We start from the raw sequence: 137,718 nt of genomic DNA on the forward strand, positions 1-137,718 counted from the left end.
TTTTTTATAGCAACATTCACACGTAATCGATAAATACCTAGCATTGTTACCAGCTTAAAAAGATAACTAATTAGTCTCTTAAATTATTAAATGGCTACTTGATAGTAACATTGGGATAACTGTGTTTTAAAACTCTCATTTTAACTGCGTATGTAGTGAAAAGATAAAAAATAGGTTTTATTTTAATAAAACCTAATTATTTTGTACTAGGTGAATTAAAATTTAGGTATGTATTTTAAAGTCCGTAGGGTCCCCCATTATTACATAGGACTCATGTCTAGCTAAATTGTTGCATGTGTTACATTATAAATCTAATATCTGCTTTAGTGTTTACCCTTTCATGGATTTAAAAAGCGTGAGGTTAATAATGCGTGCAAGTTATGTGTATTTGTATTACATTTTATTAACTGTTATAAATAGTTTGAAAATTCTTATTACAATGTCTTAATATCGTAATTAAATTAGATACGTTTTAAAATATAATTTAATTGTATTTTTATTAACAATAGCAACATTATTAGAGTTACTACTTAGTTAGTTCTTTAGGAAATTAAATCTTATTATTCGCAAATGGCTTTATTTTTAATTATGATTTATCTTCTTTTTCTGTCTACGCAAGTGGCTAATTATATCTATGACTTAATATAATTATGAAAATAATTTTGTTTGTTTGTTTACCAGGAATCTTTACACTATCCATTCAAACAAACTTCTTGAAATATTTACGTAGATAGGAGGAGGCTAAATTTTTTTCTTTGACCACGCGATCGAATCTGTTTTGCGAAAGTAAATATGTACCTATCTACGAGTATTACATAAATCTGTACGTATACATATCTAACACAGTCGTAGCACTGCTCACATGCCATGTGCGAGTGATTTAGACTTGTTATTCAGTTCACTTTGTTCACTATTAGTTAATTGGAGATCTGAGCGTTTGCATCACCATCAATTTAAACAAATTGAAGTTACGCCCAAATTCTATGATATTGCACTCAAGAGTGAAGAAGCGTTATTTTTTATGTTGACTAAATACTTAAGAAAAACCGGTCAATCAAATGTTCGAAGATAAAACCTGTACGGAATTAAATGACGTCATCGAAACTAAGGAACCTGCATACTACGGCATAGTTACCAACATGTGCCTACATACCGAAGTATAAAAATAGATTCATTGACGGCACATTATGTCATAGATATTGTACCGATTTTACGACATGATTTGAATTTATTGAATTCATAGCCCCAATCATTATGATCAACTAAATATTCTTGCACTTCTACAAAACTCGATAAAAAAATACATAAGCTTATTAGCGTCAAAGTGTAAATGAATAAATCTGACATTGGTTCTACCGGTTCTAGACTACGGAATTTCCAAAAGAGGATCTTTGTATAAAAGTATAATTTATTCTAAAAAGTAGTGAAAAATGATAACAAAATGTGGTCATACTAACTCTATTAAAAACCAGTCTGACTTGTATTATTACCATACACGCATACACTAACTACATACTAGACTTATGAAATGGTTAGTATGATATATCAACCTGTGTAAGTATTAAATAAGAATTTACGTATAATTTACACAACTACTAAAATTACGTGAAGATAATATAATATTGCATTTCCTATTACTGTGGTTACTTCCCAGTTCTTAGATTCTTAGTAAGGAAGTGATGGACTTCCGTGTATCTATGTATATATATGTTCTATGTAGTAAGTAAACTTATATCGTGAATCGTGTATGATCATAATAAACAAAAAAATGCACTTCCTTGGTTATTTAACCGACTTCAAATAAATAGCAGAAGGATCTTAGGTCGTCGAAATCTTGTTTTATGTATGTTCACCGTTTATTCGAAGACGCCTGAAGCGATTTGGATAATTCTTTTTGTTTGAAAGAGTATACCTCACAGGTGGTAGGACCATGGTTAGCAGGTTCACCAGGTCAGGATCTGATGATGAGATCCCAGGAAAATCAAGGGGAACTTTTAAACATTGTAGGAGCCACTAGTGCGTTTGTTATGAATGTCAAATGATACCACAAAAGTGAGATTGGATTACATTTACATAATCATTGTTTAATTAAATATAGTACCTTATCTTTACTTCTTGTAAAAAGGTCGTACTTAACTTATTGTAGGCTGTACTCTGTACTTAGAATTACCTCATTACTCATATTAATTTTCGTAAGTACATTGACTTCATGGAAATTAGAGATATTTAATTAGTTCGTTACTCTATTTAATTTCTTAACATACTTATCACATAAGATAAGCGTTTAATATCAATGTAAATTGTATTTTCTGATAATAAATAGTACCTACAGTACGTAAGTTTTCCTGTTCAACCTGTTTTAGAATCATAGATAATTACTATAATAAAAGAATCGTCATCGAATGTTCTAAATGACGTATTCTAAGGAAACCAGATACTACGACATAGTTACCGACATATTATGCTTACATAGTATGTAGTGTAGGCACACGTTCTATACATCTATACTTCGATTTATACATTTATAACTACTTCGGTATGTATACTGAAGTATAAAAATAGACTCATTGACGGCACATATGTTTTTAATATTTCTGTCAAGAGTATTTCTTTAAACTACCTATTAGGTTTACGATGGAAAACCTCTGTGGACGCCCTCTGCCCCATCTAGGGGCACAGAACCTCAATTCAAGTAAGTCAATAGGTACCTACTTATAACGTTTATTCAAAATGGTTTCATATTTTTACGAATTTAATTTCATTTAACTAAGTAATACCTATAAAGTTAAATTATAAATATGACTAAGTTATTATAAGTAGTCAACTATTATTATTTTAGTTAGGTACGTAAATCCAAACTAAAACTGATAATACATTATTAAAAAAAATAACTCAATGTCATTAAGTAGATAATAATTAGATAGACTTCCTGATTTATCTATTTTTCTTTACAAAAAACAGAAAATAATTTAGTAATAGCTACTTACCTACGTAAATAATTTCAATTAATGAACGTTGATTTATAATCCATTGTTTTGTTTAAAGTGTTGAAATGCGTTTTACTTCTTTTTATTTTTATGAGAAACATCATTTTTCTTACCACAAAGCTATTATTTATTAATTAGCAGAACACTGGGCCAATACAGAAATAATAAAGCGAACTTAAATAGTAAGAGGCACATTTGTAAAGTCAACCCAAAAAAATTAATATAGAAAAGCGTAAAAAGACAGCGCCTTAATCTTTTATCTTGTAAAGCTTAATAATATTATGTGTAAGTAATAACCAGTAGGTACGGCGCGCGAATTAAAAAAATAAATAAATATACCAGTTTAAACCAGTCCTGGATATTTAACTTGTTTTAATACGTACCTTTATACTGTGCCTTATTATTAGCGATATCCTACATATTATTTAAAATTAAAATAGCTGCAATAACCCGCGTTTGCATACTTGCATACCGTACTACCTACAAATGTATTTACCGAGTACCCGACTCGTGCACTACGCAATCGTACTAAAACAATAATTTATTGTCATGTATAATTAGGTTCAATCGAAAGAGGGTCATACATTTTATCATCAACAGCGAAATATCAGCCAGTATATCAGTTTGTTTTAAATATTTACTTGACGATATATATTTTTTTAAATCATTAACTGCCAATTCCAATAGCCGATCTTAACCCAGAATCTTTGGATCTATCTTCATTTTTGACAGAAACTCCATAGAACTAATGTCAAAAATCGATCTTATTAATATTTTGGATTTAGATCGATTGTTGAAATCCGCAGTAAGAAATCAAACTTTTATTGATTTAATTTAATTACTATCTAAATACTTTTCTCTACGCGATTCGTTTTGTTATCTTATAAATATATGAAATTCATAACACCTAATAAAATTAATGAATTGTCTAATAAGCAAGCACTATTCAGCCTAGTTACGTCAGTCAGAATCAGTAGACACAAATTAAGTACTTGCACAAATAACCAACTACAATCATACAAAATTAACTAACAATTAAGTATTACCTAATTAAATATTAATTTTGTCGTAGTAGTAGTCAGTAGGTACTTAGGTAGCTGTCAACAACCTTTTAATTTAGAGGTAGGTATGTTGGTAGCTAGTTAGATCCCATTCGAATTCCTAAAGTGAGCTATGTAATGAACTGATTACAAAATCGCGTTTTTTATTAATGAATATCACGATGTATTATCGTATTTATAGCAATCAATCATAAATATAAGTAGTGATAAAATGAATTAATGTCACGTTTGCTACATAAACCATAGTCATCAATAACAAAAAAAAAAATATTTCAAAATAACGTTGGACTAAAGCTGGCAACACTGGCTTATTGTTAGCGCGCCGTCCACTGACATAATTACTGACCCTGACCTTAAGTCGCCAAATGTAACTAGAATAACAATCGTGTAGCGTAGTTAATGTTTCAGTTTGATGCAGACCTCACGTCACGACGAATGATAAATAAATTATTATTGCTGTGTTGAAAGGTGAAAACTGCCTACAGTTACCTCAGCAGGCATGACGAAAGTAGTGGAGGTCAATGACTACTGTCGCCATAATTTTTATTAGCGATTGTTTCAGAAGGTTATTCTTGCTTACCCAATGGGTACCATGCCCATAAACGACTAAAACCAACCCCCAATATAGAGAAAATAGGTTTTAGTTGTCAATGAGAGCATTTTCCTACACATACTACTACTAACCACTCACAAACTGAAAACTCTGAAATTAACAACTTATCGCAGTGAGATACTCTACAATAACACGTACTTATTCATTCGATATATTCATTATCATTGTCATGTGCTTATTTTCGTAATCAAATATTTTAGAATCACTACTTGCGTACATATTCATCACCAAAATGTTATTTCCGCCTAATCAATAATTACCACTATCAACAAGGCTGATTTCAGATTCCAAGGCAAGGCAATGTTTTAACTTATTGTGTTCTGCAATTTCGACAAATTAGTTAAATTATTCTTAAAAAATATCACGTATTTTAGGTAAGTTAATTTACAAACAGGTTTCATTTAATTTTGTTATAGCCAGTTGCATTTAATGTAGGTATCTTGATGTCTTTTATATTTATTTTTTACCCGACTGCGCCAGAAGGAGGGTTATGTTTTTCAAGTGTATGTATGTATGTATGTATAATTGTTTGGCCCGCTCTGCAGCATTCTAGAAAGCCAGCCGTATGTGCCCTCACAAAGTCTTTATATTAAGAACTAGCTTCCGCCCGCGACTCCGTCCGCGCGGATGTCGGTCTTCGCGTGGAAGTTTTATTTCTTCATTTTGAGTAACTCTGACAATGACATCTTATCAATACCTATTGGACCCAAATACGGCAAGGCCCATAATAATGAAGGAGATCCCTCTTTTGAGCTACTGCTGTTGAGCTCGCGTTCTGTAGAATAAAACTGAAGAATAAAGATTTTTTTTCTTCGCATTTTTCCAGGATAAAAGGTATCCTATTTTATGCCCAGGATAATAAGGTATAATTATACCAAGTTTCATCGATATCGAACCGTTAGTTTTCACGTGATGCCTGAACATACAGACAGACAGACAGACAAAAACATTTTTAATCACATATTTGGGTTTGGTATCGATCCAGTAACACCCTCTGCTATTTATTCTTTCAATATTTTCAATGTACAGAATTGACCCTTTTACCAGATATCTATACATATAATAAAATCGTAGAAAAGTGCTGTCTGTACATTGAAAATAAAAATAAAAAAATAGCAGGGGTTATTGTTATGTCGATGTCGAACCCAAAAATGTAATTAACTTTTTTTTTGTCTGTTTGTCTGTTTATCTGTTTGTCTGTTTGTCTGTTTGTCTGTGTGTCTATGCGCGCTAATCTCAGAAACGGCTGATCCGAGTTGGATGCGGTTTTCACGAATATATTGTGGTATGCTTCAATTTACATTTAGTGTTTGTTTCATGTCAATCGGTTCATAAATAAAAAAGTTATGTCAAATTAAAGAATCACTTCGAACACTATTCTATGCTTATACCATTAATCTCCGCAACTATTTGACGGATTTGGTTGAAATTTGGTACAGATATAGTTTAGAACCTTAGAAAGGACATAGATATATTTTTATTTCAAAAATCAAAAAATAAAAATAAGAAATAAATTATCTATACATATAATAAAATCGTAGAAAAGTGCTGTCTGTACATTGAAAATAAAAATAAAAAAAATAGCAGGGGTTATTGTTATGTCGATGTCGAACCCAAAAATGTAATTAACTTTTTTTTTGTCTGTTTGTCTGTTTATCTGTTTGTCTGTTTGTCTGTTTGTCTGTTTGTCTGTGTGTTTATGCGCGCTAATCTCAGAAACGGCTGATCCGAGTTGGATGCGGTTTTCACGAATATATTGTGGTATGCTTCAATTTACATTTAGTGTTTGTTTCATGTCAATCGGTTCATAAATAAAAAAGTTATGTCAAATTAAAGAATCACTTCGAACACTATTCTATGCTTATACCATTAATCTCCGCAACTATTTGACGGATTTGGTTGAAATTTGGTACAGATATAGTTTAGAACCTTAGAAAGGACATAGATATATTTTTATTTCAAAAATCAAAAAATAAAAATAAGAAATAAATTATCTATACATATAATAAAATCGTAGAAAAGTGCTGTCTGTACATTGAAAATAAAAATAAAAAAAATAGCAGGGGTTATTGTTATGTCGATGTCGAACCCAAAAATGTAATTAACTTTTTTTTGTCTGTTTGTCTGTTTATCTGTTTGTCTGTTTGTCTGTTTGTCTGTGTGTTTATGCGCGCTAATCTCAGAAACGGCTGATCCGAGTTGGATGCGGTTTTCACGAATATATTGTGGTATGCTTCAATTTACATTTAGTGTTTGTTTCATGTCAATCGGTTCATAAATAAAAAAGTTATGTCAAATTAAAGAATCACTTCGAACACTATTCTATGCTTATACCATTAATCTCCGCAACTATTTGACGGATTTGGTTGAAATTTGGTACAGATATAGTTTAGAACCTTAGAAAGGACATAGATATATTTTTATTTCAAAAATCAAAAAATAAAAATAAGAAATAAATTATCTATACATATAATAAAATCGTAGAAAAGTGCTGTCTGTACATTGAAAATAAAAATAAAAAAAATAGCAGGGGTTATTGTTATGTCGATGTCGAACCCAAAAATGTAATTAACTTTTTTTTTGTCTGTTTGTCTGTTTATCTGTTTGTCTGTTTGTCTGTTTGTCTGTGTGTTTATGCGCGCTAATCTCAGAAACGGCTGATCCGAGTTGGATGCGGTTTTCACGAATATATTGTGGTATGCTTCAATTTACATTTAGTGTTTGTTTCATGTCAATCGGTTCATAAATAAAAAAGTTATGTCAAATTAAAGAATCACTTCGAACACTATTCTATGCTTATACCATTAATCTCCGCAACTATTTGACGGATTTGGTTGAAATTTGGTACAGATATAGTTTAGAACCTTAGAAAGGACATAGGATAGTTTTTATTTCAAAAATTAAAAAAATAAATATCTATATCTATACTTATAATAAATCTGTGAGGTCAATTCTATACATTAAATATATTTCCAAAATAACTATCAGCGGGTGATTAGTGGTCGATACTGACGCCAAAAATGCAATCAGAAAAAATTTTGTCTGTCTGTCTGTCTGTCTGTATGTATGTTCTTTATAGAAACGAAAACCACTTGACAGATTTCAACGAAACTTGGTACAATTGTTCTTTATACTCCTGGGCAGGTTATAGTATACTTTTCATCACGCTACGATCAATGGGAGCAGAGCAGTGAAGGGAAATGTTGGGAAAACAGGAGAACTTACTCCACTTTTAAGCTTCCGTCGCGTGTGCGTAATGGTTAAAGCTACACAGAAATCGTGTACGACGGAAATGTTCTCCTTAAAATTGTTTAAAAATTTTCCACGACAGCAAATATCTATCTCTTATGGTTGACTCACAATAACACGTATAACTCCCGATAGCTTAGCAGTTCGGAGCTTTCTGTTTATATTTGTCTACTCTTACGTTTATAACACATTCATTGATTCATTGATTCATTCATTCATATTATAATATATCTGTAAAAGGGTCAATTCTGTACATTGAAAATATTGAAAGAATAAATAGCAGAGGGTGTTACTGGATCGATACCAAACCCAAATATGTGATTAAAAATGTTTTTGTCTGTCTGTCTGTCTGTATGTTCAGGCATCACGTGAAAACTAACGGTTCGATATCGATGAAACTTGGTATAATTATACCTTATTATCCTGGGCATAAAATAGGATACTTTTATTCTGAAAAAATGCGAAGAAAAAAATCTTTATTCTTCAGTTTTATTCTACAGAACGCGAGCTCAACAGCAGTAGCTCAAAAGAGGGATCTCCTTCATTATTATGGGCCTTGCCGTATTTGGGTCCAATAGGTATTTATAAGAGGTCATTGTCAGAGTTACTCAAAATGAAGAAATAAAACTTCCACGCGAAGACCGACATCCGCGCGGACGGAGTCGCGGGCGGAAGCTAGTATTATAATATGAATGAATGAATGAATGAATGAATCAATGAATGAATGAATGTGTTATAAACGTAAGAGTAAACAAATATAATCAGGAAGTTCCGAACTGCTAGGCTATCGGGAGTTATACGTGTTATTCTGAGTCAACCATAAGAGATAGACATTTGCTGTCGTGGAATATTTTTAAACAATTTTAAGGAGAACATTTCCGTGATACATGATTTCTGTGTAGCTTTAACCATTACGCACACGCGACGGAAGCTTAAAAAGTGGAGTAAGTTCTCCTGTTTTCCCAACATTTCCCTTCACTGCTCTGCTCCCATTGATCGTAGCGTGATGAAAAGTATACTATAACCTGCCCAGGAGTATAAAGAACAATTGTACCAAGTTTCGTTGAAATCTGTCAAGTGGTTTTCGTTTCTATCAAGAACATACATACAGACAGACAGACAGACAGACATAAATTTTTCTGATTGCATTTTTGGCGTCAGTATCGACCACTAATCACCCGCTGATAGTTATTTTGGAAATATATTTAATGTACAGAATTGACCTCACAGATTTATTATAAGTATAGATATAGATATTTATTTTTTTAATTTTTGAAATAAAAACTATTCTATGTCCTTTCTAAGGTTCTAAACTATATCTGTACCAAATTTCAACCAAATCCGTCAAATAGTTGCGGAGATTAATGGTATAAGCATAGAATAGTGTTCGAAGTGATTCTTTAATTTGACATAACTTTTTTATTTATGAACCGATTGACATGAAACAAACACTAAATGTAAATTGAAGCATACCACAATATATTCGTGAAAACCGCATCCAACTCGGATCAGCCGTTTCTGAGATTAGCGCGCATAAACACACAGACAAACAGACAAACAGACAAACAGATAAACAGACAAACAGACAAAAAAAAAGTTAATTACATTTTTGGGTTCGACATCGACATAACAATAACCCCTGCTATTTTTTTTATTTTTATTTTCAATGTACAGACAGCACTTTTCTACGATTTTATTATATGTATAGATAATTTATTTCTTATTTTTATTTTTTGATTTTTGAAATAAAAATATATCTATGTCCTTTCTAAGGTTCTAAACTATATCTGTACCAAATTTCAACCAAATCCGTCAAATAGTTGCGGAGATTAATGGTATAAGCATAGAATGTTCGACGTGATTCTTTAATTTGACATAACTTTTTTATTTATGAACCGATTGACATGAAACAAACACTAAATGTAAATTTAAGCATCCCACAATATATTCGTGAAAACCGCATCCAACTCGGATCAGCCGTTTCTGAGATTAGCGCGCACAGACGAACAGACAAACAGACAAACAGACAAACAGACAAACAGACAAACAGACAAAAAAAAAGTTAATTACATTTTTGGGTTCGACATCGACATAACAATAACCCCTGCTATTTTTTTTATTTTTATTTTCAATGTACAGACAGCACTTTTCTACGATTTTATTATATGTATAGATAGATCAAGCGGAGCCCGTCGTTAAGAGCTTGGGATACAATTTTATATTCTATGAACCTACGAAGTAAATATAATTATAAAACTTTTGAAATCAATGCGTATGAATTTTAACTAGAGCACAATAAAACGTAAAGTCACGCTTTGTACATACCTACGTAATTTTACTTTACAAATGTCATGTTTATTGAAGACAATCATGATGGTAATAACAGTAGGCAAGTGTAAAGCGTAATTGCAAACAGGAACAACTACTTAATTGGCCGTCATTGTCAAGTCGTAATATTATGTTCACCGAACAGATTTATATTTTCGAAATTAAGTTTATGAAGACGAAGAAGTGAGCAAGTAGGTAACTAAAAAAAGTAAAATTATTTTTTTGCAGGTACATAGATAAATAATACTTACTGGATGGAATATTTGCTCAGCAGAATTTCATCTTTTTTGTTTTCCTTTTTGGAGTTGTATAGCCACCAGATAGTGCCTCCCAATAAGATAACGAGCACAATTATATCAAAGGTGCTAAAAAGCGATCCATCAGCGGCATCGGCAGCAGCAGCAGCGGCGCCGGCTACCGCATCCTGTAGAACGTCCTGTGCGCTGTCTGACATTTTGTAGGTTATGTTTCTTTTCGTAATATTACGGAGTAATATCTTGTCACTTAGTTAAATAAGAATCAAGGTCACTTGTCAGACTTTATTTTTCGAGAGGACTTTACAACCGGCACATCCGGCGACAGCTCGCCCCACGACACTTTGTACACTACACTGACACTGAAGTGACGTGATGGTTGGTTTCTAGTTGGTAATGTGATGGAACTATACGTTGTGAGTGAACGAGAACGATAGCCGACACGATCGGTGTACGCGATAGCTCAAGCGAACGTAACCGAAAAGAGCCGAATAGCGTGTGTACGTGGGCTCCTTAGCGCTGCAAACGAGACTGTCTTGTACCGGCGTCAATCCACGTGCCGGCTGGAAGCATTTACTTCACTTCACCAACGGTATCAAGGCTTACGAATGAAACGTAATGATACAAAATGTAGAAATGAGCACGATACGCTGGCCGTGCAGAATGCACCACGGTCGTCTGCGGTGACGTGGGCACAAATGTGAAGCGGCACGAGTCGGCGACCGAGCAAGTTTGCTGTTGCATCAGTGGCACATTTGTTTAGCAATTCAAAATAATGTTTAGGTGCAGACTTATCTGGAAATGCATTTATTGTACACCGTTTATCAGTTATTCAATTGTATTGCTACACTTTTAAGTTTTTTCAAGTCTATTTCTATATGAATACAAAGTTTTTTATTTAATCATTGAAATATATTGCAATAATAGAATCTCTATTGCAATGTTTCTCAATATTTTTGAAAGAAAACAAAAGAGAAAAGTAAAGTTTACTAATATGACGTGATAAATGTCACCTATTAGTACGAAGTTAATTCCTTCAAACTGTTTATGCAATAAATTAATTATTTATGCATGTATAAAGGACAAAAGCGAACAGTATGTAAAACTTTACAGTTTCCTTCACGTTAATGTATAAAAAAACTTCCGTAAAATATAAAAAATCGAACCTTCAAACAAAAGGTCTCTATTTTGAGACAATCTTGGCTCAATTAAAAACTTCTTGGGTATCTAATATCTACTGTTGGTGGCATAATTTTATGTATAATACTAAAGTCACAGATTACGTAAATATAAAATATCGTTTTCAATTTGCTACCTAATTATTATAATAGATTAGATTCATTTCTGCTAAAAACACTTGACCTGGCTAGGTCGTCGCTAGACAACCGTCTTACATAGTTTTATGCATTATTATAGATTAATTGTCTTGACACACGGGTTTTGCCAGTTACTGACCATCTAAATATTCTGAATCGACTTCAACTTCCACACAACGGACGGTCAGAGGGTCAACAGAACTTGAATAACCACAGAAAATATCCTTAAGTCCGACACGCAGGAAAAAGATTGCGTCTAGCAGAGATGTTGTTGGATTTGTGACGTGACAAAACTGGACAGAGCAAGAATTGACAATATGTATAATTAGCCCATTATAGCTAAATGAATTTTGCTCAAAGTTATACTGATATAAAAAAATCATTTGCTATACAAATAGAAGGCCTAATGGGAACCAATGTGAACGTGTATCTTCCTGCAGTTGAATTAAAAGAAAAGATAATGTTGCATTTAAAATATCGACGGATGAAGATGAAGAGGACGACCATGGAAAACATAATATAATTTTGTGACATACAGCTATTGTTGATATAGATCAGCAGGTGTCATTAAATTACTAGTCAAAGGTAAGAACTGGAATAAATTCTCGATGTTTCACATACTTTTTGGAATGATGGGGCAAACGAGCGAGCAGTTGGGTCTCCTGGTGGTAAGCAAAGCAATAATTATTGCAATCCGCAACCTGCAACGCTTCAGGCGGTGCTGGCGTGTTGCAGGTTGCAGGCCTTTGCTTCGCTTACTTTTTACTCAGTAAGTGAAACTCCTAGGAACGTCCTTTCCCCAACTTTTAGACCTGCCCTAAACTTTCAAATAATTCAAGACCAATATTTGCCAAATGGGTCCAGCCGTTCTCAAGTTTTAGCGAGACTAAAGAACAGCAAGTATTTTTTATATATAGAGATTTCACTACTAACACTCGTTTAGTTTCACTACTTACATTCACTTTCATAGTATAGTATTCACATACCTACACATAGGAAAAGGAAAGAGGAATCAAGATTTTTAACTACGGAACGTGTACCTATATTAGTGATACGGTCAATGAAAAAGTTTTTGGCATCGTGTTTTAGAATAGTCAAACTAGTTTTAAATCCCATTACACTCCACAACTCATAAACCTACTGCCATTACGGATCTAGAAAGAAAATATTTATTTTTCTCATGAGTATTTTCTATTAAGGAAGTGTGAATATGCACCTATTTTCAAGAAACTCTGAAACTGTACTAATATGTAATATACCATCAATACCGTTAATATTTATGAATACCTAAGTACCTATTACAACATTTTTTTATATACTTTAATAGAAGAATTTAAAACACGTTTTCTATAACGTACTACCTCCTTCTCAACCTTGGATAACTTTTTGTGAGATGCCTATTTAAAATATACAATCTAATCACATAATTGTGATAATCTTGCTTACATTGAACAAGGTCAAAGTTGTACATAAGTCAAATAAAATTACGCCATCCGCCACCCAGAACTATGGATCTGTACTCACAGAAATATTAAAAACTAAACTGTAACTAGTTATAACCAGTTAGTTGTACAAAAAACGTATACATATTATGCGTATGTTAGGACAGTTAACCAATGCTTCCTGCATCTGTAAAGTATAATGTCTGATGGTGAGATATCTAAAGGTACTTATAACTGTGTCCTATTTTTAAAAATCTTTACAGAGAGGCCACTGACCCTGTGACGCATGACAGTTCCTGTTTTCCCAATAACTTTACGTATGAAAAACAATGTTTGTACCGTACTGACGTATTTTCTGTACAGTCCTACTTTTTTTTATTTAATGACGGTAAACGATTTTTAAATCAATTAAATACGTACATAGGCGCTATTGTGTATTTGTTTTCGATTTGATATTTTTTTCACACGATTTGTCTAAGGTTAAAGATATAAAACGACAATAAATTAATGGATGTATAAGGGAAAATTTGTAATAAATACCTTATTAAGATTTTGCCCTACATTTTCTGTTAGTTAGCATTTTTTGTATCAATAACAAGTTTGTTACTCACAACTACGCACGCGTTAATTTAGAATTTGACAATCAATTCGGATCATAAGTAAAATTTCACCTGGACAATATTTTTCTGGGATTAAAAGTACCCTTTACATAGACCATCTCGTACTAATAGTTCTTTTGTTTCAATAAGTTTATTAAACCAAACAAATACTTTTCGGTATTATGATATTTTTAGGTGTTTACCTGCTTAGTATTCTAGAACAGATTTTTGTTTTCGTTATATGTATACTCAAGCAAATAAGTAAATTGACTCGCGTACCTACTTAAACTGTTTAATTACTTACATTGTAACTATTAAAAATTCGTTTACGCCAGCTTATCGGCACTATGACGTATTGTAAGTAATCATTAAAATACGATGATCGTCATATAAAAGTCACGAACTTACACTTAAACTCTCAAAAAGTACATACCTACAAATACATGATATTATAATAAATTCCTCGGTCATGCTGATCTTCAAGTACATAATACTTTAGTTTTATTATCTGTATTTAGGTGGCTCCACGTTTCATAACGATTTGTTTTCCTGTCAGCCTAAATAAATAAAATTATTGTCATGTCATTATGAGTCTCTGCTGGTAGGTGCCGATTTAGTATACACACACACACTTGTACACACTATTTTATTACGGGAATATACTTGCGGTTTTCCTGAATAACTTTAAAAAAAAAACTCACAAAACATCTTCATTCCTCAAGCAAAAGTAAAAAATTCTGCCGAATGAAACAAAATTTGGTTTCAATAAATTAAGCTATGACACTGCTCTCAACCAATCTAATAAAAATAAGGATGATAATAAGCTACCGTGATGCTTAATAAAGCGGGAGAATAATGATTTGTTAAATAAAAGTTAAAGTTTTTGAAGAAACATCCAAAATCTTAAAAGACCCTAGATAAAAATAGATAAAAAAATAGATTTCCATTCCACTCTATTCCATGTTGATGTGATTGCTTAATCTTACTTTACATGAATATTAACTTAGTAGCTAGAGTAGATAGATAATTTGTAGCTTATTTTGGATTTAAGGAAAATACCTTGAAAGCAAGGTAACTGTGACTGACTGTAAGTAAAGACTGCCTTAAAACATGAACGTTCATAATCTTAACTAAACTGATGAAGTACTTGAATTTTTACAATTTAAAAAAATAAAAGAGGTCTATGTTCTAAATGAAATTATTTGAATCTATACGATACATGACATAACTTTAAACAAGTCTAAATACAGAAACGTACGTTTTTTGTAACAAAATAGGTTGGTAGGTAACTACAGTAGGCATGTTGTGACTTTGTGAGTCCAATGACCTAAGAGGTGTTAGGAGGTTTATTACATAAATTTAAAACGAACTTAACCAGCATTCTGGCAATGATATATGACTGGTAATAAGCAGCCAAATTATCGTTGGGGTAGACAGAGACAATAAAACGATGAATCAATCAATATTTTCGTGTCTGCTCGTTGAGAACCAAAATAAATATAGCAATGGCCTGTGAAACCTAAATATTTTTAAAAGTCCGACCTTTGATCGGGACCTTCATCACACTTCATTCACGCAGTTATCATTATTTTTATTATCGTAATGGTGACTTGCCGAAAATTAATCGTCACGATTGTTAATCGTTTTGTCTATCACATCCTACCCTAGCAGCGAGATAAGGTGTCGAATATTGCGTTTCTCAATAATCTAAAAATAACAATTTAATCATAGTAAACAATCAGATACCTAGATAAAATACTTGATACATAAGTGTAGGTAAGTATATGTACCAAAATAAAAACCCTTCACACTTGACATCCACAATGTCAATAATCTTCGACTTCAATAATGATTGCAACATTTCTATTGATTTAAGTATAATATAAAGTCACTAAAGTAATTAAATTAAAGTGTTAAACAATGAAGCTATATTTATAACAATCTCTATTGTCTTTTGATTTCGACACAAAAAGCAATATTTTATCACATACCTAGTGTAAATCTAGATAGGTAAGTACGTAAAATGGATATCTATCTCTAAAGAGGCAGTCGCTTTCAATCATCATGACCATGTAAGATGTAAGCATAAATTGCTTGGGTATGGCCTAACCGCTTCCACAAGATTTTTTTATTTCTTTCTGTCTTTTATGCACCCAATCCTAACCCAAATACTTAAGTCATCTTCAGTCTAATAACTCAATCTCCCTTCTGAAAAAGTAGCTGACTTGTTACTCCTACCTATGTATACTTTGCATATGATATGTTATCCTATGTACGCTATATTATGCAGGTACATACCTTAATTTTCTACTTGTTTAAATAAGTTTTTAACACACAGCAAGCCTTATCTAATGATAATTGATAGATAAATACCTAATGATTCACCTTTACGGTGATGAAATAATTTAACTATTTGTTTGAATTGAATTTCACAATTTTAGCAATATCTAGATGTATCATCTAGAGGTTGCTGTATGATAATCTATTTATCTATTCCGATGTATTTTAAGTGCCGATAGTTTCAAGAAACTGTGAGAAAAAAAAATGTTCTTGAACCTACAGTATGTTTAGACTAGCGACCCGCCCCAGCTTCGCATGGGTGCAATGGTGATATATTATGCCTGTATTATACATAATAATTCTTCCTCTTGAAACCATCTATCTATAAAAAACCGTATCGAAATCCATTGCGTAGTTTTAAAGATTTAAGCATACATAGGGACATAGGGACAGAGAAAGCGACTTTGTTTTATACTATGTAGTGATGATACAAATACAACGCAAAACCCTGATCAGAAGGCATTGGTAGGTATTCGTCTTCATCTACAAAAGCCACCAAAGATTACGTATTTTGAGGAATTTGACTGAGTTTCGAAACTTCGAGAAACATAATAGAGTGGATTCCACGAACGAGAAATATTAATTACGCTGCTGATGACACGCACATGGCCAGTTTTATGGAAATAAAAAATGTAAAAGATGTAAATTAAGTTTCTGACTGTATCTGGGTGATTAGCTTATTAAGTAGTAGCCTATTAAACACCACCCTGTCCCGTGTATGCTCGTGCTCTGATAAAATAAAAATCACACTTTCAAGATTTAACGGTGATACAACCATGTACCACGATACTACGACGCACATAATGTGCCTTAAAGTCGTAAGTCAATACGCATTATCTTAAAAGTTACCTCAAGACAATTAACCTTTGTATCTAACAAAGGTGTTTGGCCGATGATACGTTCAAATCCGTCGCAATACATAAATGTTCAACAGTCGATTGATACTTCAATATGTTTAGATTTAAAAGACATGATGTTGCGGAAAAAACACGTCGCCCTCCATTTTAATATGTATGATTATGTGACGCAATAACAGGTCAGAAACTCAAGGTGACGGCCAGTCAGGCTGCCTCGACGTGCTGCGGCCGCGAGCCGCGACTACGTCGGCAATAAATATAAATAGCATTAGCTACTTTTTTAAAAGGCTATAACTTCAACGCAGTTCGAATTTTCTATAATCTCTAATAGGTACCTAGATACGTTATCCAGTCTAAATACATAATGCATTAAGTTTTTGATTCTCATGTTTGGAATAAGGAATTTCAAACAGGAAACATGCATCAATTTACGTCTACCTAGATATCTATCTGATTTGTGTTTTTGGACTCTGGACTCGAGAAATTTAATGTTATTTTAACATAGGTTTTAACCGTTTGTAAAGCCAATTGTAGTACCTAATAAGGTTTTAAAGTAGGTACAATATTACTAATTAATAATCACCAACACACAGTCATTAAAATCTCTTCAGGTCGTAGGGCAATTGGTATATGCAAATATGGCAATACAAGGAGAGCTATTTTTGAGGATAGTCACGTATGACACCGTTTTGTTTTATGTCGGTAAACACTTACCTAGTTGTTTAGATAAAACACTATTTAAATAAATTAGATAAAGGCTTAATCTATCACAATTACTTAAAATTGTGATTGTGCTACTTAATTGCAAAACGCTAGGTAGGTAAGTAGACAGATAATGAAGATATATTCAAGGTATTTAGGTGTTTGTTTAATATATTTCAAGACTCATCATGACTAGATGTTGTTAGGCAGTGTAGGTACAGGAAAAAGAGCGATTCGTTGAAGTGTTTTCTTTCACGAGTAGTTAGATATTTCCTTGTATATTGTCCACTCAAGTTATTTTATTAGATGATGAAATAATTTATAAGTTATAAAAAAACAATGTAGGCAAGTCAGTACTTATGTACTCAAAGGGGGTCATGTAGAAAGGCCTATGTAAAAATAAGAACTAAAAAAAGAGCTGAAGCATTGTTACCTACTTATAAATTAACGATAGAAGGTAAATTCATATCATAACCCTAGTGAAGTGTTCTATTAATAATTGTATGCTTAAATTAATTATCTATAAGAGGGTAGGTAATAAATAAGTGTTAATATCTACTGTGAGTCTATGATGTGCATCGTTAGCAGAATTAATTTTAAGCGTAATAGACAAAATAAATTATATCTAGTAATTTACCTAGTCGATATTTATTATGCTGGCCAACATTACACTAATAAAAAATTCAATAATGAAACCGATTATAGGTAGAAAATTTAAACTGTGCGTTGAACTGAACTTTGTACATTTATGCGTACCTAATTGATGTGCGATATCTTACCACAGGAACTTCATAGAAAAGTATTTGGTAAGTATTGTCAACAACAACAAGAAAGGAACAACACTACTAACTTATAATTCCGAATTGTATTGGATCGAAATACACTAGTAGGGTTTTATTTAGTTTTAGATTTAAAAAGAACGTTGCCTCACACTTGGATTTTCTCCAGTCTCGTAGGTGCGTTTACAAACATACAAGTTCACATACAAATGACACCCATACTAGGAATAATAATTTGTGGATCACACAAAGAGTTGTTCCGTGCGGGAATCGAACTCGCTACACGTTGCGCGGCAGCCGATTGCCCAGTAACCACGCCAACCGTGCAGGGTACATATAATAAATAAACAAATATTATCTTACCCACCTAGTTACAGTAAAAACCAAACATAAAATAAAGGTACGTTATCTTAATTAATGTTTAGAACATTCAAAAATGTCACAGTGATTTAGCACATTTACCTATTGTGGACATATTGTTTTCTTAATAACAGACCCACGCAATAGATGAATTTCAATTTTTAATCAGTGTTGTTTTTGTTGTTAACGCACATACCTCTACGTATGTTAGCTAAGTATCTACTTACTCCTTATTACGCCTAATAAAAATATTAATAAAGAAAGACTAAATATTAAGGTACACTTTGTAATCACAGCAGTTATTACTGAAACTGTCTGCTTTAACAAGTTGGATTTAAGGACACTTAAAAAATATGCTTTTTTAAGAAACTTAGATGGCGTGCAGCTCATCAGCAACAAAAAATTCTTCGTAAGATAAAATTAACTCAATTACTTTTTTTCTACATAAGCGTCTGCAACTACCTGGTACTTAGTGCCTGTCTGCGGTCTGCATCAATGAAGGTCATACAGGTAGGTATATTCGTCGACCTTTGGATATGGTCAACTTTATGGAGAGGGAGGGGCTCTATTTGATGATTCCTTCTTCCAGAAGGGACCGGACAAGAAATATGTTTTACTAAATATGAGCGACCGAGACGCGTATATTCAGTGATGTCTCTATGATTGCTAAGGTGAACACCGATAACGATCACTGTATTGCCAGAGACACACTGAATATCGATGTTAAGCTGGACCGGTCACGCCTTACGAGGTCTACACTTCGTTTTGGTTAAGCCCAGGTCCAAAATCCCGAGCAATTAATACTCCAATTGCCAGCCCACTGTCTAATAGCCGATTGCCAAAACGAGGACAAAATAAATAATGGGTTGTTGGAAACTGTCCGAGCAGTGGGGTCGGAATTCTTTAAGACCCCACACTAGAACACACCTCAAAAGTTCTCCGATGGAACCTTAAAGCTTCTAAAGGGGCTTCTTAAGCTTCTAAAGCCCTAACGAGATGAGGCTGCAGTCTTCACTCGATATGTCTGAGTAAGGCAAGCTCCACAGATTTTATGGACATTTGTACACCTCAACACGGCAGTTCAGGACCCAAGAACTGACAAGACAGGTAGATCCTAAAATGAACATAGACAAAAATCATGTCAAATGCTCATGTTGCACCTGTACAGGTTAACGTGGGCAGACTTCCCACTAGATGGAACGTCGATATCGGCTGATGATAATGATCAAACAAACAAATAAACCGAAGTGAATCGCTGTATTATATTTTCTGTGGTGCGTTGATATAGAGATTTGTAAGTTAGTGCTTTATCTAATGTATCTGTTAGGGCTTGTAAACGTTATCGCTACGTGATTCGCTGATAAAAATAGACCACCCCAACACGGAGAGGTTGATTTAGCAAAGTCAAAAGGAATTCCGTTATGGTACGACCGTCTTGTCACTCTATTACTGGTCTATCTGGCTATGCATGTATCTTTTGTAGTTTTAGATTGTTGATGGGTAGCAGCTAGTGGCTCCATCTATATTACGATGTAGGAAGTTTGTAAAAAAAATTATAGCAGCTCAGATTGAGTAGGTAGGTATTCATTTGAGATTTTGTTAGTTAGATTGCTCATTTCCAGTAAAATATTGACATTGAATTGAATGACTTCATGTCGACCACAAAAAATTGGTAAAGGCTACGTGAAACAAGAGATATTAGTGGACTATGTTCAACGTTTGACTGCATGGTTGGCGCAATTCGATTCTTCTACGGAACAAATCCTTGTATGATCTACAGATTGTCTTTCCGCGTTGGTTGTCATACAAAGAGTATAAGTATAGGGGAAGTGTCATTTGAATGAGAATTTCTAAACGCACCCACGACACAGGAAAATATCCTATTTAATAAACTCACATGTTGGATAGTTATTTTACATTATTCAAACTACTGTTTTCTTTGAGTTTGTGACATACAAAATTTCTAAGGAGATGAAAGCAATCTGCAGTAATAACACATCACATATTTTAAGTGTTTTATTCTTATAAAATAAAGTACAACATTAGTTTATATGATGCCGATTTTGTTGGCAACATCTAATGCGTCATAGTCCCTGGCGAGCCGTACGTACGCCTTCTTCTTGCCGTCGGGCCTGAAACGAACAGAGTAACCAACCATTAGTATCACCAATAAATAATTATTTAGATCGCTAATATCTTGTTAATATATCAGAGGTGTGTATTTTTGATATCATTCTCTATCAATGAGATTCCCACAGAATATCATCATTTTATTGTTTTTTTTATTAACTGGCATGTTTGTATTGTTTTATGTATTATTTACCTGATAAGGGTGTTAACTTTCGCAACATTGATGTCATAGAGCTTCTTAACCGCAGCCTTGATGTGGTGCTTGTTGGAGCTAGTGTGGACAATGAATACCAAAGTATTGTTGTCCTCAATTTTCTTCATGGCTGCTTCAGATGTCAGAGGATACTTTATGATATTGTAAGCATCCATGCTGTAAAAAAATACAAAAATATTACATAATATTAAAGAAGCAAACACAAGATATTGGAGATATTCATTTTATTGACAAGCCTTTATACTTGCATTTCAATTCGAAAATAATTTAAGAATAATCAATCAGGAATGTATGTTATAGAATAAAAATAAAGATGCAACTTTCTAAGTTATTCATAAAGATGTAAAATATTGAGAGAGAACTTACCGATTCCTCTTAGGAAGCGACTTCCTGGGGTACTTCGGGTGCCTTGGAGGTTCAAAGGTCTTTGGCCTGCGGAAGTGCACAGAAGTGCGGATCTTGCGTACTCTCTTGCCATGTTCACCTTTGACTACCTAAAAATTAACAAGCATTATGTTAGCATTCCAAAACAATACAACTGCATTGTAGATGTCACATTGTGTTGGGCACTGAATTGACTTGAGTATAAAATAAACAACAATAATAATAATATTGAACTGAAATTATGATATAAGTATCTCTTCACTAATGTCTTTGAAAAATAAACAATGTGTTTATATTATATTATTTGCAATTCTGATTCCACCAAATCTATTCAATCAACAAACTTATCTTTTAGCCATGTCTTCATTGCAAACATGTGCTTTTGTTTTTATAGTCAACAATCAACAATGGGATAGTTGCAAAAGTACTTTTCAATAGAAGTTCTACAGAGAATTGCACTAAATGTTTATTTGATTTATTACTACTTTATTAAAACATACCTTTCTTTGTGCTTTGAGGGCCTTGGCAACGGGTTTAACAACTTGTTTCTTCTGGCCCTTGATGCCGGTCTTCTTAGGCTTAGGGGCAATCTTCAACTTAGCCGCTGCTGGTTTAGGTTTGGGCCTTGATGCAGCTGCAGCTTTCTTCACTGAAGGCTTGGCACTAGACTTAGCTTTCAATGCAGCAGCTTTAGCAGAGCCAGGCTTGGCAGTAGGTGCTGAAGCCGGTTTCTTCTCAGCAGGCTTAGCAGCAGCTGGCTTCGCAGCAGCAGCTGATGCTGGTTTAGCGGCGGCAGGCTTAGCTGCTGGCGCTGCCTTAGGTGCAGCTGCTTTAGGAGCAGGTGCAGGCGTTTTGGCTGATGCTGGTTTAGGAGCAGCAGCGGCAGCGCCAGATGAAGATGCAGCTTTAGGTGCAGCTGCGGGAGTTTTAGCCGTGGCAGGCTTCTTTTCCGCGGGCTTGGATCCGGCGGACCCTGAAAGAAAAACGACAACATTGTAGTACTTAACCTCAATCTGTAATGCTTTTAAAATTTTATCACACAAGGTTGTTACAAAGAAAGAACTATTATAATATGAGAAACTTCGATTTATAACTGTTTTATTTCATTTACAATAGAAACATCAGCACTATTCGCACAGGATTCACAACAAGTACCGCGTGGCTGAGTTAGTAAATGTCACAATGTTTAAGTTCCACATTCTTGTCTAAACAATTGATACGCTGACTGGAAAACGATTCATGAAACTTTAATTACTTCTTATGATATAAAATTCACATTTCACTGATTTAATTCCACAAAATATAAATACATACCGGATTTCTCGGGTTGCTTCTTAGGAGGCATCGTGACAAAAAAGATGGAGGATCACTGATTATGTTGCCAGATAACAATAGATTTTCAAGTTAAATTTTTACCATGGTAACTTTGTGTTTTGTTGTTTGTCTATTCCATCTTACTATCTTACTAATATTATAAATGTGAAAGTTTGTGAATTTGTGCGGATATTTGTACTACTGAAAAATAGTAATGTTAGATGTATATTCCTTATAATTTATATAGGTAATGATTATTATTTGTCCACCAGTTTGCCTGCGTATTTCAATAAGTAGGCAGATTTAGATCCTAGGCGGTTATTAGCGACAACTAACTGCAAAAAAATTATAGAAATGCTATAAATATTGCATGATAAGTTTATTCATTCAGTTACTTTTCATGTAAAAATAATTATATGACAGTAATATAACAGGCCCTGTCCCAACCGGACTAATCCCGAAGAATGATTTGGGCCGAATTAACAATAGATACGAAATAATTACAATAGTGCTTCGTTTGTATTGTAGAATATGATTAATTTTATTTTTCATTTCTTCCTATTTATCATTACATTTATAACGAAATATAACTTGACTAAATACCTTAGTCAAGGCTGTAGGGTGTGGTTCGATTCTAAGGTAGGGCAAAATAATTATTGATGCTTATTTTCATCCTGTTCATCATTGGATACGTAACATAGGTATCTGATGGAAGGTGGGAGTGGAAGGGGGAAACTCGTACCCTGCCCACATGCACATGATTTTGGTTCTTAATTTAGTTAGGCCCAACTGACTCACACACCACCTCGGGCCTGCTTCATGTTAGAAGAACATAAATTATACGTTATTCAATAAATTACTTATTACCTAACCTACACTACAGCTAGTCTACAGTGTCCTGGGTTCGATTTCAAGTATTTCTATAATTCTAAAATAAAATTCTCTCATTCGGTGTGCATGAGCGGCGCCGATTGCTTTCCATTTGGTGATGAGACTGAACAACTTGCTGATTGCCTATACAATAAAAAATAATCGGCAGCTAAGACATTATTGGTAACCGCTTCGCACGCATAGGACGGATCGCATCAAACGGATTGACTGCGTCTATTCTATTGGCAGCGTTCGGATTGCCGACGCGAGTATTAAGCTAAGCGTCCACAGGCCCACATCGTACGCAACGGATTTTAGTTTGCCTTGTATAGAAATTCAAACAACTGCGTCCACTGATCCACATCGTACGGACTGTGCATCAGCAATGCCTAAATGCGATGCGTACCAATGACGTCATACGGAATGCCGATGCCAAAAATCCGAGTGAAAGTGACATCGGTAATCCGATTGTTCCAATTCTCGCGTCGGCAATCCGAACGATGCGGATCAGTAGACGCAGTTGTATGAGTTTCTATACAAGACAAACTAAAATCCGTTGCGTACGATGTGGGCCTGTGGACGCTTACCTTGTACTTGTAAATTTGCTTTGTCTTCAGGAAAATGTAATATTTGGTAGGAGTTGCAAACAATAAAAATAAACACATACACATTTAAAATACTATGCACCATTTGTATTTACTTACATAAATAATTATGTATTTAAAATTAAGCACAAAAATGCTATAAAGCTAAAATTAATACTAAGAGGCACAGTTATTCGAATTATTTACAACATTTTAAGATAAGCACAAGACCATAAGCAAATTACTAATGGGAAACAAAACAGCATTATTAGTACCTATTTAAGAATGTTCCACAAAGTTATAGTATAGTAAGAAATAAGACTTTTTAACTTTAAAAGCTCTATTTACAGTTGGAAAAAGGTTTTATCAAACTTTTACTACTTATATTGTTTCACATTTATACTAGGAATCAAATTTATCAGTAAGCAAAGTAAAAGTGCTTTGGCATTTTATGGTCCGAAGCTTATTCTGTACTTGTTGCAAATATCAGATAAGCTAAATTATATTCTTTATTATACATAATCAAGCCATCTAATAGAATTTGTCAATTTTTTTTTACATATTTTATATTTTCCAAATATTATATTAATAAGAATAACTAATAGAGCTTAGAATTCAGGTTTTGCTCGACAAAAATCAAAATCAACATAAACCATTAAAAAATTCATAAACAAATGGTATCATATTAAAATAATGTTCTTGTAGTGATTTCTAGTAGTTGTAATCACTAGGAGCTTGACTAGAGCTAGCAGCTGTTCGATGAAATGATCCTATATTAAGAAGAGGTGTATTATAATTTGTGTTAATTGAGCCCTGCATTGGAGACTGTACATTAGCAACAGTTTGCACAGGTCTTTTGCCGATTATTAAAGGGAAACACTCATCAGAAATACCAGATAGTGCCGCTTGTACTCTCTTCATGCGATTAGAACACTCTTCAAAGTGATCAGTAATATACTTAAGTTCAGGTGCTGTTGAAAGATTATAATGGGTTTTCAAATTTTTGTCAATTATTTTTAAGCCTTCTGAACTAGTAAAGGTAACTTTTTCTCCGCTGTAAAAGAAGATATCAATATCAGTTGTGTTTTCCATTAACTGGCATTTCGCTAATGATGTGTACAGTGTTATTTTTGGTGTTTTGGCTTTGACAAGTTCAACAAATCGTGAAGCATACAAATATTTTTTCCAGTGTTTCTGTGGCAAATTATGATATGTAAATACTTCATCGGGATTAGGGTCATGGTTAATATTCAAAGTTTTGGTCTTGCTGTCCACTGTGTATATTATAATTTTCATGCCATCTTTGGATATTTTACATATTTCTGTAATTTGTTCTTCTCTGTCTTTCCCCTTCTTTTTTATGAACTCCACAATTACTCCAGAAGGTTCTATTTTTAAGATGGCATTACGTGTTCGGTGTGAAATTGTAGGCAATCTTTCAGCACATAGTGGAGGAACACTCAACACATTAGAATTAACAGCACATGTTTTGGGAACATTTTCTTTGTTTTCTTCTGTATTTAACTGAGGTGTTTTACATTTTATATCCAATTTTCTGATATTTTCAAATAAAGATAGATTACTGTTGCATGGACTATCATTTTTTGGAAACACATTATTTTGACTTCTGAAATCGAATGTTTCTGCTGAAGCTTTATCAACCCCAGCACACAAATTATAATTTCGGTTATTAGAACAAGTAGAATTTGAGTTGATTTCTTGAGTAAACACATTGTAAGATGTAGGCCTTTCATCTTTCTTTTCAATATGAGGCACCATGTGGCACTCTGGCTCACTTTTCTCATCATGTTTGAATTTATTGCTATGCTGGGTGCTGTGCAGTGTAGTAAGAAAACCAGAATCTCGAGATATATCTTGTTTAGATGTACCTTGAGAGTTACACAAAAATGGATGTTCCAAAATTCCCTTCAATGTTATTCTTTTTGTGGGGTCTTTGCACAAAAGCCTCTGTAACAAATCCTGGGCTTGCAGAGAAAGTTCTAATGGTATCTTGTAATCTGCATTTATAACTTTATTTAAAGTGGTCTTAACATGTTGAGTGTGGAATGGTGGGCTTCCAACTAGCAAAGTGTACAACATACACCCCAAACCCCAGACATCAGCCGGTAATCCATGAAATTCTCTAGCAGCCACCTCTGGAGATATATAATTTGGTGTCCCACACATGGTAACATGTTTCTCATCAGGTCCATTCAGCTGTGTTGCTAAGCCAAAATCAGCAATTTTTACATTTAGGTCCTTCGTCAGTAGTAGGTTATTCAATGATAAATCTCTATGAATGATATTGTGTGTATGGAGATACAACACTCCACTCAATACTTGTCTAAATATATCAGCTGCTGCCTTCTCAGAAAGTCCGCGTGTACCTAACTTAAAGTGTTTTGCCAGTTCACCATTGTGAGCTAGCTCTAAAACTAGATAAACATAATGTGCATCTTCAAAGAATGTGTATAATTCTAAAATTGCAGGATGTTTAAGACGCGAGTGAATGGTCACTTCTTGTCTTACTCTGCCAATCATACCAGCACTTGCCATAAGTGCTTTGTCTATCATTTTGATAGCAACAAATAGTCCTGTCCTCCGACATCTTGCCCTATATACATGTGCAAATCCTCCTTTACCAAGATGTTCCAATATTTCGTAATCTTCTATTTTATCACCAAACATTCTTGGGGACTAAAATATTCTAGTATCATAAATGAAAGCAGTTTTTCCTTTTGACATATCTATATGGATCTTCTTTACAGTATCCATTATTTTTTATTGTACTGAAAATTAAAAGATAATTTTCATTAGTATGTGAGTGCTAATAAATAGTTATATAAGACTAATAAGCATATTTTTCAAGTAGTAATAAGAGGTGGAAACAATTAATTATTTATACCTTATTCACTATCCATTTGGCATCATCAATGCTTTTAGAAATTATTTGTTCTACTCTCTCTGGATCAGGTTCAAACTTGTGTTGTTTGTAACTCTGAAAATATAAAATTGATTATGTTTTTCCTATTAGTAACTAGTAAGTAAGCTATAATATCATTTTATATAAAATTCAGAGCAATTGAACACAAGTAGTGGTATTATAAAATATAACTTTTAAAACCTAATATTATTGAGAAGCTAGAACTGTTTTAGATATTTTGGATTGAAAATTCTAGAGCGCAAAGACACTTCAATTTCGTAAAAAGTATTGAATTATAACAAATATGCGGGTTCTTTAAACTTGGCGCTCACACAACAAATACTGGTTTTATCAAAATTAAGCATTTTAATTACCTGTTTAACTGCGAATTTGTAATGTTTACAAGCGTCAGGAGGAAGCTTCTCACACTGTCTCAATAAATGTTTATATAACTGCAAAGGTGTCATAACAACTTTTGTATCATTAGAAAAGTATCTTGTGATTTTCAACATTTACTTTTAAATAGTTTCAGCGCTATATAATTCAATTATTTCTACGAATGCGATTTACTGGATAATAAGACCGCGATCACGTAACTTTGACGTTGATGCGCATCTGTCAAGCATCTGTTGACTGAAAAAAGTAAACGTCCACAGACTAATAATAATTAATAACCTGTTGCATATTGTCAAACATTGTAATAATGTTTCCCATTCACCGTCCAGCAGACTGACTGACCTACCAAGTGATTCGAAACAGATCGAACGAAAAATATTACATTACATTTTCAGTATTATAATTTAAATCATTGTTATTTTAATTGTCGACTACCCTTTTATTTTGAATTACCTTCTTGCGAGAAAAATATCATTGCTTCTGTATTATCTGTCAGTTACTGTACTCATCAGAATATTTTATCTGTGGTATACACTCACTCATCCATCATCTTTTCTTTGAATAGAATAGAATTTATAAAATAAAAAATGGGCGAAGTTGTGATAGATTGTACTTGTTGCAATCAGTTATGAGTGTATTTAAAGTATGTAGTGATATATGCTACTAAGTTTTACCTTACATATATTGAATCATTTAAGGATTAGTGTTATGATAAGTCAATAGGTAGTCTTCTTTATGTTTGTGATTGTATTACATACCTTGATAATGATTTGTTAACGCTAATGTGGTATGGCACTTGTTACAATTCGTCGTTCTCCGAGTGTGCAAACACCTAGGAAAACGGTGAGTACTAGCTCTATCAAACAATTTTCAGTGTTATGATGTTGTGTCAGATTGGTGAGAAATGAGGCATCTATGTCTACATCAAGTGAGTATATTTTCGAAGAATATGATACATGATCATCTGTGTTTGCTATAAAGGGTCACATGTCTTTATTTACCAATAACTTTAAACCTTGTTTTGCTCTTTGTCTGTTCCTTCAGTACAATAACAATTAAACCTCTTGATGAACCTATCATGTTTCCTACTAGGTATGTAATGTGAATACATTTATGTTGCCTTGGCAGTTGTTAGACTCAGAACCCCTGAAGTACTTATTTGTAATAAAACTGTGGTACAATCTTAATTGAATGTTGCTTTGTTTAAGGATGAGGCCGAGAAAGCAAGTGATAATATTGAAGACGATGTTGGGAACCGCATCAGCAAGAGGTAGGTAATATTGCTATCACAATCTTTATTACTAACAGCTAATCCTTTTAGGAAAATAATACAAACAGCTTGCATGTGATATGTCATATTTCAAAATAGTTTATTGACAACAGTGTTATTATTGAATTTTCAAATACATTAAAAATATAACACCATATAATCAAAAACTACATACAAATAGAGTCTTGGTTTAATGTATACTACTTAGAATTGTCATGATAACATATAGTCTGCAGTACATGGCCCCATTCCAAGTGCTTATTTTTCCTGCTTTCTTAACATAATACAATTGGAATTTTATGCTTCCTCTAAATTTTTTACTTATTAAATGTATTTATGTCATTATGTCTTGTATTTTTGTATTGGTATTTTCATCAAGAGTGCATAATCACATAATCAGTGATTCATAACACATCTTAGAAAAGTAAATTACTTAATTACTTTCTAAGTACAAACTAAAATTAACACCATGAATAACTATTTTCTTTCTTAATAATTATTGTGACTCAGACAATGCTTTAGGATATCAGATAACATACTGTTTATACAATTTTACCATTAATGAATTAATGTTTATGACTAAACATACAGTGATTATTGAAAAGTATATTTATATCATTTTACATATCCGGATCTCATTAAATCCCTCAATTTTATTAATATTTAATTGTAGTAAATAATATATTAGTGGTAATTACTGAAAAACTGGCAATCTTACTTATACTATAAATGCGAAGGATTGTGAGATTGTGTATTTGTTTGTTACTCAATCACATCACAATGGTTGAAGGGATTGAGTTAAAATTTGGAACCAGGGGTACTTTTATCTCACAGCAATGCAGGCAAAGCCACTAGCAGAAGCTAGTTGAAAGATAAATGGCTCAAAAAATAGTGTACATACATATTAAAAAGTATAGTTTTGTTCTTGATAACATTGTTTTCTTTCAAATATATAATAGAAACAAGTGATTTGCTATTATATTTAAATGAGAGTTCTTATAAAGCAAGGTGATTACAATAGATTACTTGCACTAAATCTTATGTGAATTCAAAATTATGTAGTGTATGGTACAGAATATCTGCCACTATTGCATAGTGTACTGAAACCTATGATTATGAACTGAATGTTCAGTAAATTAAAAGCAGAAATGCTTTTTTAATTACTTAATTATTCTTATGACGTTAAATTACTAATTGATCTTATAGCATTCTATAACAGATCATTATCTAATTTAATATATTGTTTCTGGTTTCTATATTCTTTTTTAATTTCAAATAATTTGCTATTAGTAACAGTTCTATTTAATAAGTTTTGTATAAAGACTGGTTAAGTACAAACAAAAACAAGTTTACCTATCTTATTATTCTTATTTCTGATATAGAAAATGGGGAATGCAACAAAATGTGGGCTGGGTTTTAAAAGTTTATTTCCAGTTACAATACACCTATTTGTTTTCATTAATGTATCAGGGCACTATTATTTAAAATGAATCCATATACAACTGCAAAATTCCTTTTTTTAATCAAGTCTTCAAAACCTGTAGCTATATAAATATGATTAATAATATAACCATACCTGTTCACCATACTATCCTTACAAATAATAAAGGTTACTAGGAGAAGGGATTTGATGTGTAATTCTGTGCCAGTGCTTGAACTCACCTTTACATAATTAAATATCAAGGACAAAAAGCTGAAAGCAGATCTTAGTGATTGAGTTTGACCTTATTAAAATTTGTTGCAGTGTATTGATTGTTGGTAAAGCTATGTAGAAAAAGCAAGGACCTAAATTGTTATTGTGATTATTTCTGCTTAGTTACTGTATTTAGAATAACGATTTCCATACCAATAAAACTCTCGATTTGGTAATAATTGTAATAACATTTATTTATTGTTATAGTATGTATGTATAATTATTTTTCCTTAATTACATTTCTTGAATTGCAATACAAATCCTATTATGTTAGTAACAATATGTTTCGTGTATAAAGCACTGCGTGTTCCTTTCCCGATCGCCTCGTGTTCCTGTTCTGCGCCGTGTTTCTATATTTAAGCGATAGTTTGTGCTGAGTTCAGAAGGAAGCTATGAGTATTGTGACGTCGTTCGTCGAGTGGGCTCGTTGCGTCGCGCACGCATTTTAATGTCGTACGGGATGTCTCGGTTTGTGCTCCGTGTGTCGGGATCCAGGCCGTGGTTGGCTAAAATTCGCAGACGTAATCTTTACATTCTTCAACAATATTGAAATGTAGTTGCTGGTGCATTTTAAAGTGACATATAAGTAAATAAAAAATTGTGTTTCTATTTTGAAATGGTTGCATTCAGGTAATTATCAAAATAATTACATATTTGGATGTTTCAAGGTGCTTTTAAAGTAGATATTCTTAGGGAGAAATGCTAATTCGTATTGATGTAATCTATACACTCCGCTGGTTTCGTATTTATGTATAACGAAAATATTTAGTATATTTACTAATTAGAGTAAATGGGTGTTCTTATAGTAGGTGCGGTGTACTATATTTTATGTATGTGAGTACTTCTTTGATAAGGTAGTATATAAATAGTTGTAATACATGGAACTGAACAGGAAAACGAGTAAAATGTGTCTTAATTCAATAATCGAACTATTGGCAAAACAGATTAGGTACCTGTTTTAATTTATTTATGTCGTACGGCTCTTACCTACTGTATAAGTTAAACTTACATTTTTGTTTTGGACGTGGAAGACAGGCTGCGTTGACATACGTTGCTTCAATTTGAATCTCCCGCCGTTATTGCTGTAAATATTGTAAATAATTTTGCGTTGTAGCACTATAAATTAACTTCTACTTCATTGATGAAAAATGCGCCTAAATAGATTTTTGTTTACATCTCATAGAAATCATACCCAGTGCACAATGTACCAAAACATAATTATTTTTCCTTACTAACCAACATTAGTACATAAGTCCGAAACATTAATTTACAATGTAGGGAAACAAATGTATTGTAAACAATATGACTATGCAACTATGACCTGTGGTGTCTCTTGTTTAGTATAATTCAGTTAGCAAACTTCTCGTTGTTATTATTCTACCAATGCAAGTCTACTGTCCTATATCCGTTTGTCCGCTAGTTATTTAAAAAAATAATCTTATACTTTGATATGGTATCAATGTTTTTCAAAAGTCATTTATAGTATGTACGAATAGGAGCTAATCAGTAGATTAGTATTGATGTGTGATTATTCCTACCTTAATTCTCTTTATGGCAATCTACAAATGAACTTAAATAAATTTTCCGAAGGGGGCTATTGATATTAAGGCAATTGGTCTGCTTTCCTCTGTTCTATACCTATACGGTACTTATTGACACGGTCAAAACAATATTATAGTATGATGTTTATCGCGTTACAAGTGTTACAAAAAATATAATCAGTGCTAAGCGCAGTAATAGTTCGAAGTGCATATTAAGAGCTGTCGTTAAATATAACATGCATTATTATTTCTTAAGGTAAACAATACATTTTCTTCTAAGAAAAAAATTGTAATGGAGTATTTAAAAAAGCGTTGGAATGTTAATGTACAGGAAGATGTGTAGATAAAAATTTATTGGACTGACTTTAAAAAAGTGCGTACATATGTAATGTATGTACATAAACTCACATACAACTTTGTCCCTTGGGGATCGACAGAAACTAAAGACCTGTTATCTACGACCCTAACCCATATGACGATTCGGCAGTTGCCATTGCGGTTGTATCCGTTATATCACGGTTTTTCATAATTTTGTCGCGTGTCAAATAAGCAAAAGGTCATACCCTGACCAAGGTACGACTACAGAAGAAGAGTAAGTAGTCGTAATTGCACGTAATAGCTCTTCCTTTTCAATGAGAGCGTTACAAGTAGGTGCACCTTATTTTATTTACTTAGCTATAAAATGGGCAATTGGATTTGGAACGGTCAGTAGCGTCGTGTGGTACGCAAATGTTTGCGTTGTGGTGCCATGTGGTAACTAACAAAAGACGCCGTGCGGCGTGCTCCGAATTGGGTGAGGTTGACGGTACACGCTGGGCGGCCGCAGTGTTCACGCTCATGTCTACGTATAGTATGGGCGGGCAACGCAACGTTTTGGCAACGCTCCGACGACGCTATTTTTAATGAACCTTGAGAGAAACCGCCCTTGCCGCCTTAATGCAAGTCAACATTCAGTTTGTTGCTTACTATCCATCGTGAATCTATTTTTCACTCTATTATTAGCGTTGAAAACTTTACCCTCCCATGTATAGTGATATAGACGCCGTTTCCCGCAGCGCTATTTTCGGATGACCTCATCATAATATATTTTACGCTTGGTATAAACATTTACCTTTTTTGAAAGGCATTCGACCCGTTTGAAGGTAAATGTCAGTGCTGTAATTACGCTTATTCGTAAGAATGAGTTTGATTGACCAAGTTAAAGAAATAGAATTAAGTCAAGATATACATACACGTTATAATTAAAGCTATACCGGTTAATTAAAATATTTTCCGGTATTGGAAGTATTTACGTGTTGTTATTGTAATTATGATTTTCCTGATACATGGCAAAATAACTGGGAGTACTACGTATTTTGATATTCATTATTCGAGTAACTTAACTTTATAAAATAATGAAATTGTAAGCTATTAAAATATGAGATGACGTCGAAGCTGTAGAAGTAAGCTCGGCAGTCAACCGACGATGGTAGATCGGCCCGGTGCAGTGCGCTGCTTGCGCCCGCGCCAGTGAAAGGGAGGTTAAATGCGCCGCCCGCAAAACGAATTGCAACAACTTTACTAAAAATGGCGTCATTCATACATTTCACGGTTGCATTATGTTTTAAAAGTAATTATAATCAAGGTACTTATGCGGTTTTATTACACGATAAACTAATGTATAAATTAATCGTATACAATGTAGATAATATGTAGATGTTACGTCTACAACTAAATTATGTACTTATTTAGGTCATTACTTTAATGTAAGACCTTAAAACTTAGAAATTCAAGGTTGTGTTTTAGTGTAGGTACTATTGCAATTACTTGGTTTAGCGAAATTGAGCCAAGTGGTAATAGAAATAAGTTAAGATTCTTAATATCACTCGGAGCTTATTCCAACTGGATCTGCTATTAATTAGCTTTATCAAATGGCGCCATACAATTTAATGTTTTTGTTATTTGCTTTTAGGTACTTTGCTTAATATAATTTACAGTAAATAGTAATGATGACCAACATGATACATAGATGCGTATGCTTAACGCGCTATAAAATTTATTCCTTCACGGATCTTCATTGGATACATTCCTGCATGGCCTCCGGATTGTGGTTATGTTTGTAAACGCAACCGCTATTCTGACCACATAAAATATTCTTACTTGAGGTGCTAATAAAATAATGCAAAATGTTGTTTCATTGTTTCAGTCTCAATGAGTGCTACTTCGCGAATAAGGGTGCAGCAGTGGTGCTGGGAAGTGCAGAGCGTGGCTGTACGAACCCGTGGCGATCGCCAGCGCGCGCGTTCCCTCAGCCCGACATACAACATCACCTGCAGTCCATGTTCTACTTGCTGCGCCCCGAGGAAACGCTCAAAATGGTACTGTAACACACCTTCGCACCTACACCTCGCTTCTTTAACAGTTCATTATTTAACACACCGCACACGACTCTAACTGTTTGGTTTATCACTAGGCGGTGAAACTGGAGAGCGCTCACGCAGGTCGCACCAGGTACCTGGTAGTGGTGTGTCGTAGCAACGAGGCGGCGTTGCTCGGCATCGATTGCAATGAGCGCACCTCGGTCGGACTCGTGCTGCGCGTACTTGCTGATACCTCTATTAAGTTGGATGGCGATGGGTACGTTACTCCATCATAATAGCTTATACTTCAATGTCTTTAACTATCAGTAGCATGCATCATACATTTGTCATTTAAACCTAAAAGAAGCCAAGTCCCACTCAATTATCTGGCCTGGCCGTTATGTCACGGAGCAGTTTTCCTCACAGAATACTTTTACTAAAGCCCGAACAATAACTAATTAGGGATTCATTGTCCGCAGAGGATTCAGTGTATGTGTGTGCAATCAACAACACATATTCAAGCCGGTATCCGTACAGGCCATGTGGTGAGTATGAGCTGAGCTACAGTTACATTTCAATAACAGAATAACTCATATATGTTACTTCGTAAGCTTATAGGTGCGATACGTCATAACTACACCACATTGATTAACTGAGATAAATATGAGCTATTTGTATGTTTATGATGATTTATAAGTGCGAAGAAAGTAAAACTGGATGTTAGTGTAAGTACAACGAATATTTGCAGGTCGGCGTTACAAACTCTCCATCGTGCGAGTGCACAGGCCCGGGAGATGAACCACTTCGCGGGCGGCACGTCGCACTCGTGGTGTTCGTTCTATGAGAGCCACGTGGACTCGGACCGCTCTTGTCTCAACGAGTGGCATGCCATGGACTGCATCGAGTCCCGCCGCCCACCTTCACCCGATTCACTCAGACTTAAGTGAGTTTTCTACACCATTGTTGTTCTCGGTAGCAATGTAATCAATCATAAATAACCACGGATATCTTGCTTCCGGCCTCCGCAATAAATTTAAACCTCTCCAACTGCGTGCAAAACACACAGCAATGATATTCTACCTAGACCTAGTTTATTGGCCTAGTAAAGGATCGAACACACGCCAATGTACTAATTAACGTACAATTATGCAAAGATGAACCGTTACATGGTTACTGTGGGATTTCTATCATATCTTCCTTTATAGAATTTGAATTTATGAATCAGTTGCGTTTTTTTAGTTTCGGTAGCTGCGGAATTTATGTATGTTTTCGAGACTTTGAGTAAGTTTGACCTGATCAGCGAAAATAAACATGAAATGGAAATCACGACTAATACGAAATCTATTTTCTTTTGAAGGCCTCGAGAAAGGGACGAGACTGAACGTGTGATACGCTGTACACTGAAAGAGATCATGATGAGCGTGGACCTGGATGAGGTGACTAGTAAAGCCATCAGAGGGCGACTCGAGGAAGAACTAGACATGGACCTCGCCGAGTACAAGTCCTTCATCGACCAGGAGATGCTCACCATACTGGGACAGATGGACGCGCCCACTGAAATCTTCGACCACGTCTATCTCGGCTCCGAATGGAACGCCAGCAATCTAGAAGAGTTACAACGCAATGGGTATGTTGTGTCTTTAATTAGTTAACATATAAATAAGTCCTTTATAGTTTGAGGGAAGTAATTTTTGCTTTTTCTTTATAAATGTTTAAGAGTTCGTGTTTTGCCAATTTACATTCTCGGATAATCATATTTAATGTAATCACGTTACTAATAATCACAATTATTTGTTTGCTTTTCCAGGGTGAGGCACATATTGAATGTAACAAGAGAGATCGATAACTTTTTTCCCGGCATGTTCGACTATCTAAACATAAGAGTTTACGACGACGAGAAGACTGACCTTTTAAAACACTGGGATAATACATACAAATATATAAACAAAGCAAGGAATGAAGGGTCGAAGGTTCTTGTTCACTGCAAAATGGGAATTAGTAGATCAGCATCTGTAGTGATTGCATATGCCATGAAAGCGTTCAATTGGAATTTTGACAAGGCCCTCAAACATGTCAAAGCAAAAAGGAGTTGTATCAAACCGAATACGAATTTTTTAAACCAACTTGAGACTTACCAAGGCATACTCGATGCAATGAAAAACAAGGAAAAGTTACAGCGATCTAAATCAGAGACTAATTTGAAATCTCCAAAAAATATATCCAAAACGGAAAGCAAAGTGATGGAGCCGACGCCGCTAGTGCTGGCGCTGACGGGGTCGTACTCGGGGCGGCCGCGGTCCTGGTCGCCCGACACCAAGGCCGCCGCCGAGCTGCTGCCGCCGCCGCAGCCCACCTCCGTCTCGCTGGAGAACCTGCCCTTCGAGACTCGCCATATGCTCATGCCTTGCGCTAATGGAAGTTACAGTGTCTCACCTAATCAGATCATGAGGTTGAAAGAAGAGGGAGCACCGTCAGTCAAACATATAGTCAATGAAATAGAGAATGCTGCGTCGAGCGATCGAAAAGATTTTAATAAAAGATATCAAAGGTTAAATTTTGGTACTCAAAATGAATCCCAGAATAATAAAACGCTCGAGGCTCCCGCTACCGCGATGAATCAATCAGAGGTACCGAATAAGCCACCGCAAGCCTCGCCTTCTAAAAATCTAAGTCACAAATATGCACAGTCGAACTTCGAAGTGGATAAAATACACACTTGGGATCCTGGGGAGGCCTCGTGGCCGAAAGGCGACGACAACAGAACAATTAGCAATAGTGATAATATAGTGAAAAGTGACAGTGGAATTATAGATGTGAAGACCAATAAAGTGACAACTAGTGACACTCTTGCAAATTCTGTAGAACGTTCAAATTTAGATAGCGACGATAGGAGAGCCGTCGACGACGACGCACCACCGCCGAGCAGACAAAGCTCGTGGAGCTCGTTCGACAGCGCAGTCGTACTGGACCTCTCGCGACACTCCTCGTGGGGCTCCTACGATACCAGGGCTCCCAAGCCGCAGGTGCCGCGGGACGAGTCCAAGCGACCCAAGGAACGCAACGACGAGCGAGCTCGTAAGGATGACAGCGACAAGGTCACTGAGCCCGGAGTGGCTCCGCAGAAGTCCGACCTCGGTATCATTAGCGAGCACAACGAGGCGCGCAGCAGCGGGCGGCGCGCTGACAACGTGCGGAAGTTTAACGAAACCTGTGCCATACTCAAGGAGCTCGCCTCCGCCGCCGCACGCATGGAGCGCGCGCGCGACCGCGGCGCGTCCACCTGGAGCGGCCGCCTGTCCGCGCCCGACACGTGGCTGCGGGCCGGCCTGCGCCGCCGCCGCGCCGCCTGCGCCTCGCACGGGGACCTGCCGCGCGCCGCCCCCGCCGCGCCCGAGCCCGCCGAGCCGGCCGCGGGCCTCGTTAGCAACCTCAAGAAGGAGTTTGAGGCACGTTCTGAGACCGACACGCCCCGCCGTGTCGACTCACGTCGCTCCACTCCGTCCGAGGGTCGTGATCGGCCGCCTGCCTCGCCACCCTCTGGCGAAGACCTGTCGGTGAAGGTGCTGGTGAATCGCTACGACCGACCGGGTCGGGCGCGCTGTGAGTCGAGCTGCGAAACGAGGCGCAGTCGCGTGTCGGAGTCGGTATCGAAGAAGTGCAAGCTGGCGGCGGACGGCGAGGCCCGCGCGCGGTCTGCGCTGCGCAACTCGTTCTGCGGCGCGGTGCGGGGGGCGGCCGAGCGACCTCCTCCGGCTCCGACGGTCGTGTCGCTTGCTCCTCTCGACTACAGCGAAGTGGTGGTATCAACTGTGATGTCGAAAGCTCAAACAAAAACAATTGCAACATGGGAAGACCCATCCGTTGACAAGGCTCAACTTGAATCGGTCGAATAATAGATGTTCAAATCCTGTATATAATACTATGTAGAAGTATTTATGTTTTTTATTTATTATGAATTCTTGCCAAACTCGATATTTTATCTTTCTAGAGTTTTATATACTATATTTACAAAATGAAATCACAGTGTATTTGTCTATCACTTAAAATTGTATAAACGGCTGTTTGTGAGTAGAGAAATGTTAAAAAGGAGAATAAATTCAATACAACTGATGTACAACTTTTACGTCCGCGTTTATTGTGCGAGACCTTTCCCAACTACTTTACAATGGAGTTTAATAAGAATGAATAGCAAAAGCTAAGTTTATTGTCAAATACAAAATAATGTAACACGTCGAGAGCTTAATTTGTGAATATTTCTCATTTTAGACAAAATCAGCAAACATCATTTGGTAATAATATATTACGAGGCACTAAGCATGTTTTCGAGAAATATTCCACTAGTTTATTTTCATATTCTACGAAGGATTGTGAGATTGTGTATTTGTTTGTTACTCAATCACATCACAATGGTTGAAGGGATTGGGTTAAAATTTGGAACAGGAGTTGCTTTTTCTCCCATGGCAATGCAGGCAAAGCCACTGGCAGAAGCTAGTTAAAAGATAAATGGCTCAAAAAATAGTGTACATACATATGAAAAATAGTATAATCTTGTTCTTGATAACATTGTTTGCTTTCAAATATATAATAGAAACATGTGATTTGCTATTATAACTAAATTGAGAGTTCTTAAAAGGAAGGTGTTTACAATAGATAACTTGCACTAAATCTTATGTGAATTCAAAATTATTTAGTGTATGGAACAGAATATCTACTACTATTGCATAGTCTACTGAAACCTATAATTATGAACTAAATGTTCAGTAAATTAAAAACAGAAATGCTTTTTTGTTACTTAATCATTCTTATGACATTAAATCACTAATTGATCTTATAGAATGATCTAATTTAATATATTGTTTCTTGTTACTATATTCTTTTTTAATTTCAAATACTTTGCTTTTAGTAACAGTTCTATTTTATAAGTTTTGTATTAAGACTGGTTAAGTACCAACAAAAACAAATTTACCTATCTTATTATTCTTATTTCTGATATAGAAAAGGGGGAATGCGACAAAATGTGGGCTGGGTTTTAAAACTTTATTTCCAGTTACAAAACACCCATTAGTTTTCATTAATTTATCAGGGCACTATTATTTAAATTGAATCCATATTAAACTGTTAATTCCTTTTTTTTGATCAAGTCTTCAAAACCTGTAGCTATACATATAAATATGATTAATAATATAACCATACCTGTTCACCATACTATCCTTACAAATAATAAAGGTTACTAGGAGAAGGGATTTGATGTGTAATTCTGTGCCAGTGCTTGAACTCACCTTTACATAATTAAATATCAAGGACAAAAAGCTGAAAGCAGATCTTAGTGATTGAGTTTGACCTTATTAAAATTTGTTGCAGTGTATTGATTGTTGGTAAAGCTATGTAGAAAAAGCAAGGACCTAAATTGTTATTGTGATTATTTCTGCTTAGTTACTGTATTTAGAATAACGATTTCCATACCAATAAAACTCGATTTGGTAATAATTGTAATAACATTTATTTATTGTTATAGTATGTATGTATAATTATTTTTCCTTAATTACATTTCTTGAATTGCAATACAAATCCTATTATGTTAGTAACAATATGTTTCGTGTATAAAGCACTGCGTGTTCCTTTCCCGATCGCCTCGTGTTCCTGTTCTGCGCCGTGTTTCTATATTTAAGCGATAGTTTGTGCTGAGTTCAGAAGGAAGCTATGAGTATTGTGACGTCGTTCGTCGAGTGGGCTCGTTGCGTCGCGCACGCATTTTAATGTCGTACGGGATGTCTCGGTTTGTGCTCCGTGTGTCGGGATCCAGGCCGTGGTTGGCTAAAATTCGCAGACGTAATCTTTACATTCTTCAACAATATTGAAATGTAGTTGCCAGTGCATTTTAAAGTGACATATAAATAAAAAATTGTGTTTCTATTTTGAAATGGTTGCATTCAGGTAATTATCAAAATAATTACATATTTGGATGTTTCAAGGTGTTTTTAAAGTAGATATTCTTAGGGAGAAATGCTAATTCGTATTGATGTAATCTATACACTCCGCTGGTTTCGTATTTATGTACAACGAAAATATTTAGTATATTTACTAATTAGAGTAAATGGGTGTCCTTATAGTAGGTGTGGTGTACTATATTTTATGTATGTGAGTACTTCTTTGATAAGGTAGTATATAAATAGTTGTAATACATGGAACTGAACAGGAAAACGAGTAAAATGTGTCTTAATTCAATAATTGAACTATTGGCAAAACAGATTAGGTACCAGTTTTAATTTATTTATGTCGTACGGGTCTTACCTACTGTATCAGTTAAACTTACATTTTTGTTTTGGACGTGGACGACAGATGCGTTGACATACGTCAACATACGTTGCTTCAATTTGAAAATCCCGCCGTTATTGCTGTAAATATTGTAAATAATTTTGCGTTGTAGCACTATAAATTAACTTCTTCTTCATTAATGAAAAATGCGCCTAAATAGATTTTTGTTTACATCTCATAGAAATCATACCCTGTGCACAATGTCTGGTACATTGTACAATATCTTTATTTTCCTTACTAACCAACATTAGTACATAAGTCCGAAACATTAATTTACAATGTAGGTAAATAAATGTATTGTAAACAATATAACTATGCAACTATGACCTGTGGTGTCTCTTGTTTAGTATAATTCAGTTAGCAAACTTCTCGTTGTGGTTATTCTACCAATGCAAGTCTACTGTCCTATATCCGTTTGTCCGCTAGTTATTAAAAAAATAATCTTATACTTTGATATGGTATCATTGTTTTTCAAAAGTCATTTATAGTATGTACGAATAGGAGCTAATCAGTAGATTAGTTGAGGTGTGATTATTTCTACCTTAATTCTCTTTATGGCAATCTACAAATGAACTTCAATACATTTTCCGAAGGGATATTGATATTAAGGCAATTGGTCTGCTTTCCTCTGTTCTATAACTATACGGTACTTATTGACACGGTGAAAACAATATTATAGTATGATGTTTATCTCGTTACAAGTGTTACGAAAATTATTATCAGTGCTAAGCGCAGTAATAGTTCGAAGTGCATATTAAGAGCTGTCGTTAAATATTACATGCATTATTACTTCTTAAGGTAAACAATACTTTTTCTTCTAAGAAAAAAATGTAATGGAATATTTAAAAAGGCGTTGGAATGTTAATGTACAGGAAGATGTGTAGATAAACATTTATTGGACTGACTTTAAAAAAGTGCATACATATGTAATGTATATACATAAACTCACACACACCTTTGTCCCTTGGGGATTGACAGAAACTAAAGACCTGGTTTCTACGACCCTAACCCATATGGCGATTCGGCAGTTGCCATTGCGGTTGTATCCGTTGTATCACGGTTTTTCATAATTATAGTTATTAAGCAAAAGGTCATACCCTGACCTAGGTATGACTACAGAAGAATAGTATATAGTCGTTATAGCTCTTCCTTTTCCATGAGAGCGTTACAAGTGGGTACACATTATTTTATTTTGCTTAGCTATAAAATGGGCAATTGGATTTGGAACGGTCAGTAGCGTCGTGTGGTACGCAAATGTTTGCGTTGTGGTGCCATGTGGTAACTAACAAAAGACGCCGTGCGGCGTGCTCCGAATTGGGTGAGGTTGACGGTACACGCTGGGCGGCCGCAGTGTTCACGCTCATGTCTACGTATAGTATGGGCGGGCAACGCAACGTTTTGGCAACGCTCCGACGACGCTATTTTTAATGAACCTTGAGAGAAACCGCCCTTGCCGCCTTAATGCAAGTCAACATTCAGTTTGTTGCTTACTATCCATCGTGAATCTATTTTTCACTCTATTATTAGCGTTGAAAACTTTACCCTCCCATGTATAGTGATATAGACGCCGTTTCCCGCAGCGCTATTTTCGGATGACCTCATCATAATATATTTTACGCTTGGTATAAACATTTACCTTTTTTGAAAGGCATTCGACCCGTTTGAAGGTAAATGTCAGTGCTGTAATTACGCTTATTCGTAACAATGAGTTTGATTGACCAAGTTAAAGCAGGTTAGGATACATACACGTTATAATTAAAGCTATACCGGTTAATTAAAATATTTTCCGGTATTGGAAGTATTTACGTGTTGTTATTGTAATTATGATTTTCCTGATACATGTCAGAATAACTGGGAGTACTACGTATTTTGATATTCATTATTCGAGTAACTTAACTTTATAATATAATGAAATTGTAAGCTATTAAAATATGAGATGACGTCGAAGCTGTAGAAGTAAGCTCGGCAGTCAACCGACGATGGTAGATCGGCCCGGTGCAGTGCGCTGCTTGCGCCCGCGCCAGTGAAAGGGAGGTTAAATGCGCCGCCCGCAAAACGAATTGCAACAACTTTACTAAAAATGGCGTCATTCATACATTTCACGGTTGCATTATGTTTTAAAAGTAATTATAATCAAGGTACTTATGCGGTTTTATTACACGATAAACTAATGTATAAATTAATCGTATACAATGTAGATATGTAGATGTTACGTCTACAACTAAATTATGTACTTATTTAGGTCATTACTTTAATGTAAGACCTTAAAACTTAGAAATTCAAGGTTGTGTTTTAGTGTAGGTACTATTGCAATTACTCGGTTTAGCGAAATTGAGCCAAGTGGTAATAGAAATAAGTTAAGATTCTTAATATCACTCGGAGCTTATTCCAACTGGATCTGCTATTAATTCGCTTTATCAAATGGTGCCATACAATTTAATGTTTTTGTTATTTGCTTTTAGGTACTTTGCTTAATATAATTTACAGTAAATAGTAATGATGACCAACATGATACATAGATGCGTATGCTTAACGCGCTATAAAATTTATTCCTTCACGGATCTTCATTGGATACATTCCTGCATGGCCTCCGGATTGTGGTTGTGTTTGTAAACGCAACCGCTATTCTGACCACATTAAATATTCTTACTTGAGGTGCTAATAAAATAATGCAAAATATTGTTTCATTGTTTCAGTCTCAATGAGTGCTACTTCGCGAATAAGGGTGCAGCAGTGGTGCTGGGAAGTGCAGAGCGTGGCTGTACGAACCCGTGGCGATCGCCAGCGCGCGCGTTCCCTCAGCCCGACATACAACATCACCTGCAGTCCATGTTCTACTTGCTGCGCCCCGAGGAAACGCTCAAAATGGTACAGTAACACACCTTCGCACCTACACCTTGCTTGTCTAACAGTTCATTATTTAACACACCGCACACGACTCTAACTGTTTGGTTTATCACTAGGCGGTGAAACTGGAGAGCGCTCACGCAGGTCGCACCAGGTACCTGGTAGTGGTGTGTCGCAGCAACGAGGCGGCGTTGCTCGGCATCGATTGCAATGAGCGCACCTCGGTCGGACTCGTGCTGCGCGTACTTGCTGATACCTCTATTAAGTTGGATGGCGATGGGTACGTTACTCCATCATAATAGCTTATACTTCAATGTCTTTAACTGTCAGTAGCATGCATCATACATTTGTCATTTAAACCTAAAAGAAGCCAAGTCCCACTCAATTATCTGGCCTGGCCGTTATGTCACGGAGCAGTTTTCCTCACAGAATACTTTTACTAAAGCCCGAACAATAACTAATTAGGGATTCATTGTCCGCAGAGGATTCAGTGTATGTGTGTGCAATCAACAACACATATTCAAGCCGGTATCCGTACAGGCCATGTGGTGAGTATGAGCTGAGCTACAGTTACATTTCAATAACAGAATAACTCATATATGTTACTTCGTAAGCTTATAGGTGCGATACGTCATAACTACACCACATTGATTAACTGAGATAAATATGAGCTATTTGTATGTTTATGATGATTTATAAGTGCGAAGAAAATAAAACTGGATGTTAGTGTAAGTACAACGAATGTTTGCAGGTCGGCGTTACAAACTCTCCATCGTGCGAGTGCACAGGCCCGGGAGATGAACCACTTCGCGGGCGGCACGTCGCACTCGTGGTGTTCGTTCTATGAGAGCCACGTGGACTCGGACCGCTCTTGTCTCAACGAGTGGCATGCCATGGACTGCATCGAGTCCCGCCGCCCACCTTCACCCGATTCACTCAGACTTAAGTGAGTTTTCTACACCATTGTAATACTCGGTAGCAATGTAACCAATCATAAATAACCACGGATATCTTGCTTCCGGCCTCCGCAATAAATTTAAACATCTCCAACTGCGTGCAAAACACACAGCAATGATATTCCACCTAGACCGAGTTTATTGGCCTAGTAAAGGATCGAACACACGCCAATGTACTAATTAACGTACAATTATGCAAAGATGAACCGTTACATGGTTACTGTGGGATTTCTATCATATCTTCCTTTATAGAATTTTAATTTATGAATCAGTTGCGTTTTTGTAGTTTCGGTAGCTGAGGAATTTATCTATGTTTTAGAGACTTTGAGTAAGTTTGACCTGATCAGCGAAAATAAACATAAAATGGAAGTCATGACTAATACGAAACCTATTTTATTTTGAAGGCCTCGAGAAAGGGACGAGACTGAACGTGTGATACGCTGTACACTGAAAGAGATCATGATGAGCGTGGACCTGGATGAGGTGACTAGTAAAGCCATCAGAGGGCGACTCGAGGAAGAACTAGACATGGACCTCGCCGAGTACAAGTCCTTCATCGACCAGGAGATGCTCACCATACTGGGACAGATGGACGCGCCCACTGAAATCTTCGACCACGTCTATCTCGGCTCCGAATGGAACGCCAGCAATCTAGAAGAGTTACAACGCAATGGGTATGTTGTCTTTGATCAGTTAACATATAAATAAGTCCTTTATAGTTTGAGGAAAGTCATTTTTGCTTTTTCTTTATAAATGTTTTAGAGTTCGTTTTTTGCCAATTTACATTCTCGGATAATCATATTTAATGTAATCACGTTACTAATAATCACAATTATTTGTTGTTTTTCCAGGGTGAGGCACATATTGAATGTTACAAGAGAGATCGATAATTTTTTTCCCGGCATGTTCGACTATCTAAACATAAGAGTTTACGACGACGAGAAGACTGACCTTTTAAAACACTGGGATAATACATACAAATATATAAACAAAGCAAGGAATGAAGGGTCGAAGGTTCTTGTTCACTGCAAAATGGGAATTAGTAGATCAGCATCTGTAGTGATTGCATATGCCATGAAAGCGTTCAATTGGAATTTTGACAAGGCCCTCAAACATGTCAAAGCAAAAAGGAGTTGTATCAAACCGAATACGAATTTTTTAAACCAACTTGAGACTTACCAAGGCATACTCGATGCAATGAAAAACAAGGAAAAGTTACAGCGATCTAAATCAGAGACTAATTTGAAATCTCCAAAAAATATATCCAAAACGGAAAGCAAAGTGATGGAGCCGACGCCGCTAGTGCTGGCGCTGACGGGGTCGTACTCGGGGCGGCCGCGGTCCTGGTCGCCCGACACCAAGGCCGCCGCCGAGCTGCTGCCGCCGCCGCAGCCCACCTCCGTCTCGCTGGAGAACCTGCCCTTCGAGACTCGCCATATGCTCATGCCTTGCGCTAATGGAAGTTACAGTGTCTCACCTAATCAGATCATGAGGTTGAAAGAAGAGGGAGCACCGTCAGTCAAACATATAGTCAATGAAATAGAGAATGCTGCGTCGAGCGATCGAAAAGATTTTAATAAAAGATATCAAAGGTTAAATTTTGGTACTCAAAATGAATCCCAGAATAATAAAACGCTCGAGGCTCCGCTACCGCGATGAATCAATCAGAGGTACCGAATAAGCCACCGCAAGCCTCGCCTTCTAAAAATCTAAGTCACAAATATGCACAGTCGAACTTCGAAGTGGATAAAATACACACTTGGGATCCTGGGGAGGCCTCGTGGCCGAAAGGCGACGACAACAGAACAATTAGCAATAGTGATAATATAGTGAAAAGTGACAGTGGAATTATAGATGTGAAGACCAATAAAGTGACAACTAGTGACACTCTTGCAAATTCTGTAGAACGTTCAAATTTAGATAGCGACGATAGGAGAGCCGTCGACGACGACGCACCACCGCCGAGCAGACAAAGCTCGTGGAGCTCGTTCGACAGCGCAGTCGTACTGGACCTCTCGCGACACTCCTCGTGGGGCTCCTACGATACCAGGGCTCCCAAGCCGCAGGTGCCGCGGGACGAGTCCAAGCGACCCAAGGAACGCAACGACGAGCGAGCTCGTAAGGATGACAGCGACAAGGTCACTGAGCCCGGAGTGGCTCCGCAGAAGTCCGACCTCGGTATCATTAGCGAGCACAACGAGGCGCGCAGCAGCGGGCGGCGCGCTGACAACGTGCGGAAGTTTAACGAAACCTGTGCCATACTCAAGGAGCTCGCCTCCGCCGCCGCACGCATGGAGCGCGCGCGGGACCGCGGCGCGTCCACCTGGAGCGGCCGCCTGTCCGCGCCCGACACGTGGCTGCGGGCCGGCCTGCGCCGCCGCCGCGCCGCCTGCGCCTCGCACGGGGACCTGCCGCGCGCCGCCCCGCCGCGCCCGAGCCCGCCGAGCCGGCCGCGGGCCTCGTTAGCAACCTCAAGAAGGAGTTTGAGGCACGTTCTGAGACCGACACGCCTCGCCGTGTCGACTCACGTCGCTCCACTCCGTCCGAGGGTCGTGATCGGCCGCCTGCCTCGCCACCCTCTGGCGAAGACCTGTCGGTGAAGGTGCTGGTGAATCGCTACGACCGGCCGGGTCGGGCGCGCTGTGAGTCGAGCTGCGAAACGAGGCGCAGTCGCGTGTCGGAGTCGGTATCGAAGAAGTGCAAGCTGGCGGCGGACGGCGAGGCCCGCGCGCGGTCTGCGCTGCGCAACTCGTTCTGCGGCGCGGTGCGGGGGGCGGCCGAGCGACCTCCTCCGGCTCCGACGGTCGTGTCGCTTGCTCCTCTCGACTACAGCGAAGTGGTGGTATCAACTGTGATGTCGAAAGCTCAAACAAAAAAACAATTGCAACATGGGAAGACCCATCCGTTGACAAGGCTCAACTTGAATCGGTCGAATAATAGATGTTCAAATCCTGTATATAATACTATGTAGAAGTATTTATGTTTTTTATTTATTATGAATTCTTGCCAAACTCGATATTTTATCTTTCTAGAGTTTTATATACTATATTTACAAAATGAAATCACAGTGTATTTGTCTATCACTTAAAATTGTATAAACGGCTGTTTGTGAGTAGAGAAATGTTAAAAAGGAGAATAAATTCAATACAACTGATGTACAACTTTTACGTCCGCGTTTATTGTGCGAGACCTTTCCCAACTACTTTACAATGGAGTTTAATAAGTATGAATAGAAAAAGCTAAGTTTATTGTCAAATACAAAATAATGTAACACGTCGAGAGCTTAATTTGTGAATATTTCTCATTCTAGACAAAATCAGCAAACATCATTTGGTAATAATATATTACGAGGCACTAAGCATGTATTCGAGAAATATTCCACTAGTTTATTTTCATATTCTACGAGTATGGTACCTAGCTTACATATATCCTGAAGCATCTGGCAGCTAGTCAACCAAAGTCTACAGTCTGTAATCGTTTTCCAGTAACAAACGAAACACGCGGTACATTTGGTATTTCGCTTATTTTTTTGTAGGTCTCCGTAACTTTCTTCGGCTTTCTTCTGATTGTACCAAAATCAAAAGCGTAAATTCCGCCCTGATTATTTCTTATACAGCATTCAGTCTGGAAATAAAGCCTATGTTAGCCTTGTCCAATACTACAGTGACCATACAAAAAAAAATAAGGATGTTTTGTTTATATACTTTGGCAACTTACGGCTTTCATGTTTGTATCTACCACTCTCAATATATTGGAGTCTGATCCTCCGCAAACAATCAAATTAGTATGCGGAACCATTTTACCGCAATATAGTTTTGATTGATAGTTGTCTGGTACAATAGTTTCAATTAATTTGCACGAACCATAATCCCACAATTGGATACTATCTTTCTCTTGCCAAGAACATGTCAGTATCTAAAACAAAGATAATATTAGTTACATTATGATGTTTTGTGGTCGTGACTGTGTATTTCAGTTTTTTTTTAAGTCTTTGACTGCCGATAGAAAACTGTCTAATGTTCCGCTAACGTTGGTCACCGGTGACCACCACGGGGCGTTCAATGTCTTAATGTTGATTGTTAGGTATTACTTATTTATTGTGTCACTCGGTTGATAATTATGTAAGAAAGTTTAATTTCGAATGAGTGAACTTCGAACTTCGTCGTTGGTAGGTACTTGGTATGTAGGAGTCGTATTATCAGAGTTGTGAACAGATTCATTATTTTCTCAACAGAATTAATATTGTTTCTTATTTGGAAATTAGTTTTTCAATGAGACTGAACGCTTCATAAGCACTCACAGTTCGTCCAGGCTTGTCAAAATCAAGTCCTTCCCCGCACATGTGGACACCAACAAAATAACGAGTAGCATATGGTTGTCTGTCGTCCCAACACATGACGGTGTCATCCCAGCCTCCAGATATCATCTCATGTTGCGACCTTGGGTTGAATGCACATGCAAATATTCTTGATGTATGGCCGTCCAGTTTATTCTTTTGATTACTGCGAATTAACGACTGGCGTTTACATAAGAAGTACCGGATTAAATTTCTGTTATCAGGCAGTACAGCAGTGAGTTTTGTCGATAGTTTTATTTCCGACTTTGCCAATCTATATAGGGTCCTTCTTTTAAAAATTTTTAGTCTAATGAAGTGCTGAAGTGTTCCCTTCGCAGTGCAGTGGACTTTTCATAACTTTTGAAATAAAGGTATCCTATTTATTTGGTACGTACAGATCTAGTACTACATAGGAGAGAAATTATAATTATGATATTCATTCAAGTTACTTCATTTAAAATTATGTTACTGATATAAGACGGAATATGGAGTAAGTTACTTCACCTCGAGTAAAAAGCACGTTCTTGGGTCTGAGCCTCTTCATCATACATGTTCAACTTGGCATCGTCGCCGTAAGTAACAAATTTACTGTGACGTGGATGGTAACTTAAGCCCAACGTTTGACGCTTCTCCCGAATGGTATATAAACATTGGTCATATTTGTATTTCCAGCATTTGATACATCCATTTACATCTAAAGATATAATGACAATAAAAATTATTATTGGTAAGAATTAGGATTTTGGATAAGGTTTGACGATATTAATGATACTAACAAGATGATAACAACATGTTAGTGATAGGGTTTGCTTTGCTAACTGGCCTATGTTTGATGGCTGTTACAGGTCCAGGATAGGCGCGAGTTTCTTCATCTACCAGAGTGTGTATACAATGTCCAGTATTGCAACTAAACACTCTCATGGAACCGTCATTGAATCCTGCTGCTATCTCATTTACATCTTCTGTATATTTGCAGCACATAATATCTTTATTTGTATCACTGAAACAAGCCCAAATAACTGTAGATAGTCAGCTATTACGACCTAAGTAGATACTTTGGTGTATTAGTGTGGCAATCCTAGTCTTACTACTCAAAGGAGGAAGAAGATTACCTAATTTGATTCCTAATTTTTACACCAGACATGTATTTTATCTGAATTAATTACCCATAGTCCTATTAATAAATTAAACTTACATAATTGAAAGAATATTCACTTCTCCTTGGTAAATTTGATTTTGTTCAATTTGAAAAGATAGATTTTCTACAGTAGGAGTGCTGGTGTGGACACTAACAATTTCTTTTTTAGTACTTTTAATGTAAGTGTTTGTTATTGCGAAACTTTTCCGTGCTGCCTGCCTACTGCTAGCAGGCAGGGGACCGGCTAATGTTGTCCTCTGAGGATCCATGACTGCAGAGCAAGCATATTGTTTATTAAGAATTTTAGAGCCATGAAAACATCAAGTACAATATCAATTTTGATTAGTTGTCATTGTTCTTTTTCCACAGAGTATTTTATGCGCAATTTTACTATTCCTTACTTATTAAAACTTTTTAACATTTATGTGGTCTTACCTTCTTTCTTTCTTCGATACTATGGTTGCTTAATTTGTTCAACTCATACCAAAAAAACCTCAATGTAGCACCTACCTGTTTATACTAGTAGGTAAGTTAAAAAAACAGTGCATGGATAACAATTTTCATTCTGGGGGAGAGAGTATTCTGTAGAATGAGCCTTCCTCCAACCGTCTCGACAAAATTAGTGTAGTTTCACATTACCACGTATTACCTATTAAGCAGAGCTTAACATAACAAGAAGTAAGACTACTTGGTCGTCAACGACAAGCTGGTCGTGCACCTATTTCAGACTGTAAGAATTTCGAATGTATAAGTACTTTGCTCAGTGAACCCAAGACTTGACAGTCAACCAAAGTAGTCATGACCGTTGGTAACATGTAGCAGGTACGGTTCCCGCATGGATCAACTGTTGGTACGCGGATAGATAAAAATGACATATAGGTATGTTTGTTGTTAGGTAGCACAGTGTTTTAGAAACCCCGATTTTGTCTCATGCCCTTTTTATTGTTAAAATCGTTAGTATATATCATTCTAAGCATCACAGCGAAAATCCGGCATCGATACGACTTTTAGTTTTGCCAAAAAAAATATCGAAAGTCTCCCTATTTCCGGGTCCGAAAAATCACAAAAATGTAAATATAAAATAAAATATACAATTATTTAAAAAAAATGAAATAAAGTTAAGTTGGCACTCAAAACAAGAATCTTTCTGTCCATTTTTGGAATATGTAATGTTAATAGATTATGAAATAATCATTGTTTTTATGTATTTCTTTTGTATTTTTTATTTCAAGTTTAACGCCATATTAGATTGAGATATTTATATAGTATACTCTTCATACGTTAATCTATCAACATAAAAAAAATCACAATCTAATTCCGCGTTATTCAAAAGTTATTAAGAGTTTTTGTTATATCCTGATAACATCCGGATTTTTTAGACTTAGGGTTGTCACAAAACTAAATCACAAATAAAATTATTATTTAAAGTTTCGCATAACATTTGCCTTCTATTAATTGATTTGCTTTTAATTTATTGACGCCATGTCAACATAGTAACCCAATAAATAAAAACAATAATTATGTTATGTGCCAGTATTTTTAAGTTTAAAAAACGAACAAATACAGGCACGGTCTATAAAACCTAAAAAAGCATGACAACAATAAACAATATATATTTATTATATATGTAATATATGTATATGTATATATATTTATATTTAAAATATATATGTTTATTAAAAATATTTTTTTTCCGAATGTAAGCGAAGCGAAGAACCATAATACTTTTACTGACATGCGTCTTAACCGCCGATAAAAAAAATATAAATCCGGATATTCGGAGGTGACAACTCTAACCAAAATAAAAAAAATCCAATAACTTTTGAATAACGCGGAATTAGATTGTGAATTTTTTTATGTTGATAGATTAACGTATGAAGAGTATACTATATAAATATCTCAATCTAATACGGCGTTAAACTTGAAATAAAAAATACAAAAGAAATACATAAAAACAATGATTATTTCATAATCTATTAACATTACATATTCCAAAAATAGACAGAATGATTCTTGTTTTGAGTGCCAACTTAACTTTATTTTAATTTTTTTTTAATAATTGTATATTTTATTTTATATTTACATTTTTGTGATTTTTCGGACCCGGATATAGGGAGACTTTCGATATTTTTTTTAGCAAAACTAAAAGTCGTATCGATGCCGGATTTTCGCTGTGATGCTTAGAATGATATATACTAACGATTTTAACAATAAAAAGGGCATGAGACAAAATCGGGGTTTCTAAAACACTGTGGGTAGGTATGTTATTTTCAAGGGTTCCTCTTCATAATTTCGAGGTCCATTGTTGCAAGTAAGCCTCTACTATAAAGCCTGGCGCGCTAGAATGATATTAGACGGTATGGTAAGTATAGGGTTCATACAATAAAACAAAATTGCAACGCTAAATAAATTTTATTTCATGTCAATAGGTTTTCACACTCAAATTATAATGTACAGCTTATACTTATAACATTGAATCTGTCTAGCATTAGTAGAATTTTATATCACGGAGCAGCAAATAACAAGGATGTGCATGTTCAATTAAATTACAGGTGCGTAAAATGTGTTTACAAAATTACGTAATAAATATATTTAAGCATTAGATACTTTTCGCTGCTGGTTCAACGTCATGGCATTAAAAAAGAAACCTGATTGAGTCGCACCAAAAATTGAATGGAAATGTAAAAAGAGAAGTAATGTGTCCCTGACCTTTGGCCTCGATGGACAGTCCTATTTGGAGAGACAATGGCGCCGCTTCAGGAGGGTATCAAATTTAAATTGAAGGCTTTTTCAATTGATTTAATGTGTTTTAGGTGACACAATCAAGGATAGGTAGGTACCTACATACAAACTTGAATTAATTTAGTAGTTTATTTCACAGGTTTGTATTATGACGCATAAGAAGCTAATTTGGGATCTCATTAATCAAGCGCTATCAAATGTGAACGATACGGCAGAAGTGTAGAATTTAACCAAAATCCCTCACGCACTTATAAATTGCAGTCATCAATAATAAACATTTCAACATCAGGTACCTAGTGGTAAAAACATTCTCAAAGAAAATCAGCGCCATTATCTAAGTATATTTTCACTAACTATAAAAATAAGCATTGCAAATTGCAATTTACCGCAGCAAAGGTAAGGTACATTTTATCTTTCCTTATCCAACATTTTCAAATATTTCACTGTTCAATAAACTTCATCCCTCAATTAAAATAAGTTATAATGCTTAGTACGAATATAATAAAATTATGGACAGGTTCAACCTTGATCACATATGGCGCCAACGAAACCACGCAAAATCACGTCGTCACACGATACTAGTTACTTACTACAAATAAATCATTACTCACATTGTCTTCAACACCAGTGCACTCAATATAATAAATAGACAATTATACTACTTTACAAGGAAATTCATTGCAATCAATTCACATGCTTATCTTTAATTCTCGCACATGTATCACGCAAGAGCCATGACGCGAAGCACCTCAAAATATGTAACTTGTATACCCTTGCTTGCTGTAGAGTGTAGGTAGATATACTTTGACTCTAGCTATTTATAGGCAAGTACAATTCATTACAGTTTTCAAAATCAGTGTTAATCAATGCTATCTTCATCTCATCAAATCAGAAAGAGTATAACAGTATTTTTCACAAAATGTAAACCCGTTGTCAATTTCAAAACACATATAGATTTTTAATTATTAAATTAGAAACAGAATTTTATACAAATACGTTCAAATATGGGTACAGGTACAAATAATCGAACAAACCTCTGCCCGCTTCCTTAGTTACCAACCAGGACTTGTAAATAATTATTTTACATGTTAGGTACCACATTAATCGGTTATTGCTTGTTATATATTTTGGAAATGCATTGTGCAAGTGAAAGAGGTCAATTATTAACTGGTGGCTACACCCTTGTTTCTGTTACTTATTGTCTAATGCACCTATTATGTTCTCATTTTAACAAAAGAAAAAAAACCTTTATTCTATAAATATCATATGATTAAGTACCCGAATGTATTGCACAGGTGATCGCAATTTTTATTTGAGGGTAGTTCATGAACAAAATACCTTGAAAATCATATAAATATTATATTGAAAAATAAGAATAGGCTGCAGTCTAGGGCTGATTTCTCTACGATATTGTGTTATTTATAAACATGATGTCATAGTGAATTTCAGTACAATAATGAATATTAAATCCGTAGGCTCATTCATAAGGCATCTTTATTGTTTTTATAGCCAGTAAAAAAACTTTAATAGAATAAATGATCGTAACAATTACCAATAAAATTACAATTTTTATCTGTTTTATGTGAAAATGTTGAATACGTAAGTAGGTGCGCTAGTTCCAACCGTTATAGGTCTTCCTATATTTTTAAGACCGATTTCTTGTTTTTATAATTAGAGTAGAATTAAAGTATACTTTAAAAACGCAACATATATTTCTTTCAATAGAAATGTTGGTACCTAAGCCATTTTTTATTATCTGGAGAGACCATTTAAAAAAATCGAAGTATACAATATCGTATAAATAATCATGCCTCTAGTTATTATTAAGGTTACGTATGCGCCTATGCATATGCAGCTGTATACATTTTATTTAAATTTTCAGGTTTTCAAATGAACGTGATAGAAATATTTTTTATAGTTCTGTTCTGTTCAATTAATTGACATTTTATTATGGCAAATGTGAACATCGATGTTTTAAATTCAAAATCATTTACACAACCTGTTATGAAAATTGCTAAAATGTTCATTTGGTTTCACAGAAGTGAATATTTGATTAGGTAAATTAAAATTACATTATTGCACTTCAAAGGGAGAGTAGACTGCAGTAAGATAAGATCGAAATTTTAAGCAGCCGCCGGTGCAAAACGATCATTTGAGGTGCTACTTTAAGCAGATCCATCGTCTTAAATACATTTGATCGCACAGATAAACCCTAATCTTTACAATGTATGTAATTATGCAATTAGGTATATAAATTATGGAAAACGTGTAAATAACTATGCCACATTTATTGAAATTGACTTTTTGGGATAATAAGTATGCGATGTTTTCGAAAAATACTCGATTACAATATAATATTGTTATATTAGACTTGACACTCATTAACAATATTCTTACTCTACACCGACAATCGACATGCATTTAAATTAAAACCAAACAACAAATGGCCAAACCAAATAAGTTAATAAAGTAAACAAAATCAAGCGAAAACATACACAAGAAAACAATACCAATACCTAAAGTTATACCTATCAACAATATTTTCGGAATCAGTACTTAAATACAGCACTATCATTTGCAGAAAGATATTAACATTTTCAATTCAATGAGAATGCAGAAGACTGTTCTGCGATATAGCATGGCTTAATAAAAAATAGTGCAACGTGTACACAGTTAAACGCTCGTTTTGCCGTTTCGGTTAGGTATGCCGATAAGACATTTGCCACGGATTTTTAGTAGCCAGTAAGTTTCGTTAGTGGGAAGTTAAAAATTAGCTATAATGTGCCCGTGCATCTGCCACATCAAATAATTATTTTTCTTTTCTGTATGTACCGAATTACCTATGTATATTATCAATTGGGTAGTACCTGTTAGGAATTTAGGACGCTGTGGATCGACACGGGCCTGCTAATTGGTGTAGAGTTATATTATATTCATGCACAATTGATTAACTAGTACTTATTTTACTAACGAAACTATGTAGTTTTATCAAACTTTATTGCACAGGGGTGAAATCAATACCCAAATTTGGGATGAAAATGATGAAGTTCAAGTCCCAAAAAATATATTAGAGTTAATGTTAGAATTAATAATAAACATTGTGTTTATCACATGTAAATTAACATTAAAACAATTAGTTTTTCTCGCATATCACGGATGTATTGCACCATTTTAGGTAACTATCAATGACTTGCAATTGCGATAGGTACCTCAACCAGTTGATACAAAGGAAATTACGGATTAAATTCACGAAAAATCAACAAGTGCAGGTAGAGATAGTTATCCGGCTAAAACATAGGCATTGTCTAGTTCAAGAGACTGGACGGTTTCGACAGAACCGTTTGTGAACGACATTACAGATTAGGCTACAAACAGCAAATAACAAAGATAAGACAATAGTGGGCAGAAGCGCTTAATTGTAGATTGTGGGCAATGTAAACGGTGTTGTAAACCATAACATTTCTTTTAAAACGATTGAATCAGAAAATATTAATATCTTTTCTGTAAATCCGATTCTGTTAATTTTAGATACATGAAATGAAGTAATAAGACAAGTAAATATTTAAATGTAATCATAATTATATTGTAATAACCACTAAGCATTTAATTTTATACAAGAAAAATTACAAGAATAAAAATGTATGCGAGTGGAATTAAATAATCTGTCTATATATTTTTACTAATAACTTTAGTAAGTTCCTTTTGTACTTAATAGTTTGGGCAACGACAACTACTAATGTAGGTAGGTATTAGACGTTTTTACAAGGAGATAGACAGTGACGAAAGTTATATGAAGCTAAAATATTGTATCAGAAAATATTGTCGAATCCTTCAATTTACTAACATCCTACTACTCCAAAGCCCTGACGTTTGTAATATTATGTCTGAAATAAATTTAAATCTGTATCTAGTCAATTGTAAAAATAAATATATCTTTTTATAATTTTGTATTTAGTTAACGACGATACCTTAACATATGTAACACTTTGACCAGTACCTACATAGAAATATTTAACGTACTGGATTTTTTAAGAAATATCGCTAGCTCTTTTACTTGTAACACAATTTAAATTAAACATACGGTAATTATTGTATTACGATGTATGATCCAACAATCGCATTACCTTCATCAAACACTTCCTGTCGTTTCAATTAGCAACTTGTTAAGGTAATATTTTACTTGATCTTATAACTTATTCCAGTTTACTACATATTGCAGTAATATTAGCTAGACAGTTGCGATATCCATGTTAAGTTTGTCGGATCTTTGTATGGTCGTTACGCTTTTTATATGACCTGCAATGTTGCAGCAGCAAGGAAATTTGTCATAAACGTATGTTTATCTCCTCCTTAGAGATTTATAATTATTTTGTAATAGATGTCGTATTATCATCTCATTTAGGTATATACAGTCTTGCAATTTGTACAAACATCCTTCCAATTTCTTCTAAATGTTATTTACAGTGGCTATTGGATCAGTGCGCTACAGCTAAGTCTATGTATACCCATTCAGTAAACAATCCCACATTGCTTAGTAACAAAAATATTCTAACTATTTATTTCGTCAAAAATAGACATCTGCCTACAATTTTCATACCCACATCCACCTGAGGAAACATACACAATAAATTTATAATAATCAACATTATTTGTTAAACAATGATAACAATCAATAGATTTCTATTTTTTACTATACAATGTATGAACTCTCAACAGTCTGCTGTTAAATCATATCATTTACCTATTAATGTACAAAAGCACAGTACACTTACTTCTATTACACTCATAATAATAGCACTGAAGTTGCGTAGATCCAATCCGAAGACAGTCCGATTATTGCGACATACATTTAATATTTAATAAAGCAAATTAAAATATTATTTTCCACTGCATTCATTGCTAAAATTTATATCTAGACAGATTTAAGTTTTATAAAATGTATGCGAATATCAGTTAGAAAAATTAATATTTTCTTAAATTAGTACAAATAACTATGCAGTGATGTTTATTACAAAATCTAGGTTATTTTTATAACAAAATGTTATATTTGACAAGCGAAACATTAGATGGTTGCTGCTATTCTTAATCTTCAAGCTTTTGCCTTTATATAAAATCTTAAAATCATGACAGCTTGAATTCTTGATAATGGTAACTTGAATTTTTTTAAAGGCCTTGGTAGGTCCTTTATCAAAATATAATTATTATTTATAAAAACTACAGAATATTGATAACATAATTAAATAAATATTTCATGGGCTACATGTGCAGTACACCATAAAACAAAACTCTAATGACAATATTTATTAAAATCCAAATACAGAATAATATGAAACGAACATTTCACACTAATTTAAAATTTGACAGGAGCCACGTCGTGTAAGTATTTCCGGTTGTGTAGATTACGGAAGCAAAATGTTTTAATTTAAAACATACCAACTCCACAGTCGATCAAGATGATTGTACCAGTAAGCATCTTGCAATTCTTTTGTGACGTGGTTACGATATTATGCTACCGGGTTACCAGGTATTAAAAGAAACGTTGCACCAGCGCCGTAGCTCCAGTCAGATTAGCTTGTCATTAAAACCTTTATCTCTAACTGATTTAATGTAGAAAAGATTTTATTTTTATCATTTTGTGATCCAACTAAAATTAATTATAACAGTGAAAATCTAAACTCTGTATGTATACAGAAAAACATATTTTATAATAAAAATTATTCAGAAAAATTACATAGTATAAAATAACTTTCAACATTTGAACGTAGCAGATTCAATTTAAATTTTGGTGTAAATTGTATGTAAGTTGTGCATGTACCTACACATAAATAATAAACTGCATAATGTTTTATTATCAATCGGATATTCAAACATTACGTAAACTCAGTAAGAAATAAAATATCAAAAAATTTAAAATATAGTTAAAAAATCCCTAGGCATTCGATTAAAAATATTGTGCCATAGGATCAGGCACCTTGGTTTAAGTGCCTGATTCTTCAGCATGAGTGTGGGGCTTCAAACACTGGCAACAACCAATTTGATGACACATATAGTGAATTAAAATTTTTGAGGAAATTAGGTTTTATAGTTATATATCTTTGAAATTGCCAATCTGCATTGAGCAAGCATTGTGATCCATGCTCCTTTTCTGTGTGAAAAGAGGAATTATTTTGCAGTGGGCACTATTTTATGGCAAATTAACATGCATATTCGCCTCATCCACAGTGTGCTACTTTTATCAGATGTTTTGTAATCCTAATTATCTAGAATACACAAGCATACTTAAATGAACAGTGAATACTACTAAAAAGGTGATCAAGATATTACAGTAATTAATCTGAATAATAAATTATAAAGTTCTGCATTAATTGCTTTACATTCATCATATAGTTTAATATGAGCTGCTACAAAAACTAAATCATTTTGATTATTACTTGGCATTTGCATTTTCTATTTGTAACAGAAATTGAGTACTTCAATCCTATGTTACTTTAAAAAAAGAAATTAGATAATTAAAACAAATTATGAGCACTCACATTGGCAGTTATTATCACATGTTAAAATAATGCTGTTATTATTACACTTCTAAAAATTACTGTTGCACTGATAAAATCAAAGAAACACAGTAAGAATCATGAATGTATTGTAGATACTGGAAATTGTTTAGATCACAAATTGATAAATATAAGCATAAGACTAATTATATGTACACAATGTACATATAAAAAATTATCTAGTGTGTAACATTCATTCCATGATACTGTAATCTACTTTATTTATAATATAATTATATAAGTTTGAATAAATCAACGAAACACAAGCAACTCCACAATAAATAAATAACATCAGTAGCAAACTATGTATTTAAACCACTCTCTTTACCATTAGAACAACCCTTTTGTATAGTGTAGATAAAACAAATGATAAATTATCTAATTGTTGCTACAATCACAGAAATTATTGTGAGCTTTCAACCAGATGATGGATCAAACAGAGTGGCCTTGGGACTGGTGCCGCTGTCCCCACTGACTAGAGGGTCCCTGTGCAGAATTACCTTGTTGCATCCAAGAGAGGAAGTTGGGTGGAGCAGGCGGCGCAGAAGATGCTGGACCAGCAAATGCGCCCTGCTCAGAGCCACCGGACGGTATGTTGTTGATGAGACCCCAGCCAGCAGCCTGATTTAGTGCAGCTGCCACTAGAGCTTGATTTACTGGCAATCCTCCCATCCCGAGGGGCATGCTACCACCTTGAGCCTGCCCACCACCTCCAGCAACTGCAGTTTGACCATGTTGTCCAGATAAACTCAAAGCTTGCATGTTCACCATATCCATATTGCGGCTGCTCCATGAGTTGTTGTTTGATGCATTATGAGGGTGCCCATCTTCATAATTGCGTCCAGGCATAGTGCGCTGATTAGAGCCACTTTTGTTTTGCTTGGGTGAGGCATTAGAAACATTGACAGATACTCCTTTGATTATATGATCCTGGCCACAGAGGCTTTGTGCAACCTCTGGGTCCAAAAATGTAATAAAGCTGAAGGCTCTAAATGGTTTAGGAATAAACACATCAGTTACTTCCCCGAACTGAGAGAAGTACTCCCTCAAATCATTGGCTGTTAATTCTTCCGTACAGCGGCCAACAAACACTTTACAAGGCATTGATGCAACTGATCCTTCTTTTGAGTTAGGTATCCGAACATCACACCATCTTCCATCAATCATATGCCGCTGAGCAAGCACTCTCATCTGAGAAGTATATGAAGCAAATCTAATGAAGGCAAAACCTTTCGACATTCCCGTTTTAGGGTCTCTTTTCAATTGCGCCATTAAAACTTCACCAAACTTCTCAAAGTATTCACGAACAGTTTGCTCTGTGGCTTTCCATGGCAGCCCCAATACTATCAAATCAGAGCACAGATTGTCATTTCGCTTGTTCTTCGTCGTGGCCGATTCAGAAGTTTCACCCGGTTTACGCTTAGATTCTTTAGGGAAGCTACATATGTATAAATGATTACCCCATCCTTCAGGGGGTGGGTACAATCTGCCTTCTCTTAATCTGATACCCCTGATGATTTTTGTTTCAGGGTGACGATATTTTAGGCCACAACAGCCCGGAAATTGCGCCGATACGGTAGTTAACATCAACGTACCATCATCTTCGATTGGTAATTCTATGGGTTCTTCATTTTCGTCTTCAGCCACGGGCAAGTACTCGAAGGACATTATTTCTTATTCATGAACAATATTAATAAAAATTGATAAAAATAAACACAGATTTTAAACTTATCACTACACAAATGTACAATTTTTATGTCATATAAATAAATAAAATTAATTAACGTCACCTACGGGTTATGAACCCATTGCAATTTGCAGGTTGAAAACATAGTTCGACAAATAAATTTTGATCTATTGTAGAGGTGGAATCAAAGGGAATTTGTAGAGTTACAAGTGTCAAATAATGGTGATCATACTATAGTAATAGACAACTTTCTAAAATTGACGTTTTACATCATCCCAATGTTGCCAGCTACCACTGTTCAATAGTAAGAAGTTTAATAGTGAGAGGGAGAATAGAGTGAGCGCTCCACTCAAGGACCAAACTACCAAGCAATCTAGTTGATATTAGACCGTATTAATTATTTTCTGTTATAACTGGAAATCTTAAGATTGTTAAAGAATAGTTTAAAGATTTCTTTAACATTATGTCTGATTACTTCAAGATAATAAAGGTCTCTTCGGATCCAATTTTATGGGGAACAACTCTATGGTACTTTAAATCCTGGGTTGACTGTTTGAAAATTAAAATAAATAAATGCAGAAATTCGTCAGAAAAATAGTGAATGAATTATTGATGTGCTCTTTTCAATAACTTACAAAATTTGATATTGTTTTAAATACATAGTTTAAGGTGAATCTTTTTTTTCAGTCACTGAAATAATTAGCATTCATTTTAATAACAAAGTGTTAATTCTAACATAACCTAAATGTGTTAACAGCAAAAGATTCTTTGATATGTTATAGTTCAAAAACTCTTATTATAATGTTATTGTCATAAATGTTTATTGTATTTAAAATAAGATTGCTATGGATGATGACTCTAAAGAATATAGAAGAAATAAACCACAGCAAAAGTTTTATAAACCAGGTAGTGGACCATTAAGACGATCAAGTTATGGTTTGGACGCTAAAATGGACACAAACGACTTAGACGGAGGTTCCAAAAGCCGAAACCAAAATTATTACGGATCTCAAAACTCCATCGCGGACGATTTAAGCGACTCTTACAAAGGAACGAGTATGCGTCACAAAAAGCCTGAACAACAGCTTTACGTGCCTAGATCAGGAGATTCTTGCTCTGATAATGGTAGACAATCTAAAGTACCAATGAGGTGTGATAATTCTAGTCAGTACGTCAATAGAAGAATGTCTGATAATCCAGACAGACAGGGTTCAGGGTCTTATTCTAGAAGTGCTTCCAAAAGAGATAGATCTTTTGCAGACTACCACAACAAAGATGGTACAAATAATGATATTAATTATAATAGACAATACAGACAAGCCTCAGAAACAAGATCCATTTCACCCACACATATGCAAGATCAAAACTCCATAGATAGAAACAGAGATAGCAGAAGTATGGAAACATCAGCAGGAAGACACCTCTCATCTGCCGGAGGTAAACCACCGTCTGGTCGCCGAAACTCTTCAGGATATACATCTGATTCATCAAGACTTAAATACATGGTAAATTTAGATAATATACCTCCAAGATTTAGAAAGAAATTTTTAGAACAATCAGGCCATCACAGTTTTGACAGTGATCAAATACGTAGAGACAAATATTCTTCCAATCAGTCTGTGCAACCAATTTACAACCAGGACACTCCATATTACAACATGTCAAACTGGTCCCAAACATTGCCATCAAGAGGCAGAGGCCGATTAAGAGACAATGAGGGCTTTGACAGAGAAAAATTTATAAGTACATATTTGAAGAACTATGATGCGCAAAATTCCAGAAAGTCTACCCCTAGCAGTTCATACCTGAATTTATATGATACAAATTCAGTGGAAAATAAACAGGCCAATGATAAAGTAAATACTGGGCCAAGTAGTACTGAGAGTCAAGAATTTCATGATGGTAAGTAAAAGTATAATAATCGGCTTTTGAGATTGATTTTCTTTCATATAATAATACTATGGTAGTATGTCTTATAAAACATAATGATCAGTAACTATTTACCAATGCATTCTTGGATTAACTAATTTAGTTATAGTTATCCTCATACTAAACAAATTCCTATTTTATCACTACGCAGTTTATATATTACCTACCCATATTATTTTATATTTACAAAGTTTGTTCAGCATTTTATAATGTAGTTAGGTACTCTCTATTGTTTTCAATCTATTTTTCACACAACCTGTGTAAATAATAGAAGTGTGTTATTATAAGTTGGATTTTTCTTGTGTCTTGATTAGTATGTTATCCTTTATTAAAATTAATTTTGTTATGTTTTCCTATAAATTAGGTTTCAAAAACAAGGAATATTTTATTGTCATTTTTTTTGTATTCCCTATGTACAAACATAGTTATATACCTACAATTGTACATTATATTATACAATGTTGCTGACATAGAATTATGTAAAAGTAAAGTAGTTCAAATTCAAAAGTAAAAGACAATAGTTGTTGGTATTTTATGTGATAGGTAATTTGTTTGCTCAATTGTAATTTAGTTTAATGTTTCAAATTAGCAAGGTTTCGTTTATGAGGACATCAGTGCAGAAAACTCATGAATTTATTAAAAGAGCTAGAGCTAGATTCTATGCTGAAAACAAATATTATACTGGGAATTCCCATCTTTGAAAGCATATCAGTAAACTGCATTATTTCGTTTTATATTGATTATGTAGTTAAGCAAATATGTATAGCATGATAATTGATTACTGTCTATACCATTTATATCAGGGTTGCCAAGATTATGTTATTTATAATTTATATTATATTATTATATTTTAGCGTCGCAGAATGGTACAAGCAGCATGGCTAATACTATTTCTAGTAGCCAGCTAGAACATAATAAACAAGAAACAGACAATGAACATGACAGTGAAACTACATCTCAGATCTCAGCAACTTTATTGGATATCTCCAATTTGGTAATTATTTCTCACTGAAATTATGTTAATTAGGTTTTGCTTGTGATGATAATTTTATTTCTCAGATTATTGTTAACTTTCTACTACATTAAAACTCTTTCTCGATTAAAAGCTCGATTAATAAGGTGAGAGAACCCTATTATTGTAGCATTTTACATTAGGAACTAATTATCTAAACTCACAAAAATATGCAAAATATGCGCGAGAAACAAATCTCTGATATATACAGTAGAACTCCAATTATCCGAACTCCGACTATCCGAATCGCCGATTATCCGAATCACAAAAATTTACAAAAAAGCCTAAGTGCGCTATTACTCTCCCCCCGCGAAGCCAGTGTTTGCGCGTCAAGTCTTGACTTGACTTGTCTTAACTTGCCGTTGTGCCTACACTGACTTCCCCCCGCAATTTAATTCAATAAAAAAATAGTACAATATCAAAACGTAGCTTTCATTCTCTTCATTGGCAATTTTTTTTAAAAAATCCGATTATCCGAACATTTGATTATCCGAATGGGTCCCGGTCCCCATTAATTCGGATAATTGGAGTTCTACTGTACTTGAATAAAAAATGTATATGGAATCTCTACGCTTTACAAATGCTAATGTGAATGCACTCTAAAACGAAATGGGGGAGTTCCCAATTGTACTGAAAAAAAGATAAAACCTTACACGTACTTAAGCTATGTAGTAGATAAAAGAAAGTATTTTCATTTTATTTCTTATATAAATACCTGTGAATAGCAAATAATAAGTAATTTGTATATTTGAAGGACTGGACAGAGGAGGTAGAAAAGAACATAAAACTAGATGACATGGGTGATTCTTCAACTAGCTTTTCACAAAATCTGAAGAAGTCCGTTCAAGATGATGTGAAGCCCACTGAACCTCGAGAATCAAAACGAAGTGGGAGATCGCGCCGTAAAGATCGAAGGTAACTATAATTATTTTTATTTAATTTAATACACAGTACAAAATTATACAGAAATCTTGTCTCAACTTTCAAGTTCATAAATATTGCCTGCTAATGAAAGTAGACATTGTGTTAATTCATTTCAATTTATTTCTTGCATTTATTAGTTTTATCAAACACGGCTTTAATTGGAAAAAATAGAAAATCAAGTGAATTACGACAAATATTTGAATTACAGGAGTTCAAGTAGAGGCCTTAGGAAAGATTCCGAAAAGAAAGTTGAGCGCAATAGGAAGGACAGTACAGCGAGCATTCAGCACGAGCCAGAGAGGACGAGAAAGGATAGCAATGTCAGCATACAGCATGAGATCGTGCACTCGGGGCTGAAGCAGAGAGAACGCGAGAGACGAGACAGCCACAAGAGTAATCGTTCTTCTACTATCGGAAATAGTAGAGACGATTTGGATCGCTGGAGGTCGTTACGTTCTTACAGTAGAGAGCAAAGCACTGAAGGGTAAATTAAACTTTATATTTTGTATTTTGGATATATTTTCGATCAATATTGATTGACTTTAATCTATTCTGTTTTTATTGTAGGAGAATAGTTTCGCAATGTAACAGTCGAGATACGTCAGCTAACCGTGCCACTAGCCCGAGAGATCACGATGGTTTTCGAATTCCATCATCTATGTCCAAATCAGCAGCATGGCTGTCAACAAATCAGGTACGCAATGCTAACAATAGTTTTACTTATTTAAAAAAGTATTGAATTCACATAATACTTTATGTAAGTTGCTTTGGTGTGTAGATATCTATATCGGAGAATTTGTTCTAGAAGAAAAGCAATGGTTCCTGGGCTAACGGTCGCACTTCAAGCGTGGAGCGTGGTCGACAGTCGCCAGCACCGAGTCACGCCAGCGTTAGTACTGCGCCTGCCCCCGAAGGTGGCTCAGGACGGCGTTCTCGCAAGCGGGCTGGTCGTCGCACTACGGAAAACAGAGGTTTGTCGAAACTGATGTTGTAGAGTAAAATTAGATTGATGGATGATCTTTATGTTATTCCAGACTGACTACAATCTATCTCTATGCAAAATTTCATTCAAATCCTTTCAGCGCTTCTAAGACGAACCGGTAACAAAGAAAACTATCGCATTTATGGTATAACATTAGTTTGATACTTATTTTCTTCAAATTGTAGAACGACGCCGTGGAAGAAACGCCGAAGCGCAGCAGCCTCAGCAGCAACATTCACAGAGCTCCCAGCACGCGCCGTCCGTGGCGTCCACCGCCCCGCCCGCGGCACACACGCACTCACATGGCTCCAGCTCCGGGACTCTTAACTGGAGAGAGGAAATTCTCGAATCCAAGAAAATGAACTCCCATGAAAAGTAAGTTAATCATGTAAAAAAGTCACTAGATGGTGAAAACAGATAGATAACAAGCAATTTTTGTTTTTGTATTTTTCATGAATATCTTTTATCTGTTGTAGACATCCAGAGACCAATTCGCGTAATAAGGCTGCAGTAGACTCTTCCTCGTCGCATCCTGGTTTAATTATGCTGCCACAAGCATCAAAAACACATATGCAAAAAGACTTGGGGTAAGTTCTGTTGCAAAAGTTAGACAATATAGGTTATGATATAACTATTACACAACAATGGTTGTATTGATTTATAACATTTTGACTTTTTCAGGAGAGGAGGTTCAGTAGAAACTCAAAAGACTTTGTTTGATCATCAAAATCCATCCAAACCTATAATTGTAAATACTAGCCCCTCTAAAATAGACATAAGAATGGAGAGAGGTAAGCAAATTAATGCTAATTTATACATTATCGGTGGTGGTGAATCTAAATGATTTGGGGTCTACATAAAAAAACTGAAACACTCATAAAAATAACTATGCATATATACAAATCGCAGAGTGAGATCGACCGACACTGTAAGGTCAAACGAGAACTTCCAGTAATAATTGAAGAACTAAATACAGTACAAACAAGACATTCAATTCGTGCCTAACAGTTTTATTTTTCTGAAAGTGATGTTTTTTTGTAGTACATAAAATTCGTCCGCGATATTTTTCAGAGCATTGGGAAGCTATTTATAATAGTTTCGGATCTATACATTCACGCCCACTTGCTAAATTCGCTCTGTTTATTCTTAAACTAAACAATCATAAAACAAAAGCGACTTGTTTTATTTTGATTGAATCTGTCGTATCATTCTTTCCACAAGTAGACCAGATATAATTTATGAACATGGCGAGAGTCAAAACGATTAAGATATTATTTTGTTTTTAGAATTTTATGTTTATATTTTACTTTGAAAAATAGTATAAGATGTTTTTTATTTCAAGTACTTATAGTTATAAATTGTTCAATCTGAACAAGAAATTTGTCCGTCAGGAATAAAAGAGAGTTCGTCTCGCGGTAACGCTGGGTACGAGGCCAATGACGCGGCGCGAGCAGTGCGGCACCGCACCCTGCTACAAGAGGTGGACCGCGCTGACGTCATCCTACAGACACACATTCTAAGAGGACCTCTAGGCTTAGCTGATCATTGGCCTGACGTCACTGAAACTAGGTAACTATCTAATGTTACAGATTATGGTATTATTAGAAATAAGAATATGATTTTTACAATAATCTTGTACTTTCAGAGCTTTCCTGCAAAACGCTCTTCAAAGACTTCTCATGTCTGATCTCAAGTACTGCCAAGCAGACAATATTGAACATCATTTTTGGAAGATTTTGTACTACAACTTTATAGAACCATTAAGAAAAAGTTTTACACAAATGACGCCTGAAGACAAGCCGAAGATAGTGAAACTGATTAATGTTATAATTGAAGAGGGAAATACATTTTTCGAAAACTTAGTTCAAATGTTGGAGAAAACTTATAAGTTTAATGTGGACGATTACATAAACGACAATCATGTCTTACCTCCCAAAGGTCTTGGGTATGTGGGTTTGGCTTTAATATCAGTTCAAAAGATATACGTCTTTTTGGGAGATTTAGCGCGATATAAGGAACAAGTGAATGAGACAAATAATTATGCTAAGAGTAAATTTTGGTACACAAAAGCTCAACAAATCAATCCTAAGAATGGCAGACCATACAATCAGTTAGCTATATTAGCGATATATGCGGTGAGTATTGATTATATCATATATAGTTAATTAAATGCTGAATTAAATAAAGTTACTATGTGTTAAATATATTTCTTGGTTTCAGAGAAGAAAATTAGATGCAGTATATTACTATATGCGGAGTTTAATGTCGTCCAACCCTTTTCATTCAGCACGAGAGAGTTTATTATCACTTTTTGACGAAAATAGGAAAAAGGTAATTGAATTTTGTGTTACTTCTTAATATAATAAACATAGTTTTGAACAATAAAGCTAATTTATGTTGTGTATATAGTATGAGGCAGCAGAACGCAAGCGTCGAGCTGCTCTGGAGGCGACCAAGAACAGTGATGCTGCTTCTGGCACCAGCAATAATAGTGTGGCAGAAGGTACACCCGGCATGAAGAGAGAAGTATGGGTGCGGCCTAGTGGACACAGGACCACTACCTTCAGACCAGCATCTAGGGACGAACAACTTGCTTCCATGACTTCAGTTGAGGTAAATATATAAACATAACGTAACATCTACATTGTGCCTTGTGCACCTCTGCCTACCGCGGGGGATAAAATGGATTAACTTGTTTTGGTGAGATTGAAATTAAAATAAAATTTGTCCTAAATTGTGGCTCTTTTTGTTACAGCTCAACAAAAATTTCATTACCAGTTATCTACACGTTCATGGGAAACTCATCACTAAAATAGGGTAAATATCTTATACATCGGCTACATATTTATCTATCGACGATCTTTTGCCACTGTAAATGTATGACATGAAATGACCGAACTTTTGCACGACGTGACTTACGCTCATTTCATTATAGTGCTTTATTGGATATCTATATTATAGCATATAATATAATGTTTTTATTTTATGATGCAATTATGATAAAATAAATTTATTTGACCTATAAATAGGTATAACATTACTATCGAATTATGGGCAAACTTTACACTAATAAAATTATTCCCTATTAGAATGGAGACTTTTTACGAGAGTGCGAGTTTGATGCTGCGTCAGTTCCGCGCCCTGCTCCATCGCCAGCCACTGCCTACTCCTGCCGCCCGACTACTGCAGCTGACGGCACTCAATATGTTCGCCGTGGAAACCACCGCCGCTTCACTTAAAGGTAAATCTATTGCCAATAACATTGACGTGACAGTCCACTGCTAACCCATGGGCTTCCTTAATGTAAGAAGGGTTTTGCCCTAATCTATACGTTTGGCAGACGGATTGGATACCAAAATTTAAAAGGTTCATTTTTATAACACAATGTTGTTGCATGGTGTCTGTTAAAAGTGTGGCTCCTCAGCCTACTTACTTACTCTGTCGTACAGCAAACCAACCTTACCTTGCATTTAGCTATATTATGTCACTTATGCTACAAAGGAATAGGTAACGATGTACACAACGACATGTAACATCTACTTTATGTCAATTATGATGTGTAAGTTTTTAAACTGACATGGTCACTAACACTAGTATTAGAACTGTTTTTCTATTTCTATGAGTTTCCGATATTACAGCACTGTTGCAAGCGCCATGATCACGGATGAACGGATGAATTGTTCATCCGTGATCATGGCACAGTGCCACACAGTGTAAACATCTTTTTTTCAAAATTTCAATTTCCTTTGAGTTACACTTGTATGAGTATTATTTTGTGAGAACAACTGATACACAGACATCAAGTCAGAGTTGATGCTGCACGACATAGGTCAATACATAAAATTTAAATGACAGAAGTTGGAGGTATTTTATACATATACAGATCACTTCATAGTAATAGTAAACCTGAAGTTATTTCGTGACGTATTGCTTATTCCTTCCGGGAATAACAGGTGTGATGATAAATTATTTATATTATACACCTATGTAGTATGTAATAAGTTCCTTATTAACCATGAAATTTATGAGTATTTCGAGACTATATTTTGCTGTTGGTCGATATTTTATTATGCAAAACGGGCATCGTAAAGTAAGTCGTTATGAGATACGTGTATTGCAGCAGTTCCCGATTCTCGATGGCTTTGCGTTTTGATCTCTGACAGAATTTAAATGTTAGCGTAAACTCGCTTCTTGCTATGAATGCTACTGCCCACTTCAGAAAGCACAAATATGTTAATAATTTGATCGCAACCGTACCATATTTTATGGCTTTCTTCTAACAGCGGCTTCGCTCGCGTTTTCGGAACGAGAAGTGCTCTATGTCATATCAGATTTGATTGTATGCAATATTTCATTTAGATCCCTTAATAATCTTGTCGCGCAAGATTAACTTTCGTATTTGTAATATTATTAGGATAGCGTTCTTGCTATGGGTATAGATATTTCTGTAACTGATAGGTAATGATTTTGAAAAGAACGTGCGTAGTCACACGAAGACTCTAAATTATCATTCTCCTAATCTATTACCGTAGCATGGGTATCTTTTTACGGTAATACTTATATTACATACTTCAAAATAATTGTAATCATAAGAAAGTCATTAAAATAATATAAACTTCATTTCTTCATCAAGATACATTCTATAATTATGTAACTAAAACAAGTTTATTAAAATGAATTTTATTCATAGAATATTAGAATTTTATTCAAAATATTCTTTGGTTCGTCATGATAGATATGTGAAATAAAATATAGCAGCATTCTTAAACGTTTTTGCTCAAATCTGTTACTCAGAAAGACACTTGATCACACTTCAATCTTATATTTTCTTTTATGTATGAAGTTTGGGAATTTTAGTAATCTGCTAAGAATGCGTAAGCGGTCATTGACTGCGCTACCTTCCGATTAGAGATTGTTTTTTAATGTTTGTAAAAATAAGGGTCGATTGTTAGGAAACTTTCAAACCTTAGTATTATTTTTCTACAGCGTCTTCCTTAATAGTCTATCATTTTTTTCTATCGAGAAAATTTATAGAAATCGTGTTTTGAAGAAGGTGGTCCATTCATAAAAATGATCAAGATTAACATATATTTTTTTTGTCGCTCGTAACATGTAAACATTGGGCAAAAAAATCTGTTGAATCAATCCTATTTTGACTATGCACAGCGCCTTAATTTTCTAACCGTTAACTCACACATAAAACTGGTCGGCCAAAGCCATTAAAAATAAACGCTTTTGCTACTCAAAGGGGGAGAGTTATGTTAAGTAGCGGTTCAAGGGTCTATTACCAGGATCTTGGTTCGTTCCTATTTCTAGGATCCTATAATTATCGCTTAAAGCGGATCACGTCAATCAATCATAGCAGAAGTAAGAAGTTGGCTATTATGCTAAAAATAAGTTAAACTAAACTAAGTTAAACTTTAATGACAGGGATGAAACAACGTGAGGTACCATCATTAAATGGACCAAAATAAAGTTAATAGTTGTCTAATTTCGAGTACCTAATATATATATTTTTTTATTTTTAATTGACCATAAAACGATGAGAACATTTGAAGTAAAATTGCAAAATGAAAATCGTTGCATTAGCAATTATCAAGTTTGTAATAATACGCAACGTACATAGAAATGATAATGATGACGTTTTAACTGCCGTCCTTCATTGGGAGTCTTTAAGTTCAATTAAAACCTGCGCGATATGAGCACAGGCACAACATAACGGAGAATCCGGCATGACAGCATCTTTAATTGCACTGAATAGGAGTAATAGTCACGCGTTCGTGCCGATAAGAAATAAGAGGCATTTAATATGGTCAAAGGATTTTACTATGGCTCGGACTGACATATTTATTATACGGAATACTGAGTCATGGATGTTTCGCGTCTACATCATCGTCTCATTAAATCGAAAACAGGTGGAGTTCACATTTTAGGAGTTTATATAAAGATTTTATTCTCAAGTATTTGTTTTGGGCATTTAAAATAAGGAAAATCCAACGAATACCTACTAGTAGTTTGTAAAACCTCTTCACTTAATGAAGTTGTTGCTAAACTGAATAAAAGTGCTGTAAAAGTATTTAATGAAGTGCTTGGGTCATCAATTTATTTTATAATAAATAAATTATTGCATATCATTTTATACCGTAAACTTAATTGAACAAAAAATATAAGTGTTTGCAATTACAAGTCAGATGAATTCATCATTTTAATAAATGCATCAGGTTTATAAAACTAGTCTCCATTTTTTATTTCGATGAAATATTGAGTTAGTCAGGGGTATTTTCGTTTAATTAATTTATATATTTTGGGACGCATTTCTATTTTTGTACCACTCATAGATGGAAACTGGTACGACAGCTATTGAATCATAAAAAATACTTCCAAAGATGTTACTAAAAGCTACGTAAAACGGCATTGAAGATGTTCATATATTTTTTATTCTATTTCTGTGAATGTCTTTTTTGTAATGAAATATGTCGGTTACACTGTTGTAACTGTTTTATGCACAGTTCTGTTTACAGAATATAGATTCTGTAATCAGTTTATACTCAAGGATAGTTAGTCAATTTCTAGATTAATTAAATATTAAATGTTTCATATAAAGCAGCTTTAAATGTATTACCTAACTATGGTATTACCTGTGAGCGTGCCATTTAGAACAAAAATGAAAACGGTTTCATAGGACTGTAATGGTAGGAATACACGTATTCGATTTACGAAATTAATATATAACGTGAGCTGTAAACGTGGCTATTTCCTGTGGCTCCGTCCGGGCGCAGTAAAGGTTTGTAATTACAAATTACAAGTTATTGGAGGTTGATGCACTGCACTCCGACGCCGCCGCGCCGCCTGCGCCCGCGCACCGCACAAATGCACACATTTGATGGCGACAGGTTCAACAAACTGACTCTGCGTCGGCACGGTGACGACCACTCTTTTACGCCATTACTCGTAATGATGTTTTGAATTATTATAGAAAAATTATGGCGTTCAAGACCCTTAATTATGACGTTCGGCAAGACGATGCCCTTTGGCAGCACACGGGACGGCCAAAGTTCCTGGAAAGATAAATGAGATAACGTTTTGTATGTACAAAAATACCAAACATAAATCAGGGGAAAATAGATTTTGGATTGCGATAAAATTCCTTCTTTGTATTTCATATGTATTTTCGGTTTACAATGGGAACACGATCGAGCGAGTAAATGATAGTGGTCTTCATAGAAATGCAAGATGTAGGTAAACATTATGTACAAAACCATCTATTGCAAGAATGTGGATTTCATTTAAATAGTTGACATACAGAAAGACCTTTTATCTGCGCCCTTGTGCTGTGTAAAATATTGCTACACTTGAATTTATTATGACACACGTAACGAATTTTACATGCAAGGCAAGGTATTTCTGTGCGCCTGTTTATCCAGGTATTTGTTAAGCAGTGTAGTAGGTGTTTTGCGTTTGCAGGTGCAATCCGTGCTGCGTATTTTTAGACGACTATTTATATCGGACCGGCTTTAAGCGACCGATGAGCTGTCGGTGGATGATCCAATGACGACGTGTTTTTATCACTATTCATGCGTGTAGCTTTGTTCCTATAATACTAGGTACATATGATATGAAAAGTTAATATGGCTTCGACTTACAATATAGAAGAAAAAGAATACTTATCCGGTCGCATTAACGACAGAGACGGACACATTTTCAATTATGTTAAATGAAGTTTGTCATTCTTTGTGGGGTTTTGCGGTTAAGTTGGTGGTTCTGCTCAGCGAGTTAGTCACACGGAAAGCTACTTTGTTACTTGTTATCCAAATAAATATATGATCCAATGAGAGAACAGTGAGTAAAATATTGTTTCGGGTCGCATTAATTTTATTTCGAAGTTGTACCTGTGTTGATTACGGAGAAGCAATGATTCAACAGGTAGCTGGTTCCGGTTGGTCCTGATCGTTTACTGATTAATGCAAACTGCTTTGTGTGAGGTGGATGAGACTCACGATTGTATGCACATACATGATCATACGTATTTGCTTGTAAATACAGACTGGCTGCCGATTATTCTAAACAAATATTTTAGTACTTTATGTTGTAAGAAAATATTTGAGTAAGACTTATGCTGAAATATTTAATTGAGTCGATGAACTTGGTTTGCTGCTTATAAGAGGACATGTACACGTGTCTAGTTGTATTTTAAATAAATTTGGCAAAATAAACGAAAACATGAGATAACAAAACACTACACATATTTGAGAGGTAAAGCGCTCTCTGTTGTTATTATTCCCACATAATGAAAATAATTTAAACAGGAATAATTGGCGTTCGTGTTGAAGATGTTTTGATAAAGATGATGTATGGTTGTACGGTAGAGGGCAACAGCGGAGAGCGGTCGGCGTGGTTGGAGTGCGCGTTGGGCGTGTCCCTGCTGATGTTCGGTGCGATGCTGGAGCGATGCTGCGCGCTGCTGCCGGAAGCGCCGCAGTCACAACACCATACCGACGCCTTGCTACTACTGCCTGCCATCAAGGTAACATACACTGTTGCACACTCGCTAATCAACTTATCACAACCTGTATAACTTATTTACTTAGTTCAAATCCGAAAACAGTCAAACGTAGCAGATAATTAATCAAATATATGAACAAACATAACGATATTCGCAACTTTAAGAAGCTGCAAAATGATGCTTTTCGATATGGTCCTAATAAATCGCTGATACGGTATCGCGTAGCCACAACATTGGAATCGAAATAGCGCCTTTTGATTTGTGGGTTACTGTAATACCGAGTGCCAGATCTTGTTTTTTTTCCTCAAACGTTTAGAGAAGTACAGTTAAGAAGCACCAATTACTTCGGCGCTTTGGTGTAACGTGTAATTAAGATAATAGCTACGTGCGCGTTAATTTGATAATAATTTATTAAATGTAGTCGTTTCATAATAGTTATTTATATTTTAAGGTGTGGTCAGACTGGATGTTATGCCACAGTAGTATATGGAATCCACCACCATCATTCGACAGTTTTGACATTGGGTGAGTTTGTTATAGTACCGTTATTTTACCTATATTTGTAAACATATGATTTTTAACTGTTTATTTTTGTCCAGAGCCGACAACGACCCGTGGGATTGGCTTGCGAAGCTTATGAACATATTAGAAGCTTTCGATGACAAGTCGATAGAATTCGAAAACGAAATGAAAGAAGGTGAGATTCCATTGTTATTTGTTTACACTACGGACAGGTTGCCTTATTGGGTCGCTCGCTCGGCTTGTTCGACGTCTGTGAGAAGACCGATTTTTTATATTTCTTATTTGTCATTCTCATTGGCATTGTAACACTAAGTTGTCATCAAATACTTCAACGTTAACGTGAGTTTTTACTCTGTTTAAGGATGTAGTGTTATTGTACCAGTCGCGTCTTTTCATTTCATTGATGAGTGTTTGGTATTACGCATTTTTTGCCCTTATTCTAGACCAGATACACATTTCTTGGTGCCCTAATATGGGTAAAGACTAACTTTGTTTAAGTAAACGACGCAGGTACAAAAATACTCTTTGTTTTGTCAAGCGCGCTGATTGATGGCCGAGCTTATATTATGCATTACCGCAGTGAACATTAAAAGCATTCGTACATTGTTGGCATAAAAGTAAATTCTAATTACCGCGATACATAATTCCAGTCACTCTAATAGCTTCGCTAGTATCAGTGTACCTATCTCGTGTTGCGGGCGCCGTGGGTTCCGCAGATCCCATAAGGATAAAGAGAACGATAGTGCATGTTTATAACTAGTATATCACCTCTGCCCGGCGCCTGTACTTTACCAAGCTAAACTGAAACTCGATATTACATAAATATACCGATTTATGTTACAAAACAAAGCTATTAAAGTAATTTGTATCATTCTTTTTGTTAAACTTGATCTCGACATGTTGCCCTCGGTATTCAGTAGTCTTAAACTTTGAGGTATTTTTTCACTAATAAGGCTGAATTAAACTTTTTAAGTGAATTGAAACAAATTCAGTATTAAGGTGAATCATATTAACGTGTACCTGTTACATAAGGTTACGTGTGCGTGCGTCTGCCGGAGGACGCGTCCCTGGGCGGGTTCACGCCGCTGATGTACATGGAGCCGGCCGTGGCCTGGGTGCGCGCCGACCAACTGGGCCAACACCACGCCGCGGAACACGCGCTCAGAATCACCAAGCTACTGTTCTTCGGCACTGAGTGAGTCCATATGTACTGTTATATATTATAGTTATTTTACTCTCCGCAGCTTTCGATCGTTGGGCGACCAGCTGCTAAGTAATTTTATTTGTACGAGCTATACATTGTTGTACTGGGTACAAAACAAAACAAAACAGATATATTTTACCTATGGGTTACTTGACCCATATCTGGTTCTTATTTCAGCTCCATTGAAAGAATTCGCCTTGTGCGATAAGACCACCGATTGTACACTATCCTTATTTATGTTGTCCTATGTGTTTATGTGATGTACAATAAAGTATTAATAAATAAATAAATTGATCAACTCAAAAACTGTGGTTTAAAAGGTTACATGGGTTTACACGTTCCACTTTAAGGCTTATAAAACCTGTCACATGTCAATCGAATGGGTTTTTAACGTTTAAGCACAGTAACAGATGTCGTGAAAGTTTATAGCGGTTCCAAGCTACCTTAGCTTTAGGTAGCGTACTTAAAGAGGCCATAAACTTGCGAATATGTAGGTGGCGTTTTATTGTAAATTAGTTTGCCTTAGGATTCAGTTCCAGGTGGTAAAAAGAGTTCGTTCAAAATTGTCTTGTACTGAAAAATTATAATGATTTGACTTTGCTACATACCTACTTTATTTTTCAACAAAATATAGGTGAAGATATATCGAGTACCGTTTACTCTATCAAGATTGACAAAAATATAATAAAATGAGAATCCTTATTACCAGCCCGTTTTATTTCATACTTGAACGTAGTTTGCCAATGCTTTTTTATTTACAAATTTGACAGACAAATATCGACACTACCTAGCTATAAAGCACTCAATGTCCAAATGAAACCTTTTTACATGGTGATGTGTTGTAACACAGGTACTTGGTGGGCGTGGAGCCCCCGGTGCTAAAGTTGGAGTGCCCGGCGGACGCGTCCCCGAGATACGTCAGCGCGGTGCAACGAGCGCAGCCACTGCATGCACCGCTGCAACAACTGGTAAGCTCATATGTATTTGGTAATGCCTTCAATCATTAGGTAGTAAACATCACCTGACGTATTAATATCTCATGTTATCACTCAAAGTGTCTTCGGATGCCTTTGGTACCTTGGAATGTAACTAAAATAATAAATTAAAAGTCGTTTTTTTATAATTAAGGCTTGACCCTCGATAATTTATAATACAAGGGACTCGTAAAATATTTCGATATTTGAACTTACCAAATTCTGAGGTTTTTATATCCCTTTCTTTCTGCAACTTCGAAAATTATCGGGAGTTTGACGCAGATAAGTTAGAATAACGAGTCATTGAGTTACGTAGCAATGTTTTTTCGTTCCAATTACCAAGTGTATAAAAATGTATTGATTTAGTTTGAAATAAAAAGAGATTTACTAGGGACCTCGTGATGCAGACAGATTCGAATTATCGAAAGTTTGAATTAACGAGGGTCGACTGTATTTGAAATAAATAAAGTGTTTATAAGTGCAATAAGAAAGTAGCAACTTATGACATTACTAAAGTATTTAGAGGAGAAGTAATTATATGTGTCGACTTATATTCCTCGTTAACTGTAATTTGCAACGCGAAACTCGTTAATTGTTGTTAATGAGAATTATATTTTATAGCATTTTATAGTATCTATAAAATATATTTACATAATAATATGTATTTATCGTGTCGATTATAAAGTCATTTAATTTATGATATAATCCCTGACTCGTGTATTTTCTTTTTGCTAAGCCGTTGCTATGTCTATAGATATTATAGTCTATTCATAGTCTATGTATCTGTTTCCAAATACATAATTGTTTTATTTTGATTTTAGTCTGAAAATTCAGAGGATGAAAGCAATACAAGCGGTGGTGCTAGCGAGGCGCCCAGTCACAGCGAGGGAGTCGAGGCAGAGGGCACGGACGAAACGACACGCAAACTGCTGCGCCGCAAGGAACAACTCGAGACTAGGAAGGCTACGATTGAGAAGCATCGCCAACGTATGCAAGTATGTAACTTTTATATTATTTAATTATAATACTTAATAAGTTTATTTTTACATACCTGTAACACCTGTAATGTTATGCAGCACAAACACGGCAGAGGAAAATTCGTGAATAAATGTGGACTTTTAATATTTAATTATCTTAGCGTTAACCAAAAATTTGCAATTTTCCTTCCTCGCCTGTAAAATAGGAGGTTTCTGACCATCAGTTTAGTTTTATCAATGAAAACAAAAACAGTCGGCCGAAATTTCAAAAATATATTTGTTTCTAGGAAATACTAAAGGGAGGTTCTGAAATTGAAGTTCGACCTCGATGGTTAGTACCGGACACTAACTGCTTCATCGATCACCTGGAATTGCTACAGGCTATCGTAGCTGCGCCTGCGCAACCTTACACCTTAGCTGTGCCTGTAGTGGGTAAGTAACCAGTTGACAATAAACACTATTAGCAAGTCAGCAAACAATATCAGATATCAGTTTTATTGTATCTTGAAGACTCAAAATAACTAGAGAACTAACTTTATACTTTTCAGTTAGGATATACATCGCTCGGGTGGGACTTAAAACTGTGTGATTTCAAGATTTTTGTTATTTCATTGCAGACTCTTTAAGTTATAGGGCCTGCAGGAACTTTAGGTTTTTGCTTAGCGGCTGATGATCGTTATAAAACGTTATTGAATTTATAGTCTGCTTAGTAGAACACCGTTTAGAGTGAATATGTTGTACAGTAGCATCGTAAAATGTGATATTTGCAGTGATGTCGGAGCTGGAAGGTCTCCGGCTGAGCGGTCGGGTGGGCGGTGCGGCGCGCGCGGCGCTGAGCTGGGTGGGCGGCGCGGGCGCGGCGCTGCGGCTGGCCACGTCGCGCGGCTCGCTGCTGGCCAGCCGCGCCTGCACGGCCGAGGCGGCGCCCGGGCCCGCCACCAACGACGACCGCGTACTGGCCACCGCGCTCTGTCTACACAACAACGTCGCCGCCGCCGCCGACAACGGTAACTACCTTCTTTAAACTTTGCCACACACACTAATGTCCGTATACTCAAACGATAATCAATTTTAAGAGGCTCTCAAAACTAGTTCTGTCCCTATCAATTCTTTTTAAAATGACAGAGATAGCACGATATTTAAGTGAATCTTAAAATTGAGTAGCATTTCAGTATTCGGGCGTAAGACTTTATCATGTGTCGTGCACAATATACACATCACATCCAGACTTAGTACAACAATTTGTGGATCACATAAATAATTCTTCTTCCGTGCAAGAATCCTTGCAGGCTGTGCTGGGCACCCACTGCATCAATCGTGGTGTGATCAGCGAATACGTATTAGGCGTTTTGAAACGCACGATTATACGCAAATAAAAGTGTATGCTTGAGTTTGTATACTTTTGACTGAACTTCATATTCTATTTCACTGTTGAGTAAAGTTAATAACTACTTAGCCGATTTTAATTCACCCACATTGGTTCCAGTAACCTAATGTGATGTATAATACTCCACGTGAATGAATTTGTTTTTGTTACTAGTATCCATTGTTATGTACAATAAATTGTGCACATTGTTTACTATTTTGCGCATATAATACGAAAACAAATGACGTTAAAATGGCCAACAATTGATTTGTAACGTATTAATGCATTCCAAAATAAAAACTAAATCTATATGCTTAGATAGTTATAAACTGTCGATAGTTAATAAAAAACTTTAATAATTTTTCTTCATGATCCTGATGACATTAGAAGTTAATATAAAACGACTGCCATAAAATTTCTTAAGTATGTGGTTAATTCCATATTCCAGCGGTTGGAAACTGAGATGTGCACTTTTATCGATATACTTCCCACACTACAGATACGCAACGGAAAACGTAAAACAAATATTGCACCATAAAATTATCGTAAATGCTACTTGTCGTACAGAAGATAAGTCCACATAAACTGCTAACTAAAATACATATTAACGGGACGGCAATTAAGTCATCAGACAACACGAATATTTATGTCTTACCCTACATAGTTGTTAAAATGTAGTAATCTCATTGTATTAATCGGCAAAGGTACACACACATACAATACGTTATATTTTGTAGGAGTTTTTATTTCTTCTTCATATTGGTTATGTGTGTAACAAATGTCACGTTTATAATAGGGCAGTTTTTCTGTGTTTGTGTTAAGTGATATTAAATGAATTTGTATCGCATCGAGCTGCCGTCGAAATGCGTGTGAGAAAACGTGCGGTCGGCGCGTGTCGGACCGGTAGATGTGTCGCTGTCGACCTAGTCCGCGCCCGACGGTAGCGGCCTGCTACTACATATCTCAGCTCGCGTGGACGGTGATTTTATCTGCACTGGCGCCGCCGATTATTTGTTTTAATGATGCTTCCTTGGTAGCATTCCGATACGCGGTAAAATTGTACCAGCGGCCGTATCGCGTGGCTCCGTGTCGTGTTATCGAGCGATTCGGACTGAACTTATGTCGTGCAATGTTACAGATTCCCGCGGAGACGACGGCAGAGAGGCGCCGAAGGTGGCGCGGCGCGTGCGAGAGGTGGTGCTGCTGACGGACGACCGCAACCTGCGCGTCAAGGCACTCGCCGCCGAGCTGCCCACCAGGGACCTGCCCTCCTTCGTGCACTGGGCTGGCTTGGTCAAAGATGATGCTGCGGTACGTTTACATTCATTAACTGGGTAATATATACACAGATAAAGAGCACTCTCTGCGTAATTATAGTAGAATAATTATCTAGGAACCTGTGATTATCGTTAATGGGTAACAAGGTAGCAGTCCTGTAGCGGGGAGTGCAGTACGGGTGTACAGTTATATGATTGTACGTTGCAGAGTACGGAGCCGGGCGCGGGCGAGGAGAGCGCGGCCGGACGCAAGTGACGTGCGGGCGGCGGCCGCAGCGACGACAGTTTAGCTCATATTCTGATTTACTTTATTATTAACCTGAATGCGAGGTGACTTAATGTTGCAAAGATAATAGTGCTTAATAAAGATAATAGCATTCTGCCCGGGTGCATGCGCGCTGTATGGATCTGAGGTAATGATTGCGCCTCATTATAGTATAGGAATTGAATAGATTAAGTAAAATTAAATACACCAATAGAAGGTTAAAATATAAATAGATTTTGTTAAGAGCTTTAGGATTCCACCTCCGTGTTCCTGGGCTACATTTACTTTGTTATTTTTTTACGTATTTTCCGTTTTATTTGTAAGGTATTAGATAAATCGGAAATTCAGTGTTGCTGAGCTATTTTTATTTACTTTTTTTTTTGTAATATAGCAACTATATTTTTTATTATTTTCTAGTTAGGTGATAGTAACAAAATGTATGGTATTACCTATCTCTAACATCAAGTACAGGACACATAGCATGTAATATGATTTGTATACAATATTATCAAATGATCCAATTATGATAATTAATTGACTGCATGTCTACATATATTTGATTTTTAGAAATTATGATTTTAAATGAATTTAAGTACATTATATAATACCTATAATATTTTTGCATGATTTCATCGAAATGCCATGTGCCATTCATTGCTCTTGTTAAGCGGCTCAATGCGTGTTGCCTTTTCCTTCTATACAATATAATTATTATATCTACAGCGACTTTTAGCTAGACACGTTTTCTTACCGCTTAACACTTTTTTATATTTGGAGTGAGCAACCGCATCATGATAATTTTTATAATAAAATGTAGTACAAAATGTTTGACATTACAAGGACACTTGGTGTTTTTACTCAGGTTTGTATAGAACTAGTATAGACGACACAGCAAATATTTCATCACTTATATAATTATGTATTATCAGCATCAAAATGTGTATCTACAAAAGTAATGGAATGAAACACTCGAATAGTTTCATTTATTTTGCTAGATAAGTTTTGTATTCCTGATAGAGGTGCGTGTTTGCGGTACCTACAAGTTAGGCGAGCGCTTACTTCGGAAGCGTGAGATGTACGAGCCAGTTTGTCGGGTATCTAAAAATCCTATTAAAAATTTGTAACGTTTGTTTTGGTGCACCTTGCAACCAAATAATTGGCACCTTCACCTATAACAGGTTATCCTTATACATGTAGATAAAAAGTATTGTGTATAAACAGATTTATAATGATAACTATATGGTTAACAATTATTGTAACAAAGTTTTTCATTTTTGAAACATTTGATGCTGTTACTTTTGTCTTGATCATGACGTTTTAATTAAACATTGAATTACTTCAATATAATGTGTTTTGTATTCCTTTCCTTTACCGTAAGTGCAATTCGTGTGTACAGTTGCATGATTCTGAGTGAATGTTTGAGCAAATAAAAATACAAAAGAGTTAATAACACAAGTAAAGGTCGTGTTAAATTCGATTCTAAAGAAATCTTACGTTTCGAGTGATGGATTGTAAACATCACTTCGTCAGTTGTGTGTTAGGTATTCACGTATTTAAAAAATCGATAAAATGATAACCTTCAGCTATTCAAATTTATATAAAAGAGCTACAGCTTCTATTATCTCTTGAATTTTGCTGCCGTGTTATTTAACGGATCATTTATATTATAATAAAATGTATAAAAAAAAATTCTAGATATTTTTGCCACGACAGCGCTTGGTATACTTGTATGATTAGAATATGCAAATAGCAAACTGTTTCTAGGTTCATCCGCCCCTATGACAGAGACGCGGCACCTTTGAATGCATGTAGTAGCTCTATCAGATGAATATTACATTTTGCTCACTATTCCACCTCACTAGATTAGATTTACTTCCAGTGCAACCTACACGTTTGAAGAATAATGTTGATGTCTACTCGTACGCCAGAGACGCTTGCTAACTTAAAACCTAAACAGGAAGCAACCTATTATTTATTGTAAGTTCTATAGTGCTCAAGAAGTACCGTCAGAAATCCGTTTTATAATATCTAGGTTGCCCGTCAAGTATGGAAATTAGAAAAAAATGTCGTGTCATGCAGCTCTCGAGCTTGATTTTCTAGAAGATTATAAGTAAGAAGACAATGATGCTAATTTTGAATTTATTCGGACGTCGCCGTTGAATAATTGGATTTAAAGATTTGGAGATACTACAAAAACATTGTGGTGGAGTCTCTGCAATATTTTAAGAATATAAAACGTAAATCGGATATTGATAGTTACAAAGTACAGTAAACATATAGAGAGACGTACAAGTCTCTGATAATAAAATAATTCTTATCTACTTAATAGTATGGTGGGAGTGAATATAAGCATAGAAATGAGAGCCATTCAAAACAACATTTCGGAATTATTGTCAAATTCCTTCAGAAAGATGTCATGAATCTAAATACCTAGGTAAGCTGGTCAGAGCGTATCTTTTAACTGATACCTATGTAGGTACCTACATACCTTGTTCCGAGATATGAGAATAGGTGTCAGTATTATGTATGTTACTGATGACGGGACCTGCTGGCTGGAGGGAATCTAGGTTGTGTGTGAACGTGCAAGTATTAAAAGCTTTTGATTATGAAATAAATTTCTGTAGACTTTCAAACTCATATTATTCATATATAATGTAATAAACAGTAAATCTATTCATGTTTTACTGGTGAGAAATTCCAATGTTAAGACTTGAGCAATGGGAATTGGCAATGTTCCGAGGCGAGGCTAGGCGCGCACCGGTGCGGAGGTTGTAAAAGCACCGTTATACTTATTTACCGTGCGCATCTTGCTTTAGGCGCTGCTTTAGCTTATTTAAAATATATACGAGACGGATGCATATGCAGTGAGCACGTTACGCCACTCATGGCTGCTTTGTGATTCAGCACACGTTATGGATTACCTGCTTTACCTAGTTACGTTAATGTTAATGACGTGTCTAATTAAAAGGACAATCTGCAGCTTTCCTTATAAACGCTATTTTCATGTGAACTCTAAAATATTTTATGAACTTGGAGGGTTAATTACCGGATGACCATTACCTAGATAATTCTGTTTATTAATTTCATAACAGGACATAGGTAGGCTAGTACCTACCCTGTAGGTAGATATTTGTATACTGCATACCTATACACATTTTAAAATAAATTATTCTTAACGTAATTAAGCAACTTTTAATATGATGGTTGTTGAGGTAGGTTCAGGTTTATGTACTTACGTATCTATGTATCCACATATTCAGTATTCTACAGTTAGGTGTGTGGGTAGGTACATGTTCAAGTATTATTATTATTAGGTATATTTCATTTACGATTATGAATGAGAACATATTGATTAAAATCGGATAATTTCTGGCTTTGATGCAATAAGCTCTTATAATGCCTGCACCTAAGAGTTAAGAACGATAAATTACGCAATTTATTTCAAAAGATAAATCTGTTATTGTACCTACGTGGTTCATTTATTTGTTGAGTACCCATAAATAGTAGGTACCGACCTATATGCTATGTTTTGGTATTATTTGTAGGTACACAAGCAAAATGTGGCTGCTACCACGGAAAGCTCAACGTTTTCAAACCACATGCTGCTTTTATTTATTGACATGGCGTACATCAAAATCAAATAAATAGACAGTTGAATCGTATATTACTATTTTATGCAAACATTCGACATATTTTATGTTTTATTGGTGGTCTTATAATATTTCCATTGAAGGGGCACGGGCACCAACTCTGAGGGCTAAAAGTCCATGGGTACGAATTGTCATTATTTTTATGGGAAACGACATAAAAAAAGAAGTAATGATATAATAAATTCACGCCCATTTGTGTTTATTAATATGCGGCCCTGTGCGTGTCGCATGAATTTTTGGTTCTAGGTCGAGTCTTCTCTCACTATGACTTCATTCTTTAATCACTAATGACCAAACACTTAATTAGGTTAAATAGCTAAAGAACGCTCCTAGGTTCTGAGTTATAGGCTATAAATCAATATAGCTGAACTACGTACCTAAATCGAGGACGATCGCGTTTGTCGTAGACTATTCGGCTATTCTATAACTTTTTATTTTTTGTACCTGATGGTAAGCGATCAGCGACGCCCATGGACACCCGCAACACCAGAGGAGACACAGGTGCGTTGCCGGCCTTTTTAAAAGGAATACGATCTTTTCTTGAAGGTTTGAAAGTCGTATAATCATCGGACAGCACATTCTAGTTTTGCAGTGTGAGCAGTGCCGGCGTTAGTGATGGGCCAATGGCCCAGGGCGACAAATTCTAGGGGGCGCCGATGCCGCCGCCGCTGGGATCCGAAAAAAACTAACACTTGATATTGCTTCCCTCAAGTGGGCACCACAATATTTTCGCCGGGGTATCAGTGGCCCTTACTCCGGCACTGAGTGTGAGGCAGAAAGTTTCGAGAGAAACGCACAGTCTAGCTTGTCAGCGATCTTTATGATGGGGATGGAAGTGCTGTCGTGTAGGTCGATGGCGAAGAGACGCGGCTGGTATTAGACCAAACAACTGAATAGCAATACCAACCAAATAACTGTTTTTGTGTCTTATGTTAAAATATGTTAGGTACCTACATATTCAGCTGTTTTTGCGTGAAGGAGTAACAAACAAACAAAAAAACTTACAATTCGCATTTATAATATATATTAAGTAGTAGGATAAATAGAAAAAAGGAACTGTATCGGTATACCTACTGCCAATCTTCTGCATTTTAAACATATTTGCAGTTCTTATAAATATCAATTCATGTTAATTCTAGAAAACCTAAACGATCATGCATTTGTTAATAAAAACTGCAATCACGATTAGCACATTAACCAGCCACATTTGATAATGTGTAGGTATTATTATGATAGATAAGTTATATAACTACAAGTGCCTATATCTACCTACCTACTTGTAAATACTTGTTACTAATAAGTATTTATATTTTCATTAAGAATGTTTTATGAACAAACCGTTTCGTTTTATGGAAAACTTACTCTAATTTCATTGAATATTTTTTAGTATGCAGGGTAATTAGAATTAGGTAGGGTAATATAGGTAAGTGTACTAGTATACCTAATTTTGTAATATAAACCGACTAACGTATCTATTGAAGTTATGTTAAAGACTAGACAACTAAGAGTTAGACTAGGTATCGATAATGACGAAAATCTTACCACAAAATTATTTAACTACAAATAGGTCCTGGACGTTGATAAGACACCATTGAATAAATAAGTAGTAATTGAAAGATATCGTTATCATTCATTAATATAACAATATAACGAAACGGCGTCAAGTACTGCGATAAACTAAGAACTATTCTGTCTGACCCAAATATTATGTTAAAAGGAAACCAATACTTAGGTCAGTAGTGACTATCACCGTAGGCAAAATGGTCCGTTACAAATTTATGGAGGGTCCCACCCTATAACTATTGTGGGGTAAAAACGTCGAGTGTCAGCATGTAAGGATACTCCCACTCTTTGGCTCTCTTGAGTTGGTTATTATCAACAATCAGGGATCCATTTCGCCATCTTATTGCCTTATTGTTATGCAATGAACTTCGATCACCCCTCTACGTAGGTCACTAGATGAATCATCAGTTTAACCTTTGGGCCTTCGTTTTTATATTTAACAAATAAAAAAAAAACTTTATCTATTCGCTTCATCATGTAAACCTATGATATAATAATTTCGAGAATTGAGACCAAGAAGTTGATGATTCGTTCAAGGTGGAAACGTTATTTTCTGAAATATAATATTCTATTCAAATTGCTTGAAATTAGTACTTATTTATACAAAAGTACTTGACCATGTGGTTCGTTTATTTATTTGAAGGCTTTCTTTAGTTACAAGGTTCATAAAGTACTTGGGTTGATTGCAAGTACCTTATATTTCAACTATTTTCACTTCTTTAGATCTTACTACTAAAGAATCTGAGGATGATAAATCTTAAGGTCAGTAATTGACTTACTTGGTTAATGTGAAGGTTAATCATGGTGGTTGTTTTGAATTAAAATACTGTAATATGAAATCTTGTCTTGTTTTCAGTCAATATTAAAAAGCTGACCCCTTATTACGCAAAGACAGAATAGAAAAGAGGTCGTTCTTAATAATAACATTTCTTGAAAAAAATTATATATAGGTATAAATAACAAATATTATTAAGGTACTAGATTATAACACAAGTGAAGAAAACAGATAAGAAAGGCCTGAAACACCTGCCTACACACTGGCAGCGTCTGCGCAGCTCCTAATGACTATTTGCCAACCTATCCTAATTACCGGGGAGCGCGTACATGATTGTTTAAGCATCGTTTCCGAGTGCGCGGGCGCAAGCAGCAGCTCTACGCACGATGTACTAGTATAATCCTATCAGGTTTCACACAATGGCAAAGAGATTTTCAATATTTGCTTAAGTCAACGACCCTCGCGTGTCATTATTGAACGACTAATATTTACTTTAATTAGCATTGTAGGTTTGAATTATTGTACCTATGCCTATACATATATAAAGCCTACAGGTTGATCAAGCAATACTGTGGCTAGTAGCAGGAAATAAAATTACAAAGAGATTCATTAAGTGATAGGTAGGTACGGTTGTCTTCATAGTACACAACTTCTGATAAATTGAGAAACGTGATACACAACATTACAATGTTAAATTAATTAATTTAATTATACAATGTTTTATTAGCATATAACATAGTAAATGTATCGACGTAGTAGGTATGTTCTGTCGAACGTTGACCATCAGCGTTTATTTTGTAAATAACTTGTTTATTATATTTATTTAAAATTCTCTAAAATTCTATTTTAAATATTACTTATAAAATACGAAAAAAATAACATTTAACATCATATTTATTTATTATGCATACCTAAATACAAATTAATAGTTAAAACCGAGAAAATATTAATATCAATAAAAGCTGCTAGGAAACGAATAGCTGTTTATGTTAAACTTAAATCCAATCGTGTTCATTTTAGTGCATTGACACAAATGCTGCGTGTATACTAATTTCCGTGTGATCTAATGAACGGTAATGTGTTGGGGTCTCTTCCAACACAAGCATACAACATACCCACACGAAGTATAAACGTGCCAATTTCCTTATAGACGGCAATTGATTTATGTTCAGGTGTATAACCCTTACCGACGTCAGATGTTTAATTGATTGCAACTTTATGGGCTTATTTAATGTTTGAAACCGAGTTTATAGGGGTGGAGAGCCGGCACTAACTGTATACCCAGCCAGATTCAATGATAGATCTCTTATTGGCATCACTTAGTACTTCCCGCATATCAAGTTCAGCGCTGTAAAAAGATATTGCTTCACTAACGATTTATCACTAATGATGCCAGAGGATTGCGATGTGAGCCTCCAGGAAAAATAAAGAAACGTACAGGTTTACTTATATGTAATAAGAAACATTTGATTGCAATTGTTTATGCAGCAGATAAAAATGAAGCGATAGTGATCATTTTTAAATGTACGAGATACCGTTATTCATGCATGACCATCCGCACGTCTCACGAACTAAATTGTAGAGTATCGAGTGATGTTGAAAATAGCACAGCGTTATTAATAGAAGTAGGTAACTCGTTATTAGTACAGGTATGTGCGCTAAAGAGAGTAATAACATGTCTTGGGATAATGTTCTATTCATAATTTTATTACGTTAAATGAAACGACAAGTTCTGACGTTTTCGTTGCAACGTTGTATAGTAGCTCATAATAATGTTAGTAGGTATCTAATTAAAAAACTCTAATCTTAGGTACCTATACTGTTTAAAACTCATTCAAACAGAATTATGAGTACAAATAAATGTAATAAGTAACTACCAAGAAAAACAATTACCTGAAATCAATAAGATTTAAGTGTTACCTTAAGAAAAGCTTTTATATGAAAACCCCCAATGATAACATCATACATTAGTGCAAAATGTGCTGGCCTATTGTCTTCTAAAAGTTCGCGTCGATACGTGACTAATAAAGAGGTGTAGTGTAGATACATGTTGAGATAATTTTTTGTAATCACTATCGCGCTATCATGATAGTCGTGCTTTTTGCTCAGATTAACCTCCTTGAAGACGTCATCCTTGTTGACATCAGCTTACGCTTATTATATTATCTGAATATCCGGTTAGTCTGCCACAATAGTTTCATGATTCATCAGTTACATCCAACTTTAGGGATCCATTGCTTCATAGAAAAATAAACCACAAAGAACATATCTAAGTCACGATTTAAATAAGTACTTCTAGGCACTTTTTAGTAATAAATAAACTGTTTACTTCTGACCTCTACACCTCAATTTTGAAACTTCTCAACACGGAATTATGATAAACTTTTTTACATAAATCTTCAATTTGATTTATGGACTGTAAATTATGAGGAATTACTTAAATATACGGAAAATATATGAGACTAATAGGCACGTGTACTGCGCAGTTCTGATCTGAGATCGTTGAGTTCCGCAGACCGCGGTTCAGTGGTAGAGCTACTAGAATGTTAGAATTCGATAATTCCGTTGGGAATATTAATTTTAGCCGATGATTGAATTTTTTACAAGGTAATCAATGAGTCGTGCGCTAGGACGGGGCGGGTTAGCTCATCCGCCAAACATTTTGGTGGTTTTTGTGATGGAAGCTGCGCGAGGAAGGCCTCGGCGGACACGACTTCTCAAAACAAATGACGGCATTGCTAATATCACCCAGAAGAGGTGCTTTTACCGACAACAACGTATTAACACGTACAACATTATGAAATCAAACATCACTCGTGTGTTTATGTGTTCTTACACGCAGCGAGATTTTGCTGTAATTTTTTGCGACTATTAAGATAATGGCGGGTGAATAGCATTGTAAATGCACAACTTAATACTCTAGAAATATGTAGGTAAGCTTTTTATACACACGTTTACACTCGAGGTGTTTAGTAAAAACTTTATAAATGCGAATTGTTATATTTTTTATCTGTAACTTGCAAACAAACCTGAATAATATTAAGAAATTGTTGTTTAATAAATAATAAATACTAAAAAAAAATAGACAAGAAACCATAAAGCATGGTCATGCTTATTGAAATTGCTAGTCAAATTAGAAACATTACCAAATATTAAGTAAAGTTTGTAAATCTTGCTTACTTTGGACGTTATACTAGTATTCTGTAGTTATACTGACTTCTAATTATCTTTTTACAGTTTACAGTAAAACAGCTCGGTCACAATTATATCCCTATAAGGATATATCATTTTTCTTGTCTTACCTTAGAGCATCTTAATTTACTGTTATATAGTTGATATGATAAGTAATCTATAATTAGAAAGGTACGTATCCACCTATATTTACCTGTTATATAAAAGCCGCTCTAATTTCCCAAGAGTGTCAAAACAGTTAAGCAATCAAGGGTACATAATTATGAAGGTACTAGTATTCTCAGTTGTGTGTTATATTACTTTGAGAAAACACGGAGCCCCTCAGCTCACTCGTAAGTAGACTTAGCCATAAACATAAAGGTAATTGAGGTTTTAATTGAACACAACATATGAAATACGTAATTATAGGGATAATGTAAAAGTCCATATTTTACAATTTTACGCAAAGGACTGTAAGGAACAACAGCTTGCGATATGTATTGAGTGTTTACCAGTAGTGTTTGAAATATTTTTTCTAACCTCGGTATTGAACTTGAAACGTCGAACAAAGCTTTTGAAGCTTAGCTACATCCGATAACCGACGAGTCAGTATTCAAGCCCGGAATGTCTGTATATAGGCATGTACTTGTACAGTTTTTCCAAATTGCAACAATAAAGAACTTTTTTTAGATATTGCCAAAACTAAGCATCTATTTACATATTTCTAAGAGGTATTCATTGAGCTTTATAGGTACATATGTCAATAGGTATACTGTATACGCATATGCTTCACGAAGTAAGTAGACAATTACTTGTAATGATGTAAATAGGTACACACATCAATTGCCCATTATTCACATTACTTTTATACGCACACAGGTAACACTATTACTATGTCATACAGTGTTTCATGTAATGTTTATTTTCATTTTATCGTAAGTACTTCCACATAAAAAGTAATGACCTTACACAAATGGTAGGTTCTTTTTGCGACATGAGACTCATTGATACAGATGAACGATGAGGCTGTATGTACGTACGGTGTAATATAATGTCACGTTCTATACTTGAATGGGAATCACGCGCACGCGCATTACGTTCTTTATATTAGACATCAACGCTAGCGCAACGCAATGTGCACGTCATCAAGTAGTTCCACGAAAATACGCACAATTATTTCTCGATTATTTGCTTATCGTTACAGTTTATTGGTAAGATAAAAAGTCCCGGTTTTTGTGCAACAAAATTATTATTTATTCATCTCAATTCAATTTTATGTCAGATACGGATAATCTAGAATAGCTATTCTGTAGTGCAGCTAAACTTTTAACATTTATATTTTACTGTTAGGTAGTTACCGATACACGAAGTAAGCGGACGAGATGCCTACTTACGTATTACAATCAATTATACTATTAAGTAATAATTATACAATGTTGTCGAGACAAGGCGTCGCGTGCGCGTCAAGTGAGAAGCGACCGTAGCGCGCAGGCGGCTGGTCGCACATTCCCGGGGGCGCGCGCTCCACTCATTAATGAGCTTCGTTGTAAAATAAGCTGAGGGCTCTTAACTGCCATCCTGCGAGATTGCTTTTCGTGGTCGGTATCTATTAATAGTTATTTATAGGCAAAACTGAAAGAATTGTAAGCACGAGTATAGTTCGTGATGGACGTCCGCAGACAATGCGTCATAGTCGTGCATCATTCGTACAAGAATTACCTTAGCTTCTACTAAACGAGAAGGGCTCTCGGGTTTTACAAAAATGCTTCTTAAGTGATGCAATCCTGCTTGAAACGTGGTATCCGGAATGTGTGTAAATATATACATACGTAGTTGTTAGGTACCTGCTATACATAACGTTTCATTATAGTTTTTGTATCATATCTTTATTCGTATTCATAAGTAAATGTGCAATTTAGTAAATTGCTCGCTTGTGGAAAGAAACATTGTTTACGTGTATAAGAATAGAGAATCATTATGTAAAATATTTCTAATTCTCATCTGAGTGTTGTTAGATTAATAAAAGTTAACGGAAACGACACTCAATCATTTGAAAAGTTTTATTGCAGCATTTTAATTAACCTAAACCTTATGCACACGTACAAACTACGTAGGGGAAGTCAGCTCAAAGCGGCCATAGGAGGCAAAGCGGCCACTCTTAATTTTTCGGTTATTTAAAATGATAGCGCAACGTTGCTGTTCTGTACGTATAACCAAACCTCCTCCCCGCACCAGTCACTCATTTTCAGGAAGGAGAACGAACGCGTGGTTCTGGTAACGACAAATATTTTTTTGTGCGTTTTGTTAAAATAATACGAGGTAAGTTCAACCTGTTTTGGTCAAAACTATTTATATTAAAATGCTTTTATTGCACGTTTAACGTTACTTATCTATTTTGCCTTTTTTGTGTGGTATTTGCTTCGAAATATAGTTAATAATGTGAGTGAAAATATTTTTTTTAATAAAATGGTTGAAAAAGGCAAAGCGGCCCGGGCAAAGCGGCCAACTGACCGCTTTACCCTTACTTTCATATTATCGCTGCATAGATATAATTCTTATTTATTTTGTTTACACCACAACAGGAAGAAGGCGTCTTAGAGTACTTGTTTCATATATGAATAGCTTGTGTCATATGCTGAATCAAACCATATTCCACATCCTTTTAAAAATGAAACGGCTGGACACGATTTTTATAAAGGCTTCATCATGCGTCATCCTAATTTGACCTTGCGACAACCAGAACCCACATCCATAGCCAGAGCTCGAGGCTTCAACAAATCCCAAGTATATCGATTTTTATAAATTACTTTAATGACTGACTGTGATTAAAATAGGTAAAATGTTGTTGATTTTTTTTTATGTGAATTATATGCGTTGATTTTTGATTTTGCATTTTTATTTTGTCAATCACGGTATTTTCCAACAAAAAACAGTTTTATTCATTGCTTGAAAACTTTTGGGGTGGCCACGTTGCCCTTACCCCCGTGGCCGCTTTGGGCGACCACTCGGGCAAAGCGGTTTTATGACAAGTTTTCGTAATCTGCAAATCATATGATTATTATTCAACTTACGCAAATTTCAATTGGCCATTACAAAAATTCGATAAATTCTCGACTAGTTAGTATAAAATTCTCTTTAAAAATCTTTCGTTCAATGGCTTTTTTTTAAACTCAAAGTTAAGGTGGCCGCTTTGAGCTGACTTCCCTACGTATATATGATGACTTCTTCTTGGGATATGTCAGAATTGGAACTATGAGATTGATTTTAATTTGCATAATGTTACCGTTTGAGTAATTTTAAATTTTATGGACAATTAGAGAGAAGTAACCCATCAGACATCGCAGCATCATAATAAATTCATAATAATTGCCGATAAAAATACGTACGACAGGGTAAAATGAAATTACATGTAATTTCGATTTTAGCAAACACATCCTGAGTCTTTATTTATTGCCACATTTTATGTATAGATAGTTTTACAATTTGTAAAACTCGAATGGTCGATGTAATTTATTCTTTTCAGTTTTATGAAGCGTGGTGTGAAATAAAGGAGTCTATTGTAATAATGTAAAATCGATCAGCGAAGCGCACCCAGCGATGACAAATTAGCTAATGCACTAGACGTGAGAGCACGCTAATGACAAAGAACAGCGAACGCACGGTGGGCTTACATGACGCGCCCGTCGTGATTCGCATTTAAAACTATTTCACGTAACTTTAATACAATATCTAGTTTGTATAAACTGCACTGATAAGTTTCCGTTGGAATTTCAAGCTATAGTGTACTCGTTTCTCTCGAGGAGCCAACGCTAAATGCAATTTTTCAGAAATTAGATTTGGATGCCACAGACGTATTACCGTTTGGAAACCTTATTTCATATGCGAACAACATACATGCTACATTTAACATTTGTCATTGAAATATATAATAGTTCAGCTGTTTTGTTTTAGTAAAATTTGCTAAAATTTTGAAAGAACATTGAAAATAAATCACTACCTGATAAGGATATTTTTTAAGGAATAAGAAAAATCTGACGGCAATCTTCTTAAATTGCCATAGTAAATTTTATACTACCGCGAGTAATCACCACTAATCTAAGAGTGGAAGAACATATTTTTTACCGTTTCGTTTAGTAGGCGAATAGAAAAAGAAAGGCAATCTTGCCAGTAAACAATTCATAAGCCGCAGTTTCCGAATATACTTATAAATAAAAGTGTTTACTATCTTTGGGAGAATCGGGTACGATTAGTGAACCGATCGTGCAGAGTCAGTGAGAACGCGAAGGCATGTAGGCCCGTTCTAGATACCCTTGAACCTAAAGTGGCAGCTCTCGGCCGCGTTGCCAATGACCCCGCACGCAGGCGCCCGCGCCGCGCCGCGACCAGCTCGCTCGCTAATTGTTATGTAACAGAGAAAAGTTACGTGCATCGTCCGCTACGCATTCAAATATTCGGTATATGCCAATTTTACGTCGTTGTACTTGAAGAACACTTAATTGGCTTCCAAAATCCCCGCGCCGCTGATATTGGGATACACAAACAGGTTCGGGGAACGCGAATGCCGCTTCTTGCCAATCCCGAAGGGAAGGTAAAGTCACTGAACTTGCACGTCGCATGCTACATCTCGTTCCTTACTTCATAGTTCTTATGATTGTAAAATATCTTTGTTATTATAAAGGCAGACGAGAATTTGCAAAAGCGAGTAAAACACCTTTGATCTCTTTTCGATTTATGGCCCATGCATTATGAGTTTTGCTCCGAAGAAATACTTTCCTTTTAGAAAATAATTTCAATGAGTATCTGATATGTCTTGCTTTATTATTTGTTACTTTAATGGATATTAGAGTTTTAAAGGACTGTCGATAATAGAAAACGAGTCTGTACATTATTTCGCGCAAGATAAGATTTGTTAAAATTTTATTCATAAACAAGTCAGTAGATAAAAGAATGATAAAATATGGACACACGTAGATAAACTTACATAAACAAAAGTACACAGTCGAAAATTATTATAGGACCCATAGAATTTATACAGGTTCCTACAACTGGAACCTCAATGTTAGAAGTGTTGTAGCCATGATTATTGAGGGTGCTTGAGGTCCATCCAGATATAAACATAATCTTAAAATTATTCCGTACAGCAATCATGCGATTCATATGTAGTTAAGTTACGCTGGGTTCTTATGTCTAGAAACGGGTCGTTTTATTGCCAATCGTAACATTAATTAAGAAATTCCAAGCTTGATGCTCTGAAAAGACTAAAAGCAATTTAAGTAGAAATCGCTTTGAAATGATTAAAGGCTATCAAGGTGATACGAGACTAGTAGTTTTAACCAATAACGGTAAACTTAATCTAAGTTTTCAGGAATAATGTTCAAAACAGTCTGTCTTTGCCAATATTCAGTGACATTTGGCCCAGACTATAGAAAAATATGGAAGTTAAACAAAAGTAATTCTGCTTCGAATAGCTACTCACGAAAATTGTTGAGAAACAGTAATTTGTCTAGCTATGCGTCCAGAACTACCGTTAGTGAAGTAAGTGAAGGAGCAATCCATAACACGAGTACTTATTATTTGATGGGTACCTGCAGAGTAATTATATGCATGCTGGTCAAAACACGTGTGTACCATAAATCCAAATAAAGCACTCAATTCGAAGGTGTACGTAGCGATGCGGCTCCACTTATATGTACGGACGTAAGAGTGATGTTGTTAAAACATTTTTCTTTTCGTTTATACGTTGGGCAAGAGACAGCGCCAACGCCGCGGGCTTTTGTGCTAGAATTTTGATTGATATTTTTTGTCAGCTAACTCGGCCACAATAAGATGACAGCGGTAACAAGAGGAGTGCGAAATGGACTCAGAGACGTCGTAACTGAAAGTATCAAGGTTAGGCGCTGGCGGGGCGACCGAAACTCGGCTAACAGTAACAGTACACCCACGCAAAAACTGAGCACCCAGCGCGTCTTACACCGACTAGCACCTTTGTGATCCACCTATTCGATTTAATGACACGGAAATAGTGAATGGACCGCCGAACAACTACATGTCTCGACTCAATGATAAGGATTTCATTAGCACAACGCACGAACTAACGTATCGGACACATGTAGATCTGTGCTTATTTTTTCTTCATAATTTTGAGAGAGTCGGTCGTGATTGAAAACGAACGACTTACCAATGAATTGCCGAGCTTTTCAATTACACGATGGCCAAAATCCAATTAGCATGTTGGTCATCAAATTACTCAAACAATTACGACCACTTTCGTTTCTACAGAGCGGCTGGCGGCTGCGGCGGCGGCGCTGCCGGGAGTGGCTTCGCTGGCGACTGCTTGTGTTGAGACCGCTTTCTTGGCCCCATTCTTGACCATGAGTCGGAAGGCACCGTGTTCTCATAGTCGACAAAACGATGTATCTATGTCGATTGCTTGTAGGCGGCCTTGAGCGGCAACCATTAATTTGTGTGCAGAGCCGCCAGCGGGATACCGTTAGGGCGAGCGCCTGAATCTTATGCCCACTCACCGACATCAACAGATACACTAGTGAACTTAAAACTAGACGTTCGTTAATCATAATTATACATATGAAATAATATTTTAACTTATATGTATTGCTAACTTTCGTAGATATTCATCATAATGCGACATTGTGGACAATAAATTAATATAATATTGATTATTTTCATTTGTGGTTTTTCTCAGTAAGTAATTTTGAAGCTAAAAAGAAACCATGCATTTATGGATTCGGTTTAGTGGGTTCATTGCTTCTAAGATATATTTTAATGACGCATAAGACCCACTACTTACGATGCGAGTGCAAACATTGATCAATTCGAGAGACTCAACGAGCATATTTGATTTTCACACGCGAAATTCTCCTCAGTATACGTAGTGACTAAGCAGGGATCTGTCTATAGTGTCCAAATTAAAATAAAAAGACTTAAAATGTTAGAACCTACTTCAGAATTAGAATTATATTCTTATTTATTACCTTCAAAATTATCTGAACCATTGACTTCAGGAAACAATAATCATAGCCAGTGTGAGTATGATCACGTTTTTATAAGAAATCAGTATTCTGTAATATACCTAATCATTACATTTATTGCAGTGTTTCCAGAAGCTATGAAATGAATCCAGTGGTGGTGATCAGTAAGCTAATTTGGTGGTGATGACCGAGAGATAAGTGTACACGTACCGAACTATCTAAAGTGGGCAAGGCAGCGTTCCACGATCACGGCGCGTCGCCGCCGCGAGCCTCGCGCCGGTGTGATCAGAATTTGTTTATGTGGCCTGGGAATAGCTCAGCCAGATAGTGCTCTCATTCGGTCACGGAAAATCCTTAGCGTTTTTAAGCGGAACGCTTTGCAACTACGAATGAAGCTGTGCATTTTAAAAACCGTCGACTACGGTTTACATGCGAATAAAATTACACCATTATAAAATTCTGCAAAACCAGCGAATAGCAACAGCGGGACATTTTTTTATGCATAGAAATAGAAATTTGTTTCACTATAAACATACTCTTAAGCAATACTTTTTGATAGTTTCAAAGCAGCTAACACTTTATCTATTTATATTGGCAGTGGTTTGACCTGGATAGCTTTACTATGCTCCTAACGAACCTAGACTCACTCTATTACAATTGTCTGAATGTCTACAATGCATGCTAAAAAACTTGCACAAAAGATATCAAAAAGTTGAAAGGCGATCTAGCGGTTGAACTCCAAACTTATTAATCAGCCGCAACAATGTCAACCAATGTGTGTTTATCTTTTTGGGGTGTGTATTAAGAGAAAGTATTTGCATGAGAGCTTAAATGTATGTTGTCTGTCGGAGGAAAAATTTTGTAGGTTCTCGTGGAAAGGAACAGATTTTGGTAGGTCAGTCAATAAACCAATTGTATAAGCTATTATGTAAGAAATGCAGGTATATATTGGGGGTACGCGACGGCCACGTGGACGTAGCGACGGCGGCGGGCGGCGGGCGCGGGCGGGCGGCGCCGGGCGCTGCGAGTGGTGCGTGCGACACGACGTGACCGTGCGCCCGCCACCGCCGACGTGAGACCATTGTTGCCTTTAATAGATAATTAGTTAGGTGCCGTTACTTAACACGATCCGATCGCCACCGTCGGCCCACATCGCTAGATTGCCACTAACTGCAGTGCACTTCACGCCACCAACAATTTAAAGCGATACTTCAGAAGTAGATCACACTACATGTTACTAGGCCTCCGTCTACAACAGTTTTGGAAACTTACTCCACCTGATATAATGTTAGTTAGCATACAGATGTGCATGTTTGTGACTTAATGTTTAATTTCAGTAAACATGTCATTGCTTCAGGAGTTAGTTTAACCAGAAATGGGTCAAGAAAATACGTTTTTCCTTTAGTTCCTCTCTCTCTCTCTTTCTGGTCTTTGTTTGTCGCAAGTAAGCACAATGAAAAGCAGTAAAATTTTTCGTAGAATTCGTACAATACTCACTATACAAGTATATACATTGTATACCTAGCAAAAGCGTTAAAAGTATAACTCAATGACCTCTTTATACAAACAAAAAACAGGACTTTGCGTTTACTGCTCTATCTTAAGTTAGCACGTGAGAGACTCTAGCACATTGCGTTTCCCATACAAAACTCGCTGAATAATAAGTATATTTAATTACTTTACATTTATCTTTTTGTGGATCTACTGACATTTGTAATTTTTCGTAAATCTAAATTTTATGTAGAGTAATGAAAGTATGTACGTGAAAATTTTGCGTAAGATGATAGTTTTACTTTTTTTATGTTAGGTCTTTTCAAAGGTCACGAAATGGGGTCGACAATGGCTGGCGTCGTCGTCGCCCCAGAAAACGTTACTGAAACGATGTAGTCGTGTACCTAAGGTTGGTTCAGCCTTAAATAAGACAAGAACATTACTCATTTATAAAGCTTCGCCTTTGCATTGTCATATTAAAAAAGTAGCGTTATATTTTTAAGCGCCAGTAGTAAGTGTTATTGTTTTTGCATTCACTAGTTGGCGCCACTGGCGATTTAGGCTACTGAAGTAGATTGGTTCATTGGTGGCGTGCTACCCACACAGGGTGCTGGGTTGGATTAGTTCAAAATTATTATAAGATTTTACAACTTCTAAAATGGTCAGTAATAATACAGCGTATTTTATAGCGCTACGTTTAGTTATAGTTTCTCCTCTTATAACAATGAGATTAATGACTGGTGAAAAGTGGGTGTACTGTAAATTGGTGAAACTGATAAAGTCTGCCTCTGAGTTCAAGGAAAAGATGTTAAATAAGAATTATGATCAGTGGGCTGTAGCTTAGTCCTGTTCAGTAAGGGATTCCATCTCAGTTAATTACTGGATAGTACCCGACAGGTTTAATTCTTCATAATAACCACAATTATGAATATTGCGTAATAAATAATAATAGTTATTAATAAATGTACGATTTAATTACCATAATGATGCACTACAGCAGCAGAAAATATTTAAATAAACTATTAATTAACTCGTCATATTAGTCCGTTTTATTAATAGTGCCACTGCCAAGTGCAAGGTTTTGAGTTCGGTCCTTATCGGGCGAATTTTTATTATATTAAGTTTTCTTTTTAAGAATTCCCAGTAACATGTGCATCTGAGTCTGGGATTATAACAGAACAGGTGCAATACGCCCTATCCAGTTGAGATCAGCAATTTTTCGAGAACCCATCGAAGATATTCAAGTTCTAATTAAAACGAAATGATGAAATTCATAAACATATTTGTTTAGTATATGGAGCCAGAAATTAATAAACTCGCTCAGGAGGTTAAACTTTAAATATTTGACGTTAAGCCCCATATTAAGCATTCAATTTTCGACCTAATCGAGTTGAATATTGGAAATACTAAATATATTGATGAATATTCATGAATCTTCGATTAAATAATAACCAAGTTAAGAACACTTTAAGGTCGAGTTTAGGTTTCAGTACTAAATCGTTCACTAGCATTGTCTGTATTTGCAATGCAATTCACTTAAGCAGCGAGTAATCACAGACTGAATCGAAACTAATTTGAGTGTTTCTACATTCTCACGAAACTTTAAAGTAGTAACGGTATAAATTTATTTAAGTACGAACTAAGAACACATTAGAAAAACATGGCGGACACGGGACGGAAGTAAATACTTCGTGTATGCGTCGGTTCGAGATGATCCTATGTACTGTGTAGTGTATTAATGTTACAGTATAAAAACTTAGCGGACCAACATAAACTGGCTGATAGAAACGTATCTATAGATCGCGAGGACCCAGGTTTTGATTATCAGGTCTAGTTTACTAGTTTTAATTCAGAACTAACGTTGTCCCTAACAGTTTTGAGTCTGATAGGGATATTATCAAATAGTGCTATAATAATCTGAATCTGTTTCCCTGTTTATCTTCCTAATCATAAACAACGATAATTTCATAAATGAATTTGGAAAAACCTATATGCATTTTCCAATTCTGTTCGCGCTACTACGCTTAGGCACGAAGATTTGGGTCACAACATAGCATATCCTCAAATGATATCGTTTTATAATCTCAATGGTTAGGTACTTATTTCTTATAGTCTCATTACAGCATCAGTACTGGTCCGCTGTTATTATTTCGTTACAAGTTTTTATAATGTTCTCTGATACACTGTTGCATAGGTGCCTACACGAGATCGACACCACTTATACGTATAAAAACAAGCAATCAGAGTTGTATGAAAACCACAGATGCGATTAGATTAGTGTACTGCAATAACAAACGTTATTTATAGTGATTAGCTATATCCATTTGAGTCACTTTCGATAAAATGCGGCAGAGCTTCCAGTTTCCACCTTCAGAAACCAAAGAAAAATGATTATTCATCAATTGGAATTATTACTTTTTTTTATAAACAGGTAAGTAGCTATTAGACGAACCTTCGCATTTTATGATATCACCATCATACTGGTTATGGATGTTCAATCACCGTAAACGTCTCTAATGAAAGGAAGGTCGGTACGAATGAAGATAAACAATATCGTACGGGTGGAATCTTTATTCATATTTGCAACGACAAGTTAATTTACGATAAGTTACGCATTCAAGGCGAGGAAGGGCAGGAGATAAATTGTCATCACATTACGCCAGCCTGCAACGACCCGATGTGATACAGGCATAATCATAATCATAGATTAAATAATATCTAGAGATACTCTGAGCCGGATGTGAAGCACAACATTTGCATTTTACAGCCAGATATCATGTGCGATTCCAGGGATCGTACCAGTCCATACGTACGTGATGCGATAAACTTTACTGCTCCAATACAACTGATTCAAAGGATGTCTTTAGCAAAACAAAAATAAAACTCAATCCACTGGCCTTCAGCGACACTGACAACTTGTTTGATAACTTGTAACTTCATAATCGTTGTTATTGTATCTCCTTACTTCTTATTCCAATTAGGACATCAACTCATAACAGTTACTCAGAATAATTATTTCACATTAAATATTTCGATGTTTCACGCCTGAGGTGTTTGAGACGAGATCTGTCAAATTATATGCAAGATACATACAACATAACGTGCATACATGCGTAGATTTAGTAAATAACAATTAGAGGTTACTTATTTGACTTTCCGTGCATTGCTTGGGGTTTTTCTCATACACGAGAGGAATCTTTTAGTCCTGGTAATTTTGGTATTTCCATAATTAATGTAATAAAAAACCTACGTGGCAGGCATACGTGATTATGAATAATGCGATGCTAAGTCATTTCGCTAACAGCCTAGCTGGGGCCAATAAACAAAATCTGCGGAGCAGGTCATGAACACTTAGTGGATGAGTCACAATACAAGGAAGATCAGCAGGCAATGCCGTCATCTGCGGCCGCGCCGCTGCCGCTGCCGTCGATACTCACGTTTCAACGTTTACGTCGAATATAAATTCATTAATTATATTTTTATTATCAACACTTAGCATTGGCGCAGGCTCGGATTTGATTAATCAGTTTTCCACACCCAATTTATCATTATTTTGAAGGTTTATCGTGTATTTATATAATTATTATTAATGTTTGAGTCTGTCTAATTAGCTGGAACGGTGTGAAATTCACTCGTTTTAATTCTAGGAAGGACGAGCAGTTTGCCCATATGGTGTTTGTAATATGTAAGCTCTATTAATAAAAGTATTTCATAGAAGGTGCGCGTGCGATGCGGCGCGGTACCTCTGCAGCGTGTTCTGATGTCATGGTTGATTTATTTTTGGGCCCTAGACGGTCCCAGGCATTTCTCGCTATTGTTCGTGCGTGACACAAATCTGTACAGCTCTAAGAATCGTTTTAATATAAACATTTTAGTAATGACAGGGAATAGGTATTAGCGTTTTGTATATAATTTTATTTTATACAAAACATTTCCTGCAACTAAAGTGCGCAATTATTTTTTGTTGCTTGTATCAAGTTTTCTCGCTAGCGCCTCACGCAGAGTGCAAACGTGATAATTTAAGGAATACTTATGGGTATTACGTATTACGAGTTCTCTCTTTGAACGAACCGTAATATTTTAGCAATTTCTTGGTTTATTAGACGTTATTTTCCGAGTTGGTCGTGTTCTTGTTTGCGCTGTTCACTAGCGCGTTCACTCGCTGCCTACCCCATTTGCTACATCATTGTTTTGGACGTCTGTTTCCGTTGTTTCATTCGTTATTTATGCTCCAAGTTTTGATCACTTGATTAGGGAAGTTAGATGTTTCTGTAGAAACACACGTTTAACGAAATAATCTTGCGAGTTCTGGCTGGCTTCCGTACAATGGACAACTTTATGAGATACTAGCTTCCGCCCGCGACTCCGTCCGCGTGGATGTCGGTCTTCGCGTGGATGTTTTATTTCTCCATTTTGAGTAACTCTAACAATGACATCTTATAAATATCTATTGGAGCCAAATACGGCTAGGCCCATAATAATTTAGGATATCCCTCTACTGCTGTTAAGCTTGCGTTCTGTAGTATAAAAGTGAAAAATTAAGATTTTTTTCTACATATTTTCCAGGATAAAAAGTATCTTATTTTATGCCCAGGATAATAAGGTATAATTATACCAAGTTTAATCGAAATCGAACCGTTAGTTTTCACGTGATGCCTGAACATAGAGATAGACAGAAAGACAAAAAAAAATTAATCACATATTCCGGTTTAGTATCGATCTATAATTAATAAAAGTACCTACGCCTTTACCTACTTAATAGAAACTAAGCGTAATTCATGTATATATTTGGTGTTTCTGTACCGATTTCTATGATTATTTTTTTTAATTTAATAGGTAATAATGTTAACATTTTTTAATTAGGGATGAATGAGTGTCATAAACGTAAGAATAGGTAGACAAATATAATCAGAAAGCTTCGAACTGCTAAGCTATCGGGAGTTATACGTGTTATTGTGAGTCAACCATAAAAGATAGACATTTGCTGTCGTGGAATATTTTTTAAACAATTTTAAGGAGAACATTTCCGTCATACATGATTTCTGTGTAACTTTAACCATTAAGGCTGCACACGCGACGGAAGCTTCAAAAATGGAGTAAGTTCTTCGGTTTTCCCAACATTTCCCTTCACTGCTCTGCTCCTATTGATCGTAGCGTGATGAAAAGTGTACTATAACCTGCCCAGGAGTATGAAGAACAATTGTACCAAGTTTCGTTGAAATCTGTCGAGTAGTTTTTGTTTCTATAAAGAACATACAGACAGACAGACAGACAGACAGACAGACAGACAGACAGACAGACAGACAAAAATTTTTCTGATTGCATTTTTGGCGTCAGTATCGATTACTAATCACCCACTGATAGTTATTTTGGAAATATATTTCATGTACAGAATTGACCTCTCTACAGATTTATTATAAGTATAGCTTTTGCCCGCGACTTCGTTCGCGTGGAATAGTGACTTCCGGCAAATTTTTGGTTTTAACCACATAGTTCCCGATCTCGCGGGATCTCTTCAAAAATGAGATGTGGAAGATATTCCAGGGAACTCTTCAAAAATCAACATAATGAGCTCTGCGTTTGAATTTAATAGATGTATACTCACTTAGGGCATTGAAAAAATAGTTTAAAAACAAACTTAAACTAACTTAAAACTAAAGAAAGCTACGAATTACGAATTTATAACAATTAAAAAAGAAACTATATTACAACCTATCCTCTCTATGCTATAATAACCAAGCTTAAACTAAATAATTTAAAAGAAACGACTTAAATCTAATCTAATTAATTTATAAATTAGACTTACAATTTTATTAAAAAAACTAACTACAGTAACTACTAATAATCGATATCAAACTAAACCTACGTTAAATAGTTTAACCAAAAAACCAGGAAAACCCAACAAATAAACTTATTAAATTGACAAATACAACGAAACCAATTTAGAATATACGAAACAGCAGGACCACTACAGACAAATAATCATACGACTGATAATACACTTTTTCTACGATAGTACCGAAGCGCTCGGCCGATACCCAACCAAATGAATGTAACGAAACCATAGCGCGATCTATTTCTATTTTTATTTTTTGATTTTTGAAATAAAACTATCCTATGTCCTTTCTAAGGTTCTAAACTATATCTGTACCGGTAAACTATGGCAACTTTACCAGACCCTTGGCAACTTTACCATACTATAGGTATTCGGTATAAACTCATTTATCTAAAAATCTACCCACTAGAATTCTGTTTTGTAATAGTAGTATTTTTTAGACTTTAAAAGGAAATATTTACTATATTTTGCGTAGACGTAAGACTGCTATTATGCCAGTACTGGCCGTCACAATGTATGCGTGAAAATGTGCTAAAAGTTAGTAGTTCCTAAATTGTACTCACAGAGCCTAAATTATTTGTCACAGGTGAGTGAAATTTTGATCTTGTATGTATAATATAGTTGGGATTACTGTTGTAATGTCAGCAATTGCTTTTTCTTTAATTTATTGATAAATAATCGCTTCGGTAATGTTGACACAGGTTAGGTAAAGTTGCCACGGCCTGCTTTGTGGCAACTTTACCTACAGTTAGGGTTGGCAATAAATGTTTTTTTCTTGTTTGTGTGTATGTAACCATTTTCGAATACCTAAATTTCCCAGCATGATAGTGAATATCCTGGATTATAAGTTATAATGTATTTAATAATACCTTTTGTTTTAGAGCCAAAATGGCTCACATGAAACAAAACCGCAGAATACTCGGAGTTAGACAATATAAAAAGTATACGAAAGTAATTTTAAAATTAGCTATGGAGATAGTGAAGTTAAAAAATTAAAAAGTCAAAAGATTAAACATTATTTTGTAGCCTTTTTTTACAATTTTAAACATAAATACTTAAAATTTTAGAACTTAATTTAGTTTAAAAGGGAACAATATTTATGTCAGATATTTATGCTTTTTTTTTACTTTAGGTTTAAGGTTTATAATTTTTTTTTAAATATACATGTCATAAAAAAAATTCTCATTTTTTGACAACCCCGAGCGTAACAAATTATTTGTATGTAAATTACGATGAAACCCGTGGCAACTTTCCCGAACGTCTGTGTAGCCGTTATCTTTATAGATTTCCTCATATTGTTTGCATTATAATACGAAGAGGTCCTAGATGAAGCCCTCTGTACCTCAACAACTCTTTAATATGCAATACACGATGAATACGGCGCGTAGGTAAAGTTGCCAAAAATTTGGTATCTTTACCCATGTTGTTTTTTCTTTACTACGGCTAAAGTAAGCGTTTGTATATAATGACGATTACGGTAAAGTGAGCCAGATAGACTACAATTCTAAATATATAGTTTTGGTTTCTATGCGTCTTATGGTTAAAAATATATTTCGATTTTTGTTCCAAAATATGGTAAAGTTGCCATGTTTTACGGTACCAAATTTCAACCAAATCCGTCAAATAGTGGCGGAGATTAATGGTATAAGCATAGAATAGTGTTCGACGTGATTCTTTAATTTGACATAACTTTTTTATTTATGAACCGATTGACATGAAACAAACACTAAATGTAAATTTAAGCATCCCACAATATATTCGTGAAAACCGCATCCAACTCGGATCAGCCGTTTCTGAGATTAGCGCGCACAGACGAACAGACAAACAGACAAACAGACAAACAGACAAACAGACAAAAAAAAGTTAATTACATTTTTGGGTTCGACATCGACATAACAATAACCCCTGCTATTTTTTTTATTTTTATTTTCAATGTACAGACAGCACTTTTCTACGATTTTATTATATGTATAGATAAAGTTTGAACAAAACTACATTTTGTGTTACCTATATCAATATTACATAACTGACTTACATTAAAATATACATGCTTCTTGAATAGTATTCTATTGTTTGTTCAACATTGTTAACTGCAACTACAGCTTTTGGTTCAATTTCATATGAAATCAAAGCGTTTAAGATATTGACAGTCCTGAAATTAATATATTACATATTTATGCAAGTACTGATAACAGACGACAACATATACATAGAATGTAGGTGTGTCTAGTGTTCTGGTAGTAAGCAGGAATCTGACGAAATAGATAATGTTCTGGATAGGTCAGGTCCCATACCTACACAGGTATAAAGCAGGCGATGAGTCAAATTCTTACTTTTTACGCTGTGGTTTCTCCCGGATATCATGCTTTACCATTCGTGACATCTTAATACTTGGCTATTACACGCGCTGTGCGTACTCGACCTAGACATTGATTCTGAAAATATATTATCATCCCATATTATTGTGTCCATTATAAACTCATTAGTGTAGCGGGCAACGGCACTCGGGCCGGGCGCCAAATTACCAACATTATCAATTTATACTCGCCCGTGCACAAACAAAAAAGTCGAATGTAGATGGCCGGTTCCCGTTAACAAATTCGTATTGTGCAATGTAGGAGAAAAATTGTAACGCGTGTTTTGGGCACGCTGTTTTTGTGGTTGGTTTTGATACCGCTAAGGTTCACGATGTTTGTACATATACAAGTGCTTTCACTGCGCCTCACATCAATCATCGCTCGAGTCGCGGCCGCGGCTGCGGCTGGTGCACGAGCGCCGCGCCACGCATAGAGGGCGCCGGCGCTGCGCCGCCCCCTCTACGATACTTCATTAAACTCATAATTTATATCTCACACCTCTATTTATCGGATTTCAGGCTACACTGAATGAGTTTTCCCTTAAGTTGTTTCCTTATCATAAAGTTTCAGAGCTTTGGGAAAAACCTTGTAAAGGTAAAAAAATAATAAGTAGATATTAATTAATTCTATTATTTACAAAATTAGGAAGGTAGTAACGCAACATAGCCGTTGAATTTTTGTTCACGGTATTTTATTCGCATAATAAACAAATACACCCGATAAGTATTTAACTTAATCGTCTATTCATTTACTAAAATCGTGCATATCTAACAGGTAATGTAATACTTATATTTGTTTGAACAGTTTCAGATGTTAAAGGTTACTTCCTTGTTCTTCGCGCGTTGGGCTTGCGTAATAGAGAGCCTCGTCACGTCTCTACGGCTCAGGTTGTACACGCTGTATACAATTTACTTACTATTAATAACAGGCAAATGATCGGCCTTCACAAGGACGCAATAAAAGGTCGTTTACGATTTTTTCGATTCAACAAAATATAAATGCGTGAACAAATTATCATATCAAACTGTTTTAATTGTGAGGTTTTTGTAATTGACTGCAAATTTGAGTAAAATAAACTTGTTAAAAAAGCAATTTGCACCGCGGCACTTGTTAACTGCGTCTCGTCTGCCTATTTGATTACACTCCCTTCGCGGCGCGCGGCGGGCTCGCGGCGCTCCCCCTACGGCGGCGGCCGCGGCCCGCGCTCCCAAAAACTTTTCTACCTGAAATCCCATTTCCCTCAAATGCTTGCTCCCCACCTTGATCATGTCTCTGTGATCTTTTTTGAACTTTGTTTACTTTAGCCGTATTTTATCCGACACAATGCTTTTCCCTAACTTTTAATCGTGTTGGCTTTATTAAACTTTAAAGAGAATCTGTTTTTTGTTTATTCAACAACAATTGCTGAAGTTTAGGTACTGTAATTATTTGCATGGACTCTTCGTATCTATTAGTAAGATCCTATTATTGGGTACGGTGTGAAGGGACTTAAGTATTAAAATGATACATGCGTATTTCTGTACTTAACTGTCAAAAAGAAAATTACTGATAAACCGTCGTATGATAATATAATTTCTCTCGTATTTTTATATACAATAAAAATAAGTTATTATATTAGATTGATGATTACGTATAATTGAGTAAACACATACTGTGTCAACTTTTATTACGTTTATGTGGCTCCCAGCTGCGGCGTTTTATAGTCATGAATACTATTACCTCATCGGCCGCTGCAGCAGTACCTGCTTCATTAAAATAATTTCAGGCTACTCAATGTGTCTTCGTACCTGTTGGCTATGATTGCATATTGCAGAAGACTGCAGTAAAATAAAATATTGTAATATTGAACGCAGTGTTTATGTTAACGAGTTTACTTGATTAACGTTCAATTGCGGAATCATGGTAGTGGAGGAGATACTTGTGCGTCCACTTCCTCTTCGCGCAAGGATCGTCGAGAGTTCGTGATTTATCGTCCACTGCCGACCACTCCGCGTCGATTCATTTCATACGTACACATCGATTTGCATGTTTATTATCGTGATTATACCCATTATAGTAGCTACGGTCACGATGCCACGGTAAACATTTAGCCTACGACTGCTTCTACTAGTACCTATCTAAAACAGATTTGTGAATGGAAATCTAATACATATCTTAATGCGTAGAGACAAACAAATAGAGTTGATAAATGACCTCGTTATTGTAACGGTAGGAGCGCTGCATGATTCTCATTTCGAGGTCACTATATTTCTTTGTAAAGCATGTTACATGCTTTTTAGGTAGTAGATCATGATTTGAATATTTTTTGCAAGAAATCTCTGTGATTTTGTTGACGTGTGTAATGTGCAAGTAAATACAATAATAGATGTACAACTTTTGCAACAGTAACGCTGAATAACTCTTGATTGTAAGTAAAAGTTAGGCAATAAATACATTTAGGTTGACATACACAAGGATAAAGATAGAATAGAATCATCACAAAGCCACTGTTGACCTTTTTATTGAGTCGATGCCTTCACCTCAAATATATTTACTAAGCATTTTCACAATAAAACCTCAAAATTATCTCCTAATCAAAAGATATTCACGGGTATTACAATAATAAGCTCTCATATGTTTCGCAAGCATAAAGGGTTCGCGCATAATGCGTGTTGTCGTGTTGTGTGACTCAGCCCTCGGAACCTGACGTTCTCACAAAGGTATTCGCAGGAAAGACTTATTAAGCTATTATGATAATGTCACCGTGAGATCACAAAACACTAAATGAGCAGCAAAGCGATAGATGTGTTAGATTTGATATGGTATCCGTTCGTGCAATTTAAAATTCTCTGCGACCGCTTTGAGCGCAATTATCCATTTCATTGAAGTTATTCGTGTTAAAATCAAAATACAAGTCGACACAGATAAATAACCTACATATAAACATGCAAGCACACTCATAACTGTTAGTGTATCGAAATAAATACAGGGTGTGGGGCGCGGGCGGGCACATTAGACGATGATGGCTGGCCGAAAGAAGGCCGCGCCGCGACCTTCCAAACGGTGGGCGCCGAGCATTGACCGCAGCTTGGATTGCGCTTCGTCACACTCAACTGGCCGAATGATGCCGGCACCGGGTACCTGGCCACTGGCCACTACGTATACTAATTAAGTATGTTGCACGACCGCATCCGCGTTGCTAATTTCGCGAAATAACGAATTTGGGATCGTATAAAAAAAACAAGAATAGGGATAAATCTGATAGCTATTTAACAAACTAAGTCTTTTTTGTTCGACAATCATCATTATGTTCATCACGAAGTTTTATTTAATCCGCCTCTGCTACTGCAAGGGGTTATTAAAATAGAGTTTTGCCTTGTCGAATGGTGTCAATGTAACTACAGACTTTCAGTTTATTCATAGATCTCAGTGATGTAGAAGCCTCTTCAGAAGTACTAGTACCTGTTGTATTGATTACACGCTTATAACCTCTTGCGAACATTACTAGGGGTCGAGTGGTGAAGCGGAGCAAAGTTTGAGCAAATTATGTCAAACTTTTGCGTTCGTTGGGAGTGCTATTTTATTAAAACCGTTTCAAGTGGGAGTTCCTGAGTTCTTGACAACTAGGCTAAATAATAAGTCCATTTGAAGGAGGGCACTTTAGGCCTATGCACTTGTAAAAGCTTCCCACTATCATTAAACCTAAACTAGGCTAAGTATTCGTAAATATTCGGGGCTCACTACAAAGAATTTTGTAAAGTTTCGATGATTAACTGGCACGCGATCTCTGTGGTGTTGGCGGAAACTAGCAGCGTTCGTCTCCTCCATTTAACTTTGATCTAGTTTGACATTGTCCGGTGTAATGACATCACCCCATCCGTGGAAAGTTTTCTATAGTTAGATATACTACTGTTGTAGCAATCGTTACGAAATAAAATGTATCTAAAAAAATCGATTAGTAAGTAGGTATACGCCTTGTTTAAATGTTTATCTCGTGCAGTGATCCGAAATCGTATCCTGAATTGTTAATTGCTCAAATTATTCAGGGCCAAGGAACTGAGAACATTACAATAATTGATATGATGTCAGCCGATCGAAGTGATGATGGAAAAAAGTGGCAGAAATTTTAATAGCACGTAACTGATTGATTCCAGATACAAGTATGACGCATCCTGTTTGTAAGAAGTTTTAGTTCTATGCCGCTTGTAATGCTCTCTACGGAGCTAGGATTTAATGTTTCGTCTTAATCTTCTTCATAAAGATTATAAAACTAGTTTTAGTGGTAAGCAAGTGAGGTAAAGAGTCTGGCTATCATTGGCTGGAGTTACATGGCTGCATAATAACATACAGCGAATAGAAGCGGGAACTAATTAAATCAACATAAATATTGTTACAAATGGCCACGGATACAGCTTGCACTCTGCCGTCACGATAAAGGTACTATTTCGAAATACAAATTACATGCGTACCGGTACATCATACAAATTGCTGCGTATTTACCTACATGTGTATCCATCCCACTAATAATGTTAATGTGAAAGTTTGTGTGTCTTCATGTTTGGATGTTTGTTACTCAATCACGCAAATACGTGGACACAAAGCTTTACAATAACTTGTATAAACTGAGGATTAGAATTTATATTCGGTTCACGTGAACGTTACGACCGAAGTTCTAATGTTAATAGTTTATGTTCCTTTGTTTCCCGATCTAAGAATGGACTCTGAGAAATAGGAGTCATCTTGGGAATTGCAGACACAAACACGTTAATTAATATAGAGCCGAAATTATGTTTCTCAAATTTCAGTTTACAGTTATAAAATAAACAAATATCTAGGAATTTCTATGTGTAATATTTAGGTATTAATCATGCACAAAAATTTAGGCTAAAGACGATACAGTTATTAAAAGCATTTTTAGATTTCACAAATTAAGCTAGGTATGTCTCAATTTGTTTAATCACGGAACCGTTTTCTTAAACGCTTTTTAAATACCAGTTTTTTAAATGTTTCTGTACATAAGGTACTAATGCACGCATACGAGTTGAACATACATAAGTGACTAACAATGCCATTAATATTCCTAAAACGACAGCATAATTACTTTTACATAGATGGGAAAGTGAGTAATACGTGTGATTACAAACATTAATAAAGCGCAAATAAAAAATCATTGTAGCGATTCGATTAGAATGCATAGTAAAATATTCTTCCGTTTATTACTCGGAATGATGGCCATTTTATTTCAGTGAGCACCTCTTAGCGAACTTCAATTTAAAAACAGTTAAATGTCTGTACTTTATTACAGTAAGTTAGAATTACAAAGGTCTAATCACAGACTGGCAATTTCCTTGCACATAAACTTATTTTAATGATTTCCTATAAATCACAAATAGAATTCGTCGTTGATGGAGAACAGAATTTACGTGGCTAGAGAAAGAAGAGAGTACACCCACAACGCAAGTGGTGGGTACTTGGAGACTATTTTCTTTGCTCATTAGGCACGTGTGAAAACTTTAGTTCCTTACGTAGTGTTATCACCGTTACGTTAGCTATTGACATTGCATGTGTTGGTACTAGCAGCTGCCTATAATTATCTTATTTTATGTACAAGCATAAAACCTACTACCTAGGTGTTTTGTTATCACTTCTTATGTATTTTTTTTTATAAATATTCTATACTGAGCCTTGTACTAGAAAATATATCCCAACAACAATTTACAATGAAAAATATATCGAGATGTCTGAATCTATATTTAAATTGGCAAAAAATAAGGCTTTGGATTTGTGGTCTCGAATTCCCCAAAGTCCGACATAATTGGCCAATTACAAGTTCATTGTATTTGAACGATTTATTTCACTTATTAACACGTTTTTTATATTCTTTGTGTGATAGAGTAGTGATAATTAGCTGATTGTCGCAGTGGTGTGACGTGTGACGTGTGAGTGTGTGAGACACGTGTCTGTGGCTGCGCTTATTGCTCTCTGTTTGCTCAAAGAGTGTAACGCCCTTTGTGTTCCTTGTTTTGTTACAAAATATTGAACACCGTTTTATTTAACACCCGCTTTCAAATTACTTATGACATAGTGTTGACAGCTAGAGCGCGGACATGTTCTAAAAGAGGTTACGAAACGTTACTAAATGATGCAGACGTAGCCTGGCGGACAATCGTAGCGTAGCGGAGAAGATAGCATAACATATTAATTTACCATTACCTGTAACTGATACTTATACAGGATAAAATTAATGTCTCAGTAAAATGCTAATAAGCGAGTAGTCAAAGACATAAGTTACCTAGATTTATTTTCTAAGAATTGTATTCATTACTCAGAAGATCAATAAAGTTCTACATATGACTATTTTTAAGCGGAAACAATAGTTGGGTACTTACCACGTTTGTGGCTATAGTTGGTTAGTTCGGAAGTTGAGGAAAATAAATTCTTAAGTAACTGAAATTATCCATGACTAATAAGTAAGTATAGTGTACCTAACTTATAAGTAAGTTTAATGTATTCATAGAAATTGTGGTTTAAGCATAACCAGAAAAAATATCTAAAATCCTTCAATATATGGAAGGACGTTCTACACAATAATTGCTAAAGCAATCAACACGTCTAAGGATCTAAAGTAAAGTCGGTCGCGGTAAATTAATATAAACTTATCCTTTCTCATAAGCCATAACAATCTTGGAAGGAAATTAGATTACTTGATGGCGATCGTAAAAATATAAATGCTTCTCGCTAAATTGTTGTAGTTAATAATACGTTATTCGGGTAGTTCCGGACAGACCTGCTTCAATCATATTCATCTAATTCACATAAAGTATTACATTACTTATGTAAACGACCAAAGAGAACTTCTTTGTACCTATTCAGTTACTCTAAGTCCCCTAAGAGCTTATATCTAAAGATAAACCCGAAGGTTTGTCTAATTTAAGCATTGTGAGCTGTGGTCGAGTACAATAATTTAGTATTTATTCTGTCAACAAACTAATGGTCTACCGAGATCATGTTACGACGCCGGGTACCAGTCGGATGGGTTCCCATTGAACAAATGGTGGTGCGCGAGCGCAATGCACAAATCTACGCAATGGATGCGCCAAAGCGGGAGTGCCAATGAACTTAAGACGGTTATTGACAGGTATTGCGTTAAGACAAATAGAGGTTCTGGCGCTGACACAGACCTCCGTTCACTTGACCATGTACGAGTGTAAGTACCTATACGACCACAAACCTCCTGAGAACTTCTATGTAAATAATCACCGAGGGTAAATACGGAATTCTTGTAAGCAAGTATGTAAGTACCTTTATTTCCTAACTGTTCTCGCGTGTCCGTCTGCTCGTAGCAACTAAATTTTAAGAAAATGTCTGCCGTACACACATTGACGGCGCAAAATCATTTCTAAATAGGCAACTAGTGAAAGGAAGTTAATTGATTTCCTTTTCATAAAGTTATAAGAGACTTTTTCATCGAGTCACATTTACCTACTTAACTGTGTAATCCGAAACCCATTGTAATTTTTTTTATAAAATTTATTCAGTGAGTTTGGTTTTACTTTCTGTAATGAAACACTTACTTTCGGCCTTTGAATCATAGTTAATATACGGATTATGTTTGTACGTGTTGTGGGGAGCCCGAGAGAAGAAAGCGGGCTCCATCGAGATCAACATGTACAATTATGTCAAGTACCGTTGAGTGGAGAAGTGCTCGTCGTTGCCCAAGTTTGTTTACCCTGCATGAAGCGATAACACAGATATATTTGCGTTTCATTTGCATATTTTTTGTTAACAAATTCATTAGTGGGTGGACTGTTGGTGATCTTTTTACACGTGATCATTAACTATCTACTGATGTATATCAATGGCTTTATTAGTTCAAGGAAAAGTTGTTTTGGATTGCATTACCATGATTGATTGTCGGCCGGTCATAATTTGCGATATATTTTATCCTTTTTAATTTTATTGCTTGTACAACATATTTGTGTACATTAAAAGCTTTTAGTTTGTTTTTTACTAACAATAAAAACGGAAATGTTTACGAGTTAAGTAACATTATCTTAAGTATTACTGTTATGGATCTATGTAATTGCTTGCCGACTTCTTTTGTTGTATTGAGCATTATGTATACATATTTATTATTAAATGGAACGTTCGCTCTCAGAGCAACTCACACATCAATTTTATTTATCGTAAAAATAACGTAACGCACCTACCTACATGAAAAGTTACTTACGAAAAAGGGGAAATAAATTACAAAGGCATTGGCTCAATTCTTAAGAAATCTGTCTTGGAAGAAATCCTTTGTTAGTAAATATCCAAAAAAACATTACAGAAAGTCTTTTATAACACGATGACCCATCATCAGCCAACAATATAAATGCAGCACGCACTTATGTTATTTGATATTTCCCCAAATATTGGTAAAATAACAGGTTTGCTAAAGGGCGGGGGTAATGCCCTAATCGCCTGACTTAGCAGGTGGAGTCGCTGTCTTTTTATTGTATTTTATGGTTGCATAAAACATTTTAATTGCATTTAAAATATCTGTTTCTTATGCTTAGAAATGGTTTAATTTTTCATAAATCCTTTTTGATTTGTAATTTGGCTAGGGTAGCTTAGACTCGCACATCTAAATATTGTTCCTACTAAATAAGATCTTTAATTAATTATTTATTAGTTAAACGACAAAACATCGGAAAACATCTCATATTTTGTAATTTCCATCACACTGCAAATTTTATTTATACATATTTACGACTGTGGGAGAAATATTCCTTAATTGCATAACAGCATAAGGCACTAACGTAACGTGTTGTTGTACAGATAGGGATTTAGTTCTCATTGTTCATAGAGAGCTGAAGATGGTCATAATTTCAAATCCACTGCTAGCCTTGTCTTTGTAAATAGCTTAAGTTATTTCCTTACGGTGTGAGCGTGGTATAAGATCAAGGATTCGTAATTTGAAAACGTATAAATTAGGATTTTTATGTGACACCGGCCAGCATTTGTATTAGAGGGTTCTCTAAACTTAATGTTTCTTGCAGTAATGTTGAACTCGGGTTGGGAGTTTGATGACAAAGAAGAAATAAACAGAATTCATCAGTCGTCGTCGTGCGGTGGTTATTGATTGTGACACGGTAATGGGGCGTCTTCCGAGCGGTAATAAATCACTCGCGCCGAAGACTAAACTGGCGACCAGAGGATTGACGTACAACTTATACACGTACGTGCACTCGAGCGCAGCTTCACCATTTTGCACATTTACATGAACACGTCCTCTATGAACCTTTACACTAATACTATTTGTTACATAGATTTTTACGGAAAATGGTGATAAATATAACGGTTAGGAAGGATATGAAAAGAGGCCGTGGGATCGAGACCAACTTATTCAAAAACAGTAATATGGTTTGTTGCTTAAATCAAGTTTTACGGGTACCTGCTAAATCCTGTTTCTTGTCTGAAAGCTCTACAGCTTAAAACATTGTTAAACTTTATTTGGTTGTTAAGATCAGACTAGATATTTTTTTCTTAAATAGACTAACTATAGTTTGGGAGTATACTGTTGTTTTCAGCTATGTCTAAACAATAAAATATGATGTAATACGTTGGAAATATTCAAGTAGGGAATAAGAAGTGCATATTTATTTTGAGGTGAAATTAATTTTCCAGCGCAGTGTTGTTGGTATCATGTGGTCCTCGCAGCTTGTATGCTACAGAGGTCTGTGTCCGAGCCGGTGTCGTGCCACCGGTATACCAGCAATCATCGAGATTGATTGTTATACTGCTTAGACAGTAATGCAGAATTGTTAATTTTAACGATGCTGTCGTGTTGATAGAATAAATTTTATTGCTTTCCTGACATCTTCATGAGCCAATGACCCACAGTTGCTTACGGTACTTCCTAGGCATGTAAGTGTTTAGACTCGCTATGTACCTCCATCCTTAGCACAATATGTGTACTTAGTCCACTCGACGAGAGATGAGAAATCAACCTTTTGTCTCACCTCTTGTATTTATCAAATAAATTCCTAAGTTGTATACGTGACGGACGCCTGTATCCTTGTTCAGCAACGAGTATTCATCTTTTTTTAGAAAAAGTTTAAGCGGGTGTCCGTTTCCCAGGCTGGGGATATTTATATCGACAACTTTCTCGTTGGAAGTCATTTAAAAACATGCAATGGTCTCAAGCGTCCACACGAATTCAGAAAACCGGCAGATATTATTACGGAGATACCGATAATGATTGCAGAGCATTACCGTTTAATCTCATTAAATATTTGGGTACCTGGTTGGTACAGTTACTTGCGCAGTTCGGTGACGACTTTGCAGTCCGCAAGCGTTATACCTAGTGCTTTATTTATATTCACAGGTTAAACTTATTCAACAGATTTGAATCTTAAGCTTGATATGTAAATCGGCTTAGAATTCTTAAGAATAAGGCAGTCAAGTGCGAATCGTGGATCGTGGGATTTGTGTTTCGTATAATTTGCTTGTTACATATTAAATGTCTTTAAACCACGCCTGGGTTCAAACGATGTTACTAGATAACTGCTGGCGACTATGAAATAATTCTTTATGGATGAACGTAATTGTAGCCAGTAATAAAAATATAATGCCTTTGTTTCTATTCGCGCGATGTGACAAACGTCAACTTCTTTCTCCGCCATAATAGCAAGTAATCTACGAGGCTCGTTATGTAGTCGCAGTCGCAGTCTGGACACTTACAACATTCCAGTCGACTGGCAAAAAACTGTAATACACCCATTTAATTTTATTTATATCAATATACTTTCAAATTAAATTACTCTTCGTGTTTGGCGTGTCTCGGAATACTAAGTCAAGTGTTTAATATTCAATGTATGTGCAAGTTAGTACATTTACTCAGAGTTGAGTCTGCGTCCACCAAATTGATGGATGATGAGTCAAGTGACTGTCTCGACCCCACCAGCACTGATTGACTTCTATTGAATCGAAAATGAAATAATTGCGATCACGAGGGAGGCGTGAACGTTCGATGATTTGAGTACAAAGTTGGGATTCCATTCTAAAATTAACTTATTTGGCTGTAGAACCTCAAGAACGGGCGCCACGCTTGGCCGGGTGACAATGATGTCATCACAAATTTACGCAAATCATGAAGTAAAAAACACACAATAACCCCTTGTTTGTCCTTCCATTGTGAGACAATTGGTCAGAGTATTTTATTATAGCCTTCGAAAAATCAGGTGACAAAATCTTAATCTTAGTACTTAGATAATGAACTAGGCATGATACTCGTATTTAGATGAAAATATTTGTTATTCATACCCTGTTGTACGAAATGTATAATTGTACATTATTGGCTCACCCCTGCCTCGCACGGGCACGGGTGGTAATTACCAACCCCTGGTGCTCTTTCCATTGTCTTTCTTTTATACCGTGTTCTGACAATAAAGATTACAGCATGAAGATTAACATGTTATTTGTTTTGTTTTAATTTAGATTACCAACCAACGAGCGGAATCGAAAGCACTTTTATTTTTTTCTTGATTTTCACAACGAATTCTGTAAAAATTTCTTTCATACGAATCTGTTTCTGTTTAGCTATGCAAAAAATTGTGAAATCGGTTCAGCCATTCAAGCGTGATGCGATAACCAATGCAAATAGGGATTCATATATATTATGTAGTACTTACATACATACATAGCTTCACGCCTGTCTACCATGGGGGTGGGGATTGAGATTCATTTTTGCACATATCAATCGATGAATAATAACTTTATTTTGTTGTTGATATTCCGTAGACTCAGTCCTGATCCATTTTATATAACAGTTCTTAAGGAACGGAAGCTATTCGGTTTTCCATTTAATAAGTAGGTAATCGTTATATGACGTGACGTGACGTTGTGATTATTGGCTTATTATTTATCCGCGTACTAATTTGCTAGTGACGGCAATGCAAGCGTATCGGCTACGCATGGATTTGTGCGTAGCAATTCGTAGCCGTGTATATCGCCTGTATATTCTTAGTCGTAAGAGTTACTGAAGAAAACGAGTTATATCATCTGGCCGGTAGGCGGAGGGCTAACAACCTTGACGACCTAAACGGCGCGGGACCAACACTCGACTGTCAGCTCTTTGTTCTTAAAAGCTTGGATTATAAAACCTAATATTAGCGTAATCTATGTAAAACCTTTAAAATATGTTTCTAGGTAAAGAATGTGCAGTGTTGATGTAAATTTACACCGGTATATCGTGCGCTATTGTTAGAAAAACCAGAACAAACCATAAGTAGCCCATGAGCTACCAAAAAACCGACCACGATTGATACCGGTTGGAAGTGTGTACGCTGCCGTACGGGGAAAACCGAAAACCGCGAGCCATTACCCAAAACCAAAATCAGAAAGTATTGAACCCTTGCGTAGATTACTCATCATGTAAATATGTGTACGTTATTGTCGTTTTGTTAGTACATTGTATTATTATTTGTTACTACAATACGAATAATCTGCTGTCACTGCAGCAGTTCCAGTATGCAATATGTAATTGAAAACAATAAATTGAAATTGTAATGTGTTTTGAGCGAGGGCGAAGAAAAAACAAATTCTAAATGTTAAGTGACAAGTTGAACACTGGTTGCTTGTATCTTACGATTTAATGAGACACGTTGTTGCTGTGTGAGGCAGCGAGCCTGGTAGCGTTTTTCATTGGCTAAATTAATTCGTTGAACTGCGTACGACGCATGAGGGCTCACTAAAAAGCGTATGGGAACAAGCGGAAGTGCAAACCATTACCAAATGTGTGGCTGACATGCTTCTCAGAAGCTGAGCTTTGTTTTGATCGGCGGCGGAACATTTTTTACACCATGCAGTTTAAGTATTGTTCAGCTTTTATGTTTTACACAGAATGGACTAGAACGTTTCTATTCTATGCATAGTAGCATGAGCAGGTGCAGCAGAATAAAGAGTATAATTCTTTAATTCGAACAGTATTTAATCGGGTTTCTCATGTATCTGGCGCAGCTTGGAATATAGCAAACTCAAATGTTAATCTACGGAGCACTATTAAACGTTTTTTAATTGAACTATCTCGCGCTATGTCTGTCGTGTGCAGAAAAATAGAAATTTCTTAAACAACAAAATAAAGTGCAAACGCAGCTGCAAGTAATCTAGAATTTAAATAGTAATTTATCAGTAATTTAATCTTGAACCGGAGGGGGCCATATTTTCCTTTAATGGAAGTGTACACTTGTTATTTGTGTTAGTACATTTCTCGCTGAAATTAAACAAACATCTGTAAGGTACAAGTACATATAAACAACAGCTTTAACGAGATTATAATAAATCTTTATTGCTCATATCTCCACAATATGTTACGTAATTAACACTACATTTCACTATTTAGATAATATTAATCAAATATCTTATTACAGTTTAAACACAAAGCGTAAAAGTTTATTTAAAACAACTACATCTTTACTTGTAATAATTAATGAAAATTAACGTCTCTGAGCTCAAAGGGTTTATTGTGTAACGATCCCTGTGAAACCCTAAACATTGAGCGTAATTAGAATTAATGAGAAATGGACAGAGTCGTCCGTTGACAACGAAACATGATACATTATTTGCGGCACCGCCACTGATCAATGAGCCTCCGCCTTTTAGAATTTCTATCTTTTATTCTTCTCTAAATCACATACACATAAAAACTAAACATAGTTATTTCACGTACTTAAAATTTGCAATTTGCCGCAGTATTAGTCGCACGGTACATATTTAAAGACCCTTTGTAAAAATGTTAAACGCAGAGATAAGTTTACGAGCCCACCTGGATGAAAAGTACTTATGAAGCTGTGAAAATCGCTCGTAATTCATCCGTAGTTCACAAACAAACGTGGGATGCAAATCCCGGGCTCGGCGCAGGCTGCGAGCCGAGCCGCACAGCTCCGCACTCAATAAGAGAACGCCAACCGTACGAGCGGTCAGCTTCCGTCTAGACGGAGATTATGTAAAATGGAATATAAGCTTATTCGTTTTTCACGGCCCTTTATCGCAATAGCAAATTTGCATTACGGACTGGGATATTGACACTCACTTATTTTTTATTGCGATGTTTCCGCAGACTTATGTTTGGTATCATTGAAGTAGTCTTGTTTGTGTTCCGATGTTTGGATTCGCTTTGAATAACATAGGATACGTATTTTTACTCTTGTTATTAAATATTCCTTTGATTTTGTTTGTACATACGTGGATCGGTTCGGTTTTGCTATTCGATGTAAAATCTAAGATCCTTTTGTATTTTTTTGTGACAGTAGTATAACTGTATAGCACGTCTAACTTGACTTGAGTAACTTTTATAGCCATTAATATTCGATGGCCGGATTATTATGTGTTTAACATAAACAGCGAGAATATAAGAGGAACGCCAGATGGCGCAAGCAACGATTGGAAATTAGCCCACTAACATTACCCATTGTTATTATTAATGACCGGCGCACAGTGACATGCCCTTCGAAATATTTACAAAGGAACATCAAATCCGTCGCGCAAATGCTTACCTCGCTTTGGGAACCCTCTAAATAGAAATTGCGGAAACTTAATATAAATCGAATAATCCATTCTTGTGCAGGGGATGTTTTGGGAGGATAAATCTCAATCGGGGGTGAAGAGAGCTAGGCGGTGCAGCGCGCGGGAGGGTCGCAGACGGCGGTCTCGGGCTCCAGGGCCGGCCATCTGCCGCGCTATAAAATCGATATTATTTAGCAGCCGAGAGATATATCGGTGATACAGTGGAGTGGCTCTGTAAGGCCGCGCTCACACCGGTCATTCCGTGTGTCTCGCCACTGCTTGCACTGCTGCTATTCTATGACTCATAATGATTTGACAATATTGATACCTACTAGTATTGACGACTTCGTATTTACAAAAATATTCCACTCATACTTTACTGTTTCTTGTTAAACTTGAGTATATTTTGATTTTTTCCTTGTTTCACATGCATTCGTCGGATCATACCAGCTTCAGACAAAATGTAAAAAACAGTAGGTAGGGATTCTAAAATACCTAAATGCAACTGAAAGTTGTATATTTTATTAGAAATCAAAATGTAGATAGATACCTAGTTGGTTATTACGGTTAACTTGAGTCATAATCGAATATAGAGCACATTATTAACATTGACACATCATATTTTAATTTAGTCTTTATATGTACTTGGCAAATGTATCAATTTAATTTGCACAGTCTCATCACCAAATACAACCAATACAACCTGTACACAATTGGTACTAATTGAATAGAGAAAGTGTTACATTTAAATATATTTTCTTCAGAGCTTCTTTGCAGTATTTTTATATATGTAATTATGTCGGACTTTTTATTTTAGTTTGGACTATATGGTACCACTTTTACTTCTTGCGCATTCATAAACCCCACGTTAATTAGATCCAGGAAGTGACGAAGCTTCCCATAACAAACCTTAATAAAAGTTAAATTATTTGTGAACTTGGATGTCTAAATAATTCTAACGACTTGGTTCACGTTTACTCGTAATGTTCTTTGATTAACTTTTGGAAGTAACTTGAATGAAGTCAGCCGTGACATGTTAGCTGAGAGGGCAATCTCTGCCACATTTCACGCATGTGTGAAGCTAAACCGAAGCTAAAAAGTGTGTTGAGTGGCCTTTTGATTTTGCCACTTGAAAATAATACGGTTTCTCATGTCGTTTTGACTTGAGTTTATGTACAAACAAATATAATTATGTATTTACAGTTCAAAAGAAGGAAACGTGGAACTTGAATTTAATGGTACCTACTTGCGTATAGAAGGATAAAATCCTTTGCTCCGATTAGAGACAAAAAGTGCGGAAGGAATTTTGAAATGTTATTTATTTCTGCTTGGTTCTTTGTTATTCAGGGTTCAATGTAAGGTTTATCTAACTATCCACATACGTTACGTGAAATTGTAACCATTGCAATAAAAACAGAAAGCTGACAGATAGTTTACTAAGTATTTATCAAATTACTATGATCTGATTCCTCGCAAAAAACATTGGAGTCAAAAATATACATTTATCAAGATGATTCACTTAAGTTTTGTTACTTTTTTTTTCATATTAGCTGTGACGTACGTATGAATCCGTATTTGCTGACATTGTAGACGCGACAATTTGCCCTAGACAAAGTATTGTTCGCATCAGGTGATAATATTACATCATATTTGCAGTGCGACAATATTGACATGTGTCCATATTTCGCAATTGCTTTCCGTTTTGCCTCTGGTTGTAATTTGAGAACTGTTTCGGACGACACTAATTTTTATCCTTCACTGAAGTGCAGACTTTTTGATGCGCCTTTGTTTTTTTTTTATTGATAGGTTCATCGACTTTTGTTAATAGTGATTAATATTGCTAAGATTTGCTATGGATAATTATTATACAAAAACGGGAATTTGTATTGGATTTTCCAAACTTAAAATTTTATAAAAGCCAAGTAGAATGCAAAAGACTTTGTTCAGTAGTAGATGACTTGCGGGATTTGATGATACTGATAAAACAATTACGTGTACCCATGGATTTAAATACTGATCAATGTATGTAGTTGTTATAATCGAGTAGTACGTTTAATCGATACAATTTATGAATTCGATATTGGCTGAGTTGGTTAGACAATGTCAACTTCGACATGATTCCTTACAAGCAGCTAGAGACAAACTCGACCTACCGACTTATTCACAGTACGAATCCATATTGCTGATTTTAATAATTTACGTACATTATGAGCAAGAATATTCACAATCTCAGTAGTGCCTAAGGCGAGAGAAGTACTCATAAGAAGAATTTATAACGTTTTTAGCTGAAGTTTACAAAATATTTTGTAGATTTATTATCTTGCCTTTTTCCCTGTGAGATGTACGAGGTGGTGGTCGTAACGTGACATGAGAACCTCGTACCTCAGAGTTTAACCTTCTTTGTGGTTTTATACAATTTATGTATATTGCAAGGCGACTGTGCAAGTGTACATGTTCAGCTTTCATAATCAAGGTGCACTCTGGTATATAAACTCTTTCATTTTAGCATTATTTGTGCGAGATGAAGTGCAGTAAATCAAATCCTTTAAGCTTATCTTGTTTTTTATTCCGATCTACTGTGTGGACAAACCGTGCACCTCCTATACAGCAGCCGCACCACTTTGCTTTATAATGATAGTCATGCTTAAAATCTATGATTCATTGATTAAAGAAAAATACCAATCTCCAATGAATTAAATCTACGCAGTTACTCATGTGACGTCAACGTTAACCACGCAGTGGAAGGTTTGCAAGAAACTGTTGGATCGACGAATTAAATACGTACTTCCCCAATCTCGACGTGGTGAGATGGCGGAGCGGTGAGTCACTGGTGGCGGCGGGAGCGAGAGCGGGTGCGTGCGCGGCGCCGGCTAGCAGCGGCCTGCGCCCGCGCAGCCTGCAGCCGCGCGCCAACATTCCACGAGATCGTTGCCTCCCTGTGTTCGTAACCATTCTGATGCAATATTCAACTTTACTGCGTCCTTGCAATGCCGTAATTCATTACAACAAGTTTAATCGGTGTGCAGTCATTTTTATCATTTTTCTCCCTTACAGGTTCTATCATGTTTTACATCCAAGGCCACTTTGGCGACCTTAATTACGGACGGTCTGGAGCCTTGACAGGAATGGCATATATAATATTGTTATACGGATTAATTGAGTGGTGCACGTAGCCAGGGCCTAACTGGAGCCAGCGTTTACTAACATACAATAGCCGTGTACTGAAACTTACATACTTGCATGATAATATTAAGACGTCGCAGTAAGTAATGATTAGTTGGTACTTGTGAAGTAATTTGTTTGGGTAAGTAGGTGCTTTAGGTGTATAAGTAGATTATGGAGAACGGCTTGTTGTAGATAAACAAATAGTGGTTCTAGTGGAGCATGTTATACAAATAAGGTGGCGAGTTGTCATGACGAGTGGCAAATTGGCGTGGTGTGTGCATTTGTTCCAGGCCGGCGGGCGGCGGGCGGCGGCGCTCGCTCGCACTCCCCGCCTCGCGCAGCCTTGGGACAATCTCATCAATGTCTATGTCATTGTCGGTCGTCTTAACAATCATTAGCTTATGTAAACCAAATCGAATTGCTACTGCACCTTATTTATCGAATTGAAGATGGTTTCGACTACTTGATTCTTTTTCATTTCTTTTGCCGTTTTCTTGTTAGCGTAGAAAAAGGCACTCCAATTTCATTGCAGTTTCTACATATGGAATACCTATGTTATGTGCATACTATATATTTTTTTATATAAATATTATAACTAAATGTTTGGTTTTTTTTGTACAGTAAAAATATAACTTGCTCATATAAAGAGTTAGTAAATACCTAAAGGATAACAATAGACAATAGTACCTACTAAGTTTTCTTTCTTTTTATTGTTGTTTCCTATATACTTACATATAAAACTGTATTATGAACGAAATGAATGTTGTAACAATATTAAGTTTTATCAGATAGAACACTCGAACAATGACAATAGTAATATTTATTTCGCGAAGTTTATCCATAAGCAATTTCAATCGGGAATTCTTATAGGCACCATATATGTGGTTATCTCTTTATAGACAGCTCGATAACCGATAACCTCTTGGCACCGTAGGTACCTGAGCCGATAGCTCGGTTAGAACTGCCGTTACTTGTAAAATCACACGCACAATCCTCCTAGCATTGTGCTGCGGCGCTTACCAGCCAGTTATCGATGCATCGGGAATTCTACTTCTAATTATAGATATACCAGTGTTAAATAAAACTCGACTTAAAAAGTCGATCCCTTCCACTCTAAGTAAGTTAACTATTGAGATGAATCATTTTGGAAAAACTGTGTCCACATTTTGCCTACAAAGATTCCTTTGTAGTTAATTTTGCAAAAAACGGCAGGATGCGGAGTCGGAGGCGTGTCGAGTAGAGCGGAGACGGCGTAGGGTTGCAGCAGCTAGGAGATATGACCACTGCAATTAGAAGGGGCCGGAAAACTAACCGATTCGAAAGAAAAGCTTATCAATACGTAAGCAATCAATCATTTGAAATGATAAGCGGAGAGAATGTGCCGCTAATATTGAATGTGTCGTAATAGTTAGTAATGGAGAAGAGAGACGTAGTTGAAGTCAGTATATTTTCTGGTTGGTACGGAAAAGCTAGAGTGGTGGTGGCAGCCCTGTGTGCGGCGACGAAGGCGGTGGTGCGGCGCAAGGCGCGGGGGGTGAAGCGAGCGAGGCTGCTGCGAGTGTCCGCGGCTGTCAGGCCGGACTAACCCGTCGCTCCAGGTCAGCGCTCCAGCCGGCTATTTATAGAGGTGCCCCTTAAACAGAGTAATTATTCATTGATTAGCACTGCGAGGAATAGAGGATTGCGCTTCTGATAGCCATCGCGCAAACGAGAATCGTCGCCGGCGCCGCGCCTCGTCCAGACTGCTCCCTGCAATATACCAACTACCTCCATAATAAAAACTTATGACAATCTATGCCATTAACTACTAGAAATATTCAGTACTCTTTTCTTAAATATCATGAAATTCGTGAATTTCTTGGCGGCTCCACAGGAAATGTTGTTTATTTTTGATATTTTGGGAATCGTCTTAATATTCTCGGAGAGGCTTACGCCGGCAGGTTTCCTATCGTTTATTTATAGGGGGAAGGTATCTACGTGAGAAGACTCGCGTACTCGCACAGATCTAATAATATAAATCGCTTAAATAAACTTCGTAAGTAGAAGTAATTCGATTTCAAAAATGTACGCATTTTTTAGTATGGGCAAATATGTGGATTTCATTGATTGCTAATGATTAGCAACCAAACGTTTTTTCAGAAACAAAATTATTATGATACGTATTTAGATGATGGAAAATTGAAAACACACATTCAATTCAAATTTAGGTGATTTGAAATATAATCTAAGTAAATTAGTCCTATCTCAAAATAAAATAGAGCTAAAGGCAATAATAGTATCGAAGAAGCTTAATACATTAACGGATTTTCGGTAACACAATTATTTAATAACTAGACAAGTTAAACCATGAACACGCGACACCACTAGCTCGGAAATTGTAACCGAGTTAAGTAAAAGCTAATAGAATAAGACACAGGAAAGACATGAAACTGTTTAACGAATAAGGTTTTTATGTTTTAATATCCCTGTTACAAAACATTATCAGATCAAAATCTTTCCGTACATAACCTTATTAAGAAGGACGATGCTTGTGGCTTTTACTATAAATATAAACCTCGTATAGGGTAAGTAAATTAATTTCTGTTGAGTTATTAAAGGGACGTTTGAGCTTTGATAGGATAACTCGATAATATGAATGGGTTTTATTTGAAGAAACTTTAAATATTACTATGCTTTCTTTTAACAATATGCTTTAAATCAGACAACTTCACATTATTTTGTGTCAACACAGTATAATTTGTATAAGTTACACAAACATTTTGGAAGGTCATTAAATCCGTTTTCATAACTTCAGTCAACGGATGTGATTAATGATTGACAGACAAGACAAGCAATTTCAACACGAATTGACACGAGATTTGACATTTGCGTGTGTTGGAGCATAAGTCAATATTTTAATTGAACCCATTCATTTTGCACTCGCTTGAGGATTGAATTATTTTTTATTCTTTCTTCAGTAATTGAATATTTTACTAAGCCGTAAATCTATCTCTATTTAAATTCGTTGCATGCCTTTATATGGTGCGGCCTTAATAATCAAAAAGATGATTTATATTATTTTTTCAACTGCGGCTTAAATAAAAATATATGAGGCTGCAAACGTACGCAAAGAAGTCAAGTTTTGTTTTTGCAAAAAGTGTTACGGCGAAATAGTTCTCTTAGGCTGAATCATGTTCTAAAGTATTAATTAAAAATACATTGTCGTAGAGCTTGATATACGTTTTTGTTGTGCGAGGTTTATGTGTGCAGTTTCATATTCCACTTAAGTACAGGTGCAAGTGTATCTACAGAAGATTCTATAAAATTTATGTTGCACGTATAGATGACTTCGTCGGCCTATTAATACCCCGATAGATACCAACTCGGGTGTTGTTACACTTTAAATGAGTCATAATAAAAATATTCCAGTTCCACAAGTTACGTCGCGTATGCAAAGCGTGAGAATATTTTACGAATATGAATTGGGTGTCTACGTATTAATTAAATTTAGCCACAAAAATAAGGAAACCCGTTACGATTTAACGTTATGCAGTGTACTAACTAGTTCTTAAAGGAGAATAAAATTCTCGTTTTCAACGGTAAGTTGATGACGAATTCGATAAGAAAAACGAAATCATGAGCTGTTTTACTGGATGCTCTTTTGTCGAACTGGATGTGAATTTTGATAGTAACGTGTTTTGTTTCAAATATAGGTCGCAGATGTAAGCGTATGATTTGCATAGAGGTGAGACAAATCTCTCAAGGCTTAACGGAATAGTCCGCGGTGACATTGCCCTCGTATCGACGAGCACACAAATTTAATTTCAATGAACTGTGTAAACAATGAGGTTGCGTGTATAAACTAGTAGGCCGATTCATAAAGAGGTAATGCGCTAACTGTTTTTCAGAAACCAAGTTCGAACACCTATCACGTTCACCGAGACATCGGTGAACAATTCCCAGGCTTGACCGGTTTTATAATCGGGAAATTCGTGGAAGGCTCGCGGTGACCCGCTTGACTTCGACTGGTCACTCTCTTCATACGCCATGTTTTTGCACACAGAGAAAATGCGCATGTAATAAGTACTTACAAATATCGCTGACGCAATTTTATAATGAGTATTAATATGTAGTAAAATCACTTACGAACGAAAGCAAAAAATTGACATATGAGTTAATTGACGTGTAAAGTACCTATTTATTTTTTACTTTACCATATCGGTCTAGTAACCGCGACTGTTGAGCTAAAATGTTTTAGGAATTGTGGCTGATGTATGCTCTTCAATATAAGATTTACAATATGCAAAGGCAATGTTTCTTATAAAAAGTAAATAACAAGAATTCCATATAAGAAACAATTCTCAGCCAAGTAACGATTCTTTAAATTAATTTAAAAAATAAACAAATACGACATGTATTGACAAGATGCCGTTCAATTACGCTAATGATAAGATATGATTTCGCACAAGCAATGTATTACGTAGTGAAGGCAAAAAGTCCGAGAGTAAAGTCCGAGCCATAGTTTTGAGAATTTCTGATTCATAAAGGACCAACTCGACGATGACTTGATAAAGATTGTCTATTTGTTGATACATTGCTTTAAAAAAACCCCGCGGATTGAAAAACGATGAATTCTGAGAAGGGTCCCAGTATCTGAATGAAAGCCGGCCATGTATCTCAAAATGTTGGACGCTGGCTGACTAACTGTTATTCCTTTTTCGAGTTCAGTCTCTTACTTCATTCTTTGATATAACTGTCATTTTGTAGGAACCATAAATATACAAACTTGTTTGCTATTTAACGGCTATTTATCTAGTTTCTAGGTATCTGGTATCTATTAAAAAATGCATATTGAAAATCCAATAACATTTTATCCGATTCATTGATCCGAGATTCGTACTAGGTAGTTTCTCGACTCGACAACGAGGCACCTACTCATGTTTATGTTTCTTACACTTTGATTAATTCCTTTGAACAGAACCCCAAACATTTACTCAAGAACCTCAAACAAACATAGCGAACTTTTTTAACCCAAAATTATACCGCAGGACACAAACAAGTTGCATAGAAAATAGAGAAGAAAATAATATAAAAACAGTTAGTTTAGGAATAATAAATATTTAATAGTATACAGCTATAAAATGGACTTATTAATTAGTCCAGTCATAATGCAATTTAATTATAGAGAAATAGATTTGCATTTTGATTGGAGTCATTAGCTAATTGGTCTAAATACTTCACCTGTTGTATAGTCATTTATTAGTATGTAGGTATTTTACACACGCAAATGCTATACTAGACAAGATAAATTAGCATTATTTGTAAATTGTAAACCAGCATATTTTGCTTGCATAGAATTGTATGACGCGACAATTTTATGAAATTGTACGACACTCGTGTCAGACTCTGTTTGTTAAACATTTTTTTTTTTAATGTAGGTACATATGTCTATAGTAATCTATTTATATCTATGCAATATTTGTCTTAGCTTAGCATTGATGAATCAACCCATAGTCTTGAACCAGAAATGATTGGCTTCTGAAATAATGTTCATAGGTATCCTATAAATGCTTTTTTCTTTTATATTTCCCGGAGCAAGAGGATGAAAATGTAATATGGGAAAACCTGTATTACAACATTGAACAAAAAAGGGTTTAATGTGAAGAACATGTTTCATATTTAATTATATGATTGAATACATTGATTTTAAACCTTTCCTCAAAATGGGTTATCTTATTAAACTTAAAATTGGTACCTAAAGATTGCAGGGTAGACCTCCAGTGAATTATAATTTATTTACAGTTCGCCCCAACGATCTAAGGTGTTGCCAAAATAACTCGGGTAAACTTGGGTCAATCCAAGCTCCTAACCTTATCCGAAACAAATATGCTATAGCTATTTCTATACTATTTCTGATTATGTAACGTAGTTACTATTTAGGTCTTAACTAGCTACTTTCGCGCGGTTTCACCCATTGCTTGGCTCCTATTGATTGTAGCGTGAGGTTTTAAGACATATAATAGCTTTTCGCGATAACTAGACTATCTAACACAAAAATAATTATTCGATTCGAACCAATAGTTCCGCAAATAACGCGTTCAAACTAACAAACTCTTCAGCTTTTTAATTTTACTATAGAATATACATTAAAAAATTCTGAAACGACCCTTCCCGTTTTTTATTAGATTAGATTTAGATTTCAGCCATGATCGTCCCACTGCAGGGCAAAAGCCTCCTTACTCGTTTTTTATGTGAAAGTTTAATATAAAGTTATCTTTTGAGAGTACTACGCAGCTGCTATGCATTTTTAATGCAGTACGCTGGTGCTACGCAGTTGCTACGCTGGTGCTACGACAGTGCTACGCAGTTACTAAGCGGTTGGTACGCTGGTGCTTCGTAACCGCTACGTAGGTGCTACGCCTTGACCACGCATTTGTTATGACAGTGCTCCATTTGCTTTGTAATTATTGACTGGTACTTTGTCATTACGTAGTACATGCGAAATACTTACTACATATATTATACTAGTACTCACGCGTGGTTTCACTTACTGCTGGCTCCTATTGATCTTTACTCGATGAAAGGATTTTCTAATACAAAAATAAAAAATCCATTTGAAGCAGTAGTTTTGGAGTTTAACGCGTTAAAATAAAAAAAAAAAACAAAGAAACTCTTCAGCTTAGTTATATGACATATGTATTTGTAAATAGTTGTATATCAAAGATAGCAAACAACCTTAGACCTCATAAATAGAGGGCTTCAAAATACGAAAAAGACATAATACATGCATATTAGTCTTACAAAACCTTAAATAATAACTACCAAAGTTTTGAAATTTTCTACGTAAAGATCACTCTAGTTAAGAGGCTTTCACATTTGAATAAACCAATTTAATCGAACATGATTCCCAATATAAAATGAGTATCTATAATAAGTACAAAAATAAACTATCGATAAACCACACTGCTAGCAATAAGCTCAAGAACGTTCCCTACATTGTAAACGGTTTAGCGTCTGGCAGTACGGAGCTAATATTATGGAAGCAGTCAATAAATTGATAATAATAGATGGGTATTAAGTGTTAGGCAGCGGAACTGGATGCAGTTCGGCGGGTGTGCGGTCTGGGGTGGACAAAATCAATAGTCGGTAGCTACGAATAGCTACCACTACACCCGTAAAATCTGCACACATCGCGATTCTTTATTCGGCTCATATCCGTACCGTGTCCCCGAACACGCCCGAAATGATTATCTTTCGAGCAGGTGGCGCTTATGATGAACATAATATCGCGGCTTCCGTACACACGTATGCACATTTTTATAATCTTACACCACCATGGTGCCATATTTATTATATTTTTACAAGGGACTCGAGAACAATCCGCATTGCTAGTTATTTTTACCGAGCTCCACAACGAATTAGATTAACCACGTCAAATATTTATTAATCTTATTATTGTTGTTGAAAGACTTAAGAAGTAGAAATGTCTCTTTAAAAGGAACTATAGATAGATTAATCATTCGGTATCTACTAAAATAAATTGCATTTCTTAGTCACACGAGTAGATAAGACATCCAATAAATATTTTGATTATTCAGCTGTCCCTCTACGATGTGGCACACAGATTAAGATTTGCACAGAGCGAGCATGCACGAGCACAACAACTGAAGTATACTTGAACGGTCAACTATCAATCATATTTCCGCTACAGTTACGTCTTAAAAAAAATGTATGTCACATTGCGGATGCCAAGAAAATACCCTAATAATAAATTAGCATAGTAATGTTTGCGGCCGTTATGTAGGATTGAGTCCGCTTTAATTAATATAAAAAAGCGGCGCTACGTAGTGTCACTGGCCTTAGCAAATTTGACACTAGCAATATCTCTTGTTGAAATGTAAACAAAAAAGCTTGTACTTATTAATCTACCTAGGACACTAATGCAGTTTCCAATTCATCATTAACACGATACTATAATTAGTATACAACCCACAGTTACGAAGCTAAAAACCGGATATTTATGTTTAACTCAGAGCCTGCTTCTTATGGAAACTAATTTATTCTACTCCAAATATTATGAAGTCGTTTCTTAATGATGTAAATACATTTAGTTGATAGAGGACATCGCTTTTATTAGATTGTTATCTATTAGATGATATCTCTAAAATAACCATTGGTATAATGTAATGGTATCCTCTTCGAAGTGGCTAGTTGTGTGCCAAGTAGAGCCTTGGCACTAAATATAACAGTTAACCCGTTAAGGATAATAATACCGATATTATGTAGATATCCCCGTAATAGATACCGCACATGTAGTGCGAGCGTTAGATAGCTCGCCGGCTCGCGCCTACTGCCTCCATTCTACTCCATTTCCCTGAGTTGACTCTAACTATTATCACGAGAGTGTAAGTGGCTAGCACACGATATGTTTTTGTTGAATTCTCCGATTATGAGCATACAAATGTTGTTTTAGGTTTGAGTCATTCTTAAAAACCCGTAGCGTTATGAATGATATTTATGAAACTAGGCTACACGTATTCTATGAATTGAAGTGTGTGATCTGTCCAATCCATCACATTTTATTATATGTGAAACCATTTGTATAATGTAACCTTAATGCTTTCATAAATTTAAATAATTAAAAAATCAGAATTGCTTCACGACACGAGTAACAGTTAGTCATGATATTCTTAATGTTTATTGGTCGTTAAATGATTGTGTTTAGTGACTAGATAGAAGGATAGAACAAGTTATTCAAATTCGATAATGATGTCGATACTTAATGAGGAATTTGTACGAATTAATTATTATCCTTCCGGAAAATATAAATGTCTTAATTAAGAGACATTTCTCTTAGTTGTAGTAACGGTAATTATTTACACTGATTGCTATCAGAATATTTAGTAAATACTGAAATCTTAATTAGCGCCTACAAGTATTTTAGATTCTGATAATTATTCGCAATTAACATTTATTTATAGGCTGTTACCGACGCAAGGAATAAAGAGTATAGGTACGTATGAATTGTAATACCTACCTAGTATCAAGCAAACTCCAAATAGGTCAACTTTGAAATGATAATGATTAATAGTAATAGTATAACAAATGATATGCCGTTTTAAATTTATTGTGGACCACGGAAAGCTCCCAATTGGTGTAAGTGGCCCGTATCTATACGTCCATTAAACTATAAATAGGTAAGATGAAAATGTATGTTATAACAAAAATATAATACAAGTGATATCATATAACATACAGGAATCATCTATACATATAATAAAATCGTAGAAAAGTGCTGTCTGTACATTGAAAATAAAAATAAAAAAAATAGCAGGGGTTATTGTTATGTCGATGTCGAACCCAAAAATGTAATTAACTTTTTTTTTGTCTGTTTGTCTGTTTGTCTGTTTGTCTGTTTGACTGTTCGTCTGTTCGTCTGTGCGCGCTAATCTCACAATCGGCTGATCCGAGTTGGATGCGGTTTTATATATTGTGGGATGCTTAAATTTACATTTAGTGTTTGTTTCATGTCAATCGGTTGTAAAAAAGTTATGTCAAATTAAAGAATCACGTCGAACATTCTATGCTTATACCATTAATCTCCGCAACTATTTGACGGATTTGGTTGAAATTTGGTACAGATATAGTTTAGAACCTTAAAAAGGACATAGATATATTTTTATTTCAAAAATCAAAAAATAAAATAAAAATAAATTAAAAATAAATATAAAATAAAAATAAAAATAAAATAAAATAGAATAAAAATAAAATAAAATAAAAATAAAATAAAAATAAAATAAAAATAAAATAAAAATAAAATAAAAATAAAAATAAAAATAGAAATAAAAATAAAAATAAAAATAAAAATAAAAATAAAAATGAAATAAAAATATTTAAAAAAAAAATAAAAATAAAATAAACATAAAATAAAAAAATAAAATAAAAATAAAATAATAGTAAAATAAAATAAAAATAAAATAAAAATAAAATAAAAATAAAAATAAAATAAAAATAAAATAAAAATAAAATAAAAATAAAATAAAATAAAAATAAAATAAAAATAAAATAAAAATAAAATAAAAATAAAATAAAAATAAAATAAAAATAAAATAAAATTAAAATTAAAATAAAATAAAAATAAAATAAAAATAAAATAAAAAAAAAATAAAAATAAAATAAAATAAAAAAAATAAAATAAAAAAAAATAAAAATAAAATAAAAATAAAAATAAAAATAAAATAAAAATAAAATAAAAATAAAATAAAAATAAAATAAAAATAAAATAAAATATAAAATAAAAAAAATAAAATAAAAATAAAATAAAAATAAAATAAAAATAAAATAAAAATAAAAATAAAATAAAAATAAAATAAAAATAAAATAAAAATAAAATAAAAATAAAATAAAAATAAAATAAAAATAAAATAACGATAAAATAAAAATAAAATAAAAATAAAATAAAAATAAAATAAAAATAAAATAAAAATAAAATAAAAATAAATCAAAAATAAATATAAAAATAAAATAAAAATAAAATAAAAATAAAATAAAAAATATTTTTTTCCGGACATACAGCGCCATCTATTGTTCAATTTCGTACTTATAGTATCTATTGTTCAATTGTAGATGGCGTTGATCGCGCAATGGTGTCATTACAATTGTTCAGTTCATGTTATTGTTTTAATTCATTGGAAATTTGTTTTTACAAAATAGTAAAAAGCAATGAAAAATATAACATAATACAACTTTTAGTACAAAGAAAACGCTCTAACGGAGTATAGATAATTCTATGTCGATCGTTACACGACTTCGGTTCATGTTATTGTTATAATTCATCGAAAAAAGTTAACAAATAGTAAAAAGGTATGAAAAAAATTATATCAATATAATTAAACTTTTAGTACAAAGAAAATGCCCGAACGGAGTATAAATAAATAATCCAAGTTGTCTTTATCCTCGATAGATGGCGTTGGGATCGAAATAGATTGCGCTATGGTTTTGTTACAATTATTTGGTTGGGTATCGTGCCGAGTGCTTCGGTAGTCGGTACTATAAATGTATGTGACAGATAGTGCATACAAATTACATTCTTAATTCAAAGTTATTTGATACATAGCGGCTATTGTGAAACAAGTCCTTAGTTTAGTAATAGGGAATTGAACAGTTCAGTCGGAAAAGTAATATTATGTGTATCGATAAGAGCTCTAAAATATGTTGTTTGATAATATATTGTCCTTACTTAACAATAGATGCAAAAGTGGTATTTAATCTATCTTTTCATGATATATTTTTTGTGTCTGATGGTAGGAAGTTGCAGAATGATATATGACATGTTTTTTCTTCTGTTTAAGTCAGCCCAGTCGCGGTTAATTCTGGTTTTTGAAAATATAATACAAAAAATACTCTTCATTTCAAACCATAAATAAAACATTTTCATTATATCATAACAACATGTAATCTTGAAAAGTAAATTCGCATTTCATTATATCTGCTTATGTACTACTTACATTTGTTATTATTTTTTCTTGAAATAGCTTATACTTGGCAAAAAATGTTGAATGAAAGTATAAGTAGGTATATTTAGCGCTTGTTTCACCACCTTCATATACATAAGTGCCCAATAAATATATGTGACAGATAGTGCATACAAATTACATTTTTAATTCAAAGTTATTTGATACATAGCGGCTATTGTAAAACAAGTCCTTAGTTTAGTAATAGGGATTATAAGTCGGAAAAATAATATTATGTGTATCGATAAGAGCTCTGAAATAAGTTGTTTGATATTATATTGTCCTTACTTAACAATAGATGCTTAAGTGGTAGTCTATTCCACGCCCAACTTTTGTGTCAGCAGGAGCAGAGTGTTATATGACATGATTCATCTATTCATTAAGCGAGCCCAGTCGCGGTTAATTCTGGTTTTTAATGTATACTTATAACACTATAAGGCTTAAGTTTGGTTACTTTCATTCGAATTGAAAACAATTTTTGTGTTAGATAAACCATTTATCGCGGAAGGCTGCAAAACATCACGCTACAATAAATAGGAGCCGAGCAGTGGGTGAAAAATATTCTTTCATCATTAGAAAACATTTTTTTTTATGTAAGTTTGTAAACTTTTCACACAACTATTGAACTGATTTTCAAAATTCTTTCACCATGTTTTAGCGTTTTGTAAAAAACTGCTAAGCCGAAATCGCAACCAAAACGGTCTGTAATTAATAAAGCAAAGTATGAGACGCTACCAATAAGTTGCATTATTTTTTGTTATGCAATTCCGAGAAATTGTTTGCATAATTAGAAGAATTACTTCTTATGTCACGGTGAATTCGAAACACATGTCAAATTAAACGTCGTATCGTACGCCGCGTGTGTACTGCGTCCTCACAGCTCTACGCTTTATGTAATCATGATAAATTTTCATGAACGGTTATTTGTCAGCATAAAACACTTATTACCTACATTCTTTTTTCACAATATTGCCCTGTGTCAGCATAGATAGATAAAAACATATTTAATAACACATATTTTATCAAGTTTTACATTATAATTTATAAACAGCGAATTAACATGCTGAAGTTGTTATTTTGATTAATTCATTCTTTCAGTTTACGCGTGTATTTGCATTTTTAATGAAATGCCTTGAGAAGGTACTTTTATGAAATTATATGACAGAATAAAAAGTAAATGGTAATTGCGTGTTCATGCGTATCGGATGTTGTGGTGGTGCATGTGTGTGCGTGTGTGTGTGTGGGCAGTCCGCGAGCCGCGCTGCACCGCCGCTGCTTCTTCGTCACTGGCTGCAGCACTCCTCATACCTCATTAGGTACTATCACATACAATTATGTAATAACACCTGAACATTTCAACATTATCAGTTAGTTATTGTATAGTTTAGTACAATAACAACGCGCAGCGTCCACAAAATTACATTACAGTCTGTTTAGAAACAGTGACATCTATTTAATTGGCTCTCATCTTTATGTATCCAAGCGTGAATGTGACACTATAAGGAAACCCAGAAGAAACGATTGAAATATTGTATACTTACTTTATCAGTGATAGACTGTTACTTACCTATTCTAAAATTAATTACTGTGGCAAATTCTTCATTCGCACGGTCATACTTTAGTTGCATTTTCTTATACCTACATATTTAAG

At 35.4% G+C, this 137,718-nt stretch overlaps 8 protein-coding genes and 1 long non-coding RNA gene across 15 annotated transcripts in view; 3 read left to right on the forward strand and 6 right to left on the reverse strand.

Annotated features, from left to right (window-relative positions):
• Nucleotides 1–11,189, reverse strand: part of LOC118266656 (NADPH--cytochrome P450 reductase) — a 21,782-nt gene extending 10,593 nt beyond the window's left edge. Inside the window, exon 1 of the mRNA XM_035580124.2 lies at nt 10,490–11,189. Coding sequence (XP_035436017.2) covers nt 10,490–10,692 — 203 coding nt within the window. The 5' untranslated portion in view covers nt 10,693–11,189. The remainder of the gene's footprint in view (nt 1–10,489) is intronic.
• A 9,699-nt stretch (nt 11,190–20,888) lies between these two features.
• LOC118267047 (60S ribosomal protein L23a) lies at nt 20,889–23,094 on the reverse strand. The gene is made up of 5 exons (XM_035580794.2): nt 22,930–23,094; nt 22,116–22,588; nt 21,598–21,725; nt 21,211–21,387; nt 20,889–21,019 (listed from the first exon to the last, which is right to left on the reverse strand). The coding sequence occupies exons 1-5, from the start codon at nt 22,958–22,960 to the stop codon at nt 20,935–20,937; spliced, it is 894 nt and encodes a 297-aa protein (XP_035436687.1). The 5' UTR covers nt 22,961–23,094; the 3' UTR covers nt 20,889–20,934.
• Nucleotides 23,095–24,469: 1,375 nt separating this feature from the next.
• Nucleotides 24,470–27,945, reverse strand: LOC118266741 (serine/threonine-protein kinase PLK4). The gene is made up of 3 exons (XM_035580263.2): nt 27,681–27,945; nt 27,289–27,381; nt 24,470–27,172 (listed from the first exon to the last, which is right to left on the reverse strand). The coding sequence occupies exon 3, from the start codon at nt 27,069–27,071 to the stop codon at nt 25,095–25,097; it is 1,977 nt and encodes a 658-aa protein (XP_035436156.2). The 5' UTR covers nt 27,072–27,172; nt 27,289–27,381; nt 27,681–27,945; the 3' UTR covers nt 24,470–25,094.
• Nucleotides 27,946–28,214: 269 nt separating this feature from the next.
• Nucleotides 28,215–38,668, forward strand: LOC118266738 (protein phosphatase Slingshot). 5 transcript variants are annotated; one of them, XM_050703165.1, is made up of 8 exons: nt 28,216–28,545; nt 28,911–28,976; nt 34,392–34,563; nt 34,659–34,822; nt 35,025–35,090; nt 35,294–35,488; nt 35,903–36,172; nt 36,353–38,668. In XM_050703165.1, the coding sequence occupies exons 2-8, from the start codon at nt 28,912–28,914 to the stop codon at nt 38,436–38,438; spliced, it is 3,018 nt and encodes a 1,005-aa protein (XP_050559122.1). In that variant the 5' UTR covers nt 28,216–28,545; nt 28,911; the 3' UTR covers nt 38,439–38,668. The 5 variants fall into 5 exon arrangements, with proteins under 5 accessions (XP_050559124.1, XP_050559122.1, XP_035436153.2 ...); XM_035580260.2 differs by having other exon boundaries at nt 28,911–28,972; XM_050703166.1 differs by having other exon boundaries at nt 28,486–28,630.
• LOC126912190 (protein phosphatase Slingshot-like) lies at nt 31,132–47,830 on the forward strand. The gene is given in 9 exon segments (XM_050703168.1): nt 31,132–31,295; nt 43,557–43,728; nt 43,824–43,987; nt 44,190–44,255; nt 44,459–44,653; nt 45,068–45,337; nt 45,515–46,310; nt 46,313–47,083; nt 47,086–47,830. Coding segments are annotated over 9 exon segments (2,997 nt in total). The 5' UTR covers nt 31,132–31,281; the 3' UTR covers nt 47,635–47,830.
• Nucleotides 39,489–41,275, reverse strand: LOC126912191 (uncharacterized). Its single transcript, XR_007706806.1, has 3 exons — nt 41,188–41,275; nt 40,859–40,940; nt 39,489–40,359 (listed from the first exon to the last, which is right to left on the reverse strand). It is a non-coding gene; the product is annotated as an uncharacterized LOC126912191 (long non-coding RNA).
• Nucleotides 47,734–50,563, reverse strand: LOC118266739 (WD repeat-containing protein 5). The gene is made up of 6 exons (XM_035580262.2): nt 50,195–50,563; nt 49,776–49,999; nt 49,504–49,693; nt 48,964–49,165; nt 48,381–48,578; nt 47,734–48,287 (listed from the first exon to the last, which is right to left on the reverse strand). The coding sequence occupies exons 1-6, from the start codon at nt 50,404–50,406 to the stop codon at nt 48,114–48,116; spliced, it is 1,200 nt and encodes a 399-aa protein (XP_035436155.1). The 5' UTR covers nt 50,407–50,563; the 3' UTR covers nt 47,734–48,113.
• A 1,967-nt stretch (nt 50,564–52,530) lies between these two features.
• LOC118266737 (TAR DNA-binding protein 43) lies at nt 52,531–61,354 on the reverse strand. The gene has a single exon (XM_035580259.2). It carries the CDS (start codon nt 61,096–61,098, stop codon nt 59,863–59,865), a length of 1,236 nt encoding a protein of 411 aa, XP_035436152.1. The 5' UTR covers nt 61,099–61,354; the 3' UTR covers nt 52,531–59,862.
• A 314-nt stretch (nt 61,355–61,668) lies between these two features.
• Nucleotides 61,669–82,399, forward strand: LOC118266736 (telomerase-binding protein EST1A). 3 transcript variants are annotated; one of them, XM_035580255.2, is made up of 25 exons: nt 61,669–63,019; nt 63,901–64,040; nt 64,813–64,973; nt 65,191–65,466; nt 65,550–65,676; nt 65,788–65,953; nt 66,150–66,339; nt 66,441–66,551; nt 66,646–66,755; nt 67,341–67,533; nt 67,610–68,099; nt 68,185–68,295; nt 68,374–68,577; nt 68,720–68,781; nt 69,054–69,205; nt 74,331–74,488; nt 74,919–74,992; nt 75,067–75,164; nt 76,022–76,184; nt 77,044–77,161; nt 77,989–78,162; nt 78,432–78,576; nt 78,915–79,151; nt 80,649–80,821; nt 80,996–82,399. In XM_035580255.2, the coding sequence occupies exons 1-25, from the start codon at nt 61,963–61,965 to the stop codon at nt 81,041–81,043; spliced, it is 4,938 nt and encodes a 1,645-aa protein (XP_035436148.2). In that variant the 5' UTR covers nt 61,669–61,962; the 3' UTR covers nt 81,044–82,399. The 3 variants fall into 3 exon arrangements, with proteins under 3 accessions (XP_035436148.2, XP_035436150.2, XP_035436149.2); XM_035580257.2 differs by having other exon boundaries at nt 61,670–63,019; nt 67,356–67,533; XM_035580256.2 differs by having other exon boundaries at nt 61,670–63,019; nt 65,791–65,953.
• The last annotated feature ends 55,319 nt before the right edge of the window (nt 82,400–137,718 follow it).

This window comes from Spodoptera frugiperda, chromosome 23 (assembly GCF_023101765.2).
Source record: "Spodoptera frugiperda isolate SF20-4 chromosome 23, AGI-APGP_CSIRO_Sfru_2.0, whole genome shotgun sequence".
Taxonomy (NCBI): domain Eukaryota; kingdom Metazoa; phylum Arthropoda; class Insecta; order Lepidoptera; family Noctuidae; genus Spodoptera; species Spodoptera frugiperda.

Coding starts and splice junctions, on each gene's coding strand:
- LOC118267047 (XM_035580794.2), bottom strand. CDS start 22,960: ATGCCTCCTAAGAAGCAACCCGAGAAATCCG. Junction 21,726..22,115: donor CCCTCAAAGCACAAAGAAAG/GTATGTTTTAAT, acceptor GTTAATTTTTAG/GTAGTCAAAGGTGAACATGG. Junction 21,388..21,597: donor TCGCTTCCTAAGAGGAATCG/GTAAGTTCTCTC, acceptor ATTTTTTTACAG/CATGGATGCTTACAATATCA.
- LOC118266741 (XM_035580263.2), bottom strand. CDS start 27,071: ATGTTTGGTGATAAAATAGAAGATTACGAAATATTGGAACATCTTGGT.
- LOC118266738 (XM_035580260.2), top strand. CDS start 28,492: ATGGCACTTGTTACAATTCGTCGTTCTCCGAGTGTGCAAACACCTAGG. Junction 28,973..34,391: donor GGGAACCGCATCAGCAAGAG/GTAGGTAATATT, acceptor TCATTGTTTCAG/TCTCAATGAGTGCTACTTCG. Junction 34,564..34,658: donor CCGAGGAAACGCTCAAAATG/GTACTGTAACAC, acceptor GTTTATCACTAG/GCGGTGAAACTGGAGAGCGC.
- LOC118266739 (XM_035580262.2), bottom strand. CDS start 50,406: ATGGATCCTCAGAGGACAACATTAGCCGGTCCCCTGCCTGCTAGCAGT. Junction 49,166..49,503: donor GAACGTGCTTTTTACTCGAG/GTGAAGTAACTT, acceptor GTTAATTCGCAG/TAATCAAAAGAATAAACTGG. Junction 48,288..48,380: donor TAGATACAAACATGAAAGCC/GTAAGTTGCCAA, acceptor CTTTATTTCCAG/ACTGAATGCTGTATAAGAAA.
- LOC118266737 (XM_035580259.2), bottom strand. CDS start 61,098: ATGTCCTTCGAGTACTTGCCCGTGGCTGAAGACGAAAATGAAGAACCC.
- LOC118266736 (XM_035580255.2), top strand. CDS start 61,963: ATGGATGATGACTCTAAAGAATATAGAAGAAATAAACCACAGCAAAAG. Junction 65,954..66,149: donor TCGCACTACGGAAAACAGAG/GTTTGTCGAAAC, acceptor TTCAAATTGTAG/AACGACGCCGTGGAAGAAAC. Junction 78,163..78,431: donor AGCATCGCCAACGTATGCAA/GTATGTAACTTT, acceptor ATTTGTTTCTAG/GAAATACTAAAGGGAGGTTC.